Source organism: Martes martes (assembly GCF_963455335.1).
Source record: "Martes martes genome assembly, chromosome: 10".
Taxonomy (NCBI): domain Eukaryota; kingdom Metazoa; phylum Chordata; class Mammalia; order Carnivora; family Mustelidae; genus Martes; species Martes martes.
Genome location: NC_137898.1, coordinates 76,867,110 through 77,011,288, shown reverse-complemented (window position 1 = coordinate 77,011,288; position 144,179 = coordinate 76,867,110). Strand labels below are relative to the sequence as shown.

General features: G+C 40.4%; 1 protein-coding gene across 1 annotated transcript; it reads left to right on the top strand.

Annotated features, from left to right (window-relative positions):
* The first annotated feature begins 53,524 nt into the window (after positions 1-53,524).
* SLC36A4 (solute carrier family 36 member 4) lies at positions 53,525-107,040 on the top strand. Its single transcript, XM_080817451.1, has 11 exons — positions 53,525-53,640; positions 70,089-70,212; positions 71,332-71,422; positions 72,815-72,903; positions 73,913-74,008; positions 75,870-75,954; positions 80,745-80,972; positions 82,893-82,991; positions 90,078-90,247; positions 98,584-98,753; positions 102,862-107,040. The coding sequence occupies exons 1-11, from the start codon at positions 53,589-53,591 to the stop codon at positions 103,167-103,169; spliced, it is 1,512 nt and encodes a 503-aa protein (XP_080673577.1). The 5' UTR covers positions 53,525-53,588; the 3' UTR covers positions 103,170-107,040.
* The last annotated feature ends 37,139 nt before the right edge of the window (positions 107,041-144,179 follow it).

Here is a 144,179-nt window from a genome sequence, read left to right as displayed (position 1 = left end):
GCTATTCTGCCACATTGAAGAGAAATCTCAGGGTTCCTACCGCATCCGCAGGAAATTGATAAGGATAAAGAGTGTCCATTAAAGCCAGCTTGATTTAGTGTAACATAATCATCAGACTGTGAGTAGATATTTGATTTACATCAGGCTGCCTAAGCTATAGAGAGAACCCTTAAATTTCACATCTGTCATGAGATGGGTTCCCCTGAAAAGAGACTGTAAGATTTATGTGCACGTGCTTTATGGGGAGGACTCTCAGTTACAACAGCTGTCAGGGAATGAGGAAAGCTGGATTAAATAAAAGGAGAGGTTGAACCGTAATGCAGTTGTAACAGAGCCCTCAGCTGATTCTCTGGGAAGCTCTGATGCTGAGATGACCCTTCAGAGATGTCCTGTTTGAGCAAGGGACCTACGGCCTTTGTTCCCCATGTAGACTAGGATCTAGGCTGCCCCCTAGGAAGAGGGCATGATCTTGAGTGAGACAGCTCCCTTTGAGCAAAAATGATTCCTGGGGAAGGCTTCCTGGCCACTGGGGGGATGACTACTCTCTCCTGTAGAGGGGATCTGGGTAGCATATAACAACACTCACCCAAGTCCATCTCTTCTTCTACGTGAATCCACTTGCTTCTCATAAACTCACGCCATCCTGGAACAACAACTTGAGGATTCTTGTTGATCTTGTTTCTTGGGTAAACTGACAAGATGAAAATTAGTAGGCTAAACTCGAAGACCCACAGCTACAAATGGTCATAAGGCTGCAAATAATCCTCCTCTACTCCTCATTCTAAACTCCCCACACCCTGGGTAGCACCTCTGCTGGTCTAGGTGGATGACCTAGCGGAGTGATTCAGACTCTTTTTCCTGTGGGGTCTGACACCCCTGGTCGACATGCAATTCTTAGATCATGGCCACTGTTAGAATGGCAAGAGACACTGCAGTGGTTCACCTGGATGCTGAACATATTCTTTCTTGTTCCTGTTGTATAACAATAACCATCTCTCTTCCTAATGATAAGGGTCAATTACCCTTGGCAGGCTGGTGACTCCTTTCCTTGCCCACTGGTCTTGGCAAAAGCCCAAAGAGATTAGATGACAGCCATAACTTAAAGTTCAATGGGACCCTTAATTGTCCCTTAATGGAAATATTCTACATCTGGGAATCAGAAGTTCTAGATCTGCAGAACCTAGGGTTATGAAAATAGAAGCATTCATTTTTCAAGCACTTTACAGAGGGTTATGATAAGTGGGACTACTACTTTCACTCCTTAGTTCCTTGACCCACGTAGCCTACATACTGGGGACAGAGTACCTTAAAATGATCATTGGTTTAGGGTATATAATGGGTCCTAAAGGATGTATCTCATATTCATAAAGCTTCATCTCCAGTCTGGTGCCTTAATTATGTCTTCAAAGAGTGGTTCCATTGCTCTATCAGGCCAATGTCTTCTCAGTGATGCAATATAAAATAGGATCAATGGCTCCCATGGTATGAATCCCTTTGCTGCAGTGGGTCCCTTGGTCAATTGCAACTTTATGTGGGATCCCATGCCAACAGATCAGTAATTCCATGAGCCCTCTGATAGTGCTGGATGAAGTCATATGAGCAGGAAAGAAAAGCCCATTGCCAGAATATATGTAAATTCCAGTCAAGATGAAGTTCCAGGGTCAAAGAGGTCCCATGTAATTATTTTGCCTTCAAATGGAAGGTTAGTCTCTTCTAAGAAAGATTATAATATTAAGAGCTCAATCCTAGCCTTTGTTGCTGGTAGGTTAGACATTTCACAGCAACAGTATTGGTCTTGGAGAGGGAGAAACCCATGTTTTGGGGCCTTATTACTTGAAAGCATAGCTTCTCTGGTCATGTGCCCATTGTGCCAGTACTGGACTGGCCAAGTCATTCTGCCTACTTGGTGGTTTAGTGCCTTTTTCTGTGGTGAAGGCTCTCCAGTGTGAATTAACACATCTTACAAAGGTCTTCACACTTTGTGCCCACTCCCTAAGGTATAGACATGCCTCTTTCCCACTTCTTCTGGACTGTGACCTTCTAATTTCCCTCTTTCCTATGTGTCTCACCAACCAATCAAGACATTTGCCATAACCCATGAGAACGTGTGTATGTGTATATCCTGATATTAAATGTACACATATACATCTAATATCAGGATAATACACTTCTCTTTCTATACTAAGTTTATGACCATGTACACTTATTGAAAGTTCACTCTTAGGGAAGATTTCCCTTCACTGCTATCTTTTATGGTCATTCTTGATTTAGGCTGCAGTGCAATGACAATCTAATTTCAGCTTCATCCATATACTGGGCTTGCTCATCCATGAACCAAGCTTATCCTATTTATTTTTTCATCGACAGGTTATAACAGACCCATGTTGGTGTGAGCTAAAGGAGAGGCACCAATGCGATAGTGGTGAATGACATGGGAGTCTCAGTGATCTGATTCTTCAGTTTACTTGCACCCTTTGACTCTGTTCATGCTGGTCCCAGATGTACCACTTCTGTCTTTTGGAGACTTATTTCTGGAGCTGCCAGACTTCATGACTTGGCAAGACTGGTGGAATCCTTCTCATGATAGACAGTTTTGGTCACATGATCACTTACATCTTAGGCTCTATGGTGGCTTTTTCAAATAATGTGTTTTTCTTTGCTGAGGATGGCATGCCTTGCTCCAGAACCCTGGTGCTCATTGTTGTGATTTTCCTGCTGAGGTTTGTCATGATCTTCATATGGGCTCCCTGTGACCAGATACATCAAACACTGTAGATCTGTCATGTTGTGTGGCTCAAATTGCAGGGCTGCTTGTTTCACAGACTGAACTGCTGCAAAGCCATTTCCTGCTTTAGTCCTCACTCAGAGCTGGCTGCCTTCCATATCTGTCAATGAATAGGTCAGAGTAATACTGTCGAGTTTGGAAGTTGTTGCCTTCAGAATCTGAGGAGGCCTTCTGGATGTTGTGCTTCTTTTGTAACGGCGGGAGGCACAAGTAATACTTTGTGCCTCACCTGAGAGGGGATGTGCCACCATGGCCCACCCCAGTGGACTCCTAAAAACTTAATTGATATGAGTCTAAATCTCTGAAAAGTTCATCTCTACTCCCTGGTGAAAATACATCTGTCCAAGTCTTCCAAAGTTTCTGATGTACCACTCCTTGCTCATCTGGTTCAATAAACATAATTATCGTAAATGTGGTAAAGTAATACAAGGTACTATGAAAAGTCTATATTGTCTGGATCCATTCAGACTATTTTATGACAGTAGATGGTAGAGTTAACAAAGTCCTGTGGCGAGACTGTATACTATCTATCCCACTTGAATTTCAATTGATTGTCTTTCATGATGGAGGTGGAAAAGAAAGCACTCTCCAAATGAGATCAATATATACTTACCATGAACCTGAGCCTGTGTTAATCAGCTCTAGCACAGATACTACCACTAACACAGCAGCTGAGACTGAGACTACTACTTTGTTGAGTTTGTAATGGTCCACTTCCATCCTGTTTTTTTCTAAGGACCAGACTAGCGAATTAAATAAATAGGGATATGATAGGGACTAACACCCCTGTATCCTGTAAGTCTTTAAAGGTAGTGCTAATCTCTACCATTCTTCCCATGCGGTGGTATTGTTTTGATTTTATAGTCTTGTCTGTGAAGAGTGGAGGTTTCAGAGGCTACCATTTGGCTTTCCTCATTATAATTACTGTTACCCCATAGGCAAAAGAATAAATGTGAAGTTTCAGCCAATTACCAGGAAGTCCATGAAAATTATAATGTGGGTACTGGAGAAATGATTGCTGGATTACTGGGTGGATCCATGGAGCTGGTGAACGCACTGTGAACCAGGACCTAGATCATGACTCCATTTACTACTTGAACCCCATAAAACCCCACTTTCATAAAGTGTCCATTATGACGTAGTTACAACACTGACTTCAGTTGATCATATGGGGATCAATATCAACTTGACTCGGTGTCCCATAGTCCTTGAAATGTCTGAATATTCTCCTTTCAGTATTTGGTAGCCTAAATAAATGGCTGTAGATTCTTTTGGGGAAGAACCAGGGGAATCACTGCTCCCACACACTTGCCATAATGTTGCCGATTCCTTCCTTATGTGTACCTGGTCCCTCCTTTAGCCAGTGGGTTTCCTGACTGAAAGTTGGCTCAAATAAGACTCAAGGAGAAACTGAATGGCAATGCATTATAACAGAGATCTCAGTCAACCCCGGGGGAAGTTCTGAACTGGAATGACCCATCAGAGATAATCTGAATCAAAGCAAGGAGTTGAGACTTGGTACCTTCATATCAACTATCACTGGATGCAGGCTGCCTCTATGGAGGCACTGTATATTTGAGCAAGGCAACTACCCTCATCTGAGAGCAATTTCTGGACAGAGCCTCCCTTGTAAGCTGTTTGCTGGGCAACATTCCTCAAAGCTGATAGAGCGAGTTCCTTCACTTTGAAAAGGACATCTGGGTGTTGTCTCATGGCATTCTATAACACAGAAAGTACCTTCTCTGAATGTACTTGTGTTCCACAGAACACTGATACTATGAGATGTCCTCCAAAAAGAATTCCAGAGTCAAACAAATTTGGTGGCTGTGACCTAATTTATCACACTCTTGCAGGTTCACAAAGCATATCAACATGTTGAAATCTCTGAGATGACTGAAGCACAACAAATTTTTTTTCCTAGAGTTAGTATTTTCAAACTTGCCTTCTTGTAACAGTCCATGAAACTAGAATTCTAGAAAACATCCTTTTGCTAAAGCTCTTTCAATGCTTGAAGAAATTCCTCCTGGCTTCCTTTCTCAAAAATTTTTTCTGGTTCTCTTTCTTTTCTTATTTTTTATTTTAATTCCAGTCGAGTTAATATACAGTGTTTTATTAGTTTCAGGTGTACGATTCAGTGATTCAACACTTCCGTATATCAGCCAGTGCTCATCACAGTAGGTGCCCTCCTTTATCCCTGTCACCTACTTCACCCATCCTACTCCCCTCTGATAACTATCAGTTTGTTCTCTGTAATTAAGAGTCTGTTTCTTGGTTTCCCTCTCTTCCCCCACCCCACCATGCTCATTTGTTTTGTTTCTTATATTCCACATATGAGTGAAATCATATGGTATTTGTTTTTCTCTGACTGGCTTATTTCACTTAGCATTATATTCTCAAGGATTTTTCTAAAGGGTCGCCTTTTAGTCAGGTAATGAATGTATGTCTTTCTTTCCATTCCTACTGTTTTAAACTTGGCCAACGTCATTATGATTCCGCAGACCTAGACTATTGCAGGAGTCTCCTACAAGTGACCTTCCCTCAAGTTTCTCTCACTTTCAATCTTTTACACAGACCTGAGCAAAATCAATGGTCTAGAACTGCACTAAGTAACCACTAGCCACGTGAGGGAGATAAAACATGCACAAATGAAGCAACTCAAATTAACTAGAAAATAATACATCAACCAAATTATGTACTTAAAATAGTCTATTAATAGTGTGATTTAAATGGAATATATAAATCCAGATGAAAAACAGCTCTTTGCTCCCCAGCATTGTGTACACAATTTCAAAGCCAGAGGTCAGAGGACTATTTTATGATGATTGTGCTGCCTCGCCCAACAATACAGAGATCCAGATGGAGGCTTAAAGGGGTACTTTCTGAATTCTAAAATAGTAACATTTACAAAGCTGTACCCCACTCTTCTGATTCATAATGGTCAAGGAAGAAGCAGGGGGTCACCATCAGATTTCCTTTAACAGAATTACCTGGAATGATAATGTTCTAAATAAAGATCACATGAAATAAACATCAAAGGTTAAAAAAAATTACTCTCTCGTATTCCTTTATTTCAGGAAATTACCTACCAGACTCACAAAGCTCTCTTGGCATATGCAAAGAAGAATGTAAGTCCCTGAAATTCATAAGAAGACAATATGCTATTTCTAGAAGACACAGGTTTCAGTGTAAACCATAGTATGTGGGCTTCCCAACAGCCAAAATTTTCATGTCACTGTGATCTGAGTAAAAGGAACTCTGAATTTTAGCTGTGAGAGAGGAAAATGAAGGGGAGATAAGGTGGAAAGAAAGGACTGGATGCAGTCTGAAGAATGAGGGACTGAAGATGTCAAATGGCCGGCCACAGTTCCATTTACTAATTTAATAATTAAACATTTAAACCAGGAATGCAACATAAGTGGAATGTGGAGTCCAGTAGATAAACAGAGGAGGAAAGCAGTTAAGTAAAACAGTATACAGAGCTTCAGAGTGAATGAGGCAATAGAGAGTGTTGGGGGTCAGGCTAACTGTAGGGTATCCACCCCCTCTAAGGAGGGTACAAGGTCTCCACACCATCAGTTGTTGCCTGATGGGAAGTCAGGCCCTGCGTTGGCAGAGCTTTGGATATCATAAAGGAAATATTTGAAATCTGGATTTTTTTTTAAAATGAGAAACATCCCATTTTAAAAATGTTATGGGAGTGTTGGTGCCATGATGCCTTAGTGGGTTAAGCCTCTGATTATTGCTCATGATCTCAGTGTCGTGAGAGCGAGTTCTACATGAGGCTCATGTTCAGTAATTCAATGCCCAGTATATTAGCTTAGGTCCTTTCATATGATGGTGATTATAAAGTTCCCAAGAGCACCAAGAAAGTGCAAGTCTTTCAAATCTCTGCTTGCATTCCATTTATGTTCTATCAGCCAGAGCAAGCCACACAGTTAAGCCTAGATTCAAGCAGTGGAGATACGGACTCTACCTCCTGATGGGAAAATTGACAAAGACACATTGCAAAGGGGCTTACATATGGATGAGAGAAATTCGTGGTGATTTTAGAAATCTCTTATACTGGACAGGCTATTCATATCAACCCTCCTACTGAAAACAACTAAAAATGGATATGGCTCTTAAATCTTATTTAAAATAATTAAAGATCTAACAAGGTATATGAAATGATTAGACCAAAATCTATGACAAAATAGGAACCCGGAGAAGTTTGCAAAACATGAAATCCACTTTTATCTTAAGGACATTTGACAATCCATGAAAACTTGAACTTTGCTATTAATGTATCACAAAGCAAGGACAGGGGGCGGGGGGGGGGAGGGGCGGGGAACAAAGCCCAGAACCTGTCCAAACCATGGGATCTAAAGACATTGCCACAAAGTTAAGTTGGGATCCCAAAGGGTTATACCTTCAGAATAAGAGTGAACCAGAGTAAATCCATTCTCATCACTCTTCCAAGGGGACAGAAGGTTGGGTTGCCTTGTTGCTGGGCAGAATGTGTATGTGGGGTGGGGATGAAAGGAAACAGTCTCAGATTAATAGATCTTAACACAGTTTTGCTGTGCGAATTAATTTTGTCTAGGTGGTACAAAATACCCCAAGACACAAATTTGGTATCAAGTAATTCCAGGCTGTACTTTCCCAGGCATTATGAAGAAGCAAATTCATATTTTCTCTGGAGGATGACACCTTCATCCTAGTCCTCAAAGAACCCCTCACAAGTAATTTTTCAAGAACAATGACCAGTATAGTGTCACAAATAATCAAGCATCTAAAGAAAAAAGATCCCATGAGTTAGATCCAGAAAAGGGAAATAGACCCATAAGTTTCAGTTATTGAAATTACCAAAGACAACAAAACAACTGTGCTAATAATCATTTTAGAAGAAAGACATGTTTGAAAATATCTTCAGGGAACAAAACTATGAAATGTGACCTAATATATATACCTATATATATATAGTCATATTGCATGAGTATATAGCCATATAAACATATATTTTATATACATATTTTAGGATGTACTTTTAATTTTTTAATTTTTTTAACATTTTAAAATTTTAAATTCAGTTAATTAACATATAATGTATTATTTGTTTCAGGGGTACAGGTCTGTGATCCATACCCAGTGCTCCTTACAACATATACCCTCCCCAATGTCTGTCACCCAGTTACTGCAACCCCTCATCCCTTTCTTCTCCAGCAACCCTCAGTTTGTTTCCTATGATTAAGAGTCTCTTATGGTTTGTCCCCCTCTCTGGTTTCACCTGGTTTCATTTCTCCCTCTCTTCCGCTATGATCCTCTGCCTTGTTTCTTATGACCTAACTAACATATTCTTATTTGGAAAAAAAAACAAAAACAAAAACTAGATAGAACTTCTGATTAAAAAATAGCTGTAAATCTATGATTATACCCAGTTAGAAATTGCTTTAAAAAGTGAGGGGGAAATAAGTAGTTTAGCCCAAGAAAACATTATAGGGTTTAATATTAACAGAACCTCACTAAAGGCAATTTCAAACAATGTACTTCAAGCAGAGAAAAGCAATCCCAGATAGAGAAGCAAGAAGAAATTAAGAGCAAAGAAAGTGATAAATAAGTGAGTTTATCTAAATAATAACACATTCCTAGATTACGGACAACAAAAAGAGAATTAAAACCCATGATAAGGGGGGAAGAGTCAAGATGGCGGAGAAGTAGCAGGCTGAGACGACATCGGGTAGCAGGAGATCAGCTAGATAGCTTATCTCACCATTGTGAACACCTACAAATCCAACGGGAAATCAAAGAGAAGAAGAGCAACAATTCTAGAAACAGAGAATCGATCACTTTCTGAAAGGTAGGACCTGCGGAGAAGTGAATCCAAAGCGACGGGAAGATAGACCCAGGGGGGAGGGGCCGGCTCCTGGCAAGCGGCGGAGCGACGGAGCACAAAATCGGGACATTTAAAAGTCTGCTCCACTGGGAGACATCGCTCCAGAGGCTAAACCGGGGGGGAAACCCAGGCGGGGTCAGCATAACCCCAGGTCCCGTGGGGTCACAGAAGGACCGGGGGTGTCTGAGTGCTGCAGAGCTCACAGGTATTAGAGCGGGGAAGCCGGCTACAGCGACAAAGCCGAGGAGTGAGCTCTCAGCCCGGGGTTACCTTGTGCCGGTCGCAGTCTGGGTGGACTCAGAGCGCGGCCGGAGGCCACGGAGACGGAAGCGACCGGGCGCTTTTCTCCAGGTTCCAGCAATTGACTGCTTTCCTCAAGACGCGACCACAGGCCAGGGAGGCGGGACGGTTGAGTGCTTTTCTCTAAGGGCTCACTGAGGAGCTGAACCCCAAGCTCTTGGCTCCTCCAGGCCAAGAGATTGGGAGGCCGCCATCTTTATTCCCGTCCTCCGGAACTCTACAGAAAGTGCTCAGGGAACAAAAGCTCCCGAAAGCAAACCCGAACGGATTACTTAGCCCGGCCCCTGGCAAGGGCGGTGCAATTCCGCCTGCGGCAAAGACACTTGAGAATCACTACAACAGGCCCCTCCCCCAGAAGATCAACAAGAAACCCATCCAAAACCAACTTCACTCACCAAGAACAGCGGAATTCCACAGCAGGAGAAAGCAAATCTTATCTGGACAAAATGACAAGGCAGAAAAACTCACCTCAAAAAAAAGAACAAGAGGCCGTACCGAAGGCTGGAGACCTAATCAATACAGACATTGGTAACATGACAGATCTAGAGTTCAGAATGACAATTCTCAAGGTTCTAGCCGGGCTCGAAAAAGGCATAGAAGATATTAGAGAAACCCTCTCTGGAGAGATAAAAGCCCTTTCTGGAGAAATAAAAGAACTAAAATCTAACCAAGTTGAAATCAAAAAAGCTATTAATGAGGTTCAATCAAAAATGGAAGCTCTCACTGCTAGAATAAATGAGGCAGAAGAAAGAATTAGTGACATAGAAGACCAAATGACAGAGAATAAAGAAGCTGAGCAAAAGAGAGACAAACAAATACTGGACCACAAGGAGAGAATTCGAGAGATAAGTGACACCATAAGACGACACAACATTAGAATAATTGGGATTCCAGAAGAAGAAGAAAGAGAGAGGGGAGCGGAAGGTATATTGGAGACAATTATTGGAGAGAATTTCCCTAATATGGCAAAGGGAACAAACATCAAAATCCAAAAAAGCCCCTCAAAATCAATAAAAATAGGCCCACACCTTGTCACCTGATAGTTAAATTTACAAGTCTTAGCGACAAAGAGAAAATCCTGAAAGCAGCCCGGGAAAAGAAGTCTGTAACATACAAGGGTAAAAACATTAGATTGGCAGTGGACTTATCCACAGAGACCTGGCAGGCCAGAAAGAACTGGCATGATATATTCACAGCATTAAACGAGAAAAACATGCAGCCAAGAATACTCTATCCGGCTAGTCTATCATTGAAAATAGAAGGAGAGATAAAGAGCTTCCAGGACAAACAAAAGCTGAAAGAATTTGCAAACACCAAACCAGCTCTACAGGAAATATTGAAAGGGGTCCTCTAAGCAAAGAGAGACCCTAAAAGTAGTAGATCAGGAAGAAACAGAGACAATATACAGTAACAGTCACCTTACAGGCAATACAATGGCAATAAATTCATATCTCTCAATAGTTACCCTGAATGTTAATGGGCTAAATGCCCTAATCAAAAGACACAGGGTATCAGAATGGATAAAAAAACAAAACCGATCAATATGCTGCCTACAAGAAACTCATTTTAGACCCAAAGACACCTCCAGATTTAAAGTGAGGGGGTGGAAAACAATGTACCATGCTAATGGACAGCAGAAGAAAGCTGGGGTGGCAATCCTTATATCAGATCAATTAGAGTTTAAACCAAAGACTATAATAAGAGATGAGGAAGGACACTATATCATACTCAAAGGGTCTGTCCAACAAGAAGACCTAACAATCTTAAATATCTACGCCCCTAACATGGGAGCAGCCAACTATATAAACCAATAAATAACAAAATCAAAGAAACACATTGACAGTAATACAATAATAGCAGGGGACTTTAACACTCCCCTCACTGAAATGGACAGATCATCTAAGCAAAAGATCAACAAGGAAATAAAGGCCTTAAATGACACACTGGACCAGATGGACATCACAGATATATTCAGAACATTCCATCCCAAAGCAACAGAATATACATTCTTCTCTAGTGCACATGGAACATTTTCCAGAATAGACCACATCCTGGGTCATAAATCAGGTCTCAATCGGTACCAAAAGATTGAGATCATTCCCTGCGTATTTTCAGACCACAATGCTCTGAAGCTAGAACTCAATCACAAGAGGAAATTTGGAAAGAATGCAAATACATGGATACTAAACAGCATCCTTCTAAAAAATGAATGGGTCAACCAGGAAATTAAAGAAGAACTGAAAAAAATCATGGAAACAAATGATAATGAAAACATAACGGTTCGAAATCTGTGGGACACAACAAAGGCAGTCCTGAGAGGAAAATGTATAGCGGTGCAAGCCTTTCTCAAGAAACAAGAAAGGTCTCAAATACATAACCTAACCCTACACCTAAGGGAGCTGGAGAGAGAACAACAAAGAAAGCCTAAACCCAGCAGGAGAAGAGAAATCATAAAGATCAGAGCAGAAATCAATGAAATAGAAACTAAAAAAACAATAGAACAAATCAACAAAACTAGGAGCTCGTTCTTTGAAAGAATTAATAAGATTGACAAACCCCTGGCCAGACTTATCAAAAAGAAAAGAGAAAGGATGCAAATAAATAAAATCATGAATGAAAGAGGAGATATCACAACCAACACCAAAGAAATACAAACAATTATAAGAACATACTACGAGCAACTCTACGCCAACAAATTTGACAATCTGGAAGAAATGGATACATTTCTAGAGACATATAAACTACCACAACTGAACCAGGAAGAAATAGATAACCTGAACAGACCCATAACCAGTAAGGAGATTGAAACAGTCATCAAAAATCTCCAAACAAACAAAAGTCCAGGACCAGACGGCTTCCCAGGGGAATTCTACCAAACATGTAAAGAAGAATTAATTCCTATTCTCCTGAAACCGTTCCAAAAAATAGAAATGGAAGGAAAACTTCCAAACTCATTCTATGAGGCCAGCATCACCTTGATCCCAAAACCAGACAAGGATCCCACCAAAAAAGAGAATTACAGACCCATATCCTTGATGAACACAGATGCGAAAATTCTCACTAAAATACTGGCCAATAGGATCCAACAGTACATTAAAAGGATTATTCACCATGATCAAGTGGGATTTATTCCAGGGCTGCAAGGTTGGTTCAACATCCGCAAATCCATCAATGTGATACAATACATTAATAAAAGAAAGAATAAGAACCATATGATACTCTCAATAGATGCTGAAAAAGCATTTGACAAAGTGCAGCATCCCTTCCTGATTAAAACTCTTCAAAGTGTAGGGACAGAAGGCACATACCTCAATATTATCAAAGCCATCTATGAAAAACCCACCACAAATATCATTCTCAATGGAGAAAACCTGAAAGCTTTTCCGCTAAGGTCAGGAACACGTCAGGGATGTCTGTTATCACCACTGCTGTTCAACATAGTACTAGAAGCCCTAGCCTCAGCAATCAGACAACAAAAAGAAATTAAAGGCATCCAAATTGGCAAAGAAGAAGTCAAACTATCACTCTTTGCAGATGATATGATACTATATGTGGAAAACCCAAAAGGCTCCACTCCAAAACTTCTAGAACTTATACAGGAATTCAGTAAAGTGTCAGGATATAAAGTCAATGCACAGAAATCAGTCGCATTTCTTTACACTAACAACAAGACAGAAGAAAGAGAAATTGAGGAGTCAGTCCCATTTACAATCGCACCCAAAACCATAAAATACCTAGGAATAAATCTAACCAAAGAGGCAAAGAGTCTTTACTCAGAAAACTATAAAGTACTCATGAAAGAAATTGAGGAAGACACAAAGAAATGGAAAAATATTCCATGCTCATGGATTGGAAGAACAAACATTGTGAAAATGTCTATTCTACCTAAAGCAATCTACACATTTCATGCAATCCCTATCAAAATCCCATCCATTTTTTTAAAAGAAATAGAACAAATAATCCTAAAATTTATATGGAACCAGAAAAGACCTCAAATAGCCAAAGGAATATTGAAAAAAAAAGCCAAAGTCGGTGGCATCACAATTCCAGACTTTAGCTCTATTACAAAGCTGTCATCATCAAGACAGTATGGTACTGGCACAAAAACAGACATATAGATCAATGAAACAGAATAGAGAGCCCAGAAATAGACCCTCAACTCTATGGTCAACTAATCTTCGACAAAGCAGGAAAGAATATCCAATGGAAAAAAGACAGCCTCTTCAACAAATGGTGCTGGGAAAATGGGACAGCCACATGCAGAAAAATGAAATTGGACTCTTTCCTTACACCACACACGAAAATAGACTCAAAATGGATGAAGGACCTCAATGTGAGAAAGGAATCTATCAAAATCCTTGAGGAGAATGCAGGCAGCAACCTCTTTGAACTCAACCGCAGCAACTTCTTCCTAGGAACATCGCCAAAGGCAACAGAAGCAAGGGCAAAAATGAACTATTGGGATTTCATCAAGATCAAAAGCTTTTGCACAGCAAAGGAAACAGTTAACAAAACCAAAAGACAACTGACAGAATGGGAGAAGATATTTGCAAATGACATATCAGATAAAGGGCTAGTATCCAAAATCTGTAAAGAGCTTATCAAACTCAATACCCAAAGAACAAATAATCCAGTCAAGAAATGGGCAGAGGACATGAACAGGCATTTCTGCAAAGAAGACATCCAGATGGCCAACAGACACATGAAAAAATGCTCCACATCACTCGGCATCAGGGAAATACAAATCAAAACCACAATGAGATACCACCTCACACCAGTCAGAATGGCTAAAATGAACAAGTCAAGAAATGACAGATGCTGGCGCGGATGCGGAGAGAGGGGAACCCTCCTACACTGCTGGTGGGAATGCAAGCTGGTGCAACCACTCTGGGAAACAATGTGGTGGTTCCTCAAAAAACTGAAAATAGAGCTACCCTATGACCCAGCAATTGCACTACTGGGTATATATCCTAAAGATACAAACGTGGTGCTCCGAAGGGGCACGTGCACCCGAATGTTTATAGCAGCAATGTCCACAATAGCCAAACTGTGGAAAGAGCCTAGATGTCCATCAACAGATGAATGGATAAAGAAGAGGTGGTATATATACACAATGGAATACTATGCAGCCATCAAAAGACATGAAATCTTGCCATTTGCGACGACGTGGATGGAACTAGAGGGTATCATGCTTAGCGAAATAAGTCAATCGGAGAAAGACAACTATCATATGATTTCCCTGATATGAGGAAGTGGAGATGCAATGCGGGGGGGGGGGGTTGGGGAGAGGTAGGAAAAGAAAAAATGAAAAGATGGGGTTGGGAGGGAGACAAACCATAAAAGACTCAATCTCAAAATACAGACTGAGGGTTGCTGGGGGGAGGGGGTGTGGGAGAGGGTAGTGGGGAAATGGACATTGGGGAGGGTATGGGCTATGATGAGTGCTGTGAAATGTGTAAACCTGGCGATTCACAGACCTGTACCCCTGGGGATAAAAATACATTATATGTTTATTAAAATTAAAAAAAAACAAAAAAGAAACCCATGATAAGAATAACACATAAGTTGTGTGGGTAAGAAAATTGGATCAAAATATTCTCGTGTTCTCATATTGTCTAAAATGGGGCAAAGTGTTGATTAATTTTAGTTTTATGATTTGAGTATAGATTTTGAAATATTTAGGGAACCACTGAAAAAACAGAACAGCAGGCATACATTCTAAACTAATAGTAGAAAAAAATAGAAATGATAGAAAATAATCCAAAAAAGTACATAAAGGAGAGAAAAATGAAGAGGTAGGTGAGATAAATAGAGGCACAAAATAAATGGCGAATTTAAACCCAAACATATCCGTTAATTCCATGAAACTCAAATTAACTAAATGATCCTGTTCAAACTGTGTTAGTCCAAACTGGAAACCTCTTAGATGTGAATCTACCGTATACTGGATAAATTGCAACATAGACACACTAAGGCATACGAATTATACTGCAAAAAATAAAAATAAAAACAATAGTAAAGAAAAACTGCAGTTAGACACAACAGCGTGGATGAATCATACAAACTTACTACTGAGCCACAAAGCAAGACACAAAAGAATACATATGTTCCATGTAGAGAATTCAAAAATAGGCATAATTAAAATACTTAGATTAGGGATGCATATGTAGATTTAAAATAATGATATCTTTATCATTAAAGCTAGGATAATGGTTACCTTTAGGAAAAAGGAAGGGTTTGTGATCAGGTTATGACACATTTAGAGGAAGGGGCTAGAATTTTGGCAATATTCTATTTCTTACCCCACAAGTAACCAAAGGGTATTCACTTCATAAGTCTAAAAATGTATGTATATGCACTTGTAGCACTGTAGGCTATATTTAACATTAAAATGATGTGTTAGGGCACCTGGGTGGCTCAATAGGTTAAGCGTCTGCCTTCAGCTCAGGTAATGATCCCAGGGTGCTGGGATCAAGTCCTGCATCAGGCTCCCTCCTCAGCGGGGAGTCTGCTTCTCCCTCTGTCTTCTCTCCTCTACTTATGCTCATGTTCTGTCTCTCTCTCTCTCAAATAAATAAATAAAATCTTAAAAATAAAATAAAATGATGTTTTAAGCTGTGAATTTGAAATGGTGAGAAGAGTATTCTCATAGAGTATGATTATTATCCACCTTGTATTATACTTGTGATATAATTTTAAATACATGCAAGGCACTATTATAGGGGTATGGGGGGAACATATTTCTGACTTCAAGAAACTTATCATCCATATGGGGTCCCCAACCTTTCCAAGTTTAATGATGCATTTTTAACATAAGATAATGATTCGGTATTAGGTATTTTAGTAGTTATCTATTAAAGATCCTACTACTTAGTAGGATCTATTAATGGGGGAAAGGAGCTTTTATTAAATCAATAAAGCCTTTTAGTGAAATTTTATTATTTTATTAATCACAACATCATCTAAAGCATTAGAATATATCTGTATGAGCTGAATGTTTCATCTGTAATTTCACTGGTAATGTTTTATGTGTGTATTTATTCATTCATTCATTCATTCACTCACTCACTCACTCACTCATTCTTTCTTTCATTCATTCAGAAACAAAGTTTTATGGAGATCTACTTCCAGCCATACACTAAACCTGTCAGTTCATGGATCCCGGGCAATATTTCTAAGTCCCCTTAGCACAGGTCTGTGGTTGAGAATCATTGATTTATATCACCTGGCTGTAGCAATGTCTCTATGCTGGTCTCCATGCTGAGAACTTCACACCAATAAATTAAAGGGACATAAATCTTGCCACACCAGATAAAAAGACTCTGATCCAGAGTGATGTCTATGCACACAGATACCTAGAAGGGACCAAATTTATTATCTTTCTTTCAAGATATTATCCCTTTTATTTCTCTAGTAGCCATTATTTGTCCATGATTTATCACAAACACTGGACATTCCTCTGGCTCTGAAGTATATTCTATTTTTTTCCACTAATTTTAATCATATATATTTTATCAAATTCTTCTCTAACTCTGGCCCTTCCTGCAGCACAGCACAGGAGGTAAGAGGATGGGCTTTTGAACACGTAAGGTATCTCCACTGCTAGTGAAAATCATTTTGAAGGCAAGCCGTAGAAAACCTCCCTTGAACGGTATTGTTCATGAAACTGGGAGGTCAGGATGTGTCGGGTTCAGGCACAGCTGAATCCAGGCACAGCTTTACCCAGAATACCTCATACAATACCTCTTGTGTGCTGCTCTCCCCATCTCTCTTCTATAATGTGTTTTTTAAAGATTTTATTTATTTATCTGACACAGAGAGAGAAAGAGCAAAAGCAAGCGGAGCAACAAGTAGAGGGAGAGAGAGGAGCAGATTCCCTGCTGAGCAGTAACCCCCATGTAGGGCTCCATCCCAGGACACTGAGATCACGATCTGAGCTGAAGGCAGATGCTTAACCAACTGAGCCCTCCAGGCACCCCATCCCATCTCTTATCTTTGCTTCCTTCTCCCTGCCCCTGTGGAGCATGCATTCCCCTGGGAGAAACATGGTATATGCCTTAGCTGGGGTGCCCAGCATCCTGCTTGTGATGATTCCTGCCTGGAGTTTCTTCATTTGCTTTCATCCTGTTGTTAGGTTTGTATTTTTATGTTTCACTCTAAGCATTGCCTAACTCAGTCCATGCCATTCTCTCTTTTTTTCTTAAGCTTTATTTTAATTCCAGTTAGTTAACATACGGTGTTATAGTAGTTTCAGGTGTACGATATAGTGATTCAACACTTCCACACATCAGCCAGTGCTCATTACAATTGCCCTCCTTCAACCTCGCCACCTGTTTCACCCAATCCACCACCCATCTCTCCTATGGTGACCATCAGTTTGTTCTCTCTAATTAAGAGTCTGTTTCTTGACTTTCTGCCTCTTATTTTTTTCCCTTTGCTTCTTTGTTTCTTAATTTCCACATATGAGTGAAATCACCTGGTATTTGTCTTACCCTGACTGACTTATCTCACTGAGCATTATACTCTCTAGCTCTATCCCTGTCATTGTAAATGGCATTACATATGCATATAAGTATACATATATATACATTGCATACATATAATATATGCATAGTGTGTATATCTACATATACATATAAATGTATATATTATCTATCTCACTTTTTCAATCCATAGACACTTGGGCTGCTTCCATATCTTGGTTATTGTAGATAATGCTGCTATAAACATCAGGATGCCTGTATCCCTTTGAATCACACTTCTTGTATTTTTTTGGTAAATATCCAGTAGTGCAATTGCTGGATTGTAGCATAGTTCTATATATACTTAATTTTGTGAGGAACCTCCATATTGTTTTCCACAGTGGCTGCATGAGTTTGCATTTTTACCAAGAGTGCAAGGTTCTTTTTTCTCTACATCCTGGCCAATACCTGTTGTTCCCTGTGTTATTGATTGTAGCCATTCTGACAGGTGTGAGGGATAGCTCACTGTAGTTTTGATTTGCATTTATTTCCCTGATGATGAGTGATGTAAGCGTCCTTTTATGTATCTGATGGCCATCTGGATGTCTTCTTTGGAGAAATATCTGTTCATGTTTTCTACTATTTTTTAATGGGATTATTTGTGGGGTTTTGGTGTTGAGTTGTGTAAATTCTTTATATATGTTGGATACTAACTTTTTATCAGATATGTCTTTGCAAATACCTTCTCCCACTTTGAAGGTTGTCTTTTAATTTTGTTGATTGTTTCCTTTGCTCTGCAGAAGCTTTTTTTCTCTTTTTTTTAAATGTATTGTTGAATTCAGTTTGCTAATATTTTGTTGAGTACTTTTCATCTATGTTTATCAGAGATTTGGCCTGACACTGGCCTCATAGAATGAACTTAGAAGTTTTCCTTCCTCTTGTATTTCTTTTGGAATAGTTTAAGAATCAGTATTAATTCTTCTTTAAATGTTTGGTAGAATTCACCTGTGAAGGCATCTGGCCCTGAACTTTTGTTTGTTGGGAGATTTTTGATTACTGACTGAATTTCTTTGCTGGTTATCAATCTGTTCAAATTTTCTATTTCCTCCTGTTTCAGTTTTGGTGTTTATATATTTTGAGGAATTTATCCATTTCTTCTAGGTTGTCCAGTTTTTTGGTATATAGTTTTTCATAATATTCTCGTATACTTGTTTATATTTCTAGGGTATTGGTTATTATTTCTCCTCTGTCATTTGTGATTTCATTTTTTTAAAGACCTTTTTCTCTTTTTTTGGTGAATCTGTATAGAGGTTTATCACTTTTATTGATTTTTCAAAGTACCAGCTCCTGGTTTCATGGATTTTTTTCCTACTGGTTTTTTTTTTTTTTTATTCTGTATCATTTATTTCTGCTCTGATCTTTATTATTTCCTTCCTTCTGCTGGTTTTAGTTTTTGTTGTTGTTATTTTTCTAGATCCTTTATGTGCAACATTAGGTTGTTTTTTTGAGATTTGTCTTGCTTCTAGAGGTAGGCCTGCATTGCTATAAACTTCCCTCTTCGAACTTTTTTTTTGCTACATCCCAGAAGTTTTGGACAGCTGAGTTTTTATTTTCATTTGTTTCCATATTTTTTTAATTTCTTCTTTTATTTCCTGGTTGATCCATTCATTGTTTAATGGCATCTTGATTAACCTCCATGGATTTGTGGTCTTTCTAGATTTTTTCTTGTGGTTGACTTCTAGTTTCATAGTGTTGCGATCAGTAAAGATGTACAGTATGATTTCAATCTTCTTGAATTTGTTGAGGCTTATTTTACAGGTTAACATGTGATCTCTTCTGGAGACTGTTCCACGAGCACTTGAACAGAATGTGTATTCTGCTGTTTTAGGACGGAGTCTTTTGAATACATCTGTTAAGTCCATCTTTTTCTGTGTATCATTTGAAGTCACTGATTCTTTGTTGGTTTTCTGTACAGATGATCTGTCCGTTGATGTAAGTTGGGTATTAAGGTCCCCTAGCATTACTGTATTATTATTAATTGGTTCCTTTATGTTTGTTATTAATTGTTTTACATATTTGGATGCTCCCATGTTGGCGGCATAAATATTTACAATATTTGTTATACTTCTTGTTGGATTGTTCCCTTCATTATTATTTAATGTCTTTTTGTTTCTTGTTATAGTATTTGTTTTAAAGTTTACTTTGTCTGATATAAGTATTGCTACTCAGGCTTTCTTTTGAGATCCATTTGCATGATAACGTTTCTCCATCCCCTCACTTTCAATCTGTAGGTGTTTTTAGGTTTAAAATGGGTCTTATAGGTAGCATGTAGATGGATCTTGCTTTTTTTTTTAATCCATTCTCTCATCTTATGTTTTTTTTGATTGGAGTATTTTGTCCATTTACATTCAAAGTATTTTTGATCGATATATATTTATTGCCATTTCATTACTTGTTTTGTAGTTGTTTCTGAAGATTTTCTCTGATTCTTTCCTTCCTTCCTTCCTGTTTTGCTGATTTTCTAGTGATGTATTTGGATTTCTTCTCTTTATTCTTTGCATGTCTATTAGTGGTTTTTGATATATGGTTACCATTAAGTTTGTGTATAACTTCTTCTGCATTAGCACTCTATATGAAATTGATGGTTGTTTAAGTTTGAACCCATTCTTTTCTTCATGTTTTAGGTATATGCTATTATATTTTATATCTTTTTTTGCGAGTTCCTTGACTGATTTTTTTAAAAGATTGTATTTATTTATTTGACAGAGAGAGAGAGAGATCACAAGTAGAGCAGCAGGCAGAGAGAAAGGAGGAAGCAAGCTCCCTGCTGAGCAGAGAGGCTGATGCGGGTCTCCATCCCAGGACCCTGAGATCATGACCTGAGTGGAAGGCAGAGGCTTAACCCACTGAGCCACCTAGGCACCCCAATTCTTGACTGATTTTTTTACAGAGATACTAATTTTTATTGCTTTTGTGTTCTCTACCTCTGTACTGTCACTTTTGGTCCCTCCTTTCCCCTCAAAAAATCCCTCTTAATATTTCTTGCAGAGCTGATTTAGTGTTCATGAACTTCTTTAGTTTTAGTTTGTCTGGGAAGCTCTTTATCTTTCCTTTTATTCTGAATGATAGCTTGCTGGAGAGAGGATTCTTGGTTGCAGATTTCCCCCATTCAGCCCCTTGAATATATCATGCTGCTCTCTTCTAGTTTATAAGTTTCTGTTGAAAAATCTCCTACCAGCCTTATGGGCTTTCCCTTATAAGTTACCGACTTCTTTTGTCTTGCTGCTTTAAAAAATTTTTTATCACTATATTTTACAAACTTAATTACTTATATACCTTGCTGTGGGTTTGCATTTGTCAATTTTGTTGGAGGTTCTCTGTGCCTCCTGGTTCTGGATATCTGTTTCCTTTCCCAGATTAGAAAAGTTTTCACCTATTATTTCTTCAAATAAATTTTCTGCCCCCTTTTCTCATTCTTCTTCTTCTGGGACTCTTATAAGATGAATGTTATGTTTGATGGAGTCACTGATTTCCCTGAGTCTTTTCTCATTTTGTGTAATTCTTTTCTCTTTCAGCTTAATAACTTTCCATTACTCTATCTTATAGGTCACTAATTTGTTCCTCTGCTTCTCCTATCCTGCTGGTCACAGCACTGTGTTTCTCACTTTGTTTATCGTGCCCTTTATCTCTGCTTTGTCATTCCTCAACTCTGTGTTAAGTGTTTCTTTCACTCATGTCTTCCACTCTTTTCTCAACTCCAGTGAGTATCCTTATGATCTTTGCTTTAAATTCTCTATATCTGTTTTGCTTAGGTCTCGGGGTGTGGCCTGGTCCTGTTCTTCCATTTGGGATAAATTTTTCTATCTCCTCATTTTGTCTGCTTCTGTGTGTGTTTCTCTGTGTTAAGGAAGTCATCTGGGTTTTCCGCTCTTGAAAATAGTGACTTTATAAAGAAGAGATTCTGGAGTGCCCTGCAGTGCAGTGTCACCTCTTCATCAGGACCTGGGCCCTCAGGAGAACATCCTATGTGTGTTGCTTATGCCCTGCTGTTGAGTCTCTTTTCCTTTCAGTCCAGTCGCTGGCTGTTGGGGGCTGTACTTGCAGAACCCAGGCAGGCCAGCTCTGAGGGGGTGTGGCTGTTGGGGGACTTGGGAGCAGGGCAATGGTGTTAGCAAAATTTGTGCTGGGCCACTAGTGCTATGCCAGTCCCCTGAAGCTTGCTGGCCCCTGCCCAGTGTCAAGGTTAGTAGGCTCAGAGCAGGCAAGTCCTCAGGAGAACTCGTGAACATAGGGGATGGCTAGTGGGCTAGGTAGCAAGTGTTTGTGCAGTCCTGACTCTCACAGGGGAAGAGGAGGAAAATGGCCCCTGCCAGCTCTTTTGTTCCCTATGAAGTCCCCAGACACACTCCAAAATCAGTATGAATAGCTCTGTCTCCTGTTTGTTCCCAGCATTGTGTTTTTTTATGTTACCTCACCATGCAGACTGCTGTCTCTTTAAGGGCAGGGATGCACTGTCACTCACCCCCTCAGCTCATCTGGTGCTGAGTCAGCTGACTTCTAATGCTCCAGGTTCCAAGTCCCACTGGTTTTACAAACTCATAGAATTCAGCCCCTCTGGTTTTTAAAGCCAAACCTTCTGGGGTTTAGCTTTCCCCTCTGTGAACTCCCTTGTGCGAGGGCCCATTTCTCTACCTTCTCTGTGCACTGCTGCCCCCCTCCTTCAGGCAGCCTCTCTCCTCCTTTCTGACCTTCCTCACTTTCAGATGTAGTTTCTTCTCTATATTTAGTTGTGACGTTTGTTCTGCCAATCTTTGGGTCACTCCGCAGTTTGTTGACTCAGATGTGGATGATATCTAGTTCAAATTGTGGGATGAGGGGAGCTCAGGGTCCCACTCTGCTATCTTCCAAAGCTCCCACCCATGCCTGTCTCTTTGGATGAAATTCTTCCCTATAATCCAGGCGGTTTTCAGACTACGTGGCTGAAGTGTCAGACTTTTGAACTATAACTGCACACATTCCAATCCATGGAGCTCCATTGCTCTAGTTCTATTCTTTTTTATTACTGCAGAAACCACATAATGGCAAGCTAGTATCACTCAAGTATAAATGTACGCTGAAAAAATTCTCTCTGCCCATGGGCACCTTCTACAGAAACTTCTGTTCTCCAAGTAGCATGCTTTTAAAAGCCTCCCTGAATTTAAATGGAAAAAGAATATTTCTTAGGGGCTATGGCCTGAAGATGTCCTCATTAGTCAGAAGTGCCTTTTCCTATGGTCTCTTTGTCAAATATGTCCCATTCACCATCATGCCTCCTGTGTTAAATGTTCTCCTTTTACACTTGAAGCATAAACCCAACACAGGTTATGCATTTGTTCACCAAAGATGTATGCAAGAATGTTTATAATAGCTTGATTCATAATATCCTCAAACCAGCAACAACCCAAATGTCCATCAACAGCAGAATTGACAAATATACTGGGGTAGATTCACACAGTGGAATTCTTTTTTTTTTTCCACAGTCATAGAAATATTTTAATTTCAATCTGTATCTATACTTTTTTAAATTAACATATAATGTATTATTTGTTTTAAGGGTACAGGTCTGTGATTCATCAGTCTTACACAATTCATAGCACTCACCATAGCACATACCCTCCCCAGTGCATACAGTGCAATTCTATACATCCTTGAAAGTAGACATCCCATTGTGACATCAAACAATATAAATGAATCTTACAAGCTACTAATGAACAAAAGAAGCCAGATACAAAAGAATGTGTAGGGTACGATTCCATTTATATAAAATGCAAGACTAGGCAAAGCCAATGTAGAGTTTTGAAATGGATCATTTTGGGGTAGGAGGGAGAGTGTTTGGAAGAGGGCATGAGGGAGACTTCTGGGGGTGCTGATAACATTTTTTATCTTGACCCGGTTTCATAGCTATGTTTGCTGGGTGATAATTCTTTAAGCTACTCACTTATGATCTGTGTGCTGTTTTTAACTAAAAAAGGTCTTTCTTTTTCTTTCTTTTTTTTTTTTTTTATTTGACAGAGAGAGAGATCACAATTAGGCAGAGAGGCAGGCAGAGAGAGGGGGAAGCAGGCTCCCCGCTGAGCAGAGAGCCTGATGCGGGACTCGATTCCAGGACCCTGAGATCACAACCCTGAGCCAAAGGCAGAGGCTTAACCCACTGGCTTAACCCACCCAGGTGCCCCTAAAAAAGGTCTTTCTTAGTGAAGTTCCCCATTTGTTGTATTGCCAAAGCTTTTATTAAGTCCCACTTCCTCAGGAGAGCTGTTCCATGCCAGGAAATTCTTAGGGGGCACACTGGGAGGGGAGGTTTGTTTCTCTGAGAAGCTGGCAATAGTGTGCATATAGTGGGTGAGGGCGGATGGAATTGTACTCCAAATGGGGGGGGGGGGACAAGTTTGGAAGAAGGCAGACAGTTCCCCAAAAAGTGAGGCCATAATTAGGTGATGAAAAGGAGACAGAAATAAATGGGCTCAAGACCCAGAAAGCATGGGAATGCAGAATGCAACGGTCACCTGCAGACTCTAGAACCAGAATCCTTGGGTTGACAGCCCAGATCCACTTCCTTCCGTTTCACCTCAAGCAGGTTACTGAAGCTCTCTGTGCCTCAGAGCTCTCATCCAGGAAATGCACAGAAGAAGTCAAAGTGTGATACTTGTCAAGCACCCCAAGCTGTACCTGTCCTGGGGTGGGGAAACAATGCATGTTGTTATAATTGTTACTACGTGTGTCTTAATTTTTGCTTCCGGGATCCAGATGCTAGAGTATGGTTGTGCACAGCTCCCGATTCATACGGAAAAGCAGAGAGCCCATTTTGTCTCTCTCAGTGCTAGTTCCAAAGTTCCCACATCAGGTCCCTTCCCTGGATATAAAAGGTATGAGGACAGACTCCATTGTAAAAATAACCACTCAAACCAAACTAGGGGATTATAAATTTTTTCAAACAGGTGGAGCAGATCAGTTTTCAGAGAAATAGAAGGAAGGAATGGCTTGGGAGGTGACGTAAGAGGAATACAGCACACATAGCACCTTGGTGGCCCTTCTTCCTTCAGACTTAAGCCATCTCTATGCATGCAATGTCAAAGCGTCCATTAATCCTGAATATTTGCCCCAGATTTAACTCTGTGCTTAGCCAGGTCAAGGTGGATCATTTCTTCAGTTAGAGGGGGAAAAAAACGGGTCATACCTCAAGAAATCCACACTTTGATTTTATATCTCACCGGGTTTTTATTCTGTTGCTTTTATCTCTATGCTGTTTCTCAGTGTTTTATCTCAGAGTTTTTGAATGCTCTCCTGTAACCGCCAATAAAAACACAATAAACAGCATAACAGTCAAGAAACCTGATATAGGAGAGGAGGCACATTAACCGCAAGGCATCCAAGGACACCGAGATAAAGTGGAGAAAAAAGTATGAGTAGCTGGCGAGAGGGGCTCTGAATGAACAATTTACAGTAGTGGACACTATGGAATTGAGGGGAAGTCTGTGAGCTAAAATCAGTCTGCTAATTTCAGGGGTTCTCAGGCTACTAAATAGGTATGTTCATAGCCGATTATAAATATCAGAAATGCTTACGATGATTGGCTTTGGTTTTTTTTTTTTTTAAGATTTTATTTATTTTATTTGTCAGCGAGGAGAGCACACATAAGCAGGGGCAGTGGCAGGCAGAAGGAGAAGCAGACTCCCCGCTGAGCAGAGAGCCCAATGCAGGACTCCATCCCAGGACCCTGGGGTCATGTCCTAAACTGAAGGCAGACGCTTAACCGACTGAGCCACTCAGGTGTCCCAATGCCGGTGGGTTTCTTACACAGAATAAGTGCTCAATACATATTGTTCAAACAAATGAATGGATGAATGAATGGATGAATGAATGGAAGAGAAATCAAGTATTTGGTACCGTTAGCATTCGGAAATCATGAAATCTTAGAATTAAAAGGGACCTGTAAAGTCCCTTTGTCTATCCCTTTCACAAGCGGTTATAGCCTGAGCACCTCCGAGTTGCAGGTTTGAATTAGGAGCCTGTGAGAAAGACAGAAAAAGAAGTCAACACTGATACATGACTTTTTCTAGGGAGTACAAAGTGTTTGAGAATAATGGCTACCTGAAGGACAGTTTTTAGCAAAATAATTCTCTCCTATCAAGGGAGAATTGGAAAGGACCCCAGAGAGATCATTTATCCTGTCACCTCTCCTCTGACTGTAAAACATAAAAGTCACTGGTTAATACCAACAATATTCTATATTTGTATAGTGCTCTCAGTTCCCAAAGTGCATTCAAAGACATTATCCCCATTAATCCTTGCAAGGAAATAGGTGTTCTTTTCTGAGGTTGAAAGAAGTTATGAGCCCAGAAGTGATCAGTGCCTGTTGACTTACAGAATTTCAGTGACCTCATGATAGACATATGGAATGTCCTAATAAAAGATTGCTCCATAAAAATACACATTCATTCATGGAATGAATATATACACAGGGAGAGTCATTGAGAATTAATGGGTACCTTGCCATTTTGAAGCTGTAATTCATCAGTGTTAATTTGGACAGTATCTTTCTCTCCTCCTCTCAAGATGATAGCAAGGACAGACACAAAAGTCTCTTTAGACGGTTATCCAAGCAAGGAGGAGAGGGAAAGTGGAGAGTGGCTCCTCCATGGAGCTGGCTTCTCAGGGACTGGGGCGGGGGCGGGGTGTCTACGTGTTCTGGGCCATGACTTGCCCCTGCACACCCCTTGTGGGCAATGTTTGAGAGGAGCAGGCCTTCGATGGGGTTGCAGACATCAGGGGCCAGAGCGATGGCTGTGAGAGGAAGAGGGATAGCCCACGCCAAGCAGCAAGCTAACTGGCAGTGACCACAGTTGATCGTATGGGGATCAATCTCAAGGCGTACGGGCCCACGGCTTTTCACCTCCATATCTCACAACTGCATAACCTCACAGCTCTGGGATTTGGGTATGAATCACAGGAGATGAAAGGATATTTCTAAAAATAATTTATAAATATTAGACTTGGTGGCTCATTTGGATAAACTGAGATTTGTTTTGATGTAGAAATATAAAGCCGTGACGTTTCTTGCACTTGACGTGTCGTGGAGCAATTGTAGGTCGGTTAGTCTTTATTCAGTAACTATTTATGGAGCACTTACTATGATAGGTGTTGGGGAGGTAGTGAAAAGAAAGACAGAATTGGTTCCTTTCAATCGCTTGTTACATCTCTCAGGGAAGACAGACAATTAAACAAGGAATAACAACGCAGTGTGCTGGGTATTACAATAGAGAAGTCCAGGGATCTGAGACACCACAGACCAGGGGTACATAACCTGGCCAAAGGGCCGGGAAGGCATCCCCACAGAAGTTGCATTTAAGCTGAGATCTGAAGGATTCTGTCCGGGATCACACAACACGTCATTTCCACTACTACAAAGTTATGCACGGAACATGGGTGCGAGGGATTCATCATTTTAAAACCTTTCACTCAACCCTGACCTCGGGGAGGTCTTGGAGCATGATGTAAATTATGATCATTATTACTTTTTTAAGATTTTATTTTTGAGTAACCTCTACACCCAACATGGGGCTCGAACTTACAACCCCAAGATCAAGAGTTGCACGCTCCACTGACTGCGCCAGCCAGGCGTCCCTACATTATTATTATTTTTTTTAAATTTCTGTATCCCCAGCACCTCTCACAGAACTACTACAAATAGTGGGCTTTGAACGCAAAGGAAAAAAAATGAATGAATGAATATATGGCAGAAACGCCAGTGCTTATCTCCAAAGGACCCAGGTTAGGTGCTGCATCCTAGCTAAGAGGGGCCACTGCGTTGCCGTTTTCGACGCAACCTGGTGATAAGCACCTGCTTATTGAGGTTACACTGCCCCTGTGCGGGCAAGCCTGGTAATGCCAGGATTGGGCGGGACACCAAGGTCCGCTTTGGTGAGAGCAGGAGTGAGGCAGGCTCCTAGATGAAGAAGGGAAATGTTCCCCCGCCCTCATGGTCCCTTGACTCAGACAGCCTTACTGCAAAGCAAGGGCGTGCAATTTTCTCTTATAAACGGCAGGCCACGTGAGAAATCTCAACTGCATTTGCATGGCAGAACTCTGGAGGCCCAGAGGAATTGTGCCCCATCCCTTTCCTCATGAAGAGGCTAGAGAGGAGGGCTCCAGCCCTGCCCCACTCCTTCCATTGCCCTAGAAGAGCCTCATGTTGACCACTCACTTAGACTGTGAGGGCTCCTGTAACCAAATGCCAAGGATGAGGTGGCTTAAACAGCAGAAATTTCCTTCTCACAGTTCTGGAGGAAGAAAGCTAAGATCAGGATGGCAGCATGGTCAGCTTCTGGTGAGGGCCCTCTTCCTGGATTGCTGATGATTATCTTCTTGCTGTGTCCTCATACGGAGACAGAGGGAGAGAGATGATCTCTTCTCTGTCTCTTCTTATTTTTTATTTTTTAGAGAGGTAGGGGAGGGGTAGAGGGAGAGAGAAAATCTCGAGCAGGCTCCACACCCAGCACAGAGCCTAACACGGGGCTTGATCTCACAACCCTGAGATCATGACCTGAGCCGAAATCAAGAGTCGGACGCTTACCCAACCAAGCTGCTGAAGACTGGGGTTAGTGTCGCTGGGACTCAGACCAGGTTGGGTCGGACCCAGGAATTAAACCCCGGCTGGCTGGGCCTTGCCAATACCTCTGCTAGCTGCAGACCCCGAGTCTTTGCTGCATTCTCTCTCCAGCCTGTTGGTCTGACAGTCTGCTCCTGATCTCTGCAGGGAGGGTCACCTCACCCCTCATGGCAGACCCATGGGCTTTAGACTTAGCGTCCATTCAACATGGGAACTGAAAGGTCCCGGGAAAGTTAAACGTCAGGGCCTCTCTCTGCTTGACCCACCACACCATTAGATGTATGAGCCTTGCCTCAGATACCTAAATGAGAAAGGGCATTGACCTAATGAGTCATGCCCAAATGAGGACTATTAGAACGCATACATATGGTTCTTCTCTTACTCTCTGCTTTTGCTTCTTCCCACCAATGCTCGGTGCTGAAAATTGGGTGGTTTTCTTTTACTTTCCATACATGATACATGCCTCACCATAATGTTAGTGAGTCTCACGGTTTCACTAAATACCCATCAGGAGAACTTGGACACTGAATCCCATTCCCCAGTGAATTCTCTGTCCCCGCTCATTCCCTGAACTCCTGCAGCCGCTGAGCCTCTCCACACAGGTTTCCACATGCCAGGTCCCCATCCCTCAGCCTTCCAGCCTGAAGAACAACTAACCGTGCTCATTGTGCATAATAGACTCTTCCTGAATGATGGTGGGGGGTGATGGTAAGGGAATGCAGTAAAACATAAGATGGGAAAGAATGTGAAATCAAATGGTTAACGGCACTCACATTAAACCTTTTGCTGTCCCTGCCACAACGATTTATTTCACCAGTGGACATTCTCAGCTTTTTTATGAAGCCCTGCTTGCCATCACTCCCTGGATTTGTTTCACCTCCTTCTAGCCAAGCGTTTCTCTCAACTCTCTCAGTACAAGACACCCTCATTAACTGTCCTCCAGGCAGCCAGCCAGCCCATCAGTCTGGTATGGAGGGAAATGTAGTTCTCATTTTATCTGACACGAAGTCGAGAGGTAGCACAGAGTAATGATTGCAATCAAGGGTTTCAAAGGCAGTCTGCCCAGGTTTCAAATCTGGTGTTCACAGCTTACTAGCTATATGATTTTAAGAATTCACTCACTCTCTCCGTACCACAGTTGCCCCATCTGTAAACCCGAACTCATCACAGCCCCCTGCCGACTGGGACGATCATGAGGATAATATGAGGAATATAGTCCTGTAAGACACTCATATCCATTCTTGGTCAAAATTTAGTAGCACCCCATGAGAGGTAGGTGTTATTCTCTCTCAACTTCTCCTTCATAGACTAGCCTAGAACAGTAGTTCTCAAACTTGAGCACACATCAGAATTATCTGAAGGGCTTATTACGTGACAGAACTTCTGGGACCCAACCCTAGAGTTTCTGATTCAGTAGATCTGGGATGGGGCCAGGAAATTTGCATTTCTAAGTTCCCAGGTTTTGCTATGAAGCTGGTCCAAGAATCATACTTTGAGAATTACCAGTCTATTTTTTTCCACTTAAAAAAGTACTATTAAGTTGTTTTTCTTAACATAAGAGCCATCAGTCTTGGCTTCCTACCTTTAGGAACAAGCAGAAATTTCAACTTGTATTTTGTACAAAGCCTTCCTTGATCAGATTCCGTAGGCAGGAAAGAATATATTTACTATGCTGTCTGTTTTGTAAGAAAGAGGAAGATACACAAATATATACACGTATCTCCACTTTTTGTAAAAAAAAAAAAAAAGAAGAAAGAAAGAAAGAAAGAAAGAAAGAAAGAAACTTACCAAGGATAAACCAGAAACTGATAAAATTGTTTACCTTGAGTGTGGTATATTATTTTTGTGTATAGTTTTGACTTTTGGAAGCATGTTGTATTTTACATATTGAAAACATTAAAGTAAATCAATAAGTTTGGAGAGAGAGGCCCAGAAGTGAATAAGGACAGAAACACATAAAACTAATAGCATATCAAATGGATCTCATAGAAGGCAAAAAAGGAGAATGAAGCCAAGTCAGCTAGAACATAGTACTTCGATATATACCCTGGGTCTAAAGGGAAAAAGAAATACAAATGTTTTGATAGTGCTATGGGTGTAGGGATTCTGAAGCTATTTTGTACCTATTTTAGGACTGAGCAAATGAGCGAATATAATGATGTTCCCAGAAGGCAGGTGTTTTACTGTTGGGAAAAAGGTGATACAGTTTATGGAATAGGGGGAAATAAGGAAGACCTATGGTATTTGCTTAGAATTAGAAGTATCAGTATGAAATCATGATTTTTTTTTTAAATTAAAAAGTAGGGGCACTTGGGTGGCTCAGTTGGTTAAGCATCTGACTCTTGCTCTCAGCTCATATCTTGATCTCCCAGGGTCATGAGCTCAAGCCCTGCATTGGGCTCTACTCTGGGTGTGGAGGCAACTTAAAAAAAATTTTAAAAAGAAATATATGCGTATATATATATATTCCCTAGCTCTGTATGCTTAAAGTGTCTTCAAGTAATGCTACCTCAGCAGCAATTGAATGACCTAGCACTAGATCTTAGGGTGTAAATATCACTTCCATTTTTAAAAAATAGCTGATTTTAAAGTACAAAGTAAGACTAGGACTTTTTTGTGTCAGAAAATAATGAAATGCTTTCTTAAAAAAAGGTGGGGCAGGTCAAAAAGAGGAAAAATACTTGAAGGGATTTCTACTAGCCAAGTCACTGACAATTTGAACAAAATAATAATAAAGAATAATGACAAGTGAGTTATGGCACTGGAGGGAGAAAAAACCCCCCATAAAAGAATCCCTGAGTCCTTAATGATACTAAAAAGTGGGGGGGGGGGGAGACAAAGAAATGAATAAGGATGACAGGATAGCTTTTCTTTAAAATAGAACACCAACTAATAAATGTAGAAGGGATACTAAAGTTACAAAAATCACCATTTTTAAACCATCATAGCAATATTTGGTTCAGATAAGAATTATCAAGGAATACTAAAACCATTAGGTGAAAGTTTGTTGGGGATGAGCATAGTTACAGTCTGAAAATTTGTCCTCCTAGATTCTTTTTTTTTTTAATTTTATTTATTTAATTGTCAGAGAGAGAGAGAGAGAGAGAGTGAGAGCACAAGCAGAGGGAGCAGCATGCAGAAGGTGAAGCAGGCATGCACCCTGCTGAGCAAGGAGCTCTATGTGGGACTTGATCTCAGGTCCCTGAGATCATGACCAGAGCAGAAGGCAGACGCTTCACCGACTAAGCCAACCAGCCATTCCTGTCCTCCTAGATTCTTAACTACCAGAGGAAAGAAAGTACTTTTACAGCCGACAACACTATAATTAAGTGATCACTGACCAACTGATATCATGTTTCCTGAAAAGATATTCTGAGAAGGACACAACACCCCTTATTTAACTTTCTTGCCAAAAATGTATAACCTGAATCTATAAAGTTTACAAACCGGTCTATGCTTTTCAAAAATATCAGTGCCAGAAGAGACAAAGAAAGGCTGGGGAACCATTTCCGATTAAAGGACATTAAAAAGCTAAATGCAGAACATAATTCTCTATTGGATGCTCAATTAGGAAAGAAAAACCCAATGTAACTAACAAAGATATTATTGGGACAATGGAAAAAAAATCTTATATGAACTACATATTACCTAATACTATTATATTGCCATTCAATTTTCTAAATGATGATTGCTTTCTGTAAAAGAATGTCTCTTTTCTTAAAAGATAGATGCTAAAGTATTTAGGAGTGAATGGACACAGTGTCTGCAACTTGTTCTCAAATGATTTAGCAAAAATAACAACAATAACAGTTATATATGGGGAGAGATGAAGCAAATGTGTCAAAATATTAGCAATTGGTGAATCTCAGTGAAGGTTATTCCCAGCTCAGTGTTTGAATTTTGCAACTTTTTTATAAGTTTGAAATTTTTGCAAATTAAGATGTGAAACAAAGTTTTTTTTTAAGATTTTATTTATTTCCTTAACAGTGAGAGAAACAACAAAAGCAGGGGAGTAGGAGAGGGAGAAATAGGCTTCCTGCACAGCTGGGAGCCCAAAGCAAGGCTCGATGCCAGGATCCTGGGATCATGACTTGAGCCAAAGGCAGATGCTTAATGACTGAGCCACCCAGGCATCCCTGAAACAAAAGTTTTAAGTCTGTAGGTGAATTTCTCTTCCTAACTAACCAGCATAATAAAAAATAGTCTCCCTTTAAATCCAGTATTTTTTTTTAACTATTACCTTTTTCTGTTAATAATAACTTTTAGTTCCCTGGCTTGGGCAGCTGGGATGGGTAAAGAGAGGGAGATGGTACAGTTTGGAATCAGTGGATAAGAGGAGTTTCAGGAAGGTCTCGTGAGACAGGTGCTCAGAGGAGAGGACTAGGTTAAAGAAATAGAACCATCAGGTGGTGTTACTCCCTTGAGAGTTCTGGGAGGATCTTGGAAAATAAGAGTGACACTTAAGGACACTAAGAGTGAGTGGCGGGAGAATCAGGGGAAGCCGCGTCCTGGGAGAACCTGGTGGGGTCCAGGGGCAGCAGCAGGACATGTCAGTATGCATGCCACGGCCAAGCCATGCGTGTGAAATGCACCAAGGAGTAGAGCGGACACCTACAAAGTCCACTGGATTTGGCAAATAGGTGGTTCTTGGTGACCTATGCAATAGCAATTTCCAGGGGGAGGGGCGTGGCGTCAGGGATGAAACCACTTTGAGCTGCATAGAAGGGTAGTTAGTGGGGAGTGAATGTGCTGAGTCCACTCTTCTGATAAGCCTATTCTGAAGAATAGGAGAAAATGTAATAGCAACCATAGCAACAGTTGGGTGAAGGCAGAGTTTTAATTTTGATTTTTTAAAAGATTTCTTTATTTATGAAAGAGAGAGAGTGGGGGAGAGGCAGAGGGACAGAATCTTCAAGCAGACTCCCTGCTGAACATGGAGCCCCACTCGGGGCTCGATCTCACCACCCTAAGATCACGACCTGCGCTGAAACCAAGAGTCGGATGCTTAACCGACTGAGTCACCTAGGCACCCCTAATTTTGATTTTTAAAACTGATAGTGATTTGCCTAAGGAGAGGGGGAGGTTGGAGAAGCAGAAAGGAGAGATGCTTGGATTGGCAAGATCCTTGATAAACTAGCGACCAGGACATCTGGACATGGTGGTGGGCCCAACCCTAGCCCAGGGAAGAATGTCCCCTCCCATCCAGCGGCCTACAGGCCCCAGAACCTTGCTTGGGTAGTCTTTCCTTTCCCACAGCGCTCTCCTCTCCAAAAAACAGACCAGAATGTTCCCCTCCTTCCTACTATTTCCCTTTGTAGAATCTGCAAAGCGGCGTACTGATGTGGGTAGAGCTCAGAATTTAGTCAGAGGACGCCTTTGCCTGCATGTGTACACGTGTGTGTGCCTGTCTGTGTGTGGTGGGTTTTTTTTGTTTGTTTGTTTCATTTTCTGTTTTATTTTGTTTTGCTTGACTTCCTGACATTATCTTTCCCAAGCAGCAATTTGCTCATCTTTAAAATGGGAAGATGACGGGTGCCTGGGTGGTTCAGTGGGTTAAACCTCTGCCTTCGGCTCAGGTCATGATCCCAGCATCCTGAGATCGAGCTGCGCATCGGGCTCTCTGCTCAGCGGGGAGCCTGCTTCCTCCCTTCTCTCTCTACCTGCCTCTCTGCCTACTTGTGATCTGTCTGTCAAGTAAATAAATAAAATCTTTAAAAAAAATAAAATAAATAAACTGGGAAGATGTGCCTTATTTCATAGGTTTCTCTGAGAATAAATTAAGGTACTCTATGAAAGCACTCTAACAACTCTAAAAGGAAAAGTGATGCTGTGGCTTGTGTTTTTCATTTTGTTGTTGTTATTGTCACTGTGTGTGGGTTTGTTTGTTTTGGTCTGTTTGTAATTCTTGTGGCAAAGACTCATTCAGCAGTTCCTCGCCAAAGGCGTACCACGTGCCAGATCGTCCGCTCTTAGGATCGGGCAGTGTTCCAGGGACCTGGAGACCTGGCAGTTGCCAAGAATGTTCTCCACGGCTGCCGGCTTCGGACTGGGCAGCTGCACCAGATCACGTGCTCTTGGCTGTTTGCAGTGAGGGGTGGAAGCGCGTCCACACAGACATTGTGGACCCTGGCTGTGGTTTGCAACTGTGAGGAATTGTGTAATGCAAGTTAATGGCCGTCAGTTGGGAAAGGGAAAGTTCACTATGAGGTTGTTACTGACAACAGTTTTATCAGAATCTAATTTTCCACTAGGTGACAGCAGAGCCCATAGCATTACCTTAATCACCGTTCCTTGGGAACAGATAGTGTTTGGGAACCTTCTGGAAGAAGACCCCGCCTTTCTGAAGAGAGTACTTATTGCTAAAACTATGATACGTGGCCTGGGATGTCATTGTTGCTCTCTTGAGATAATTAAACCCCAGATTTTTAAACAATGGATTTTAGTTTTTTGACATACTGAGTCAGTTGAATTTATAGAAACAACGACAACAATAATAAAATGAGCTAACATTTATTAAGCATTTACTGTGTTCAGGCCCTGTCATAAATACTCAGGGCCCCTGAGACACCCTACTTCTTAGAGATGTCCTTCAGTGAAGCCTTCCGCAGGCGAGCTCCTGTCTCTGTAACACTAACCACATATTCGATGTGCTCACGGTGTAACCGCCCTGCCCAGGAGAGGAGGAAGTTGAGAAAGCCTGTTCATAGTTTAGTCAAGGGCCTTTTATAGGGTTTTATAAATAATTTTCAGTTCGAATTGGCCTTTCTCAGAGCATATATCTTCTTTTTAAAAAATTTTTTTTTCTTTAGAATCATGTCAATCTTTGTTTGGGTCTTCTGGGGGAGGTTCCCTTATCTTGGGAACATCTTGTGAGTTTCTGGTTGACCCAATGGAGTTATTTTCCAGGGCCTATGGCTGAGAAGCCAGGCCAAATGAGTTTGATCCTCACAGTATAAAGCCTTAATCATCAGAGGGCAGTGGGACTCAGAGCAAGAGGTGGGCATCTGATTCTGTCCCCAGACTCCTGACGGCTTTGCCTTGGTCCTGAGCCGAGCGATGCCCAAGGAGTAAAACCACGGGGCTCTCTGGAGCAGGCTGTGACGTAAGCACGCCTGCTTTGGTTTTTTTCCTATTATAGTGTTACACAGAAAACAGAGAGCCATTCTTCCTGCCTTTCACACAGTGACCTATGACCTATGCACACCTTCGTAAATTTTTTATTCTGAAAGAAGGCTTTGATGACCTGTGGATCAAAGGTATACTGAGCATACTGAGTACACTTCACTGTGCTTGGTGAAGCCTCCAGAAGGATGTTGGCTCCTGACACAGCGGCTGGGGTGGCTCAGATGGTGGAGTTCGCAAAGCACGTGACACCTCTTGACGATTCTCAGGGGCATGTGGGAAAATGAGCCATGGAGAATCGGAAATGAGTGACAAGGCGGTCTGATTGGTGGTGCCCGTAGACCAGCGCGGCCCAGGGAAATTCAGGGTACTATTATTATAGAAATGGCACATGTTCTCAGCTGACAGTTTAAAAATACAGGTAAGTATACCTCCTTCAGTAAGTGCATATGTGTGCCCATATGAGTACATATATGTGATATAGTTCTTCCCCGCAGTATGGAGTCCAAGCTCCAGTCTCCGAGTCTTAGAGCAATCCAAGCATTAGCAAACAACGTCTCCATGAGAGAGAAGCAGAGACTCCTCTGGTCACCCAGAATCTTCCCCCACAATGGCAGCTGGGACCGCAAGGAGCCACCATTGTTTCGGCGGCCAGCCTTGGCCAGCCATACCCCGGGACCCGGTGTTGGCCCAAAGTACATTCACAAGGGTGAGCGCGTGTACTGCTTGACCCAGAAAGTCTGAGCTGACACCCAGTGTAATTATTAACAGTCCCATTCCAGTCTCAAAAAATGGGCCAAGTGAGTCAATAAATTATATCATCATGCTAAATACTTCCTCTGTGCTTCAGCTCCCCTAGCATACCTCCTTCAAGGTGTTGGAACCGTTGCAGACCTCCGAGCTAGGGGAGGGGGGCTTTCTCACCCTGGGGTCTCTTCTCGATCTAGAAGTCCCCTGTTTCTGGGGCCACTGACCATGGAAGGACCAATATTACCTTCACTGCAGACAAAGGAACTCCCTGGCCTCCTTTCTAAGACTGGCTGCCATCAATCCCTAGATCCCTTTTCTTCCAGCAAGATCGGTACTCAGTTGCACAGAGGGAGGTTACTGCTCAGGAAGGTAACTTCTCTGGATAATTATTTTGGCCACTTCCTGATCCCTAGCATGTCATCTGCAACACAAGAAAAAGAAGAAAACGAAACTCCCTCATAATTACCAATGAGAAATTCCCTGTGGTTCATATTCTTAAAGCATAGTTTCTGGATAAAGATATAAAATCTTTTACTAGAGCTGGCAGTGTTCCATTTGACTTTCATAGCTTTTTCCAGGGGAGACAACCAGGGTTTGCAATGAATAATTACATTGACACTTCCCTAATATTTATTTATTTTATCTTTTAAATATTCTTATTTTAGACTCTAAAACTTCTAGGATGAAGTTGAATGACAGTTGAATTGAATAACAAGCTTGTCTTCTTCCTGATTTAGTGAAATGCCTTGAGTAGTTTACCATAAGAAATGATGTGTTCGGTTGACTTAGGATAGGAATTTGGGTGTAGGGAGTATCCTTCTAAATTTACCAAAATATTTATCTGGCTGTATTTATAAGCTACATTGTCAGTTTCTTGATTTTGTCCAGATAAATGGCATTGGAACTAGACTTCCCTCAAACACTCAACTTTTTCATCTCTTTCTCTTTTTACCTAACATAAAATATTAACTCCATAAATAATAAAAAGAATGGGCTTTGGAATCAAACATACCAAAGGTGATGCCTGGCTGTGGTACTCTGTTAACTCTTCTGGATTTCTTTAGCTGAAAATGGGAATAATGACACTGATTTCACAGCACTTATCACACTGCCTAGAATGTAGCAATTACTCAATAAATGTGTTAGTATAGTTTTTGATAATAATAATAGTTATTATATATAATAACATATAATATTATTATTATTTTTATTTTTATTATTATCCTTCAGTGGATTACAGAATGGAAAATTTCCTTAGAAAAGACTTACACATGAATTAAAGTGTTAATTCAAAGACTATCTAATGATAAGTCTAAGATCACTGCTCTTTTTAGAGCTCATAAGGTGACCCACTGTCCCCAGTTGCCCAAGACTGACAGGCCTCTCAAGATAAGGAACTTCCAGTATTAAATGTGGGAAAGTCCTGGGCAAATCAAGACAAGTTAATCACCCTAAATCATGGTGTTATTGGTTTGTTGCCTGTTTTATTCTAATCAGTCGGGCTTCTCCGGAAGACAAAAATAACATTCAAAGAAAATCATTAAAGACCTGCTGATTGAACAGACATCACCATCATCCTCATCTCAACCATAATAACAACAATAAAACACCCATATTTAGAAGGGAACTACATTTCTCTAAAGCACTTTCTAGCAAATCAAGGAAAACATTCCAGGGATGGTTTCAACAGAAAAATTAGAGCACTAAGGATTAGCATCAGGAAGCCGGCTATTCCAGTGGGGAAGGGGGTAGGAAAGAGAAGCTGGGCTGCTCGACATACTTCAGGTAGTGCAAACCTGGTCTCCTGACCCCCAGGGAGAGGGGGGAGGTGGCCAGCTCCACAGGAGGTGTGAAAGGAACAGAAAGAGGTGTGCTAGTGAGGTGTTCGATGCCCTCATAGAATGATTGGGGCAAGTGTGGAGGAGATGCTGCCTTCAGGGGCTGTAGCCAGCCTGCACCCAGATGAGTCATCCCCAGACTACTCTGATGGGTGGGAGTAACCATAGTTGAGGACATTCAGAAAGGTCAGGATCAGACCTGGATTCCTGGGCAGTGGCACTGGGGGGAACGGAGGGTGAGGAGCCAAGATGAGGGGTACCGTGGGACATACAGGTCACAGTTGGGTAAATCCAAAGTGTTTATGACACAGACTGTGGACACAGCCGAGGTACCAGGAGCTTATTCTCACTGGGCGTTAGGCACATTGTTGTGGGAGTCAATTAGATAATGCAAATAGATGCATAGCATTGTTCATGGAACACAGTTAAAACTTAATACATGGGAGCTATTTTTAGTTTTTTGCACTCCAAAAATTAACCAATTAATTTCCCTTGGGACAGAAGCAGGAGACTAAAAGTCAAGGGTTTCTTTACTCATGTTTGTGTTGTATTTGTTCCACCATTTTCTGTCCATCCACACAGCAGTATGGAAAGATAAGCATTTGTGTCCACAGTGACTACTACAGAGAACAAGCAATGAAGGCAAGAGCATATCTGCCAGGAAAAGCCATTAATGACCCTTTATAGGGTCATGACCTCAATACACCCACACGGACCTAGAACCCTAATTTTGTCCATCCACGGAGAGAAAGCTTTTCTCTAAGGATTAGTTCCCTACATTAACCAGTACTTACTAGAGAGATACACAAACCAGTGTATCTTTTATTTTTAGCTTTTAATATTGATTATTTTTGTCAATGGTATATAAAACAAATAAGTAAAAGAGGGCCAAACATGGACCAATCGTGACAGTGTGTCAATAATTGAGGATATTCCAGAAACAATTAGCCATGTCTGCTCCAACAGGGTGCTCATTAATTTCTGATGAGAAATTACTATCAGAAGGCAGGGGTCCTTATGATCAGTAGCAAACTCCACAAAGTGTCCAATCAAAATCAGAGGCCTGTTAGTCCACTCACAAGAAGAAATGACTGCATAGGGACAGACTGCAAAGTTCCATTTGAACAACACAGTCTTCTTAAGACAGAAGCTTAGCCATAATCAAAAAGTTTATTCCAAATGCAGAGCACAGGAACTAAGAGGAGAGTTGACATCAGGTCAACCGCATTGGGTGAAGAGTGCCTCACTCACAGAACCAGAAATACTGGCCAGGTCACTGCCTCTCTTGTACAGGCTGAGATGGGTGCTGCTAATATCTGTCTTCGTGACTTTTTGGTTTTTTCTTTTCCTACACTTTGCTAGCTCACAAAATCTCTTTCTCACATATGCATTCTCTATTTAGCCAAGTTAATATATTCATTCCTATGACGACGAAGTTTTGCAAGCCCACAGGTCTGTTTGCCCTTGAAACAGCTGTGTAGCATGGGGCTTCTTCCCTATCCTGCATTCTTACCTCTCGTTGTTTGCTTAACGTAACGTTCGTTTCTGATATTTGCTTAGCACACCTCTCCAGCTGTTTCTGAGCCCTGTAAGGAAGAAACAGTTCACTGGGTGACAATACCAGGTAATCAAGTCTTCCTCTGAGCATTCAGGACCAGAGCTGTTGTGCAGGGTAGAATCTATGACTGATCTGTTGCCAGTGCTCTCTGAAAACATAATGCACTGTCAAAACTAAAATTATCCAGATGATTTGTCATTATGATCAGCCAGGTGGCTGTTTAAATGGTTTTAGAATGAGGCTGAGTTTGGGGTGCCTGGGTGGCTCAGTGGGTTAAAGCCTCTGCCTTTGGCTCAGGTCATGATCCCGGGGTCTTGGGATTGAGCCCCGTATCAGGCTCTCTACTCCCTGGAGAGCCTACTTTCTCCTCTCTCTCTGCCTGCCTCTCTGCCTACTTGTGATCTCTGTCTGTCAAATAAATAAATAAAATCTTTAAAAAAAAAAAAAAAAGAATGAGGCTGAGTTTCAAAGAGCAGTGGCCTTACCAGATCCCCGACTCCTCCAAAAAGTGAGGGTTTTGCCTCCTGACATCCTGTCCCTATGAACAGTACCAGAGATATGGATCTGCCTTGCTGGAATAGGGGACAAGAATGACTTCCTATGACTTCCTGGGCATGAGCTCCCATGTTGAAAGAAAACCATTGTTATGACTAGGGTGGCCATATGACCTACTGTTCAAACTAGGACACCCGAAACAACAGAGTCAATTGGGTTGATCTCAGGCAAACTAGGACCTCACCTATTAGAGCATGGATCACCTCCCTGGGAATGAAGTCAGCAACAGACACTTCTTTCCACTCCAGATGAGTGACAAAAGGGAAGAGTGAGTGCTGAGAACAAGTACAGCGATACTCTGATGTGCTCAATTAATCCTGAAGTGACGGATTGGAATGAATCCAATAGATCAAGTTGAAATGAATCCTATAGAGCAAGTCATGCTTTCCACTGACCAAGAGTCAGGCCTCCCCTGTAAATACTGCCCTGTGATGATGGGTAGACAGAGCTCTGCCTGAACTGGGGCTGATACCTCAACTTGAAAGTCACACTGACCACATTCAACATTTTCTTGACTTTCCAGCCAAGTGGTTATCCCAGGCTCTCTCCAAATCCTGCCTTATTATCAAGGCTCACTCAGAGGTGGACTGCTCTGTGCAGTCACACTGTCCTCCAAACCCCATTGCTTTCTCTTTCCTCAGAAACTGTTCAGCCTTCTCTACTACAATTCTGAGATTTGAGCTGAAGTTCATCAGTAGCCCAAGTAGAAGGTATCCCTACTTATTTTTAACCCCTGTGGCACTGAGAAGTTGTTCAATCCCGTTGATCTTTGGCATATATGGCCTTACATTGTTTTTTAACATGGACTTTCGTTTTCCCAAATTCCCTGGGGATGCAAATCATATACAATTGTCCCTCTTCCCATCCATGTGATTCAGTTGTCGCTGAGTACTTACTGATTTTTGAAAGGCTTATTTTACACATAGAACCGTTTTAGTTTTGTTCCAAAGGGAAGAGCTATTTACTTTAGCAAAACTTATCTAGGCTTTGCCCTCATTTCTGAATATATTAGCAGCCCTCTCCCCCCAAAACCTCTATGCTAATCTGGAATTCAGATCAGACTTCTTAAAAAAGATGAGGGCATGCAGTCAATATTTTGGCCCACATGGTGATGCTGAAAGTCTTAAGCATGCAGTGAAATTGTAGAATGAGCAGAAGCTTTGAAATCCATCAAATCAGAGTTGGGGTCTGGGTCTGGGTCTGGTTCTTACTGACTATGGGGCTTTGAGATTCAGTTCCTCTCTGAGCCTTGGTTTTTTTGTAAAATATTGATGACAATATCTATTTCACTGAGCTAGTGTGAGGATTAAATGCGATAACACAGAAGAAAGTACATAGCACAATGCCTAGAACAGAGTAAGTGCTCGTAAATGTTAGACAATTCTCAAGCTGAATGGGCCACTGATGTTGCTTTAGGGGATGCCAATTCCTGTAATTCTAGGACAGAAGGAGGGGAGTAGCTGTGAGACAAAGAGGAATACAGAATCACAGTGACTCTACGTGATGCCAGGTGCCTGGAAAGGAGTGTCATAAGGAAGTAATGATTCCAAAGTTTGAATTGGCTTCTCTGGAAACTTTCAGGTTTAATATAACAAATTGCAAACTGTATCCTCAGTCTGAAATTATTTCAGCGATTTTGGGAAAGTATGGAAGAGCATTTCCCGAAGTTTGGTCCGTTGAACACTAGTGTTAAGAATTAATTCACTAAAAATGTCAAGAGTTTGTTAAATCCTGCATTCTCTATCACCCTCTCAGAGATAGCCATGCATATTAACATGTTGTAGACTGAGAAACTCTGCATTTTAAACTGTTTAAACTTGGTGTTTCTCAAACTTATTTGACCAGGGAGCCCTTTTCACATAACATCTGTCTACAGAGACCTTACTAATTAAAAATATAAGTTGCAGGAAATATTGCCTTAAAACAGTAACGTGTATCAGAATTGCTGAGGAGGGCTTGTTAGTGTATTATCACAGGGACATACCCTCCCTGTTTCTGAGTCAGCAGGTCTGCATTAGGGCCCAAGAATTTGTCTTCCTTTTTAAAATTATTATTTTCAGACTGAAGTATAGTTGATGTATATATTAGTTTTAGCTGTACAACATAGTGATTTGACAATTATATACATGAGAAGTGTAGTTACCATCTGTCCCCATGTACAAACTTTGTTTGTATATGTACAAACTTTGTACAATATTTTTGTCTGTATTCCTAGCATAGTGTATGCTCTACTTTTCATCCCTGGGATGGGGATCTGAGATCTGCAGTTTGAAAAGATAAGGATGCTCTCAGTCCATGGACCTGACTTTGAGAAGTAAGTCAATAGAACGTGATACTGCCCAAGCTCTTTTCCTGTCTAAGTAATAAGGTATCTGTCTAGGAAGAATTCTGGTCAGTGTCATTCTAAATTCAGAGTTCGCTAGCAAAGTAAACTGATTTTCTTTGTAGATCTGGATGAACACATATAAAATTTCACACAGGATTTCTGTGGAGGAATGTTTCTCCTGACATTTTCTATTAGACTAACACAGACTTGAGTAAGAGTCTGTAATTGTGTCTTCATATGATTTAGCCTGAACCTTGTAGTCATCTGAATGAAAGCTTGTATTGATTAGCTATTTGTGGCAGAGATACAAAATACAATGACTTGAATAAGATTTCTCTCTCATATAAAAGTCCAAGACTGTATGACTAGCTTTACTCTAGGAAATCATGAAGGGCCCAGGTTCCTTCTGTTATGCTGACTCACCATTCCTAGAGTGTTGCATTTATTTCCATGGTTATAAGAGCAAGACTCATATGTTGCACATATTCTTTGATCATATCTCATTGACCAGAGTCTAGTCAGATAACAGAGACAGCCAGGCCGTCATGTGTATCACTAAAAGTTGTATTTCAATAAAAGAAGGAAAGAGACAATGAATAGTCTCTGTTATAGCAGAAATGCTAATGACACCAATTCCTGAAAGGAGAGGGAAAACGGAGGCATGGGAATAGCAATTTGCTCGAGGAACAATCACTTACAGCATAAGGATATGGTTGTGTGTTACTCTAGACATGGTGGAAAGTTCTGTTGTAAAACCCATTTCCTGGTTTCTGTTTCTTTCTCAACAGTAACAGAAGATGTCTACAAGGATGATAGATGTTTCAGCAACAAATTATTATAAAAGAGTTGAAAGGGTTTCAAGTGTCCTGCAAGGAAGGAGCCAATCCCTGTGAATAGCAGCAGTTAACAATATGCTCTTCTAGTGGGTTGGACCCCAGGATATAGGCTGGAATCCTTTTTTTGGGGGGGAGGGTATTCTTTGATCCCTTAGTTAAATAATTCAGCCCAGTTTTGGCCAGAGGCTTCATTTATTCCAGGACACATCCAAAGACCTTAAGCTGTGGAACATGCATAGCAATTGAGTCACACTATTTAGTGCAGCATGAGGCTGTCATTTGAGGTCAACTCCAGGAAGTACCCTCTTATCTGTGGAAAACCTATCCCCCCTCCGCCCATGAACGGCAAGTCCACTCTCTCTCCATCCCTACTGTACTCATCCGCCCAGGAGATATGAGGCCAAGTAAATTTTACCCATGGAGCTCCATATTTCAGAGTCAAGTTTTGGTAATTAAGATGAAAATAAAGACAAAAATTAGAGTTCTATTTAAAAGATCCTAAATGTTGTGATATAAATAACTTTGTTTTTTATTTCCTTAAAGAGTCACATTTGAATGATCTCCAGTGAAGGTCAAACTCGTTAGATGATAGAGAGTCTCTTGACACAACTAATGGAGGTCCAAAGAGCTGACTGGGGGATGAATTAGGAAACATTTATATTATGCAAAGTGAACTCTTCCTTGGTCAATCTCTCACTTCTCTGACTTAATGTAATGGCCCATCTTTAGACAATGAATGATCCAATTTATTATAAAATGGATGCAGTCTATTAAGAAAATCAGGTCAAAGTGCTTAGCTGTTTTCATGAGAGAAAAATCAGACAATGAACAGTTATGTGTTATTATGACTGAAAGACAAAACTGACAGGAACAGGACCATATAAGCAGAGCATCATGTGATTGTCTACCAGCCTGGCCCTAATGGAAACAGAAGAATGATATTCCCTTTTTAAAATGGTATCTTTTCCCAAGGACTTCTTGTGTTAAAAACTTCTGAGCACATGAGCTGGAATGCAATCCTAGCTGGAACTTCTCTTTTATCCTGAGTGGAACATTATAACTTTTATATCACATTTGTTTATTACCAGAAAGCAAGTTATGTGGCTTGTGTTTACTTTCTCTAATGAGGCCCACTGGGGATCGGCGTCTCTTAGACAGATTTCTTTAATGAGGAATGGTTCTATTCCTCCCCAGTGTGGCTGGTATCACTCAACAATGTCATTCAGTTGTGAGCAATTTCCTTAAATCACTGTGAAAAGGGTTCCAGGTAGCAGGAATTCTAGGATTCCTCATGCATGACCTGTGTCTCAGGTGACCTACTTTCCATAAGTAAGTCTTTAACACATTCTCTTTCAACTGTGATGAAAAGGAGGCTATAAAAAAGCCAACAGGTACAGCCTGTCAGATTATATCCCAGATCAATCTTGATGTTAAAAGCGTGAAACAGAGAGGACTTACCAGGTTAAACTTACATGTGAGGACCATGAATTCTCTGCGTCCAGAGAAAACTAGACTTTTATACTCGGCATGACAGTAGTTTCATTAGAAGACAAGTCAAGTTGAATAATTTCCATGTAGGTTAATGTCTCACCAATACATAATACTTAAAAGAAGCGACTTTTTGAAAGCACTCTTTTTCTTTTGAGAGTGTAGAAGTACCCTTGAGATTTATTTAAGCACAAGCTTTAAAGGTTTTTTTTGTTGTTGTTGTTGTTTTGCTTTTTTTTCCTACCACGGATGTTAAATAACAAGAGGAATAAATAATATGTGGGAAAATACTATGTGCTTCTTAGTGCTAGCCATAAGTCACTTTTTTTCTATCACTCTTCAAAAAGTAATATTTTCAGAGGAAAATGTTAAATATGTTGATAGTGATATTTATGGCAGAGTTAAGGCCCAATAGAGAAGCTCAATTACCTGATTTCATGATGATTTTCCTAATCTTTGATTAGACATATGAGAATGGGTAGGTAGACATGTGCAATGCTCTCATGACTAAACCACACCACCAACCTATGGTCAGAAGTGTTCAATGGCACCCACAACCTGCCTGCTCAGGGAGCTCAGGTCAAGCAGTTGTGAGACAGAGTGGTGTAGAGGTATATCCAAGAGTCATAAGTGAACTTGACTACCAGCTGTTGGACTTAGGGCAAGCCACTTTGTCTACCTAAGCCTATTTTCTTGACTGAAAAATGAAGTAGGAGCACCCAGCTTGCTCAGTCAGTTAAGTGTCTGCCTTTGGCTCAGGTCCTGATCTTTGGGTCTTGGGATTGAGTCCCAGCTCAGGCTCCTAGCTCAGTGGGGTGCCTCCTTTTCCCTCTGCCTCAGCTTCTCCTCACCACTCATACTCTCTCTCTTTCAAATAAATAAGTAAAATCTTTAAGATAAAAAGCTTTTGCACAGCAAAGGAAGCAGTCAACAAAACCAAAAGATGACTGACAGAATGGGAGAAGATATTTGCAAAAGACATATCAGATAAAGGGCTAGTATCCAAAACCTATAAAGAACTTGTCAAACTCAACACCCAAAGAACAAATAACCCTATCAAGAAATGGGCAGAAGACATGAACAGACATGTCTGCAAAGAAGACATCCAGATGGCCAACAGACACATGAAAAAGTGCTCCACATCACTCGGCATCAGGGAAATACAAATCAAAACCACAATGAGATACCACCTCACACCAGTCAGAATGGCTAAAATTAACCAGTCAGTAAACGACAGGTGTTGTTGAGGATACAGAGAAAGGGGAACCCTCCTACATTGTTGGTAGGAATGCAAGCTGGTGCAGCCACTCTAGAAAACAGTATGGAGGTTCCTCAAAAAGTTGAAAATAGAGCTACCCTATGACCCAGCAATCACACTACTGGATATTTACCCTAAAGATACAAATGTAGTGATCTGAAGGGGCAGGTGCACCCGAATGTTTATAGCAGCAATGTCCACAATAGCCAAACTATGGAAAGAACCTAGATGTCCATCAACAGATGAGTGGGTAAAGAAGAAGTGGTATGTATGTATATAATGGAATACTATGCAGCCATCAAAAAACTAGAACTCTTGCCATTTGCAATGACGTAGATGGAACTAGAAGGTATTATGTTAAGCAAAATAAGTCAATCAGAGAAAGACAACTATCATATGATCTCTCTGATATGAGGAATTCGAGAGGCAAGGCAGGGGATTGTGGGGAGAAAGGAGGGAAAAATGAAACAAGATGGGATCAGGAAGGGAGATAAATCATAAGAGACTCTTAATCTCAGGAAACAAACTGAGGGTGGGAAGGATAGGGTGGCTGGGTGATGGACATTGGGGAGAGTAGGCGTTATGGTGAGTGCTGTGAATTGTGTAAGACTGATGAATCACAGACCTGTACCCCTGAAACAAATAACACATTCTATGTTAATAAAATTTTTTAAAAATGAAGTGATACAACATTACTTCATTGGCTGTTCCCAATTGGCCCTGAAGAAAAGGAAAGAAGCCGGAGATGAAAGATGGCTAAGCAGGGTGAAATGACTTCTGACAGGGGCCCCTCTGTTGGTGCCCATGTACCTCTTCATTTGGCATGCTTTCTTTGTTTGGTCAGAGGCCTTATTCTTTGGCCAAAATCATGACAACAGCTGCTTCAGGAGCTGAATCTTCAGAAGCTGTCCTTCTGACTGACAATTATTGGCCTGTATAAATAACCATTCCCAACAAATGTTATTGAGGTGATAATGAAAGCTCATAGGATTCTAATATTGGAGAACTTTCTGGAATGGGAATGTGATTTCCCATTCCCTGAATAAATGTTTCTAGACACAGTGTCATTGGATCTTTAGCAATTTGCTTAACTTCTCTTCATCAAGATTTCTTCATTTGTGAAATGAAGATACTACTTGAAGTTTGTTTGTTTGTTTCAGAGAAATAAACAAGATGATGTATGTGCATTTATAAGGGTCTCTCTAGGAAATGGCAACACACTCACACAAATTGTGAATTGAGAGGGGCCCCAGTAGAGGAACCATTTACAATAGGATGGACAGATTTTTAGGAAAATCAACAGGAATAATGCCCCGCTCCCCAGTAGGCAATGGGGAGAAGTATTCCTGCCTCTAGGCCTGAACAGGGAAAGGGAAAGGGTGTTTACAGGTACCCTAGGAAAGGCTGCTGGAGGGAAACTGTGGCTTTCATAGAGAGATGGAGCCAACTTGTAGTGACTCAGTAAGGAGGGCACCAGAGGAATGAATTTCTTACCAATTTAACCTCTTCTGATCTCCTTCCTCTACCTTCAATCACCAAACCTCATTGGAGGCCAGAGATCAGGAAGCCCACTGAAGCATTCTGTATAGGGTAGTTTTCCAGAGCCCAGAGCCAAATGGAAAAGTGGGGAAAGTAGATCTGGAGGGTTAAATGGAGGGAAACTGAACATTAGCAGGTACATAGTATTTTGCCTGGCACATAGAAATTAATTATAATCACTGAACTGCAGGAAAGAGTACACAGATCAGGTTTCAAATTCTAGTTCCATCTCTGGGGGTTGGGGAGCTTTTTAGAAATGTTCAAAGTTTATAAGTGTAAACTTTTCCAATACTTCATAAATATGTTTCAGTCTGCTTATTGTTAAGAGGATTTTTCCAGGGGCACCTGGGTGGCTCAGTGGGTTAAGCCGCTGCCTTCAGCTCGGGTCATGATCCCAGGATCCTGGGATCGAGCCCCACATCGGGCTTTCTGCTCAGCAGGGAGCCTGCTTTCCTTCCTTTCTCTGCCTGCCTCTCTGCCTACTTGTGATCTCTGTCTGTCAAATAAATAAATAAAATCTTTAAAAAAAAAAAAAGAGGATTTTTCCAATAACACTAATACTTTGCAAGTACAAGTTTAACAGTGTTGCTCCAAATTACTGGGGAAAAAGAAAACATTAAGTGTGGAAGTCTGGGAATAAATATAATTCTGTCAACCAGTTCTTCAATTTGAACTTCCTTTTTCTCTGGAGTGTCACACTTATCTAGAGAACCTTTCTCAGGTCAGTTAGTGAAACAGGCAGCATTTCAATTCGATGCTTTTTATAAAATATTTTATTTATTTATTGGAGACAGAGAGAGGTTGAGCACAATCCCTGGACCCTGGGATCATGACCTGAGCTAAAGAAAAATGCTTCACCCACCAAGCCACTCAGGTGCCCCAACCATGCTTTTAATAAAAGCCACATTGTGTGGGAATTTAGCTTTTCCTAATCCAAATTAAAAAAGGACTTATAATTTATGATTGGTGATGGAAATTTACACATACATAAATTTAAAGAAGTATGGAGTGGTGTTTGGTTAAATTAGTATGTTTTAAACTTATTTCTTGTGGGTCAGGAATCCTTAATGAGAAGGTTCCCTTTTATTTTGACTATTAAACTTCAAAGAACTTTTTAGAAAATCTGCTTCAATCATAGTCTTTCCCAGTCATTAAAAATTCAGCTTCTGAAACTGTTGTCTCTCTAGTCACAGGGCTGATTGGCCCTAAAACCAACTACACAAAGGAGCACCTCAGTGGCTCAGTTGGATGAGCATCTGACTCTTGGTTTTGGCTCAGGTCATGATCTCAGAGTCATGGGATCCAGCCGCGAGGTGGGCTCTGCACTCAGCACAGAGTCTGCTTGTCCCTCTCCCTCTGCTCCTCCCCTTGCTCTCTCTCTCTCTCTCTCTCAAGTAAATAAATAAAATCTTTAAAAAGAAAACCCAACTACACATGGGGAAAATATAGGAATATAGGGATAATACATGTCACATTATAGATGACTGTTGGGATACTTGACAATAAAAATTAATAACTTGCAGGGACCAGTTTTAAGACATATAGGAGCTTGAATGAGCTTTATATAAACTCTATACAAAGAGTTTTGTTTATTTCCATGTGCCTTTCCTTAGAAAGCCATAGAGGAATGCTCTATAAAAATTAAGGAGTAAACCTAGAAATAAGGAGACTTGGGATCCAAGAAACCAGGGATTTAACACAGGAGAGTGGAATCCCGAGAGGATGCCAAAGGGAAATTCCAGTTATCACAGTTGTGCTGAAGGCCAAGGAGAGCAATTAGTCCAAATGGGAGCAGGAGGATAGAAGTTACCAGGAAGGGATATTCCACAAAACAAACAAACAAACAAATCCAAAAGAACATTGATAAAAGAAACATAGGTATAGTGCACCATTTTTCTTGGCAGTGAAAAATACATGCAAGCCATAATACAAAAAAATACATAATACAAAAAATACAAAATACAAAATTAATGCAGGATGTGTTAAGACTCTGTTTGAAGATGTAGTTGAAGTGGGCAGAACTATTCTGTATGAAGTTGATGCAAAAGACTAAATTCTCAGTTTCATATTAGAGAGACCATAGTTTCTAAAACTGAAAAATTAATAGTGCTATAAGTATGTTATTTAGAAATACGGAGGTAAATGCCAAATGAAACTACCAAAAAAGTTCAAAGTGATTGCCTCTTGGAAAGGGGGTCAGAACTTGTTTCTTGTTTTAAGTCTTATTTGATCCTTTAAATACATAATGAAAATAAACACTAAATTTAAAAAATAAAAAGCCCTTTCACCTGATGGACTGTTTGGCTAGATACAGAATTCTAAGTTGGACATGTGTTCCCTCAGAAGTTGTAATGCAATGTGCTCCCTTATCCTCTAGCTTCTGGTATTGCTACTAAATTTTAGTATTGAATTGAACGTGAGCCCCTCCCTTTTAGTTTTTCATTTCAGGAAGTTTTAGGATATTTCTGTTATTCTCAGTGTTCTAAAATTTTATAATGATATATCTTTGGCATAAGTCTGTTTTCATCTATTGTATCGGTCATTCAATCAGTGGATCCTTCTAATCAAATGTCCTTCAATTCTGAGAATTTCCATTGTATTATTACTTTGATTTTTTCCCCTTCTTTCTGTTAGTCCTTAAATTTCTGAATTAAGATCTTAGATCTGCTGCATGGATCTTTAATTTTCTTACTACTTCTATCTTCCTTTCATTTTGTCTCTTTGTTCTATTTTCCTTCCCCAAACATTTTGTTTTCTATGGCATCCTATTCTTGTTTTATGTTTATTCATGTTTATGTCATCATGTTTCCTAAGCTCATTAACAGAATAGAGAAGTCTTTCAAGCACATATTATTTTAAAAGATGGTGAGAAACTTGTCTCCATATCCACTGAAAACATAGGGCTTAAACAGCCTTAAGATACATAATGAGTACTATTTTAAATAGAGGGGAATCAAAGTAGGGCAGGCACCCAGGATTAGGTTTGCTCAACTTCTCCTTTTGAAAACTGTTCCCGTTTCCGCACTGTCATCCACATGGTTCTATCAGCACCTACTGTGACCGTGATGTATGACTTTCTCCACCACTCACTTGACTAGTCTGGGGTAGGGACCTGATTCAGGGCGATCCCATCACAATTTTTCTCTGGGAAAATTTTTAAATCAGAACTGAGAAAAAGGGGCCAGATTTCTCTGGGGACCTAAACCATAAGATATAGAAAGTGAGAGTTCTTGGGAAGCATGTTTGCGGTCAGGCAAATCTGAGAAGCAGTGGAATTCTGCAGCACAAACTAACACAGATGCCCTAGCAGCTGCACGGAGAAAGGCGATTAGTGGAGAAGGAGATAGAGTCCCAGAACAGCAGGATCTACTGTTCCTGAACGAAGGAACATCTCTGTCTTTGAGATTTCAATATCCTCATTAAATTCTCCTTTTGGCTTAAGCTAGTTTGAGATGGCCTTTCTCTCCATGGTAACAAAACCTTCCTAAATCACACACTCAGTTTATTGACGCTTTCTATGAACTAGGCAATGTATGAGTGCTTTATATGCTTTATCTCATTGAATCTTCACAACAATCTGTGAGGTTGGTAAAATTTTACACATAAAGAAACTTTACACATTCAACTGCTGTATAATAGACACCACTAGCTAGATGTCCCCTGGTGTAAATCAGTATGTCAAAGACATACCACTTCTCCATCTGTAAAATGGGGAAAGCTGTTCTCACAGCCGAAACCGCTCATTTTCCCTACATACACCTAGCCAAGTCCTTCTTACCTTGAGATGCCAGCTTAAATATTCTCTGAGGAGACTGTCGTGCCTCCCCAGTCTGCAGTAGGTTCCTCATTAGCATCTGATGTCCTTCTCCAACAAAGTAATTACACAGTATTTTGTTTAGTTCTTTTCCTTTGCACTCTCCTGCGCTGGACTATGAAGTCCAGGATGGTGGGGCCTATCCTAGAGTTGTTTGCCATTACAGCCCCTACATCTAGCACCATCTCCCTGGCACATGGAAATGGCTCCATCAACACGTTTGGAGACATTAAATATTTCTAAATATTTTCTTTTAAGTATTTATGAGGCTAGAGTCAACAACTTTCAACACCAAACGTTCAGGGCACTCTGCCAGGCCCTAACTGAGCCAAAAACACAGACAAAGATATGGCTTCTCTCCTGCAGGGGTTCACAGTATAGCTGTGAACTCAAACTGAATTTGACTTATTTGAGCTGAGACTCAAATAATTATAATACAAGGGGAGATGATTTATAACAGAGATAAAAACAAAGTGCCATGGTCATAAGGGAGGAAATAATAGAGATATAACCCAGGAAGTTAAAGTGAGGAAAGAAAAGAGAAGTGACCAGGGCTATTCAAATGGTTAGATTCTGTATGTCTCTATCTGGATATAGCTTTTCGCCATAACCCCTTCCAATTTATAAGACCTGGAGAAGAAGTGACAGTATCTTCTCAAGTAGATCTGAAAACCATCATTTTCTTGAGTCTTGGGATCATCCCTATCATTGGCTGATCTCCATATCACTCTGCAAAGACACCAAATCTAGCTGCCTGCCTCAGCCCAGTCTTCTTCAAAGAAGCCCATGTCTGTATTACTGCCAGATCTGCTTTCCTGATGCTGAGATTAGAGGACAATGGCTTTGAGCCCCCCACCCCACCTTTTTTTTTTTTGCTTTGATCCCTTTTAACACTCAAAGAATAATGCTCCTCTGTCACAACACAGTCCCAAGTATTCTCATCACAATGGGTGGTTTTATGGACAATTACCGGTCTGATGACTGTTTTATTTCCGACTCATCTCTAACCTAGTCCTTCATCAATGCCGATTAGGGACTATTCCTCTAGCCATGATCTAGAATAGAATTCTTATTTCTCTGTCTTCCCTACATCTGTGTTACTTGTCAGGGACATTTCAAATCAAACCTCTCTTTGGGGTTTGCATGTGGATGTGTGTGAGTGATTGGGGTTGATGTGAGGGAAAACAAATGTTTGTGGCAAATCATCATTATCATGAGTAAAACCTACAAAGGACGCAACAGGAGGAAAAACTGGATATTATGTAACTGTGTACCTTTTTAATATCAAAATTTTAAATATTTAACACTGTCACCATGTACTTACAGCAGTGGTCTTAGAAATTAGATGCCCCCTCCACCCCCTGCAAAAGACTTTCCTGAAAAGACCCCACTGAAATGGAACAGACCAATAGAAAAAGTGTTGTCTGACTTTAAAGAACAATGAAATGAAAAAAAAAAATTGAAAGCATTTTCGAAATTAAAATATTTTCCTTTCAAACCCAAAGATTGCTTCATCTATTGATTCATCAAAATAAATTGGTACACACCTGCGAGGTCGGCTTTGTGTATTGGTTGAGAGCCCTGGCTCTGGCTGCAGATAGAATTCTGTCTTTGCCATTTATTAGTTCACCGTCCTCGGGCAAGTTACTTAGCTTTGTGTGCCTTTAGTTCCCTCATCTGTAAAATGGATATAAATACTAGAACTATCTCACAGGATTGTCATCAGAATTATGTATAGTGCTTAAGAATATTTGACAGCACATCAGTATAATTCTTAACCTTAATTTTCTTTCAGCCCCGAGTGAATGTCAAGTATTTTTGAAGGGCACTGAAAAATCCTTGAAGTGAAACTATTTGATTAAATTAAATCCTAAACGGGAATGCATCCTGCGTCTCTTCTAAAAGGGGGCACCGGAAGATGATAACTACGGAACAGTCAGAACTCCAACACGGAGAGGGGACAGTCCGCTCCTACTCTGCGTTCTCCCAGGTACCATACAGAATGCTAAAGCCTTGCAAATAGATGGGCTCCTCAAATTTAAGTTCGTGGTCATCTTCAAAGTCCTCCAGGGAACTAGAGGCCTGGGTTCCCGCCAGCTCTAAGCTCCCATCCCGGTGATCTCCACAGCGCCCCTTTTCTCCGGTTATCCCGCCCCTCCCCGACCCGCCCAGCCTTCCCTCACTCGGGTCTCCCGCCCCAGTGCGGCTCGCCCGCAGGGCCCCGCGAGCCCCTGGGGGGCCCTTCGCGCCCCAGCACCGCGGCGGGCCGGGCCGCGTCACTGCGCATGCTCCTCGCCGCGCGGGTGGGGTACCCGGGGCCGGGAGGCGGGCGCTGGGCGTGGGTCCCGCTCGGCTGGGAAGGCCTCCGCCTGTCGCGGGCCACGCAGCGGCGGGGGAGCGCGCTCCGGGGCGACGGCGTCCTGGAGACCCCGGAGAGATGGAAGCGGCGGCGCCGGCGGCGGCCGAGGCGGCGGGGCGCGAAGAGCTCGGTGGGTGCTGCGCGCGGGCCGGGGCGCGGGGCCGCGTGCCCGCGGGATGCGCCCAGGGCTCCGGGCGGGCGCTCGGCCTCGGCCGGGGAGGCGGCTGCTGGCTCCGGGCCGCCGCCGCCCCTCCCCATGCGCGTGGCCGGGCCGCATCCGGCGCCGAGCGGCTGGTCGCCGGACCCCGACAGTGACGGGTGGCCTTCCCGGGGCCACTGGGTGTTTCTGGTCGGGGCTCTTGGGGTCGTGGGTCGGGCACGGGTTGGGATTGAAAACCCAGCCGAGCAAACCTCCCCGAACATGGGGTGAGTTGAGGCTGGGGAGGTGACCGACCTGGGGACCGCACCCGCGCAGAAACCTGCTGACTGGGGAGCTGGGCCTGACGAGAGGGGCCTACAAAGGGCATCAGATGGGCGCGCGCGCGCGAGTGTGTGTGTGTGTGTGTGTGTGTGTGTGTGTGTGTTGGGGGCTGGGGTGCGTTGTGTATGCAAAGGCAAGCGAGAGTCTGCGCTGTGACTCTCACTGTTTTCTCCAGCGGTGCTTGACGGCTTTCACACGCCGCAGCCCCATTCTGAGTCCTGGGTGAATCCTTCATTTACCCTGTGCCACCCCGGAGTGGCGAGCGCGACGGGCTGACCGGACCCGACGGGAGATACCTGTAGCTAGCTCACTTGCCAAAGTTTGTTTTCCTGCTGTCTTCCGGGCTTATCTGGTCTTATCTTCCTGGCCCCTGGGAATGCAAAACCTTGTTTATGGTTTCCTGCCGTCAGCAGGGAAACAAAAGCAAGGGTCAGGGCAGTACTGTCATTTCCCCTGCCAGTGATATGCATTATATTTAGGAATATTTTTAATTCTGTCCTGAATGATTAAATGATTTTTTAAAAGTTGAGCTTTTTAAAGCAACACTTCATTGTAGTGACTAATAGGTTGGCGTTCCTGTAATAATGGACAGGGCACTCTGCAGGTAATTTCTTTCGAATCATAGTAAGGGTAGAAATAAACTTAGCATTTTATTGATTGTTTACTATGTGTCAAGCAGCCAGCTAAGTGCTTTACATATGCATTGTTTCCTTTAATCTTTAACACGGTTGGGTGAGGTAGACGCTATTATTATCCCCATTATGGTAATTTTAAGTTAATTAATAGCAGAACCCAGATATGAACCCAGGTTTATCTGACTGTTTGAAATTCACTAAAAACACATCTTAGGATGTGGAGAAATGTGCATTCTCCTGCGTTACTGGTAAGAGCAGTGTAGTGTCTTTATCCTTAAAAAGGCACATATCCTTTGACCCAGCAATTTTACTTACAGAAATATTTCCCAAAGTAATAAGTCAGGTAACAAATACTTAACATCGAGAGATGTTCTCCACATTATTTGTAGTTGAGAAAATATGGTAACTATCTAACTGTCCAGTTAAAGCAAGATGGGTGAATTGTGATAGAGCCGTATGGTCATGTGCTGAATAGCCATTAAAAGTAGTGTGGGGGGCGCCTGGGTGGCTCAGTGGTTTAAAGCCTCTGCCTTCGGCTAGGGTCATGATCCCAGAGTCCTGGGATCAAGCCCCGCATCGGGCTCTCTGCTCAGCAGGGAGCCTGCTTCCCTTCCTCTCTCTCTGCCTACTTGGGATCTCTGTCTGTCAAAAAAAAAAAAAAAAAAAGTAGTGTGGGAAGATGTTTACCATATACGTTTTTATTAACTGAGAAAGATTCCAAGTTATTTCTTAAAAGTTATGTCTGTTCATTCAACACACATTCAACAAGCTTCTCTTATGTGCCAGATGCTGTTTTAGGCACTTGGGATACATCTGTGAACAACACAGATCAAGATTCCTGTTCTTGTGGGGGTTGTATTCTAGTAGGAAGACACAGACAATGAAGAGTAAAGACAATAATCAACTAATTATATATTATGTTAAGTGAAAAGTGCTGTGGAGAAAAGAGCAGAGTAAGAGAAGTCAGAGTCAGGGTGGAGGCTGGACAGTTACCGTATTTTATGAAATGGTCAGGATGGATCGTATTGAAGAGGTGAGGTTTGTGTAAAGACTTGGAAGAGCTGAGGAAACTAGTCAAGTGGGTAACTGGGCAGAACAAATGGCTGAATAAAGACAAATAGCAAAGAGGCTAAGATGGCTGAAGTGGGATGCTCAAGATGGTGATGGGGCCAGGTTATGTAGGGTTTTGGGGGTTGTGTAAAGACTTTGGCTGTTACTCTGAGAGAATGAGGAGCCAGTGCAGGGTTTCAGCAGAGAAATGACATGATCTGACTTGAATTCTAAAAAGATTACACTGCTGCTGTGGGAAGAATAGACTGCAAGGGGCAGAAGTAGCAGCAGGTGGGTATTTCTGAAATGCAAGAAAGAAATGCACATGTTCCTCACAGAAGTATGCTTGTAGTGGTGGGACTGGAGAGAAATGGTTAGACTCTGGATATACTTAAAAGTAGAACCAGCATGATTTCCTAACAGATTGGGAAAGGGTTGAGAGTGAAACAGGAAAAAGATGACTCCAGGGACCTGAGTATCCAGAAGAATGAATTTGCCATCCACTCAGATGTTACGGTGGTTTTGTAGAATGTCTACAGATTTTTTGATATTTGTCTCTTCGAAAGGAAGAACTTAATTTTCTTCCCTTGGAGTGTTGATTGGATTTAGTAACTTGCTACTAGTGGATAGATTATGGTGGACATGATACTGTGTGACTTCAAAGCCAGATCCTAAAAGACATTGTGCCTTGCTCTCTCATTTGTGGATCACTCTCTTGGAGGGAAGGCCAGCTGCCATGTTGTGAGGATACTCAAACAGGTGTTGAGTGAGCAGTTAGATTTATTTCTAGAGTTAGTGAGAGGTCTGGACTAGAGATACAAATTTGGAAGTCATCAGCATGTAGATAGTATTTAAAGCCATGGGACTGAACGATAATGTACAGGAGGTGAGTGTATTTGTGTATATTCTAAAATGTTACCAGTGGTTATTTCTGGGTGGTGAGGTAATTTTAACTTCAGAAATGTTGGTTATTTATCTATATATTCTGACCTTCTACAGTGACCAAATATTATTTAATTTAAAAAAGATTTTTTAAAAATTGGGTATGTATGTAAAAGGCTCTGGTAGAAATGTTAAGATACAGGTTTCCTTAAGCTATACAAATGTTACTTGTATAGCATAAGAACTATACTTTATTTCATAGTCAGTGGGGACCTCTGGAAGTTTCTTGCTTTGCATGTTTTTCAGAAATGAATAAGATAGTTACTGTTTCCATCTTACATATGTAGTAGTTTATAGATTTAGATAGCTACATAATGTTGTATTAACAAAAAAATTTTCTACTTTGTTTTAGTTTGTCCATTGTCAAAATAGAAGTGATTTCCTTTATTTTGCTATTATAAAAGTAAAACGTTTATTACTTTCTTCTTTTTTTGAATTAGCCAGAGAAAGACAGTAGAAAGTACTCATGATCCCATTGCCCATTTCCATCCTTGTTAACTTATTCCCATTTAAAAAAAAATTGTTTATTTTAGAGAAAGTGAGAGAGAACAGGGGGAGGGCAGAAGGAGAGGGAGAGAATCTCAAGTCAGCTGGGCACTGAGCGTGAGCTTGACACAGGCTCACGCTGATGTCCTTGAGATCATGACCTGAGCTGAAATTAAGAATCCCATGCTTGGGCGCCTGGGTGGCTCAGTGGGTTAAGCCTCTGCCTTCAGCTCAGGTCATGATCTCAGGGTCTTGGGATGGAGCCCCACATCGGGCTCTCTGCTCAGCGTCCCCCCTCCTCCCGCCTGCCTCTCTACCTACTTGTGATCTCTGTCTGTCAAATAAATAAATAAAATCTTAAAAAAAAAAAAAAGAATCCTATGCTTAACTGACTGAGACACCCATGCACCCCTTATTCCAATTTTTGGTATATTTCCTTGCTTCCATTTTAAATTAACTTTTTAAAACATCATTGAATTAATACTGTGGTTATCTAGCACTTTCTTTTTTTTTTTTAAAGATTGTATTTATTTATTTGACAGAGAGAGAGAGAGATCACATGTAGGTAGAGAGGCAGGCAGAGGGTTTGGCGGGGGTCGGGGGGTGGGGAGGCAGGCTCCCCGCTGAGCAGAGAGCCTGATGCAGCTCCATCCCAGGACCCTGAGATCATGACCTCAGCTGAAGGCAGAGGCTTAACGCACTCAGCCACCCAGGCACCCCTGTCCAGCTTTTTCACACTCAGCATGATATACTTTTCCCTGTTTTACTCAGACTTCAAAACTATAATTTAATGTCACTGTAATACTTTATAAAGTGGAGGTCTGTAGTTAATTTTGCAATTTCCTGATTGCTGCACATTTAGGTTGTTTCCAAATTTTCAACATATATAATGTTTCAATCGACATCTTTGTGCAGAAATTCTTTTTTTCTATATACTGGCTTGTCAGAAGTGGAATTAGTAGGTGAAAGGATAAACATTTTTAAGATTTCAAGACCTATTGCTAAAGTGGTTTTTTTTAATTCTAACTACAAATAAACATTTAGGTTGATTTTGGGTTAGGAGATTGAGGTTGGGACAGTTGTCTGGGCAGGCAGTAGAAGAGATAAAACAAGTACTATCTAACCTAAGAATGTTCCAGTTTTGTGTCCCATTAATGTATATGTATGTTATACCATGTATGGTATATAATATTAAATTAAGCTGGTGTCTCTTATTTATCTGTAATTTTACCATTTGTAAATAGAAATAACTGTGTTTAGGTCGTTTGGTTTCCATTGCCTAATAGTGTTTTATCATATAAGGCATTCATTATTAATTCTTACCTGTAGTGATCACATAGCACTTTTTAGAACTGCCAGTTCAGTACTAAGTACTAAACGAAAAATTATAACAAGACATGGACAAATAGTAGACTTTGTGTGTAATGTAAATTGTATTTTGTAACTTTTAATTATGTTGCATAAGTGTTCTGATTTTTATTCCAAATCTTCTTAATTTTGTTAAAGGTTTTACCGTGTTAAGTTTTTAAGTGTTTGTGTCTTCCTCTAGTCTGTGTTTCCTTCTGGCTGGTGTAACACATTTTGCCTACTCAAATTTTGCCTATTATAGCAGTTTGTAGGTTCATAAATGCTCAGAATTATTAATCACTGGTAGTAAATTAACTAATTTCTTGTCAAAGATTTACAGTTAAAATCCTATACAGCATAATTTGCTTTTGATATATCATCGTGGGGGCGCCTGGGTGACGCAGTTGGTTAAGCATCTGACTCTTGGTTTCAGCTCAAGTCTTCATCTCAGGGTCCTGAGGTTGAGCTCTGTGCTGAGCAGAGTCTGCTTGAGATTCTCTTTCCCTCTGCCCCTTCTCTTTGAATCCCCTGCACATGCACGCACTGTCTCTCAAGTAAAAATAAATAAATAAATCTTTAAGAAAAAATAATCTCTCGGGGTACCTGGGTGGCTCAGTAGGTTAAGCCTCTCTCTCTCCTTCTGCCCCTCCCCACTGCTTGTGTGCTCTCTCTCTCTCTCTGTCTCTCAGATAAATTAAAAAAATCTTAAAAAATGGGGCACCTGGGTGGCTCAGTAGGTTAAAGCCTTTGCCTTCGGCTCGGGTCATGATCTCAGGGTCCTTGGATTGAGCCCACATTGGGCTCTCTGCTCAGCAGGGAGCCTGCTTCCTCCTCTCTCTGCCTGCCTCTCTGCCTACTGTGATCTCTGTCTGTCAAATAAATAAACAAAATCTTTTTAAAAAATCTTTAAAAAAAAAAAAACTATCTTTGTTTAGGAAGGGGAAGAAAACTAGTATTAATTGAAGACTTACATCCCAAGGATTAGGCTCTGTGCTTCCTGAATGTTACCTCATTTCATTACCATAAAACCCCTGTGAGGTAGAAGTTACTACTCTCATTTTACACATGAGAAGATAGGCCCTGGTTAAAATACAAATCAGATCGTATCACTCCTCTGCACAAAACTCTCTATTGCTGTGTTGCCCAGTGCCATTGTCCTTAGCCCTGCGTACATTTGAAATGTGGTTTGTCCAAATTAAAATCTGCTGTCAGTGTAATGCACACTGGATTTCCAAGACTTACTATGAAAAATAGAATGTAAAATGTCTGGTTAGTAATTTTTTATGTTGATTGCATTTTAAAATGATAATATTTTGATCTATTGAGTTGCCTAAGATCTATTATTAAATTAATTTTACCTGCTGCTTTTCCCTCTTCTTAAAAATGTAAATATTAGAAAAAGTTAAGTTATGTCTGGCTCACATTATATTTCTGTTGTACAACACTGCTGTAGGTGGCTTTCCTATCACTCAGAATGGTCTGCAAAGCGGTGTGCCATCTGTCTTCTCTTACCTCTCACCTCCTCTCCTGTACCCTCCTCCTTGTCCTCTCCTCTTGGACTCTTACCTACTTAAACACACCGGGCTCTCTACACCCTTGGAGCTTTTGCCTTTGTTGTTCCCACTGCCTAATTGCTTTTCCCCCAGATATCCACAATATTTACCACCTCTTCAGGTCTTCTTTAAAATCCTTCTTTCTCCAGGAGAGCTAATTTGGCTGTCCTAACTGAAACTACAGGCTCTCCCTCCCAATCCCTAGTTTCCTTCTGAGTATTGAACACTAGCATGCTCCCTATTTTACTCACTTGCTGTCTCTTTCTGTTACTAGAATTTGAGCTCCATGAGGGTAAGAATTTCTCTTAGTTGTAGGAATTGCTTTTTTCCCAGCATCTTTGAGTGCCTGACACATAGGTGTTAATACTTGTGAAACTGAACTGGAAAGGATGGCAACCTCTTGCGTGAGTATGTTCCATCAGGAGGCACCGGCCTTCTGTGATGGGGGCTCCTGGCAATAGATGTTGGGGAGAGGCCATGCCATTCCATTTGTGGAGGCTCTTGAGCGAGCCATGCTCGTGCCTCTGCATGGCCCCTGCTGTGTGCTCCCCCGCGGTGCTCACGTGCCCAAAGTCGTCCTTGTGCTCACCACCGCTCTCTTCTCTAGCAGACCCAAAGGCAAGGCCTTCAGAGTTTATTGTGCCAAGAAAGGCAACTCCCATGTCTTACTCAGCGCAGGCTTTTAGAACAAAATACCTTCAGTTGGGTGACTGAAACCACAGACACTTCTTTTTCAGGGCTCTGAGGGAGGGGGAAGTCCAAGAGCAGATGCCCGCGGATTCAGTTCCTGGTGAGAGCCCTCTTCCTGGTTTACCGATGGCCATCTTCTTGCTGCGTCCCCACGTGCTAAGACGTGTCCTCTTCTTAGAAGGACACCTTAGGCCTTTATCTAACCCTCATTACATGCCAAAGGCCCTATCCCCCAACACTATCCCATTGGGGGATGGGGTTTTAATGAATGAATTTTAGGGGGACACAAACAGTCTGAAACATCCTGCTGACGGCTTCCACATACACATCTTTCTGGTTTTCTGCAATGGAATGGTTCAGGAGAGACGAGGGACACAGTTCTACCCACCGGCCCCCCTCCACCTCTCTGACCTGGAGTTCAGAGGAATGAGCGGTGGGAAGAGTAGTAGGAGATAAGGTCAGAGAGGGTAACAGTGACACCACAGTGTGCAATAAGCCAGGGAAGGACGTGGTGGGTGGGGGTGCCTTCCTTGACCCTGAGCCAGAAGCTGCTCACCGGGAAGGGGTTGCGGGTCTTGACAAGACTGATTTGAAAATTTTAATCTTTTGCTTACAATTTTGGATATCTGTTGTACCAAACTCAGTGCAGCCTTTGATCATTCCTTTTCATTTGCTTTTGCCAACTTTTTACTTGAATTTAAAATGTTAGTGGATCTCTATTATTCTGTGTTCAGTTCTGTTCTCCATACAGTCTCTGAGTGACCTCATCCTGCCTTTTGATCCCAGTTATTTCTTATCTACCTTCTGATGTAATTCTCAAATCTTTATATTTAGCCCCAAGTTTTCTTCTTACTTCTAGACCTTGTTTCTGACTGCTCATTCAGGATATAATTTCAGTTTACATGATTTAAAAATTCAACTCGTATTTCCTCCTTAACCTGCCACTTTCTCTTTTATGCATTTATTTGTCCCTCATCTCCTGCGTTCCAGATATCGAGGGTACACTAGCAGACAAGTCGGACGTCCCTGCTGTCACTTCATGGAGAATGCAGACAAGTAGAATGGGCCATTACAATACAGTGTATTACAGGAGGGTTGTAGGGTCCTGTGGGAACACCCACGGGAGAGACTTCAGCCAGGCTTGGGGTGAAGGAGGCTACTGGGCGGTAGTGGTGTCTAAACTGAGACCTGAAAGATGAGCAAGGAATAGACTAAGTGGTTAGACAAAATTGGAAGGGAAGAACAGGGAATGGGAAAATAGAGTATGATTCAGGAGGGAACAGCGTATGTGAAGGCCAGAAGCAAGAGAAAATAGGCCACTAAGGGAAGAGAAATCATTCCCTGTGGCAGAACTAAAGTCACCAGACTAGCTTAGATTCCCAGAACTAGTGCTGGTAGGATTGGGATTCAGCTCAGGCTTTTAAATTTGAGATCAGGGCTCTGGACCACATAACACTGTCTCCCTGTGTTTCCTTTCTCAGGGACATTAGCATCCATTCCATTTTCTCCACTGCCATCACCTAGGAAGCATCCTCTGATCCATTATCTTCCATGTCTAGTTGGTCAGCTAGTCTTGTTGTGTCTCTCCTCTAAATAACCATTCTCTTCTCTTCAACCAAGCTAGCTTAATTCAAGCCCTCACCCGTCTCTTGCCTGCATTGTGTGCTGATTGGCCTCGCTGAGACCAGTCCTGCCATTTTTCCAGTTGATCCTGACACTGCTGCCAAGGTGATGCTACCCGAATGCACATCTGACCCGTTCACGTTGAATTCTTTCTCTGGCTTTTCACAGCCTCTAAGATCAAGTCCAGAGTCCCTAGCACGGTTCAGAAAATCTTTTCAAGCTTTCCAGCTGATCTTCTGCCATCTACATATGCATTCAGTAACTCCAAAGATAACCAAGCAGGTGCATATTCTCCAATCTGGAATGTCCCACTCATTCTCATGGCTTATGCCAGTGTTAAAACCTCTCCCAAAGAATTCAAGAGTTAAATGTAAGAAGACAGTATTACTGCATTTTCCTATACTGTATGCTAAACTTTGGAACAAAAATACAATTTCTTATTTTTTATTGAAGTATTACCTGGAGCTTCTGAAAGTCACAAGTGACTGGTTGAGACTCTGTTTATTAATAAATCTCATCCTCAGAAATCCAGGCCTCAGTGGGCTCTTGTCATTTAAAGATGCAACTTCTTGGGTATGTAAGTATATCACTTTCTCAAATACTTGTAGTTAGGTGTCTTTGAATGTATTCTTTAGAGTCAGTAACTATTTTATATCATTCAAGCTAATGTAATCAGGCCTAAAACCCGATTTCTTCACCTACTCTTAGTTTACTTCGTTTAACAGATGTGTATTTCTTAGTATGTAATGTCAACTAAATAATACAGGCGAAAATGCAGAGAAAGTCTTAGAGAGTTTTTTTAATGTAGTTTTTAATTATTTTAAATGTTTAATTATAAACATTATTAAATAACTAATAATGTTTCACAATGCTTTAATGGTCTATTCAAAACAGTTTATAAATGTGTACTTCTTAAATTCCTAACATTGTTAAGAATTATTTTTATTTCAAATAGTTTCAACTTTTAAAAAATTGACTCTTTAATCTCATTGTTGTAGTTCAGGAAGCTTCCTGGAATTACTAAATTTTTATTAAGGCTTTAAAAGTGAAGGGTGAGACAAATGGATTTAGACCAAAGAAATAAAAGTTACTTTTCACGTAAGTCATATTTAATGTTTCCTAGACCACATAAAGTTAGGAAATAATGAATTTAAGAAGTGAGGAAAAGTTTAAACCGTAAGGCATTTACACTGTTAAAATTAAATAAGACAGTTGCTACTCATTGTAAATTTGTTAAGAGTGACTGAGAGCCCAGCTAACTTTTAGTTGGGAATTTGAGGGCACCTCATAATCCCATTTTAAAAACTTGATTCTGTGAATTATGGAACTAGTAGAACTAGTACTATAGATTACTTCAACATTTCTAGAAATTCAGGTTTAACTAAAAGATATGAAAAATAAATTATCTGGTGATGACATTAAAAGTAAACGTATCCTTCAGAGTTCATATATTTTTTTAAGTTGCGAGAAAACTTTTTTCCCGACCTGCCATTGCAGCTGTGATCTCTTGGGAGGTCTGCTTCAAATAACAGATTGTTCAGTTTTTGAGATATTGGTAGTGATAACTGTCTTTATGGAGAACTTAAATAGTGTGCTTAGTATACACAAAACATACTGTACATCCCCTGGCAGAAAGAAATTAGAGAGTTTATTTTATTTTTTTTTTTTTTAAGAAATTAGAGAGTTTAAATAACTGACAATTTGAATAGCTGAATGAATAAAAATGCAAATGAACTCAAGAGTCAGCAAGGGCAATGAAATGAAATTTGGAATGAAGATATTAACACGATTCTATTTAAAGATGATGTAACAAATAATGATTGTTATCAATTAAATTCGTATTGAAGTCCTACTCTTCGGTCCCTAAGTGACCTTATTTGACAGTAGGATCATTGTAGATGTAAATAGTTAAGATAAGGCCACACTGGAGTGGGGTGGGACACTAATCCAGTATGACTTGTGTCTTTATAATAAGGGGAAGTTAAGACACAGACACACGTGCTCGGAGAATGCCCTATGAACTTGAAGACTGCCATCTCTAACCAAGGAGAAAAGCCTGGAACCGATCCTTCTCTTCCAGCCCTCAGAAGGAACCAACCATACCAACATCTTCATTTTGGACTCTAGCCTCCAAAGCTATTAGATAATAAATTTCAGTTCTTTAAGCTACCCACTTTGAAGTACCTTGTTAGGGCAGCCCTAGTGGTTTTACAAGATAAAGTATCAATTTTCTTTGTATAGAGCATAACAGAAAATGATGTAGACTCTGTTCAAACCAAAGATGACCATAATTTGTAATACTAAAAAACACCGGAATAAATGTGACATAGTAGATATCCCAGTATTAGCTCCCTAATACTGAGAAACACTTAATTTTCACTGTGTGCAGGTTTAGACTGAGCCACTTTGAAATCCCACAGAATAGTCTGTGGAGAATGTCTGGCAGATCAGAGGGTTAGAAAAACTACCCAAAGATGAAGTTGTGGAATTTGAATTCTAGAAAATCCTCATTAATTTAGACTCTGGGCGTTTGGAGTTTTTGATAATTCATTGGATTTTACTTCACACATATTAGTAACATTATTAGAAGAAGAATATATATTTTTAAGAGGTTTCTTTGTTTATTTTAGAGAGAGTATGAGAGTGGTTGGAAGAGGGGCAGAGGAAAAGGAAGAGAGAGAATCTCAAGTACAGTTGCTTCTGAGCACAGACCGGATGTGGGGCTCCATCCCAGGACCTTGAGGTCATGACCTGAGCTGAAATTAAGAGTCAGATGCTTAACCAACTGAGCCATCTGGGTGGCCCTAGAGGAGGAATATTTAAATGACTTCAGAATAGACTATTTTCAAGCATTTTTTTCCCCAGTGGTTTATTTTTTAAATTGTAGTATGAACACTTAACATGAGATCTAGGCGTCTTAACAGATATTAAGTGTACAATACGGTATTGTCATCCATAGGCACAATGTTGTCTGTCCGATCTCTAGAACTTACCTTGCATGCCTGAAATTTTACACATGTTGATTAGCAGCTCCCTGTTCTCCCCTCCCCACTGGCAACCACCACACTAGTCTTTGCTTCTATGAGTTTGACTATTTTAGATCCTCATATAGGTGGAATCATGGTATTTTAACACTGTGACTAGCCTGTTTCATTTAGCCTAATGTCTTTAAGGTTCATCCATGTTGTTGCATATTGCAGAATTTCTTTTTGAAGACTATATAATATTCCATTGTAAGTAGACATCTACTTCCTTTATCCATTTATCTCTCAGTGCCCATTGTTTCTACGTGCTGGTCCTTGTGACTAGCACTAAACTAAGCATGGAAGTACTAGCCTCTCTTCAAGTCCTTGATTTCAGCAGTTTTGGATGAATATTCAGAAGTGGGACTGCGGGTCATATGGTTCTTCTGTTTTTAGATTTTTGAGGAATCTCTGTACTGTTTTCCTTCACAGCCACAGTATTTTGCATTCCCACTACCTGTGTGCAAGGGTTCCTGTTTTGCCACTTGCTTACCAGTACTTGTTGCCTCTGTTTTTTTACAATGACCACCCTAAGTATGAAGTGGTATTTTATTGTGGTTTTAATTTGCATTTCCTTGATGATTAGTGACATTGAACATCTTTTCATAAACCTGTTGAGCATTTGTATGTCTTCTTTGGAGAAATATCAGTTCAGATCTTTAGATAATTTATTAATTGGTTCACTAGGGTTTTTTTTTGTTTTGTTTTTTTTTTTTTTTTTTTTTGCTCTTGGGTTGTAGGAGTTTCATATATATTTTAGAAATAAACCCTTTATCAAATATATATGCAAATATTCTTTCCCATTCCGTAAGTTGGCTTTTCACTATGTTGATTGTTTTCTTTTGGTGTGCAGAAGCTTTTTAGTTTAATGTAATCCCACTTGCCTATTTTTGCTTTTGTTGCCTGTGCTTTTGGTGTCATATCCATGAAATCGTTGCCAAAACTAATATTTGAAGCTTTCTCAAGTATCCAAGTCTTTAATACATTTTGAATTGATTTTTGTGTATGGTATGAGATAAATACCCACTTTCATTCTTGGGCATGTGGATATTCAGTTTTCCTAGGACCATTTGTTAAAGAGACTTTTTCCAGTTGCGTATTCCTGGCACCCTTGTCAAAGATCAGTTGACCATATATGCATAGATTGATTTCTGGGCTCTCTGTGCTGCTTCATTGGTCTGTATGTCTATCTTTATGCCAGTGTGATACTGTTTTGATTACAAAAGACCCCAAATACCCCAGACAATCTTGACAGTGAAGAGCAAAGCTGATCATACTTCCTGATTTCAAAATGCATTACAAAAATATATAATACAAAGCTAAAGCATCTTCCAGTATCTCAAAGAATAACATGACTTTTACGAAAAAACGCTTTCATCCATTCCAGTTAGTATTGGGAGAATGGAGGCTACCTAAATCCTAATTTCTTCACGTGTCCTTCCCCCAGAACCTGTTAATTCTAAAAGAAGCACAAGTAAACCATTCATGAAGTTGTTCTTTTAGCATTAGTAGGAGACCAAGGTACCACAAACGTCACATTATAAGTAGAAAAAAAAAATAGCAAATTTCAGAGTTCCTGCTGCTGCTGCTGCAAGGACTCTCTAAAGAGAGTTATTTAGAATCTCTGGAAGAGAGGAGAGGGCATTAGGACGTGTAGTCACACAGCAGCCTCGGCAAAACATTGCTTCTGGAGGAGGAGATAAAAGGAGCAGTTGAGATGTCTCTCTAATACTTAGAGGTGAAAAGAGAGAAGGAAGTAAGGGTCAGGGGGTGGAGGGTGGGTAGGGAATTGAATATCCTGCAGAAATGAAGAGAACCAGAGATATACCAGTTACTCCCTGTAACCCCAGTAAGTCAACGTCATTCCTATGCCGACAGAAGGCACTACTCTCAAATTAGGATCCCTGTCCATGAACTGCCTAGCGGTAGGCAAAATCATAAATAAATAATAAAGTACAAGGTGTCCAAGGGAAAATGTATTGAAATGAAAATTTAATAAGATTCATTTAATTTCAAAGGAGAATTTAAATGAGGTAAAGGAAGACTTTAAAGGGGTCAGAGAGAAAGTGGTTGAAATGGAACGTGGGCAGAGGAGATCTGACATACGATTGGAAGCTCTAAAGAAGAAAAACAAAATATTTGAACTAAACAAATAGTCAAAGCCATAATCCAAGAAAAATTTCTAGAAATAAGAGAAAACCTAAATCTGCATATTAAAAAGGCCCTCTGATCCCTGGGAAAATTGACTCAGAATGCTTAAGCCCAGGATTTATCATGGTGAAACCATTAGATCTTAAAGTCAAAGAGAAATTATCCTCAGGATCTCAAGCAAAGAACACAGTATGTAATGGCTAAAAAAATTGGTTTGGCATTAGACTTCTCAGGAGTAGCTTATATAGCAAGGCAAGAGTGGAACAGCATTTTCAAGAAACTCAAGGATAGAGAGTGTGAGTCAAAGGTGTTATATCTAGCTGTCCTTCATAGCAAGGCTATAGAAAAACAGTGTAAAGCGTTTGAGAACTTAGGGAATGCTGTGCCCGCAAGCCCATCCTCAAGGATCTACTAGAGCAGTGGTTCTCAAAGTGTGGTTCCCAGACCAGCAACATCAGAATCACCCGGGAACTTAGAAATGCATCTTCTCAGGCCCGCCCCAGGCCTGCTGAATCAGAGGCTTCGGGGTGAGCTACATCAGTTTGTGTTTCATCGAATCCTCCCGGTCATCGTGAGGCACAGTCCACAAGAGAATGAGCTTCTTCCAGCCAAGGAATGACGGAGAACACTTCCACAGAGGACTGATAACAAGCATTTAATATACTGATGGTAGATGTAAATCTAAGACATGGGTGGGGACATGATTGGAGTAGCAGTGCGTAAAGCATCATGTATGTCGCCAAAATAGAAAGAACACAACAACAAAAGTTGTTATTCTCTCACAGAAGTGAGAGAATAGAAGAAGGGCATATCTGGGGCTGGGGAGAGCAGTGTGGTTTTCTGGGAAATAAATAAATGACAAAAGTAGAATAAAACCATAAATTATTTTATAGGTAATAGGTAGAATTCAGAGGATACCATTTTTTAGAAAGATTTATTTATTTTGTTTTCTGGGGTGGGGGGTGGGGAAAGGGGCCGAGGGAAAGGGAGGGAATCTCAATCTCAAAACAGACTCCCTGCTGAGTATGGAGCCCAGCGTGGGGCTTGATCTTGTGACCCTGAGATCAAGACCTGAAGAGTTGGACACTTAACCAGCTGAGCCACCCGGTGCCCCCAGAGGCTGTCTGACAAACCTGACAAACAAGGATAGTAAAAGATTAAGGAAGGAAAGAAAGGATGGTTAAGGACATCATAAAAGACATAACGGCAAAAGTCACCAGTAGAATAAGTCAGCTAAATCCAATACATGATCCTGCGGTGAAAACAATTACTGAGAGAACTTTGTTGGTACAATTGATGAAGTTAGAATACGGAATGTAGGTGAACATACTGCATCAACATCAAACTGAGTGTTGGCTGTGATGTGAACATTCAAGAACTTCTTGTTCTTAGAACGTGCTGACTGTGGGGTAAAGTGGTGTTATATGTGAAACCTACTCAGATAGTTTAGAAAAAGTGATACACAGTTGAGAGAGAAAAGGCAAACATGGCAGAATGTTAAAAATCGGTAAGTCTGTAAAGGGTTTATAGGAGTTTTTTGGTACTCTTGCAAATTTAATGTAAATTTTAAATTACTGCAAAATAAAAAGTTTTAAAAATTTATGTGCCAGTCAGTCATAGTTACCCCAATTGTCTGGTTCACAGGTTTATTGTATTTGAATGCAACAGTCTTCCACTTCTTTAAAATATCCTATACTTCAAACCTTGCTATTGCATATCAGTCATCTCAATAAATTTGAGTTTAGTGAATTTTACTAGAACAAGGCAGACAGTGATGACTAATGTCATCATCAATCTTGCTAAAAATGAGAATACATTTTGGCGGGGGCGTGGGGGTACCTGGATGGCTCGGTTGGTTAAGCATCTGACTCTTGATTTCAGCTCACGTCATGATCTCAGGGTTGTGAGCTCAAGTCCCATGTTGGGTTCCTGTGGAGCCTGCTTAAGATTCTCTCTTACCCTCCCTCTCTGCCCCTCCCCTCATCCTCACTGTAATTTTCTTAAAGTATTTAAAGACATGATTACTATTTATGTATACAGTATGATCAAAACTAAAAGAGGTAAAAATTCATTTGATTATTCAAATTTTTTAAAAAGATTATATTGATTTATTTGGAAGAGAGAGAGAGTGCACAAGCAAGGAGAGTGACTGGCAGAGGGAGAGGGAGAAGCAGGCTCCTCGCTGAGCAAGGAGGCTGATGAGGGGCTCGATCTCAGGACCCTGGGATCATGACACCCACCAAAGACAGACGCTTAACCGGCTGAGCCACCCGGGTGCCCAGATTATTCACATTTTTTAATCTCGTAACTCTGTGATCATTTGCTAAAAACCTCATGTTGACAAAGCAGAAAAAGATTTGCATTGAATACTTAAGCTTTGCTCTGCTTTGTCCAAACAAAATAATCAGCAGATGAGTCTCGTTGTTTTTTAAATACACTAAAACTCAAAGCATTAATGGTAATTTACTTAGACTGGAAAAATTAAATGAATTAACTTAAGTACCTGTGGTAGGCCCTTCTTTTAAAAAAATGCATTTATACCAGCTTTAACTCAGTGTTAAAAATCATAGTGAAGTACTTTGTTTTTCTTTTTGAAGATATGGATGTAATGAGGCCCTTAATAAATGAGCAGAATTTTGATGGGACATCAGATGAAGAGCAGGAGCAAGAGCTCCTTCCCGTTCAGAAGCACTACCAGCTTGATGACCAGGAGGGTATTTCGTAAGTGTTACGGGTTTAAATGTCTCCTTTCCATTTAGTACATACTTTTTAATCTTCTGTAGGTAAAGCACAGGTACTACAGAAGACACACAGATGAGTAAGATATTGTTCCTACCCTCAATGTATTTGTAGTCCATTTGGGAACGAAGAAATGCATCTAAAATACAGAGCAGCACATGGAAATTGCTGCAGTGATGGTCCCATGCTTTGGATCTTGCAAGAAGGGAGATCTGATTGAAAGGAATAGAAATTTTATGAGCTGTGGCTTCGAAATGGTTAGGAGTTAGACGGTGAGAGGTAGTAAACACTTCTTCATGCCGAGTGAATGGTATAAAACAAAGTCATGGTGGTGGGAAGGCAGTGGAACCTTGTAGAACTGCTTTTGTCATTTTGTCAGCATTAATAGATTTGAGTAAGTTCTTACTCTGACAGTTAAGCAAAGTTACATTTTAGTTGATCAGAATAGTATAAACTGAAAAAAATTTAGGCAAGCATGTTTATTTCATGAGTTTAAGATTTGCACTCTTCTTCCTAGTTGAACTTATTTTTACTTGGTTAAGAGACTTCCTTCAGATGCCTCTTGGAAACTTAGGTGGAATTCCTTAGGGAGTACATGATGTCTAAATGTTAATCAGTATTTATGTTACCTGATGATACACATAGTTTTAAGACTTGTGTGCTTTTTCTTTTAGTTAACTTGCTGTTAGGTTGATAATCATAGATCAGATGTGTTTAGTACCGTGTCTCATAGACAGTGTCAATAAATTGCTCTGTCTTAATAGCCTAGCCATATATAGTCTTCAGCATTATTCCGAATGTCATAGCAGCCAGGCATCTTATGAGAAAATTACCTTTTCTGTATTTCTTTAGTATGTACAAAAATAGTATCACTTAAATATCTCATTTACTCTCCATAATAACCCTCTTGTGTCTCCTTTTACGAATGGCAGAGGTAGCACATGAACCCATATGACCTCTGGCCTGTTCAACTTCTGGTCGAGTGGAAATGTTATTTGATTTCTTGCCGAGATTGATTTTCAGTTCCCTTCTAATGCTAAAACTGTGATCATGTGATTTTATTAGCTTTTTTCCTAAAATATTACAATGTTTACTTTTCAGATTTGTGCAAACTCTTATGCATCTGCTTAAAGGAAATATTGGAACGGGCCTTTTAGGGCTTCCACTGGCAATAAAAAATGCAGGCATAGTGGTAAGACTTATCTTTGTGAACTCTATCTAACTTACAGTTATCTCTCTTAATTACAGCAAAAATGACAAGCTAACCTCTGGCCTAGTCACATATGACCTGACCAGGTAACAATGAGATTGTACTGATAAGATTGTGTAAACAGTGACAGTAACATTCAGCAAAAATGAGAATTAATTATTCTTTTCATTTCTGTTTAACTGCTTAACTTTTTGTTTAATCACTTAACTTTCAAATACTTCATAGTGTTTGGCAGAAAGAGCCTAAAATAGTATTTGATTTTCCGAGTATGGGTTATATCTTATTATTTTTTTGGATTTCTGAGGATGTAAGCCATGTACTCATATCAACAAATATATTTATAGAGTAGATTATTTGAGTTGGTGAAATTTTATGGTTTTTTGGATTCAGAATAAAATACGCGGTTTTCAGATTTAAAGAATATTGGTAAAGAAAAGGGATGACAATACTGTTTGAAAACAAATGTGCAAAGTGTTGTTAGAACCAGTTACTGTCATTGCAGAGAATTTTAGGGGGAATTGCATTATGAACTAATGAAATTATATTTAGTCTTTTTTATTTTTTTTAAAGATTTTATTTATTTGAGAGAGAGCGAGAGAGAGAGCATGAGTGGAGGGAGAGGCAGAAGAGAGGGAGAAGCAGACTCTGCTGAGCAGGGAGCTCGACGTGGGGCTCGATCCCAGGACCCTAAGTGGAAGGCAGAGGCTTAACTGACTGAGCCACCCAGGTGTCCCTACTTAACCTTTTATTAGAGGTCTAAAACCTTACCAGTTTGCTAAGAACAGTTTTAACTATCCTCTCTCTCTGCATTTGACTTGCCCATCCTAATTTAGAGAAACTTAAACTATTTCTGATTACAAAAATAAATTTTGATGGTATTTTGTCTGGGTTGCAATAATCCAGGCATTACTTAATATTAGTAAACAAATACTTGACAATTTTTAAATAATCTTCTTCACACATAGCAAGTGCTGAAAAAGCACAGTCCCAGATGGGTACAGCAGTTTTTCCTCATTCAGATAATGATTCATAGTCACATTTAATTATCACGATGGGACACTGATGGTCATAAGCTTACCATCTGATGTTACTGGAGGTGAGGTCTATCCTGCCTTACTGCACGGCTGTAGTTAGTCTGTGCTCATAGGGTCGGCTTAGCAAGCCGTGGAGATGGAGTCATACACACTTGTCTTAAGTATTGCTGAAATTCGTTCAGTATCAAGTTTATGAATTTTCCTGTATGCAAATGACTAATCATTTTGTCCAGCAAAATTGAATCACACAAATGAGTAGTCCGTTGTCTCATTCATAGTAAGACAGCTTAATTTTTGTTAAACTTAAATATTTAATCCTATACATTTTTTCCCCCCACAGCTTGGACCAATCAGCCTTGTATTTATAGGAATTATTTCAGTTCACTGCATGCACATTTTGGTACGCTGCAGTCACTTTCTGTGTCAGAGGTAAATAAGGATTTGTTAAGTGTGTTCTGTTTCCTTTAAAGCAATGTATTTATTTAAAGCATCAGCGAGGCTTAACTCTGCTTTGCAACTAACAATCATATTTCCTCTAATCTGTTATGTAGTCAAGTCTAAAATAATGAATATGGAAAAAGGTAGTATTTCCTGTGATTGAAATCTGGTCAGAATATATTCACTTCTTTTAGAATACAGCCCTGTTTAGTGAAATGGGATGGTCGACATGGAGGCCCCAGCACTACTTTATAGAGTGATGGTCTTCCATTTGGTAGGAATTCATTTTAGGGTATGGTGCCTTTGGTGTTCTTTGCTGATCTGTGGGTTGGCAAATAGTCAGTAAAATTATATTCTTTTTTCTTTGTTTTTGTATCATGAAATGTTTCTACTTGCACAATGGACTGTTTCAAAACTAAATATTGCCTATTCTAGTAAACTAATATTCTAATCTTAACTCTTTTTGTTATTGTTGTTAAATGTTCTTAAAACTTTGGGCAAGTCATTTATGATCTTTAAATAACAATGATACCTGAAAAAAAAGTGGGGAAGAGAACAAGGGGAAATAATGCCTATCTCATGGGCTGAGTATTAGGTAAGATAGTTTATATGTAAATAAATTGTAAAGCCCTGTGCTGATGTATAAAATAATGCCATTCTAAGGATAAATAATCAGGCAGTGAATAATGAAGTTGATGCTTTTTGTAATTGAAATACTTACATATTTAAATCAGTGAAGCACAAATATTATATTATATGACTTCTGCAAATATGTAAACTCTAACAGTAGATAAAAACCAATATATTGATAAAAATAACAGATTTAAAATTTCATGATACATATCTTTGAGTATGCAGTTCTTGAAATTTCGAAAACTCTGTCAGTGCATGGCCTTGCATTTATTAATTCCTATTTATTTGATGTTCTTTTCAAGGGTTGGATTTATAGGCCAATTTCAAATTTTCCTTTTTCATATGCACATATGTCCTTAAATTACAGGTTCAAAAAGTCAACATTAGGTTATAGTGACACTGTGAGTTTTGCTATGGAAGTAAGTCCTTGGAGCTGTCTTCAGAAGCAAGCAGCATGGGGACGGTAAGCACTTGCTATGTTGTTAATATCTGCTTACAGAAATCACATTATTTTTTAAGTATTTTCACTTGGCAAGATATATGAATAGAAGTATGATAAAGCTGGGGGAATAAACATAATCTTTAGAGTTACACAGACTTGGGTTCAAATCTCAACTCTACCATTTTTCAGTTTTATGACCTGAATCAAATGATTTGTCATTTTGTTTTAATTTTCTCACCATCAGATGAGTTTATGGTGATACTTACTTCACAGGATTACTATAGTAGTATAAGTAAAATGACATTTATAAAGCATTTGGCTAACCTATGACATAATCGTGCTAATATGTTTTTAAGGAAAGGAACAAAAGCAAGAAAAATGTTGCAGTCTCATTATTTTAGATAAAATTGTGGTATTTAGCTACATGCTTATATATGAAGCGTGTATTTTAGCATAGTCTTAATTTTACTGTCTTATTGTTTAAATGTAACTTTATCATTGGTATACATGACTGATCAAAGCCAGATGAATACAGGATTGGAAAAATAAGCATGGGTAATCAACAAAATGCTCACTACAGTACCAGTGATATGTGTAAGGGAAATGAAGAGCAGGGAAAAAAAAAAAAAAAAAAAACCAGTGCTAGGAGAGTTTATGGTTCAATATGGCTTTTCTGGGGATTTGTAGGAAGTTAGATTTGTTTATGAGCTGCTCAGAGTTCTTGATATGCCAAGTAGAAGAAGAAGAAAACGGCCTAATGCTCTAGGATTTGCCCCAGAACCCTATCTTTTTCCTTCTTCTGCCCCAGAGTAGACGCAGCTTTGTCCATTTTTTCTATCAAGAAGAATGACTTTCCAAGTAGATGTGGCTGGAATGATTGTTAGTAGGATACTAAAATCCAAGGTGGATGAAACGATCTTAAGGGAATACTTATATGGAGCTCATCAGAGAAAAGAGACTTGAATTCGTTATAGGGTACCAAGATTATTTACAAGGGAGACCCCTGAAGAACTGTGAGAGCTGTAGTTACAACAAGAGTGAAGATAGGCAAGGGCCCTTCGGCTTCAGATGAGAGAAGGAAGGTGTGTAGATCTGTAGACCAGGTTGTTTGACAACTTGACATCCGTGGTCAGGTAAAAACTATAATGAATTAGTAGGTGCATGCTGTTGTAACCACTCATCGTTCTCCAAACAAAATAGAGAAATAAGGGCTGCATATTAATACCATGTATGCAGATTTAGAACTCAATTAACTACCATACCCAAACTATGCTAATTTGACTGGTGACATCCCCTTTCCACTACTGTGCACTATTTCATGTAGCTAGAATTTTCTTAAGTATCTCATTAAACAATAAGAACAGAGCTAAGCTACTGGAAGGGTCTTTGGTCTTATGATCTAGGGCCATGCCCCCAGTCCTCTCCCATTCCATGTTCTTATTAGTGATTTGGATAATGGAGAGCATGCTCACTCATCATACTTGCAAATGACTTGAAGCCAGGAGGGCTGGAAAATATCCTGGGTTAATCAGGAAAAGTTCTCGAGAAGTAGGAGAGATGGGCCTAATCTAAAAGATGAAATGTTTTCTTCATACCGTTTTATAAGCAGATTCTCAGACTGTTGAATTTCAGAAATAAATGATAGGGAAATTTTCACCTTTTAACTTAATGGAACATCTTTTTGCTCAATAATAATTCTAGTGACCTACTGATCACAAATGTGTGCTATTTGTAGAAAATACATATTTTGTTTATTTCTTATTTGAAGGAAGTGAAAAGAATGTAAGCTATAACAAAGTGTTTTAAAATAGTTTAAAAAGAGAAAAATATATTGTTGTATCAGCAGCTCTTAGCGATCTTATTTGTGGGTATTTCTTTTCAGGAGTGTGGTTGACTTTTTTCTGGTGATAACACAGCTGGGATTCTGTAGTGTTTATATTGTCTTCTTAGCTGAAAATGTAAAACAAGTAAGTATTTTCCTCCAGTTACTGAGATCAGTTTCTTCCACTTCTATAGTTATGGCATCATATCTCCTCTGAGTTAGCCCTGGTTGAACACGGAAATGTGTTCCTTTCATAAAGCATGTTCCTTTATAAATTTTCCTTTAGTCTTCTTTTTTGTAAGCTGGATTTTCTGCTACTGTTGCTAATTTTACTTTTCTTGCCATTATGTATCAATAATGTTTGTTCTGTCAGATCTGAACTGGACATAATTTAACTGACTCTTAGATACTTGAAATTTAGCAGAAACACAGATGTTTGGGGAGCATATTTTTATATTGCTTTTTCATAAATAAATATATAAGGCTTTAGCCAGCAACCTAAAAAGTAAAGTAAAAAGTGGGTATTACTAAAATCCAGTAGTTATTGCTATTGTCTGAAAAGATACTACATCCAAAAATGTGCAGTGTTCTGTAATTCTCTCCATACTTGAAGGGTTTGCTTTACAAGAAAGTGGTTTGCAGTCTTGGTAGAGACTGACTGTCAATTTGAACAAACATGCAAAGCACTGAAATAAAAAAAGCTCCCCTATCCAAACAACGCCGAAACACATTTCCTTACGCGCTCTAGCTTGTAACTAGTACATTATGCCCTGTTCTTCTTTAATCATTATTTTCATCAATAACGTTCATTAACTGTCCACATGTGCATTGTGCAGTAGTAGACATCTTACATAGTAATATGTAGAACTTGCAGGTATTTTAATGCAAAATGATGATGTAAATATGTTTTCTAAAGAGTCTGTATGTAGCTATATAAGTATATATTTGGCTTACTTTTTCAAGTATAAAGTATGCTTCATTTTGTATTTAGAGCAGGGATGGCAAACTTTCTGGAAAGGGCCAGATAATAAATATTTTCAGTTTCGCAGGCCATACGGTCTTCTCAACTTAACCATAGACAATAATATATAACCAAATATAAACTGTAATATTCCAATAAAATCATATTTGCAAAATTAGGTGGCAGACTGGATTTGGTGTATGGGACATAATTTGCTGAAACCTCTAGCTTAGATTTTTAATATTGGAAAGGCTCATTGAGTCAGCCTTTATTTATAAATAAGAGAGTCGATGCTTTCATTAGCATTGCTCATTATAGGTGACGTGCTTTTGATTTACAAGTGTTTAATTCCACAAGTTGCTTATTCTTTGGACTATTAACTCAGTCAAGAGGCTATCTAGTGTTAAGAACTGATAAGATACATCATTTTACCAGTCATTTATGTGGAATACAAGGGAAATGATCCCTTTTTAGGATTGTGCAACTTGGCAGTAATGTATCTTTTCTAATATTTCCCAAGAGAGCTTCCAAAAAGCTTGATTTGAATTTATGGATAATGCTAATAAGGCCTTATAATTGTATGTTAACAAAGTATGACATTTTTCATTTAGTCTTTACAACTACTCTGTAATGTACAATGCTCATTTTTTGAATGTGTAAATTGACTCTCAGAGCATGGGCAGTGTGCCCTAAGTCGTGTGACTCAAGCTGAGACCTAGGTCTGTGACCCGGCTGCCACCCGTCACTGGACAGGATCATGTCTGATTTTAGCTGTGTGTGTGTGTGTGCGCAGTATGACAGAGTAGATGTCTGTAAGCTTAGGGTTGGTGATGTTTTCCTGCAGAATAGAATCAGTTGCTTCCAAAGTTGACTGGAAGGATGTAAATCATTTGCACATATTCTAAGCAGACCAGGTAGAAAAAGTGACTTTCTAGGAGGAAGGAGATTGCCTGCTGTAGATAGAAGGACAAAAGTCCTTTTGAGGCATAAAAAGCAACATGGAGAAAGATGCTCAGACTTGAGAGAGGTTGAAAGCAATAGTGAACCCCTCGCCTCAACAGAGCGGACAGATGGTCCCTGAGACAGCGGCGTCAGAGAAGCTCACGCCCACATCTGACAGCAGTCTCCAGCAGCAGACACGCTGGTGGTTCCACCTTACCTACTACTACTACCGTTACAGTGAAAAACTCTTTAAGTTTATTACTGCATTAATCCACATAAAATCAAAGGTGCAGTGTTTTATCAAATCAGAGAAGTGGGGGTTTAGTTGCCATACAGGGAGATGGGAATACATACAGGGAACCTCCTGCTCTGTAACTGCCACAGGGCTATTTTTAGTCCCATTAAGTCATTATGAGCATTGGGTTGGGGGGGAAGGATGGGTAGTGCCTCCAGGATTCTAGCCCATTGTGGGTAGCTCCTTTCTGTTCTTACTCTAAGATACTGTAGAAAATTTCAGATGGATAAAAATAGTATATATGGGCATGAAGAATGGGGAAGGGATATTACACTAACAGAAAAAATATATAATGTTACCTAAGACCATGGACTTCAGAGACAGAAGATCCAAATTCAAATCCCTACTCTCTCAGTTTTAAGTCACACGTGGGACAAGATCCCCTTATCCATGGTCAAGCCTCAGTTTCCTTACTTGTAAAATGGGAATAGCAACAAAATCTCCCATTGTTCCTCCTAAACTTATGAGGCTCAGCTGACAAAAGGTTTGTGAAAGCCTTTGCAAAATGTGAAGTAGTTTAGAAATACAGGGTATTAAGGCTTTAGTTCTGCATTTATTTTCGCTTTGCTGAAGAACATAATCTACCTTTGGAATTCTAACCATTAGATTACTGAATCATTGAAAACTCATAAGTAGTAGATGTTAGTAAATTTAAGCTTTAAATGGAAACAACTGAATTTAGTAATTTTATTTTATAATATTTATTTCAGTGTTTTGCATTTTGGTAAACATGTGAGATCATAGGAAGTCCTATTAGATAGCCAATATCTGTCTCTAGAGGGCACCAAAGGACTCAAATGTTTACCTGAATCTTGCTCTGGGTATGTATCTACACTTTATTTTATTTTTTAATCCTGACAATTTTTATAACCGTCTTTCTGCCAAAGAATACTAAATTATTATGAGATATTTGTGATAGAATTAATTTCATATTCCCAACCATCTCACCATTCAAACTACCCTTTTTAAAATTGGTTATGTAACTGATTTTCTCTTGCCAGGTATCCTTGTTAGAGCTTAATTTTGATCATTATCTAATCTGATTATGGGCAGTACTTCTTGGATACAGAAGCATTTAGCTATAAATAAATTTGCAATTGGGAAAATTGAGTCAACAAAAAATATATATTCTTAAAACCAAGTAACGTGAATTACCAATCTTTATTTCAAATTATAAAATACAAAATAGAAAGTTGTGATGGCCAGTTACAAGATGAACATGAGGTATGCGTTTCTTAAGTGGTTCCTGATGTAACCTGAGAGTTTATTAGTCCTGTGTGAGCCTATCTAGCTTAAACTGGTAAATATATTCCCTGCAGTTTAAGATGATGTATACATTTGTAGTGACACTAAACATTGGTTTTCATAAGTTGTAAGTATAAAATTAAAAGAAACACTTGAATTGTTAATCATACTATAATTTTGTCTAAACTTCTGACTTGCAGGCCTCTTGATACTTAAGTATATTTAGAGAGAGAGATGTCAGAGTAGAGGCCGGGCGGCTCCTTGGGCAGGGCCCCCTCCGCAGTGGGGGTATTTGGTCCGGTTAAAGCATGCAGCTGTCACAAGCTGAATTCTAGTCTCACGCCTGGGCTGGAATCCTAGAACTACCACTTACTGACTTGATACGACGTAAGCTTTTTTAACCCTCCTTAAACCTCAGTTTTCTTAACACCCACCTCAGAGAGTTGTTTTGAGGATGAGATGAGATGTTGTGTACCACGTTAGTTCCGTCCTCAAAAACTGCTTCCTGTTACTACTATAGGCTCTGGTTCTTAAGAATTGATGTATCTGGAGACTTGATCATGTTCATGTGTTCAGTGGGGAGGGGGTACAGTGTTTGGGGGCAGATAGATTTTCACTAGTATTTAAATTACAATATTATCTGCCTCTGCTGTGAGTTTTTAAGAATGTTTTTAAAATCCTCTATAATTTCATTTCTAGTTTAGTAAATTGGATCATATGATTAATTGGATAAGAGACAATTTTTAATATATAGAAACTACAAGTTATTGTATCTCTCTTGAACACTGAATGTTGGTTTATAGAAGTGGCTGAATAAATTTTAAGGTAAAACTGATTTATTGAAGTTTATTGCTCTAGCAGAAATTTACCTACATCTAACACATGGCCATCAATGAATTTAGTGGATTCTTAATAAGTATTTATTGATAGTATGATAATTTATAAACAGTTGTTTTATAAAACAGTTTTAAAGTTAGACTGTGATTTCTATGAGACTGATGCGCTACCTACTGCACTAACGAGGCACCTTAGACTATGATTTCTAAACTTTATTTTGACAATTGTACATTTCCTGGAGGAACTTAGAGCTTGCTTCCTCCTCTAGAAAATAAGTCGGAGTAGGGTATGGTCATTCTTAACAAGTATGCATCCACTTTTGATTATCTCAAAAACAAATTGAACCTTTGCAGGGATCATGAGCACAAAGCTTCAAAATAAATTAGTAAATTCATCCTCTTAATTTTCTAGTGAACTTTCTTTTTACAGTATGATAAAAAGTTATTTTGCAAAGAAGATTATCCTGTTTTAATTATCCTTTAGCTTGATAAATATATATTTCTAAGAAGCTAGAATATCTTGAAAAAGGTAAATATTTGATTAATCATAAAGGAATTTAACATAGAGTGTATAGATAATAATTTTCTTTTTTTTTATTTATAAGTTGATGGAATTTTCCCCCCCTCTTTCTTATTCTCCTGGTAATGCTATATAGGTTCATGAAGGATTCCTGGAGAGTAAAGTATTTCTTTTGAACAGTACCAATTCTTCAAACCCTTGCGAGAGAAGAAGTATTGACCTAAGGATATATATGCTTTGCTTTCTGCCATTCATAATTCTTTTGGTCTTCATTCGTGAGCTAAAGAATCTGTTTGTGCTTTCATTCCTTGCCAACATTTCCATGGCTGTCAGCCTTGTGATAATTTATCAGTATGTCGTTAGGGTAAGTATAATATGTTTTTGACTGTCATATGTGTTTCTTAATAAGTAAATTCTTTGTTTACTTTGGAGGTAAAAGTAGTGGTATATAAAGACCCCTGCCTCATTATGTGGCATACCAGAGATCAACTTTGAGTCAACTTTGGTCTCTGGTTGGGGGATACTGATCAGCTTGAAAGGTGTGTGCCATAGAGCACAGGCTTAGTGTTCAGCTCTGGTTTTAGATTTTGGTAAATATGCTTCTGGGCTTTATGACTTTGCTGCAGAAGAGAGTAATACCCACCCTAGGAAGCTGTGAGATTGAAGATCATGCCTCAGTACACTGTGCAACATGAAACAAAGACCTCAGTACTGTTTTGTTTACTCTCTTAAGATTTGAACCAGCTTCCAGATGGAGTATAGATATAATTTTTTAATTTTCTTTTACTTCTCAACCTTTATTTGCTGCCACCATCTCAGTTCTCTGCCACTGCCCTAGTCCGTAACTTCTTTATCAGAAGACCTCAGTTGATTTCATTGTCATTGTCTGGGGAGCCCAACCATAAAAGAAGTAGTCCTTAAAAAAAATTTTTTTTTTTGATTGATGGGATTCAGGGGATCTGCAGATGCATTCAAAATATTTGCAAGACTTAATGTTTCTGTGTGTATATATGCATTCTTCTATGAGCAGTGTATAGCTTTCATTTCTCAAAAGGTGCCAGTGACTTAGAAAAGGTCAAGCATTCCTGTTCTGTTATTTTCTCATCCAACCCATTTTGTATATTATTGCTGCAGTTGTTCTAAAACCTCCACTGGCAGTTTATTACAAACTCTTATCTCATACCTGCCCCCCACCAAATTCCAAAATCTGTAGACATTTTCTTACTGCACATAAGAGTGGAAGGGGACAGGCAGGAAGGTCTCATAAGGCTTTCTGCAGGTCAAGAGTCCTTAGCTGAGCTTGTAAGAGTTAGCGGAGCAGAAAAGGAGGTTCCTTAGGTAGAGGGAACAGTGTGAGCCTTGAGTACAGTTGGTGTTATCAAATGACTCAGACACTTACTGCCCTTTTCACTTTGACCATTGCTTGTGTTTTCCATCATGTATCATCACCGTAGCACACACGTCTCCCTGTGCTTCAGATGTTCTAGACCTCTTTATTTCCCAGATTATCCGTGTGCTTTCACACTTCAGTTTCTTTTTTCATCCTGTTTCCTTGGCCTTGAATCCCACTTCCAGTTAGGTAGGGCAGAGTGGGAACCAGTCTAGGCATAGCTGGAAGATACAGCCATTGTGGAACCAGAGATCTTGAACAAGATGTGCATTTGTGAGTTTCCAGATAGTGAAAGTTGGAACAAGGCTATGCGTCAAGACCAAGTAATCAAAGCCAAAGTCAAGGAATAGGTACAAATAATGAGGGTAATGAGAACTGTCGAAGTAAAGATTAAGACACAGAGACCAGGAGGAGACCTGTACTAGGAAGCAGCAGAGTTATGATGTGAAAAAGCCAAAGTTAGGAACAGGTACCTTGGAGACTGAAAGAGCAATGACAACAAAGTAGAAAATGGACTTCATTGGACACCGTGAGTGGGGTTTGATACCGTGGCTCTCAGCTCAGACTGAGGATGCTTGTGTATTTCCTGTCGTGCCAGGAGCCATACCTGGAGTGAACAGCCCGGGACTTGAAGGTAGCAGCAGGTAATCAGGAGCGTTTAGCCCAGATGGAATGTGTGGGCATGAGGGAAACAATGGCATTTGGCAGTGAAGTCCTAACAGCTTGGCTACATTTAACATAGGTTGCTTAAAGTGTTCATTGAAAGAATTACTCACTTTTATAACATACATTTGCTGTTGTAAAACTCAGAAGTATATGATTTTGCTCTTTATTCTAAATTTTTTAAAATAAGTAAAGATGTTAACTTCTCTTATTTTTTTTTTCTTTCTCTAGAATATGCCAAGTCCCCACAACCTTCCAATAGTGGCTGGTTGGAAAAAATATCCACTCTTTTTTGGTACTGCTGTGTTTGCTTTTGAAGGCATAGGAGTGGTAAGGATTTACTCTTATTATTTTTAAGTTAACACAAAGATTTATGTAGTCAGACTACATTTAGAAATGCATTTTTCTTTTTTGTTTTGTAGTTTGGTAGGTTAGATTTGAATTATAGTTTAGTTTAGATTTTTAACACTTTATTATGGAAAACTTCAAGCCCAAGACAAAATAGAGAATAGTATGATGAACTCTCGTGTCAGCATCACTCAGCTTCAGAAATCAACTCATGGCTAATTTTGTTTTATCTGTCTTCTATCTCGTCTGCCAAGCCCAAATTATTCAGACAGAGCCCAAGCATCACATTTTATAGACTAGATGATTTTAAGGGAATTGAAATTGTTACAAAGTTGCCATTACATAGAAGAATCAAATATAAATTCTCCCTTTAGATTTATACATATCATGTTTGTTTTGAGAAATGATGTTATCATAAAGCTACTACCAAGAAATACAAGCACCCTGAGGATCCTCAGATCTTAAATATTTCCATTTAAGATGCTTCCAGTTTATTTAAAGCCTGGAATGTGTAGATTTGGGGAAAATAAAATATCACTCTCTGCTCTCTATATGTCTAATGGTTTAGTACGGGAGGGAAAACACTTACACATATCTATATGAACCACAGATGAAATACGGCCTAGAAGACAGTTTTATACCATTTTCCTTGGGTTCTTGCTCTCTCTTAATTCTTCTTTAGAGAATTCTCACGAATTCTTACCGTTCCATTTATGACGGTTACAGACATAACTGCAGATTTTCATTTTCATCTTTAACCACTAAGTTCTAGTTAACTATTGGACATACCCAGTTAAGTTGTCCTTTAACATCTCAAGTTCGACAGCTCCGAAGCTGACATAGACTTTGTTAATCCAAAGCTAACTTCACTTTCTCATTTCCCTATTTCTCTTAGTTTTACTTTCAGTCACTCAAGCTTGACACATTGGAACATTTCCTTTCACTTTGTCCCTGGTTCCCCCATTCCATCGGTAATCAAGGCATGTTTGTTTTTCTTTCATATTTCCCCATAAATGAATTTACATTTAAAACACCCACAGTGCTGCTAGCCCCAGAGGGAGCCTACATAAATGTGAATTTCCTTCCTTTCCTCCTTTTGTAGCTGCACTGGCACCATTCTTAATTATAGTCCCTTATTTTAGGTCTGGATTATCTCCAGAACATCCAGATGGTTCTCTCTCCTATTAACTAGTTAATATTTCCATATGGATCTGACTTACCTAAGAAGTAGAGCTGTTACTGGAGTTATTGTGGTATAGGGTTATTGTGAGGACTACATGAGGTGCTGCCTGCAAAGCATCTGGAAAAATCCCTGGCAGGGGGTGGTCCAGGATGGCAAGAAGGGAAGAGCCTGAACTCCCTTTCTCCCATGGACACACTACACTAAAACTACATGTGGAATAATGGCCTCTGAGAAGGACCTGGAAACGAGCTAAACAGCTGCTCCACGGCAAAGGAGTAAAAGGTCCACCTCGAGACAGATGGAGGAGGCACCTGAAGACGGATGGGGGAGACAGAGATATGTTCTCACCAGAAACTCTGCCCCTGCTGCAGTGACCCAATACAGGGAGGGATCTTATAGGCCTGGAGCTTTTCCCTGAGCAAGGGGTTTGTGCCCCCACATCAGGCATCGCAGCCCTTCAGACCTGCCCTGGAGAGATAAGCCCCCAACTACATCCAAAGGATCCAAAGGGCTGTTGGGATCTGAGAAACTCCTTCTAAAGGGCTTGTATATGGACTCAGAACCTGACGTGAAAGCTGCAGTTTGAAAGGAACCTAGACTCTATGTGAAGGGGATTCATTTGCTGGTCTAAAAGCATCTGCTGGAGGGGCAGGGACAAGCTGGGACTTTTCCCAGGGATGGAGGCACTGGCGAGCACCCTATCCGTGGTCTCCCTCTCTCATGGTTGTGCAGGTGGACACTCACAAACACAGCAGTTCCCTGCTGCCTTTCTAACACTGGTGGCCGTGCCCTGCCCCCAGTGTCCTTGCCCTGCCTTACTAAAGTTGTGGGCGAGTGTAGTTCACACTGGGAATGCCCCTTGATCACCTGGCTCTGGTGGGTAGGAGGGTTTATGTGCCAGGGCCCCGTGGGACTTGAACAATGGGACAGACAGTTCTTGGCAGCTTACCACACTGAGGGCATTGCACAGACAACAGACTGAAATGCACCGCAAGTCGGCCAGTGAAAAAGGCCTATTTGCTGGTGCAGAAGCTTTAACCCAAGGGATAGGCTTCAGGTTTGTCACATATCTTGAGGCTGCAGGAGTGCTCTCAGGGAATGTAGACAGGGAAATACCATCTTGTGCCCTCCTTTGGTCTTGCTACAGCTTGCAGGTACCCCCCAGAACGGGGCTTATACAGTTATCTGAAGCCTTGACTTTGCAACTGTTCCCCCAGCAGACCCCTCCAGATCTCCTGGTCTAGAGGCCAGCAGGGTTTACAAAGATGGTCCCATAGGACTGTGTCTTTCCAGAGTTTAAAAGCTGCTGCCTGAGGATCTGACTTCCATCATCCTGAAACTTGGTACTGACTGAGATCCCTACACTGGAACACTGGCAGGCCTTGGCACACCTTCAACAACTGAGATTTATCAAGAATAAATTAGGCTACTTAGACAATCACAAAGGTCCAAGAGACAACCAAGAGCTAGGGCAAGGTTGAATGATAGAGTTCATCTCCTATACAAGGTCACTTCTTCAAGACTGGGAGATGCAGCTGTTTCAGCTAATACATAGAAACAAACACAGAGAGTTAAGAAAAACAAGGTGTAGGAATATGTTCCAAATGAAGGAATAAGACAAAACTTCAGAAAAAGACCTTAGTGAGATGGAGATAAGTCATCTACCTGTTAAAGAGTTAAAGTCATGGTCATAAAGATGCTCCTGAAACCTGGGAGAACAATGGATGTTCTTCAAAAAAGCAAAAGAAAAGTAAGTACCAAACAGAAGTCATAAAGCTGAAGAATACAATTACTGAACTGGAAATACACTAGAGGAGTTCAGAAGCAGACCAGATGAAGCAGGACTGATCAGTGACCTCGAACACAGGACAGTGGAGCTCACTCAAACAGAGCAGCAGAAAGAAAAAATAATTTGAGAAAGTAAAGAGAGCTTAAGGGACCTCTGGGAGAACACCAGGCAGCATAGCATTTGCATATTTATAGGGATCCTAGAAGGAGGAGAGGGAAAAAGATGCCAAAAAATTAATAAAGAAATAACAGCTGGTTAATTCTCTAACCTGGGGAAGGAAAGAGTCATCCAGTTCCACAGGCAGTTCCAAGTAAGATGAACCCAAAGAGATCCACACAGAGATACATAATCAAAGAGAGAATCTTAAAAGGCAGCAAGAGAAAAACAACTTGTTTCATACAGGGGAACGCCCTCAAGGCTGTTAGCTGATTTTTCACCAGAAAAATCAGAAGGGAGTAGCATGATATATTCAAAGTACTGAAAGGAAAAAAAAAATACAGCAAAACTTTGAACCAAGAATACTGTACTGGCAAGGTTATCATTTGGATTTAAAGGAGCACTTAACCTGAATAAAAATGCGAGCATGGGTGTCCTTGACTTGTTCCTGATCAAAGAGGAAAAGCTCTCAGCTTTTCATTGTTGAGTTGATGCTAGCTGTGAGCCTGTCCTAAAAGGCCTTTGTTTTGTTGAGTAATGTTCCCTGTGTATACACTTCATTGAGTGTTTTTATCGTGAACAGATACTGAATTTTCTGAGTGCTTTTTCTGCATCTATTGAGATGATCATATGATTTTTACCCTTCATTTTGTTAATTCGGTGTATCATGTTAATTCATCTGTAGATCCTGACCCATTCTTGCATCCCTGGAATAAATCCCACTTGATAATGATATATGATCCTTTTAATGTATTGTTGAATTTGGTTTGCCAATATTTTGTTGAGGATTTTTGCACCTATGTTCATCAGGAATATTGCTTATAATTCCCTCCCTTTCCTTCCTTCTTTCCTTCTTCTTCTTCTTCTTTTAAACATTTTATTTATTTATTTGACAGACAGAGATCACAAGTAGGCAGAGAGGCAGGCAGAGAGAGGGGCGGGGGAAGCAGGCTCCCTGCTGAGCAGAGAGCCCAATGCGGGACTCGATCCCAGGACCCCGAGACCAGGACCTGAGCCAAAGGTAGAGGCTTTAACCCACTGAGCCACCCAGGCGCCCCTCTTCTTCTTCTTCTTCTTGTTCTTCTTCCGTGTCCTTGTCTAGTTTTGGTGTCAGGGTAATGCTGCCCTCGTAAATGAATTTGAAAGCGTTCCTCCTCTTCGGTTTTCTGGAAGTATCTGAAAAGAGGAGGTATTTAAATATTATTTGAATTTTGGTAGAATTTGCTTGTGAAGTCATCTGGTCCTGGACTTTTGTCAGGAGTTTTTTTTAATTACTGATTTAATCTCCTTACTAGTAATCTTAGTGTTCTGGTTTTCTATTTCTTCATGATTCAGTCCTGGAAGATTGTATATTTCAAGGAATTTGTCCATCTCTTCCAAGTTCCTCAATTTTTTGGCATCTAATTATCCACGGTAGTCTCTTAATGAAACTCCATGTTTCTGTAATATCAGTTGTAACTTCTCTTTCGTTTCTGATTTTATATATTTGAGCCCTCTCTCCTTTTTAGTTGGTGAGTCTAACTAAAGGTTTGCCCATTTCTCAAGGTAACTTCAGGCAATAATACTTTATTGCATATTTGAAAGTTGCCAAGAGAGTAAATCTTTAAAGTTCTCATTACAGAAAAAAAATATGTAATTTTGTATGGTGATGGATAGTAACTAGACTTATTGTGGTGATCACTTTGCAGTGTATATAAATATCAAATTCTTACATTTACACCTGAAACTAATGTTATATGACAATTTTAATTTAATTAAAAAAGAAGAGCCCCTGGCATGTTGTAAGTGTGTTTGCTGCTGCTGTTTTTCTCTTGCTGCTCCTATTTCTTAGTATCTTTGACTGTATGGTCAAATCATTTGGCCAAAACCTCTGAAGATTTGCCTAAAAATCTTAACTCTTCAATTAGCCTTTTTTTCTTTTCTTTCAAGGTATTTTTTTCCACACATAATAAAAATAACTTTTTCATCTCACTACATTGACAGACAGTAGCTACAGGTGGCTAGCTGTAGAAGCAATTACAGACATGAATATAGCTGGGTTCATGTGCACACACGTATTTCCTAGCACATCAGCTGAGAGTTACACGGTAGCTATGGGCACACCCAGCACCCTGATCTTGACTTCTTTTTTTTTTTTTTTTAAATTTTATTTTTTATTTATTTGATAGAGATCACAAGTAGGCAGAGAGGCAGGCGGTGGGGGGCGGGAGGGAAGCAGGCTCTCTGCTGAGCAGAGAGCCTGATGTGGGGCTCGATCCCAGGACCCTGAGACCATGACCTGAGCCGCAGGCAGAGGCTTTAACCCACTGAGCCACCCAGGCGCCCCCTGATCTTGACTTCTAAGTACCACTTTACAGCAAAAGAACCAAGTTCTTTGGAGAAACGTCTCATTCTAGGGCTGAAACAAGGACATTCAAGATGAGTCTGGAGTATCTTGTAGATCTAGAAAGTATGGAAATACTAAAAACAAAACAAAAAAAGCAAAAAACTGAAAGAACGGAGGCATGCGAAGGGATACAGGAAGCAACCTGATGGCATTCTCAATGACCAAAGCTGGAACAATATGAGCAACAAAATGAATAAGTGTCTTGGATTCATAGTCACAGTATAAAACAAATACACGTGAATGTATACTAATATAAATAGGTGATTAAATAAATACATATATGGGGGATTCCCACACAATTTATCTAGGTACTTCCCCTTTGGGAGGTGTGGCTTACTCTCCCCAGTCTCTGGAGTATGGGCTGCGTTTAGTGACTTGGCTTGCAGTGAACAGAATATGATGAGAAAGAAGAGAAGACCTCTATAAGCAGAGAAACTTGGCAAAACACAGCCTTAAACCAAGTGATCAAAGTTAGTTTCAGCAGTGACAAATCATGTTGGCATAATGTATGGTAAGAAGGGCATTTCACCCGTATGGTATCTTGTTCTAAAACCTACAATCCCAGTGTACAAACATTAGACAACGTCGGACAAACCCTGCCAGAGAGACTTTATACCAAACACCTAACCATTGCTCCTCAAAACTGTCAAGATAATGAACAATGAGGAAGGATTGTGAAACCATCAAAGATCAGAGAAGACCAAGGAGATTCATGGTAACAAAATGCAATGTGGCATCCTGGAAGGCACCTTGGAACAGAAAAAGGACATTGTAGAAAAGCTAATGAAATGCAAATAAAATGTGGAGTTTAATAGTGATGAACCAATGTTGGTTCTTAGTTGTAACAAACATACTTTGGTAGTTTAAAATGTTAACAATTGGGCAAACTGGTCGGGTGTATGAGAGTTTTCTGTTTATCTTTGTAACTTTTCTGTTAATCTAAAATTATTCCCAAAAAAAGTTTATTTAAAAAAAAATCTGACAGGTTTGCCTGCTAAGAGCTAATTTCAGATGTTTTTATTTTAAGGATTTGAAAAATCTGTAGTGTAAAAAGATATATAACACCAAGAAAAATATTCAGTAATTATGTCTTATTTTATTTTTTATTTTTATTTTTTCATTAACATATAATGTATTATTTGCTTCAGGGGTACAGGTCTGTGAATCATCAGGCTTAACACATTTCACAACACTCACCATAGCCCATACCCTCCCCAGTCTCTATCACCCAGCCACCCCATCCCTCCCACCCCACCCTCCAGCAACCCTCAGTTTGTTTCCTGAGCTTAAGAGTCTCTTACGGTTTGTCTCTCTCCTCAGTCCCATCTTTTTTCATTTTTTCTTTTCCTATACCCCACAACCCCCCACCCTGCCTCTCAAATTCCTCATATCAGAGAGATTATATGATAATGGACTTTCTCTGATTGAATTAGGCCTTATTTTAAAGGAAATAAAATGTGCATATAAACTATAGAAAGATTAATTTACATATATATGTAAGATGGGATACTAGATTGTTTTCAATTACTTGTATTACCTGCATTCTCTTCTTAGGTCCTTCCACTGGAAAATCAAATGAAAGAATCAAAACGCTTCCCCCAAGCTTTGAATATTGGCATGGGAATCGTTACAACCTTGTACGTAACATTAGCTACCTTGGGATATATGTGTTTCCGTGATGAAATCAAAGGCAGCATAACTTTGAATCTTCCCCAGGATGTATGGTAGGTAGATACGAGTTTGTTAGTCCTTAGATACAGCTTACTGATATTTGGTGATAAAGGTGTATTTTTGGATTTATGGTTTAAACATTTAAAAATTTTATTGTGCTTTCTTATTTGTGTAACCTTGAATTTTTTCATAATCTTCAGAAGAGACCATCTGTGATTTTACAGATTTGTTTGGGATTCTTTAAAAAGATTAAAAATTGTAACATATTCCAAATTTGAGTAAAATATAAAAGTAAAATATGGATTCTTTTACTGTGGACTCACTGTAATAAATAAATGTAATACTTATATTTGTTGCCAAATAATCCAACACCCTGGATTCCTGATAAAATAATAAAACCCACCACTTATGACCCTCACTGTTTTACTGGTCAGCCTTAATAGGTATGTACCCCAAATCCTTTCAGAACACAGATAGGACACATTACTAAAAAAATAACATGGTGCCTCTTAATACTCTCTTAATATTAGAACCATATTCTACAAAGTGAAGTAATGGGGTTTTTCCTTCTTCCGGAGTCTAGTCTCTGGAGATTTTAAAAAGATTATTGGCAACGATTACCATGTTGACATGCTTCCTTATTTATAAAAGGGAAAGTAACTCCTTAGTTTTGATAAATACAAAGAATAAATGCTAAAATGCTGATTCAATTAATGCCCCACTGCTCCTTGAGCTGCTTGGATAGAAGTCTGAAATCTGCAATGTTTTTAAATATTATGTGTCCTAACTGGCTTCCTGTTGGTAGCTGGGCGTTTACCCGTCACTCAGTAGTCCCCTGAGCCCCGGCTTTTTACTGGAGTCAAAAATGTTGTAAGAACAAATGCATACGGGAAGACAGTTGTGATAGAATGTACCTCGAATAGTTCCCAGGTTCACAAGGGGCAAACATGCAATGTGTTCTTTAACTATAATTCTACTTTAGCTGTGACACATTTTTATTTCATGATGGAAACGTGTCAAATGTTATACCTTCGTTTCAGACTAGAGACATGATCACAAACAAGATACATAACTTTAAGCATTTGTTTCTTTAACTTACATTATAGTTGATTACATAATTGTGTTTCTTCCAAATACATCTCTCTTTGTAATAGTTTAATACAGGCTAGAATCTTAAACAGATTAATATAAGAGATGATCAAGGCTAAAAAGGATGGTAGCATAGTTCTTTTTTTTTTTCAAATACTATATGATGTCTAGAAAATAGTATTTTTCCCTCCTAAGAATAATATTTAGAATAAATCTGAAGAACAATTTCAGAAATAAAATTGACAAGTACTTCTAATGTCAAATATAAAATATAGGTGGAAACAGTCTCAGAACTTTCTTCCCTACTCTTCCTCACAGAAGTATTTAAAAAGAGCAGGGACCGAAGGGGGAGTTACATTGCATGTCAAGTTAAGATGTGCCTACCCCCAGAGAGTTCAGAGCACGGCGAAGCAGTGTGGGGGAGACAAGTGGGAAATGCTTTGGGTGTTCACAGCTGAGTCCTGAGGGAGCCTTGTGCCCTGGCAGTAGCTCTGTGGAATCCTTGCCTTTTTCTGCATCCCCTTCCCGCCTTTCCCCTTCTCCCTCTTTGCTGTGGCTTTACACTTAGAACAGAACCAGTTGCAAGTCTTGATTAAAAAGGGACCCTTACATCATCGTCTGTGTTCAGGAAAGCCTAGCTAGTCACCTGCTTTTCATTTAGAGGAAAGGATATAGTACATGTATCCTAAGAAACAAAAATCTGGAATAAAATGGAAAGCAAGTTAAGATACGTAATTCTTTGGCGAGCTCGTGTTAGCTAGTTCCTTTTCCTTGTGGGAGGCGTGGGAATCGTGACAACCTTATATGTAACATTAGCTGCCTTAGGATATATGTGTTTCTGTGATGAAATCAGAGGCAGGGTAACTTTGAATCTGCGGCCTGCTGTTCATTTCTTTGTGGTCTGTGCATCTGGGTTAAAATAACAGCCATGACCGAGGGATACCGCAGAGGAGAAGCCCGTCTCTTCACAGTGATAGTCTTCTGTAGAATGAGAAGTTTGGACCAGAGTGATCATAGGATTGATCACTCTGAAAGAAATCTAAAATTTCTTTCTTGATGTGCTATGGATCAGCCTCTTCCTTTCCCTCCCTGTGCTTCGGGCAGCAGGCCTAGGAAGTCAGAGAAGGGGCAGGGTGCTGGTTGTTGTGGGTATATGGCTGTCACGGAGCCTGGGGCGCTCTCAGCCACTACTGCTGGGACGCTGTGCGGGGCTCTTGATGCCCTGTGACTTACGTTCTCCGAGTTCATCGGGGTCATCCTACAAGAAAAGGCTGGATTAGAAAGCAGCGCAGGATAAAGCAAGTATGGATTAGAGAAGCTCCAAGTTATTTACTGTTCATTGACTGAGGTGTCATCTTTTCAAACCAGTTATGAGTAGTAGTATTCAGTCTGTCTCATTTAGACTTTGAAGCAAAGAGTGTGTTTGAAAGATGATAAGTAAATTTGCATCATTAGCACCTTTAGGGCAGGAACCCCGCAGCTTCTAGGCTTAGGATATACCTCTGTGATCTAGCACATGGCTCGGCGCTCAAGAGGCCTTGGTAAATGTTTGCTACCTAGCATTCTGAGTTGAAGAGCATGTCCCTTGTTACCTGATAATAGAACCAAGGCACTGATAGGGGTCCAAGTCGAGTGATGTTGTAGCAGCGTTTTTCCAGGATTTCCGCTAACAGAACCCAAATAACAGCCTAGAGGGGAAAAAAAAAGCATTCTCTTGGGAGTCTTGAGAAGAGACCTGTCAAGTAGCCTGTTTCAAGCATAGCATGGAGGAGTGGGGAGGGTGGAGGGTGGAGGGTGATTATTGAGCATGAACGCTGGTGTAACTAGTTCACAAGAGGACCTAAGATAGCAAACGGTATTTATCTGGGATCTGTCTTCCTGAGTGACCTCGTAGAAACAAACATCTTTCGCTTTTGTTGTGATTTCCTTTGTTCCGTTGTGTTGTGTTGCTTACTTTTTACCTGTCTGAAACACAAGGTCTGTTCCATACCCCTCCGCCTTTTCCCCATCACAGTTTCCATGCCTTCTTGGTTCCAGTTAGTGGCTTTTTAACTTTTTAAACTACAGCCCATAGTAAAAAAAAAAAAAAAAAAAGGGAAATGTTTTAAAACCCTCTAGAAAGAAGAGTATGTGTGTCGGTGTATATGTGTTTTTGTGGTGCCCACCGCCCACACTCCTATAAAGTCACTGAAGTAGGGTATAAGTAAAAGGTTAAATAAAAACCCGTATTTTCTACATACAGTGTCCCCTGGTATTCTCTGTTCCAGTCTGTATCTTAGGGAAAAGGAAGAAAAAAACTTTTCACAACTCCCTCAATTGATACCATAACCCACTAGTGGGTCATGATTAGTTTGAAAAATACTGGCCTGGAGTGAATTCACATGTTACTCATTTAGTCAGCACACATAGCACTTCTACTAAGAAATATCAAGGGTATTAGGTTTTCACACACACAAAAAGGCTAAGAAGCAGGAAGGTGTTTCTGCTCTCACACGTGACGTTCTTTGTGAAGCATGTGTTGGATAGGAACAATTCAGTTAAAAAAATAGAGAAGAACCATGTAAGAACAGGGAAGGGATAAGGTAGGCATTTTAACTTATTAAGATAATTGAACTGGCCCATCCACCCCCGCCAAAAGGAACAGAACCAACCCCAGGTCTAAGCCCGCGTTTGTAGCATACCGGAGCTGGGAGCCTGAACGTTCTGCAGAATAAAGCTGATGAGTAATGGCAGGTAATCACTGAACCTACTAGGCAGGCAGAGTGTTGAACTCTGAGGAGCTCATTACCTAAAAATGAAAATATTGGGGCAAGAGCAGACTCGCCAAGAGGTACAATAAAAAAGCAGTAAGAGAAATAAATTTAAGGAAACTGGAAAAATAAGGTTCCTATCTCTTGGACTATTCCCTTTGTCCTCTCCCTGACAAATTCTGTTTGTTTGTTTGTTTGTTTTTTCTCTTTAAACTTTTGTTTTAATGGGTCTCAAAATTCTAGGACAGACTTAACTCCTTCCAATATTAAAGTTGCCTGTGACTGGGAATCCTGGGCCAAACTGCCTCTGACTCTTCTCTCAGAATGACTGTTCTTTATGATATTAAATTCAGAATGAAAGGCATCTAGCAGATATTTATTGTATGCCTTTTATGTGTTCGCTGCAGGCACTAGAGCGACAGCAGTGAACAGGTGAGAATCTCTTCCTCACAGTACGTAGAGTCCGGCAAACATGCTGTACAAGTTGAGTGGGTCACAGCCATCAGTCTAGTTGTGAATACTAAATAACGCTTATGGTGGTATTTTTCAGCTTAGAATGAGGTGAGCTTCTTGGTAAGGATTATAGCTAGGCCTCAGACAGACTCCTTCTTAACAGAACTAAGCTCAAGATTTTTAACCTGAGTATCATGAAGGGTCTAAGGGGGCAAGTTGAGTTATCAGTCTTTCTTAGAGTAGCTGCTGTATTCAACCTTGAGAGGAGAGTCAGCAGCTTTCTTCCCAGATTGGCTTTAAAAAATTTTGTGAGATATTCATATCTGTACATTTAGATTAAGTATTGTTTTATTAGGCGGCGCCTAGGTGGCTCAGTTGGTTAAGCATCTAACTCTTGGTTTCAGCTTAGGTCGTGATCTCAGGGTCAAGAGATTGAACCCTATGTCCAGCTCCATACTCAGCATGGAGTCTACTCCCTCCCTCTCCCTCCCCCACTGCTCCTCCCCACCTAAAATAAATAAATAAATAAATAAAATCTAAAAAATAGTAAAAGAAAAGTACAGGAGATGCCTGGGTGGCTCAGTTTGTTAAGCGTCTGCCTTCAGCTCGGGTCATGATCCCAGGGTCCTGGGACCCAGCCCCGCATTGGGCTCCCTGCTCAGCGGGGAGCCTGCTTCTCCCTGTCCCTCTGCCATCCCCCTCCTACCCACCCACCTCCACTTGTGCTCTCTGGCTCTATCTCTCTGTCAAATAAATAAATAAAATCTTTAAAAAAAAAAAAAACCTTTGGAAGTGAATTTTAGAGTGCTTTTTAATGTGCATTAGATGTTACTTAAAAGTTATTTATGTTCTATATCTTCAAAACAAATTCTTGTGACTTTAAGAAGGTGTTTTATCCTTTGGAGAGAGAGTTAACAGGGTAGATTCTTCTTTCAACTCTTCATTTCTAAAACGGTACATAGATGCCTGCTTCACACCAAAAGGCGAACCAAGGTTGACTATACCTATAGAAAACTTGATTAGAGAAAAACAGAGTGATCGAAAATACAGATGAAACTAGTATTCTTAAAACAGAGAAGTCAGAATAGAACAATTGATTTCAATAGACTGCGGTGCTTTTCTTAAACATCTTTATTACTTTTCTTTGTTGATAAATAACATGTATATTAGCTTTTAAAAGTCTCATACCATTTTATTTCCCATTAGTTCTCTGTGTAATACATAATCTTACTGACTTGTGTTAGTAATAACCAAATTCTTAGTCTGTATAACTTGTTATAAATCAATAGAAAAGTAATTATACCTACATGCATAATGATGTATTTTTAAATATATTGTTAACCATATTGAAAAACATGTAAGTTAAAAGATAATTAGGAATGTTTAAATAATAACAAATAAACAACAAAAGGAATGTTCAAATAATAAACTGATAAATCAGTAAACTGATAAGAATATTCATTTAATTGTCTGCTGTTACATGTCAGTACATGAGACAGGAGTCTTTCAGTTGTTCTGTGCATTGCAATAACTGACCATTTATATTTAAAATTCAAGCCTCAAGCTGAGAAATATATCCTGAAATCATTTTAAAAATTAAGATTTTATTGTTACTAGCCCTAAGGAGCTCCTTCTTTCTGTAATTATGTTTATAGTATTTTCGAATCTATTTCTATTCAACTTTTTTCCTTTCTCTTACTCACTCCTCTGACGCATGAATCATAGGAGGGCACTTATAGAATTCCTTCCCACGTGGCCACGGTTTAGAGAACGGTTTATAATCTTTGCTACTTGAAATCTTAAGACATCAGAAATAAGCTTAAAGTCTAATTAAATGTTGAGGCCTTTCTCTACCGAAAGTGGACTATTTCATCTCTCTTGAAAAGGATTGCATTTTTTCCTAAGAAACACTCTTCCCTTGCATAGATGGGCCTTGCAGGTGGGAAAGCAGGGCTCTCACACGGGAAGACTGGGACTGTCAGGGATGGTTCTGCCTCAAGAGGACGTGTGTGTTAACCACTACCCCTAATGCTGCGGCGTGTTCCATCCTCAGTCTCCTCTCCAGTTGCTTTGGGTTTTCTATTTTAACTGTTGTAAAATATTCGAAATTTCAAAAAACAAAACATAATTTTATTGTCTGTAACCCGGGAGAATAGTTTCTATAATTTGAGTCCTCTGATACGGCGTTTTCTCTCTGTGCCACTATCAACATTTAAAAAGCCAGACAAAAGGAAGTTAACTAAAGACTCTATCCAGACATGGGTACTGATTTTGACAAGAGACTATCTACAATGTAGAAATCTAAAGATATTTGTAAAACTGAACGTTGCTGTGCTGTTTTGAAGCACTGGGCATCAACCCAACTAACAAACTTTATTTCCCTATTAATGCAACTTTAACGTAGGTGGAATTCCTATAGAATCTGGAGAACTCTCTAAGTTGAAACCATTTAAATGCCTTCCTTTTGGACCTAAGAATGATGATATTTCTGCAACTAATGACATACCTACCAAGTTTTTTAAGGAGAACTGTAACTCAGAGTTCAATATGAAGTTTTCTTCTATATATAGATCAGTAAGTTATCAAAGACGTAATAGTATGCCTAGTTTTTAAAAGAGAGTTGAGAAAACATTAATTCTTCATGGGACACAGTCTAGCCTTTAGAACCCTGGGTTAGCCTAAAATGAAATCTTGGCAGCAATATTCCCAAACCTTTGCATTGCCACATTTAAGCCCTCTGGGCTTGTCAAAATGAACTGTCCACCAGTCATCTAGAAATTCAGTAGAGACCCGCTGACTTTTTTTTTTTTTTTAATAAACAAGCACCTAATTAGTAAGATATTGGCCTATGTTTGTGTTGGATTTCTTAACCTATGTTAACATTAAAGATAAAAAGGAGAAAGCCAGATTCATGTCAAGACCACAGTGTAGGGGTGCCTGGGTGGCTCAGTCATTAAGTATCTGCCTTCAGCTTAGGTCATGATCCCAGGGTCCTGGGATTGAGCCCTACATTGGGCTTCCCCCTCTCCCACTCCCCCTGCTTGTTTTCCCTCTGTTGCTGTTTCTTTCTCTGTCAAATAAGTAAATAAAATATTTTTTAAAAAAAGACAACAGTGTAGATGAACCTGGAAGCCATTATGTTACGTGAAATAATCCAGGCAAAGAAAGAAAAGACAAATACTGTGTGGTATTACTCATAAGTGAAATCTAAAAAAATACATATGGGGGGCCTGGGTGGCTCAGTTGGTTAAGTGACTGGCTCTTGGTTTCAGCTCAGGTCACAATCTCAGAGTCCCAGGATCGAGCCCCCCCATCAGGATCTGCACTCAACAGGGCATCTGGTTGAGGATTCTCTCCCTCTCTCAGCCCCTCCCCCTGCTCACTCATATGTTTTCTCTCTCTAGAGTAAATACATTTTTAAAAAAATTGATTAATTAAAAAATATGTGGGGCACCTGGGTGGCTCAGTCTGTTAAGCAATCTGCCTTTAGCTCAGGTCATGACCCCAGGGCCCTGGGATCGAGCCCCACATAGGCCTCCCTGCTCAATGGGGAACCTGCTTCTCCCTCTCCGTCTGCCTGCTGCTCCCCCTGCTTGTGCTTTTTCTCTCCCTATCTCTTTCTCTGTGTCATGTCCATAAAGTTAAAAAAAGATATATACACACACACATATACAGTCGATCTCACATTGACTTTATACATATATCTCTCTCTCACATAAACAGAGTCAATTAACGGTTGCTAGGGGGCTGCTGAATGGGGAAAGAGAGGAGAGTTTGCTAGAAGGGTACAAACTTTCAGTTGTAAGATGAAGAAATTCTAAGGCTCTGATGTATAATATGGTGACCACAGTTGGTAACAGTGTAGCATATAACTGAAATTCACTGAGTAGAATCAAAGTGTTCTCACCAAAAAGAGAAAAAAACAAAGCAAATACGTGAGGTAATAGATGTGTTAATTAACTCGATAGTGGGAACCCTGTCACAGTGTATATTTAATATTATGTTGTACACTTTATCTGTTTAATGGTGTTGCCTGTTGTACCTCAGTAAATCTGGGGAAAAAAAGAATGACTGAATTTTGAAATTTTTTTTAACAGGTTGTATCAATCAGTGAAAATTCTATATTCCTTTGGCATCTTTGTGACATATTCAATTCAGTTCTATGTTCCGGCAGAGATCATCATCCCAATGATCACATCCAAATTTCATGCTAAATGGAAACAAATCTATGAATTTGCCATAAGGTCCTTCTTGGTTGCTATTACGTGTAAGTATTAACTACACATTTATAGCATCATCAGTTTTTCTTGTTGAGTGTCATATAATGAAGCTACTTAAAGTATATTTTTTAATATTTTAAAATCAGTTTTGTTTACATAGCTGAGATACTTTTTGAGTTAAAATTCTGTTATTCTACTACTGTAGAAGAAAAACATAGAGCAGATCCTATTACACTTAAAAGAACTAATCAGATTATTATTTTGAAAATGCATCAGTGGTTAAAAATATATGTATATTTAAATCAGATGCATAAGGGACTCTATATTGTTGATAGACATTTTACTTGGGTTCTAGTTTTCCTCAGGTTTTTTATTTCTGCTAACTTTTGTATATTTAACTGCTTAAATCTCCATGACTACCTATAGAAGTGGGTTTTGTTTTGTTTTGGTCTTTAATAATTTCAGTGGCTAATTTTACTTACTATTTGAAGGAATGTGTGTAATCTCCTCCTAAGGTTTCACATTATAAAATGCCTCACCAGGGAGCAGTAATCATGGAGACCTGTGGAGAAGCAGCTTGATTTTGGTACAGTGGGAAATAGTGTGCGTTTTGGGGCCACACTGACCTGACACATCAAACCTACCAGTTACCTGCTGGTGTCTTAGACAAGTTCCCTGCCATCTGTAAGCCCCTCTTTTTTCAACTGTGAAATAAAGAAAGACTTCCTTTTATGGCATATTTTGTAGGGTTTAAGAATATTAACAAAGTAGCCAGCAGTTATAATTGTCACCGTTATTGTTGTAACCACAAGTATAAGATGATCCTAATACTGAACTGACGATTACCTAGAGTGTTACCAGGGACCACTGGAAATGGGTCAGCTTTCCGTGGAAGATACGAGTAACCGTCTTCGCCCAATCAAGGCGAGAGAATGAGTTAGAAAATCGGGGCAACTGTAAATTTCAGTGAGCAGCTTGGAGTGGAACTTATGCCTAGATCTAAAGAAAAAGCTGGGAAAAGTAAATGAGACCTTTTTTCCAAAGTAATCATTTAAATGAATTATAGCAACAATAAGGTAAATCATAATGAGGAGTGAAGTCAATGAGCCCATACTCTGATGACTAAGAAAACATTCAGTAGGAAAAAGTCACTTTACGACATTTTGAAATACTTCTTACACATTGTTTTTATTGAATTTTGACAACTGTACTAAATTAAAAGGCTGATTTCAGCACAAGTCCTTTTATCCTAGATGTAAGACTGTTCTATTCTGAAAGTGTGTCTCCTTTGAAAATTAGTAACTGAAGTTCACTTGAAGGAGCTTGAAGAAAATGTTAAAGGGATTTAATAACTTCTGATAGTTCAGTAACTTCACCCATTTCTGTGCACTGGCCGCCATTGTTATGTTGAAGTGATCTGTCTGCACATCTGCTACCAGGAGTCTGTTCCTAGAAGCCTGGGGCTCTCCTCAGGAGCTGAGTCCCTGACACACAGAATGGCCAGTGTTTCTTTGCTGCTTCTCTCTCTCCCTCTTTTTTTTTTTTTTTTTTGAAGATTTTATTCATTATTTGACAGAGACACAGTGAGAGAGAGAACAGAAGCAGGGGTTGGGAGAGGGAGAAGCAGGCTTCCTGCCGAGCAGGAGGCTGGACGCGGGGATTGATCCCAGGACCCTGGGACCATGATCTGAGTTGAAGGCAGATGTTTAATGATTGAGCCACCTAGGTGCTCCCTGCTTCTCTCTTTTACTTAAAAATACTTAAGAAATTAAAAATAGAGCTACTCTATGACCCTGCAATTGCACTACTGCATATTTACCCGAGAGATACAGATGTAGTGAAAAGAAGGGCCATCTGTACCCCCAGTGTTCATAGCAGCAATGACCACAGGTGCCAAACTCTGGAAAGACCCAAGATGCCCTTCAACAAATGAATGGATAAAGAAGATATGGTCCGTATATATTTCAATGCAGTATTATGCCTCCATCAGAAAGGATGGATACCCCACTTTTATATCAACATGGATGGGACTGGAGGAGTTTATGCTGAGTGAAATAAGTCAAGCAGAGTCAATTATCATATGGTTTCACTTACTTGTGGAGCCTAAGGAGTTACACGGAGAACATGGGGAGATGGAGAGAAGTGAGTTGGAGGAAATCAGAGGGGAGACCAACCACAAGAGACTGTGGACTCTGAGAAACTGAGGGTTTTGGAGGGGAGAGAGGTGGGGTCTTGGGTGAGTCTGGTGGTGGGTATTATGGAGGGCACGTACTGCATGGAGCACTGGGTGGGGTGCATAAACAATGAATCTTGGAACACTGAAAAAATTAAAAAAAAAAAAGTTAAAGTTACTGGGCGGTATATGGGGGGTTATAGTTAGGGCATGCTTTGAGCGAAGAGAACTCAAAGCAGGGAGTATCTCCTTGTGCTCCACTGGGACGCGTCACGAGACGCTGACCTTCATTGGAATCTTCCGCTCCTGCTTCCCAATTAAAGTCAAAGCCAGCCGACCTGCAGGACCGGACTGGTTTTTATCTGCCCTGGGGGCACTTGATAAGCTTTGGGGGTCAGGCTCCCGACGGGTGCCTGTGTGGACAGCCGATGGGACCGTCGTGTCCACAGAGCAGGCTGTGTGACGCTGGCAGTGAGAGTGGAGGCCCAGCTGGATGTGAAGCTTGGGGATCTTCCAGCGTTCCACAGTCCTTTCCAAACACTGAATGCAAGTTTGTAGTACTGGTGTTTAGAGTCCTGAGCTTATCAGCCTGCATTATATTCGTTACACCTATTCTCTAGTTAGCATTTGAATCATCCTTTCAAACTATCTTCTTAGTAGGACTCAAAAGCTTGGGAAGATGAGTCAGACTCGCAGGGCCTTGACTTGCTGTGGCGACCTCTCAGAAATGGATGTTGTCCATGAAATTTGAAAGGTCCTAGTTTTGTTTGGGAGTTATGATTATGGTTCCCTGGAGAAACATGTTACAAGAATGTGGCAAGCATCCATTCAACAGGGAACCCACTTTATCAAGCATTTCTAGTTTAGAGCTGCAACTTCATCGAAGTCGTGTCTTATTTAGGAAAGTTTGCTGCACTTCAGTCCTCTAGATGTGAGGCTAGGTTTATCATTTCAAAATAATTTTTAGCTTTTTAGCTTTCAAAAGACATTAAATAAATAACAAGTACTTCCAAGAAACCTAGTAGTTCCAGATTAATACCACATCCTCCTGGAAAACATTGAGGCCACAAAAAGAATAGGGGAAGGAAAAAACCCATAACCTAAAAATAAAGGAGTGGAAATGGAAGAGTTCATTCCAGAGCCCAAGTTAAATTACATATACACCAGGAAAGTTCAGCAAGAGACAAAGAGGCTAGAAATGAGGAAAGCAAAAGTATGTAAACTTAGGAATAAAAAGAGAGGGATGGGGCCCCTGAGTGGCTTAGTCGGTTGAGCACCCAACTCTTGATTTTGGCTCAGGTCATGATCTCAGGGTCTTGAGATCCAGTCCCACATTGGACTCCATGCTCATCTGGGAGCCTGCTTGAGTTTCCTTCCCTCTGCCCCGCCCCCGCTCATGCACACATGCGCACAGTCTCTCTCTCCTTCTCTCTCTCTAAAAATAAATAAAAATCTTAGAAAGAGAGGGATAAAAAAGATCAGAGGGGAGATGATAGCTTTAGGAGACAAGTTAGGGAGAGCCAATGCACGTGTCAGTGGGGTCCCCAAAGCCAGAACTGTGGTGACGGAATCCTCATTGTTTGGGGGAGCGGGGGAGGGCATAGCTGACATAGCCTGCCCCTGAGCAGACTCTAGCGTTTTTTCTGGTGGCCGCTCCAAACCCTCAGCAAGTCGATCAGTGACGTTGGAGAAAGGAATCTGAGTCTTAGTTTTCACAAACCCTCTGTTGATACCTTCAGCAAGAGAAGGGTAAGTAGGACCTAGGACCAAGAAAGTGCGAGATCAGAGCTTTTCAGAAAGCTTGCCAGTAGTTTGGAAGAAAATCGGTCAGAAGTAGTGGTACATTTTTTTTTTAATTTCATCTGGAAATAACTCAGAAAAGTTAAAAAAGAAAGTAGAATTATCATACCCACTGTCTGCATTTAGTTTTCATTTAAGTATTAGGTATTTAATTAAGGATTATATGTATTTTCATTTTCTAGGTGCTGGAGCGATTCTGATTCCTCGTTTGGACATTGTGATTTCCTTTGTTGGAGCCGTGAGCAGCAGCACGTTGGCCCTGATCCTACCACCTCTGGTTGAAATTCTTACATTTTCTAAGGAGCACTACAATATATGGATGATCCTGAAAAATATTTCCATAGCGTTCACTGGAGTTGTTGGTTTCTTCTTAGGTACATATGTAACTGTTGAAGAAATCATTTATCCTACTCCTAAAGTTACAGCTGGTGCTCCACAAAATCCTTCTCTAACTTTGAATTCAACATGCTTTACATCTGGTTTGAAATAGTGGAAACAGAACTGTGAGTCTTCTCCTTTTGTCTTGATTCTGGAAATGATACAAATAAGAACTAGTAGAATACATTGCAATGAGCTTATAAATAGAACCAAATTTTCTTTTCTTTTGGTAAAATAATGGCATTTTAGTAGTAAACTATAGTTCTTTACTGATAGTGGTAAATCATGACAGATTATTGGTTTTAAGTATTTGCAATGATTTTAAAATATTTAGTTTTGAAAATTTTAAAAATTAAAATGTAGAAAAATTCAAGAATAAAAAGACTTCCACTATTCTTCATTCAGTCAGAAATACTCTAACCAAGATTCTCTTTTTTACCCATGCTCCTCTTTCCCCACCCAGTTGAGGAGAGAACAGGGTTCTAACAATAAGAGAATCAAGGAAGGACCTAGTTAACAAAGTCTTCTCACTATCTCGGTGAATATCAAAGTGTACTTTGTGTATAATGTAAAAATGTCTTAATCACGTTTTTACTAGAGAGCCAAATACTTATGATTTGTCCCTGGAAGGATGGAAAACTCACTAACCCTAATGTAAGCATCAGAAGTCCCTAATTACGCTGCATAATTCTCTGATGGTCGTTGATCTGCACGACGAAAACTCTGAGGCACTGTGTGAGTTCCTGACTCTGTGTCTCAGTCAGATGTGAAAGAGACTTTAAGGGTTGTCCAGCATAATTCCCTTATTACTTACCTAAGGAAATTCATGCCCAGAAAGGTTCAAGTAACTTGGTCAAGACCACTCAGCTTTGAGGTCAGACAAGAGAATGTGATCTTTTGATCCCCAATCTAGAATTTTTTGTTTTTCACGTCACATCCAGGAAAAAGAATAAATGAGGTCCAGTTTAGCCATTAGTGTTGCATCTATTTAGTTACATTTTACTACTCGGAAAACCAGGGATCTCTGTACTCGGTGTGACCTGACCATAAAGATCAGAGAACTCTAGAAAGCCTGTGTTACAGCCATATAAACCCCAACAAGAGAAGGAAGTTTTTTGTTTTGTTTTGTTTTGTTTGTTTTGTTTTTTAAAGAGAAGCCACATGCTGGTTTAACTGCTGGCTGGTAGAACGTACCCAGTACTCTCTGGCTCGGACTCTCCGTATTAGTTCCTCCCTCTTTGGGTTTTGTATGCACCGTCTTTCTCAATAGCAGAACATAGGTATCTGACAAAATGCAGTATTTGTGTATTCCTTCCAGCCCTGTGGCTTGCTTTGTTATAGCCTTTTACTGATCTGAATGGGAAAAATAAAAAAAACTATAAAGAAATGTATGCTGAGGACAAATCAAGGCAGTGATAGATGACTGAATCTTGAGACACTGCAGGTTTCTTCCAGAGAAATGCCTTTTATTACCCCAGATTCGTCAAGCCCGGTTACTAACCCAAACAGTCTCAGTTGACTTGAAAAATGAAAAAATTTTACTTTTAAAACATGAAGAATATTGACTTTTTAAAAAACTCATACATTCAAACATGTTGAACTTTTTAATCAGGCTGATGGGACTCTTATTTGTAATATATCATCAAGATCACTGTAGTGTATGTATTCTATATTTTTATATGTAAATGTTAACTTAGTTTAAGTATTTTTTGCTTTGCATCATTAATGAGTCATCAAATACAATTCTAACAAAATATCAGAAGCTTTATTTTTGTACAAATTCATAAGAATCAAACTTTTTTTAAACATTTACATTAGATGTCACCAATAATTGTTTGTGATACTTTTATATCAAATCTGTTCTATTGAGCTTTTAGTCATACTGAGAGAATGTGGAAGAAGTTATAGGAAGAGTAATCATCATTGAAACTGTTAAATAATCATGTTTCTAAGAATAAATTAGGGTTTTTTTAAATGTATAACTTGGTATAAAATGACTTGAAAACCATTATTTAATAGAAAGCACTATTATTTTGTCATCCGTCCTCAGATATTTCTAGTCTGTGCGTGAAATTTTATTTTTATACTTTGACCTGTTTATTTTCCTTATTAATTCATCAAATTCAATAAATTCTGAATAGTTGATCATAGCAATAAATAAATTTGAGATTGAGCATGAACAAAACATTGAGCGCACTCTCAGCCAGGCTTCCTTATGAAGTGGGTGCTGCATCCACAGCCAGTACTTAGTCCCCTAATTCATCCACACTTTAAATACAAGAGAAAAGTGGAAATGTTGAAAGCAGGGGCTAAAACCGGTAGAGACTAGTCTTAATCCTTAACAAGAAACTGTTTAGGTGTAAAGCATAAACGCACCCTCACTTAAGGGTTTTTGATGATGTATTTTATTTGCAAAAAAATCAGTGGCAATATTTTTCCTCTGAAAAATTTAGTTTCAATGAGTCACAACTTTTTTTTAAAGATTTTGGGAGAAGATATTTTGATGGGGCCAGCTGTTGCTTTTATTTTGGGGCCTGGAAAAATGAGAACGATTGCACCTGTCAAATTTTGTGTCTGGTATCTTGGTCCGTTACATTGTGGCTCGGACGATGCTGCGTTTCATCTGGCACCATCAAGAGCCCTCTTCTTTGAAAGCGGATCGGGTGCCTGAGAGCCTTTTCTACCACTGACATGCGGGAGGGAAAGGAAAGCTTCACTGACCTCTGCTGACCTCTGTCCTACGTCAGTTATCATTAGTCCCTGACCTTCAAAACGGTGTCACCAGTTTGAGTCAACTTGTCAAAACACTGGTTCTCAGATACTTTTTTTATCGGAGTACCTTCTTTTCCCCACCTGGTCAGATCTCTCCACAATTAAATAAGAACTACGGTTTTTCCTTGGTGAAAGACCAATTTGTATGATGTTATCGACTAAAAAAAGTATACGGGATCAGCCAGTGCCACGTGATGTTTTAATTCTCTCCTTGCTGGATTCTCCTTTCTTCAAACCATTTTTGCCTCTCATCTAGGCAACGCACTGAATGTTTTTATAAGCATTTTATGCAATGTGCATGTTGTAAATTTCCTAACAGGGCCAAATTTCATTCAGTATTCTCAGAATAGTTACAGGAAAGCGGTCTACCTGCAAAGCACTATAAAAATATTAATGGGACTATGAATTAAAGTTCCGCATCAGGGCCACATCTGGCTGCGGCAAACAGGTGGCCCAATGGGTATTTTCTGTTCAGGAGTACGATTTGGTAAATATACAGACCATTGATCATGTAAAATGAGTTTTGTTTTTCTTTAAATGAGTGTGTTTTGTTCATTTCAGCTGAACTAGGTTCCCCCTTCCTAAGAAAATCTGAGAACTTCGATCTAAAAGGTGTAACAAGAACCTTCCTGACATTAAATGGCTGACTATAATAGTTAAGACTTTGGCAGTATTATGGATAATCTTATTTATGCCCCTAGTGCTTACTCGGCTAAACGCCTTAATAAAAGTGGTTGGTTTTCACTTAGGAGATGAGAAAACATGCTTAAGAAATGACTGCAAATGCTATTACCCTATGATAAATGAAATGACGACTTATGCTCATTCTTGAAATGCCATATTAAAATTAGCTAGTTTTTACGTGTGCACACACACACACACACACACACACACACACACAGTAATCCATGTGAATTAGATACTGATATTAACATACCATTTAAACTGGGACCGAAAGATGATTGTTGAAAGATCACTCCCAAAATGATTCCATTAGTGTTTTATTGATAACAATTAGGAAAGTAAATGCTTATACCGTGAATAAATTAAGCTGTGGATTTTTGTGTTTTTCAAAATGATTTTGTGAGTTTGAAAACTAAAAATCATTGTACTTGAGTCAATCCTTTTTAAGTTATTTTTCTTTACACTATGGGAAAAAACTGTCTTAAAGTACTGTAACTTCTGAATTTTCAATAAAATACAATTATTTTGCTTGCAAATGCCTTTTTAAATGAATTCGTCTTCTCTAAGATTAAATGATATTGACAAACGTCATAAGCCGAAAATGGCACTAGTATATTCTCATCTTAATCAGTCTATGTGGTTAGTTCTTTGTCCTGTGATCTTCAGCCTTCGAAGTTGATATCATGAGCCCCTAAGATTTAAGAGGAGAGGTTGATTAAAAATGAAGGGACATAATCAAAACCGTGACCTGATCTTCCTACCGAGTAAATGCAGAATGAGCCAGCAGTCTGCAGCTGTTACTTCTGTGATTTAATTTACCACTCTCTTCAGGTCAAGAATATGTATTAGTTACACTTTGATACATTTTGTTTGTGTTATGCCAACTCACCAAATCAAAGATCATAAAGATTTGTATCAATATCAATATATCCTCCTCTTTATATCAATATCAATAATCCTCCTCTTGTGAACCTAGCCTAAGGGCATACCATAGTTCATGAGAAGAGAAACAATCTTTGCCCAAAGGTGCATTGGCAACATTTTAGTAGTGAAAAATTGGAAACAACCTAAATGTTCAACAATAAGGAAATAAGTTGTGACACAGTAACCTAGAATACAATGAAGATCATATTAATTACATTGTCGTTATACTAAAGGTTAATAATTTGGGAAGAAATACATAAAATTAATTTTTGATTGCAGCTCCATAGAGATAATGCTTTTGAACTGATACAAGGTACACAGAAAGTGGAACCATAGTGTTAGGAAAAAGATGGGTTTTGGGCAACCTGGGTGCCTCAGTCAGTTGAGCATCTGACTCTTGGTTTCGGCTCAGGTCATGATCTCCTGGATGGCGAGATGGAGCTCTACGTCAGGCTTCATGCTCAGGAGGGAGTCTGCTTCAGGATTCTCTCCCTCTGCCCCTTACACACTTCTGTGTGTGCTCTCTCTCAAATAAACTGGAAAAAAAAAGTAAAAACAAGGGTTTTACTATTTGAATATGAATAGTACTTACTGTATTTATTATATGAATAGTAAAGGGAGGACTGTGAGAGAAGTAAAGGGGAATAAAATTAAAAAGCCTTAGGAGTACATGCTTTCCGCGAGCAACAGAAGAAATGGAAAGACAAAGACAGTAAACCAGCAGAGAAGGGCTGGAACTAGGTATAGAGAGAGAGTGCACCGCAGAGACCCACAGAACGCCAGCTGAAGGAAGGCAAGTAGAGCCACTTTGTAAAGTTAATTGTAGATTTTTTTATTCAGAAGAGAGTGGTGGTTCTAACACGCACACATGGGTCTCAGAATTTTGCACATAGATTGGTGGGGTTCACACGTTAAAAACTGGCTTGATGCGAATTTTCCTTTTAAGGGTGGATTTGTTTGAAGGCTTTAAACGGTGGGAGAGAATCAGGTCTTTTCCGAAAGTCTTCAAAGTCAAAGTTTTCTAGTGCCATGAAGCAAAGGACCACGGGTCCCAGATGATAGAATGATTTTCAAACTAAAGCTAAAACATGAATCTTACGAAGGAATGAGGGAGTAAGTTCGTTCTCCTCCACCCTGGATCTTGAGCGGGGTCAAAGGATGAGGACGGGACACAGAAACACCCTACCCCCATCCCTGCCTAACCTGCTCCAAGCGGAGAGGAATGTTGAGTGTGGATCAGGCTGAGCCGGTCTAGAGCAGAGCAAGAAGGTAGACCAAAAAACTGGGCAGCGCAGAAGGAGTACCTTCAGATCAGAGACCCACAGGGTCTTAGGTATCTTTGTAGCTCCAACCTCACAGTGCTCCAGAAGGGCAAAGAACAAGACACTAGAAAATCTGACACCATCACTCTCCTGTCTTAAATCTTCTCTCCTTCCCCAACCTCTGCTGTATAAAGACCACGCTCCTTAATGTCATTCACTGGCAGGCATCACTCCCTTGCCTCCCTTCCAAGTTACAGTAATGCCAGGGTGCTGGTCGCCGCACAAACATATGGCCCATTTTCTGTTGATCACCTGCATAACTCCATCACGTCAGGTTGAGACTATTTCCTTCTTCTACCCCCACTCCCCCATGTTTTCCTGCCATCCCTTAGCTATTGGTAAGACTCAGTCCGGGTGTTCTTCTACCAGGAAGCCTTCCCATCCATCCTCCCCCCTATCCAGAGTATGCTGTGTCTTTGGCACTAGCAGATGACTTTGGGTTTATCGTCACCCTTTCCACATGGTTTGGTAATCCATTTTCTGTGTCCGTGTCTCCGCTACACTGGGAATTCTGCAAGCATGCTACATGTATTCATTGCTTGGTTTCTTCTCTGTCCACCCTTAGAGAATGTAAGCTCCGCAGAGGAGATGATGTGGGCAATTGTCTTCACTACTAAAAATCCAGTGCCCAGAGGCGGGCTGGGCACACAGTAGATGCCTGAAAAACATTTGTTTGAATGAGTTACGTATTGAATTACAAGGAAAAGCCCATGTTAGAGCTCTGGCACATACTGAAATCTTCAAGCATACAGGCAAAGTCATGCTTTTTAAACAAACCTCTGCACCCCATGCCTATTTGTTTAATGACTGGAGCTAGCTCTCTTCCATATGCTAACCCAGCAGGCTGCGATCCTATAGAGCAAACACTGCCAAGTTTGAGGGTCTTGTAAAAAATCCTATCAATCAGTCCAACCTTAACATCGTATTCAGGAGCTCCTGGTAGTTCATGTGAAGTCTAATAAAAAGGAAAAAACTGGAAAGCCTTTCTCACAAGCCTTGATGTCTTCATGTTTTATATGAACGGAGTAAGTTTTGTAGGAAAAAAAACCCAGAAGTTATACTTTCTACCCATTGTTTAAAAAATTATCTATGACCTAGAAGGCAAGTCATCCATTTCTGTCTAAAAAGCATAAAAGGAAGTGCGCCTCAGTGGCTCAGTTGTTAAGCTTCTGCCTTCGGCTCAGGTCATGATCCCAGGGTCCTGGGATAGAGCCCCGCATCTGGCTCCCTGCTCAGCGGGGAGCTGCTTTTCCCTCTCCTTCTCCCCCTGCTTGTATTCCCTCTCTCGCTGTCTCTGTCAAATAAACAAAATCTTTTAAAAAACAAACAAACAAACAAAAGGAAGTAGCCATGTAAACCATGACATCTAGTCCTGATGTCTGAGAGTACTTTCCTGAATTTTTGATCCCTAAAGTTTCCCTGCTTATTGAAGAGTCATACATTCAGTAGTTTGGGGGAAGCCCCTCATAAAGGAGAATATTCTCAGCTGTTCTGAGAAGCTACCCATTGTCAAAGTGCATCACAGTACACGCCATAAAGGGAGCCCAGTAAAAATCAAGAATGGGAATCTAGAACTGTTGGGAGGAGGGACTGTCAAGATGATCGTTTTGCAGAACTAGCTAGGAATATTTAACTATGGATGTCCGGAAATTGGAATGAATTTAATGGAAGAGCCACTGCTCCCTACATTGTCTTTCACGAGACCTCCCCCATGCATGTTATCTGCAGTGTGCTCTCAGACCACAGTCATAGTTTTCACTATAAAATAGATGAATTTTGTCATTGGGGGAAGGCAAGACCCCTCAGGGTTCCAGTCCTCATGTTGCCCAGGTCGCCATCTTTAGGTGTTTGTACTAGTGGTATCACCCAGTGTTGATGACTGCTCTGTATTAAAAGATGGTGTCAGCAATCACATAGTACCAGCGGCGTGTGGTGTGGAAGACAGCATCACACATGGCGTGCCGGAGTAAGTTCCCCTTTCAGCTAATGCTGTATGGTACATGTACAAAGGAAGTGCTGGGTGACTTTCGGTTATTGTAATACAGAAAACCCATAACAGAAGAGGTTTTTAATTTATTTTGGGGGACACCTTGGTGTCCTGGGTGGCTCAGTCAGTTAAGCATCTGCCTTTGGCTCAGGTCATGATCCCAGGGTCCTGGGATCGAGTCCCACATCGGGCTCCCTGTTCAATAGGGAGTCTGCCACTCCCCCTCCTTGTGCTTACTTGCTCTCTCTGACAAATCAATAAAGAAAATCTTAAAAAATTAATTAATTAATAATTTTGGAGCCATTATGCAGACAGATGTGTTGTGCTCAATTCTGACAGAGGTCCAGATTCTTGCAAAACTAGAAGAGTAGCCCCCAAAGGTAGATCCACACTTGCTTGGTTTTCAGAGATGAATTAGCCATCTAGTATAGCCCCTCCTGATTGCAATTTTGAGTTTAAGGAAGCAGTGAAAATTATACTGTGATCACCTTGCAGTTACCGAGTGTAGACATTGTTAGCAGGTTCTGTCACCAAGGGGGCAGGTAATATAAGACCATGCTTTTCCCCCACTGACAAATGCTGGTTGGCAGAGGGAAATGTGCTCTCAGGAGCTGGGAAATAAGGGTGGGGAAATCCCTCCATGACACTGATAATGCTGGCAGAGGTCATGTCTATCATTTCAAGCACATGGGGCATCTCAGCAATACCCTCATTTGTCCTGGCAAGCCTGGCTTTATCACCGCAGGGATGGACTACTGCCAGTTTTCAATGGTGAAGATCAGGTGTGAGCATTAAGACAAAGCAAAACAAGCTGGGGTCCAAATGCCTTGGTCACTAGGAATTGGACTCATTCCCAATATTTGATGATTTTCTTTCTCATTAGAAAAAACAAAGTGGGGGTGCCTGGGTGGCTCAGTGGGGTAAAGCCTCTGCCTTCAGCTCAGGTCATGATCTCAGGGTCCCGGGATAGGGCCCTCATTGGGGGGGGGGGGTCTCTGCTCAGCAGGGAGCCTGCTTCCCCCTCTCTCTCTGCCTGCCTCTCTGCCTGCTTGTAATCTCTGTCTGTCAAATAAATAAATAAAATCTTAAAAAAAAAAGATAAAACAAAGTGAAGAAATTGTGGGTATGTTTAAAAGCCACATCAAGGGGCGCCTGGGTGGCTCAGTGGATTAAGCCTCTGCCTTCGGCTCAGGTCATGATCCCAGGGTCCTGGGATCGAGCCCCGCATCGGGCTCTCTGCTCAGCAGGGAGCCTGCTTCCTCCTCTCTCTCTGCCTGCCTCTCTGCCTACTTGTGATTTCTCTCTGCCAAATAAATAAATAAAATCTTTAAAAAAAAAAAAAAAAAAGCCACATCAAGATGCTGCAATGAGACATGAGGAATTGTTCAACAGAACACAATGCAATCAAAGAGCGGATTAGGAATTCATCCATCACTACCCCTAACTAGACCCAGTCAATCCACCAGGTCTCAATTCCCTTGTGGACTCAAGGGTTTTCAAGGTCCTATCCTCATTAAATCTATCCAGTAAGTTTTGGGTCCATGTTTGACCTGGATATCCAGAATTATCAGATGGAGACTTCAAACATCTGCTGAAATTCTCAATCACCTATAATTTTAATTTTAATCCTTCAATTTACCAGCGATAAAGAAGCAGGGAAGAAACATACCGCATATAGAAGCTAATGCTTAAATTATTGAGCCAAAGCTTAGTGAAAGGTTAGCAGTGAGATCATCTTTCTTCCACTGACATGAAACAATTATCTTTACCATTAATATTATGTTCCACTTTTATAATTTAAATACTTATCATGTCTTTTTCTATTCACTTAGAATTAATGGTCTAAGGGTACACTGAGTAAGCCATTAAGTAGTTTGAGAATAACGAAAATTTGAGAAATGCTGATGAAAGACTGTTGGAGGAATGAGTGGCTGAGGGAACTGTCTAGGAGACACAAAGCCTGAAAATGGCAAGAGAGATCCCTCAAGGGTTTCATTCTTGTCATGGCCATAGAAAATTGGGGAAAATATTGAGAACTGGCATAAGGGAAAGAGTGTTACAGATCCTAGTTTTTGCGTTTGATAAATATGGTGATGATTGACTCCTTTAAGACTCCCCTACCCCCATCCATATCCATGAAGGATATGTTTCAAGAAAGAAAGAAAGAAGAGAACAACAGTTTTTGGTATCCACATATTATTGTGAGCTTGAGGTCTAGGAGTCTTGTCACAGCAAGAAAGAAGAGAGAGATGGCCTAGATACTAAATCTGATAAGGTGGTCATTCTTCAGTTCAGTCCATTCTCAAAATTAACCCCAGGAAATGGCACCTGGATGAGAACAGCTGGCACCAAAATATGGTTCTCATATTCGTCAAGACAAGTACTATAGCTGCTATAACAAACTATCCCTAAAGTCTTAGTGACGTCACATAATGAAGTTTATTCTTTGTCCGAGTCACAAAGTCCCATACAGTGGGCCCCTCTCCCCCAGGTGCAGACTCCAGGATCCTGGCTGTTTGCATCTTGTGTCCCTATCACCCTAAACACCTAACTTCCATGGTCACTGGAAGAGAAAGAGAAAGCATGAGTAACATTGTATGCAGTTTTATGGCCAGTCCTAGAAGAGGGGGACATCACTGGCACCCACATCCCATTGCCTGGGACCTAATCAGTTGGCCCTATGCTACTGATTGCAAGAAAGCCTCATGAATTGAGAACTTCTCTATGCCCAGGAAAAGGAGGTGGGATTGGTAAACAGCTAGTCAGTCTCAGCTGGAGATGGTAACTGAAAATGCTACTTGATATTTGAAAAAATATTACACTCTAAGATCCGAAAAATCATGTGAATTTTTAAAATATAGCACAATGCCTTCAGGAAATTTTGAGCTTAAGGATTTCAAATGGGGTTATACTACAGACCCTTGGGAAAACACACTCACACTCTGCTGTCCTCAAAGGTGTCTTGGTAAAGAAGTTGGAGAAGTTGGTAGCCATGTTTTCAGACTGAGCTAGCCACACAGTGTCATTTCCAGCTCGGTGATCCATGTCGGATACTCAGATACACAATCTGCAGACGTCGGACAGAATTTCTTCTCACACATTCCTCGCCACTCCCTTAACACCAATCCTTGACTCCTCTGAGGGACCCAAGCTGCTGATCTGATGAGCACTGTGCTTGGAACCAAGGGGCCTCAACATGGGAACATTAAAAAGAGACAATGATTGAAGATTAACTGCTGTTATAAAAAGGGTGAAAGGAATCCAATCAGCTCAGCTGTTAACACTGAACAAGGAGAGGAGACAAATCACCATTGGGGAGAATATGGAATGGTATTTCACTTCTGAAATTTGAAGGTCCTTTTTCTCTTCAGACCTTATGAGTCAGAACAGAGCAAGCGTCATGCATGGAATGCGGCCACTGAACTAAATTTAAAAGTCCTTTCTGAACACAGCAAGATATCAAGAAACATTTGATTGGTTGAGGAACAGAAGTCAAGAATGATATTGACATATGGACAATTCCTGAATATAGCACCGCATCGTTTTAACTAAAAAGATAAAGTCAGTGATTAAACTTGTGAGAGGAGAATGAGTTTCCTGAAATGACAACAGCATTAATATGTAGTTATGATTTGATTATAAGTAAATAGTTACCAAAACTTCATATTTTTTAAGTAAAAAGCATGGCTTAGTACAACCTGAGAATAAAAGCCACTGGACATAAGAGATAAACACAAAAAAACTACCAAACCTCTGTCTGTCAAATAAATTTAAAAAAATATTTTAAATTAAAAAAAAAAAAGTTTAAAAATAAATAAATAAATGAGTAGTAAAAAAATAAAATTCTACTTTTACGTTTTACATTTAAGTCCATGATCCGTTTTGAGTTAGCTTTTGTTTAAGGTGCGACACTTAGGTCAAGATTTATTTTCCCCACATGGATGTTCAATTGCTCTGGCACCATCTTTTTTTTTTTTTTAAGATTTTATTTACTTACTTGAGAGAATGAGAGAGAGAGAGCATGAGAGGGGGGAGGGTCTGAGGGAGAAGCAGACTGAGCCACCCAGGCACCCACTCTGGCACCATTTAATGCAAAGGCTCTCTTTCCTCCATTGACTTGTTTTTGTACCTTTGTCAAACACCATCTGGGGTTACCTGTGGGCCTATTTCTGGGTTCTCTGTTCCACTCATCTATGAGCCTATTCGTCCTCCAGCGCTCACACTGCCCCAATTACTGTAGCTATGGCCTGCGTCTTAATATTTGGTCTACTAATTTCTACCGTTCTATTTTCAAGTACAAAATTGCTTTAGCTATTTTACTACCTTCATTTTCCTATGCAAATTTTAGAATAATATTGTCTGTGTCTACTAAAAATCCTTTAGTAGATTTTTTAGCTTGGTCATCTGTTCACAATCTCAGAATGAGCAAATGTGAGAGGTCATTGTATAATCATTGTATGTTTACATTGATTATGTTCCCTAGTTTCTGGAGGGTTCCAGTTTTATCCTCTGGTGTCCAGCTGGGTAGCTGTTATTCTTAGAGCATAAACAGCCCACCTCCGTGAGAGCACAGAGTGGCACCAGCAGAAAGATATGGAGGTTTCGTTCTTGCTTCCAATGGTCTCTCACCCCCGAGAATTTGCCTCCTTTGGCATCCTGACTGTAGTGCTCGCTCTCTCATCCCTTGGGTTTGTATCTTGCTTGCTATTCTATACTGCTACCTTGCCTTTCTACTACGCTCCATTAATGGACATCCAATGCAGAGAAAAAAAATGTTCCAAGAATTATTCCAATGACTTCTGATAGCCACTTTGCCAGTGGTAGTTGAGAGCTGCCGCTCAACAAGCATCGTTGTCTGAATATCTTTCACAGTGACCCTCAGCAAGACTTAAGGTCACTTAACTTTGTGAAAAGAGCAGAGCCAGAGGTTATTAAGAATAAAAATTGCTTAAAGTTTGGGGCACCTGGGTGGCTGAGTCAGTTAAGCGTCTGCCTTCAGCTCAGGTCATGACCCCAGGGTCCCCGGATCAAGCCTCACATGAGGCTCACTGCTCAGCGGGAAGTCTGCTTCTCCCTCTGGCCCTCCCCTTCTTGTGTTCTCTCTCTCACTCTCAAATAAATAAATAAAATCTTTTAAAAAATTTGCTTAAAGTTTATAAAGACACTCAATGTATTTTCTTTTCTTCTGGACCTTAATATTTAAAAAAAAAATAAATGAAATCCTCATCATTGCTTTCAAATTTGGCCACAGGGAGTAATGGGAATGACAAATTTTCTCTTAGATAATTCAAAAGGATAATTATCTACTACATAATATCTCATTGCTCAGCTTTAATAAAATAGGTCTATTGTAGTTAATAAACAATAAAAACAAATAGTTACAGGGCACGTAATATGTGTGGGGCCAGTATCTTGTTTAAATCCCACAGTCATACAAGGGAGGCAGCATTATTCTCCCAATCCATAAAAAAGGAAACTGAGTCCTAAGAAAGTTAAGCAAAGTACTTCAGGGGACATAGCTAGCAACTGGTAAAGCCAGGATAGAGACTAAGGTCTGACCAACATGAAACCGCATGTTCCCAACCAGTATAATACATATTATATTTGATTGCATCTTCGTGTAGGGAAATGACACTGAACAGTTAAGGATCAAATTAATTATCATCCTATGACATTATTCAACTTTAATGGTAATAGCTCTTGGCAGTTTTCAAAAGTCAGACAATGAAGTAGTAACTTCTTTAGGTAATTATGTGAATGCTTCCAGGTTGTTTCACTCTCCTTAAAAATGTCAGGAGACAAAAGAAAGAAGACGAGCTCAGAGTGGAACAGGTCAGATGTAAAAAAGAAATTCCCAACAGTGTAATAAGTATGGAAATGTTCTACTGAGGGAGGAAGTGCATAATCTTAAGATGTCCACAAAAGGTTTAAAGATTTCAGCCCAGAGCAAGAGGAATTGAGTTAATTACTTCTGAAAATCTTAAAGAGCTTTCATTATTAAGGACATTGTGAACCAAAGTTCAGGTCCTTGAAAACATATGTCTAAAATCTTTTTGGTTGTTTTTTTTTTTAATAAAGATTTATTTTATTTACTTACTTTAGAAAGAGAAAGAGAGAGAGAGAGTGCATAAGTGAGGGGGAGGAGCACAAAGAGAGAGATCCTTAAGCAGGCTCCCCACTGAGCAGTGAGCCCCAATGGGGGCTCGACCCCAGGACCGTGAGATCATGACCTGAGCCAAAATCAAGAGTTGGACGCTCAACCAAGTCCACCACCCAGGTGCCTCTTTTTTTTTTGGTTACAATAAGGGAAGACCAAACAGTCCCAAAACTCTCTGAATTTGAGGACTATTTAGACAACTAAGATTTTGGTAACATTTTATTACTAATTAAGACCTCCAAAGAAGAATAACAAGTAAGTTTTGCAATAAGAATGTCCTTTTTTTTTTTTTTTGAACACTTTCATCTTAATGAAAGAAGGTATTAATTGAAAGAAGCTTTCTACACAGTGTTGTTTCAAAGAGTTAAGCATGTGGTCCTTTATACAATGAGAATTTCAATGTTAATTCAATATGGCTACCGCATGTTGGAGGCACACACAGAAGAAAGACAGAGAAGAATTTCCTTAAATAAACTGAAGGAACTTCCTGGAAAGAATACTGTCGCCTCGGTGTAGTCCTCTTCATTCTGATACTTGGTAAGCAAGCCAAATAGCCAGATCCTTGCCCAGCAACCCCAAAGTCAATCTTCTCTATTACTGCCCTTCTTAGATGGCCTACCCACATACACAGAGCTCTTCTATAGTCTTCCTATTCAAGGGAGACACTTACTAGAAAAATGAGTCTCCTATCCAATGGCAAATAAACTCACACCATCCACCTCCAACAACCATTCTTAAATATGAGTGGACAACCAAGAGTCATCAGACAAATGAGAGAAACATCAAGATGGAAGAGGAAGTCCGATACAAATAAAAGGGGGTAAAAATGAACCTAGAAGACATAGACCTAGTTCTGAGAACAGATTATATATTTTAAAAAATATTAGTCAGTGTTCTTTAGAAAGATTTGATAAAATGAAGCTGCCACAAATTGAGAACAGGATGTTATGAAAGATGACAAAGAAAAAAATAAATTCAAAATGATTGCCAAAATAAAATAATTCATCAGAAGAACTGTTAAAGTCCAGTAAATCTTGTACTTATTCAACTTCCCCCCAACTCTCAGTCTCATTTTGAATGGCTTTTTGTTACATAAGCTCTTTCTAGCTCCCCAAGACAATTGTTGCCTACTTAGCTGTTACCATCACTGGATGATACCACAGGCTTAACAGACAAGAATTGAATTACTATAAAATAAAATGGAAATTTGGGTGAAAAGAACTCGTCATTACTTGGACTGGATTTTAGGCCAGCATATTCCAGCTTTCAAGTTCTAAATATTTTGTGCTTATCTTGCTGTGCCAACCAAAATGGCAAAAGGACTCATTTCTATTTTACGCCTTACTAATTACTGAACTCACAATTCAGTACGATTACTAGTTAACTGAAAATCTGTGCAAATTAAATGTGATGTCAAAGGGTAATTTTCAAAAATTGATAAGAATCCTGGCTTTCAGATATAAGATGAACACATGTCAAAGATTTGAACTCATTTTATGCACAAATTATAATGAAGTAAATAGATGTTGAAATGAGTTTGCAAAACTTGTTCTGCGCATAGAGCAATAGTCAATTTTATTCCAATGAGGCATATCTAATTTACGTTCTTACAGACATACGTTAACTTCTACCTCTCCAAAGTTGTAAAAGAGCCTAGTCAGAGTCACCTCCATATGGAATTAAATAATTCTGGAGCCTTCAGCCTTTCGTTGAAAGAATATTCAGTCATCTTTAGCTCATTCCAAAATCTGAAGTTTTTCTCTACAGTGATAAAAACTATTAATGCTGCTTTAGCACTGTTAGGAAAGGCAGAATGAAGAACATATTTGCTAAAAGTACATAGAAAGAAATCACACCTCCTTTTTTTATTTCAATTTCTAATTCCAGTATAGTTAACATACAATGGTATATTAGCTTCAGGAATATAATATAGCGATTCAACAATTTCATGCATCACCCAGTGCTCATCACGACAAGAGCCCCCTTTAATCCTCATCACCTATTTCACCCATCCCCCCACCCACCTCCCCTCTGGGAAATCACATCTCTTTTATTGCTGGTGCTTAGCTGTTTTTTTTTTTTTTTAACACATAAACAGAATAAAACAAAAAAATGTTAATAATCCTGAGCAGGATATTGTAAATATTACCTGACCTTGGTTATCTGAGATAACAAATAGAAATGCAGCTATTAACTAAATGCAAAATGGAAACATGGTAAATATTGTATAAAGGGCATACATCTAGCAAATGAAAATAGTGATTTTTTAAAAAAAGATATGAATTATTCTCATCAATTATCACCCCCTATAATGAAAAAAACATGGTCTGCCATGTCGGGGAGTGAAGATGGACTGGGAAGGTGGGCCATTCTGGTTAAATGTATGTGGCCTAAAAGAAGACATTCAAAGGCATCTGAGAAGCAATTTCTTTAAACTACTGTCATGCATTTGACTTACTTGCTTTAGGATGAATTTATTCCTTTGTCTGCAATACAGGTCCAATGCATTTTAATTTTTCAAAGAGTAGTTTTTTCAGCAAGCATTTATTTATGCCCTTACCGTGTGCCCAGAACCATGCCAACCAGTATTATCTTCTATCATTCAGTACTTTAAAAAAATCCTGAAAAATTCCTCTTCTCTTCCCAACAGCACTGAAGGTCAAGTTCAAATGACCATCTTTAACATTATCTCAGAGGCCTGTGAAAAAATGCCAACAGGAAAGGAAAACTTAGGTTCACGCAAGAACTTACACGTGAGTGTTTGTCCATAGCAGCATTATTGAAAAGAGGTGCAAAGTGCAAGCAGCCTACATGTCCATCAACTCAGGAATGGATGTGTGAAATGTGGTGCGGCCTGACAGTGGGGTATGATTTGGCAACAACAAGAAATGAAGTACACGGCACATGCAAGGATGAGCCTTGAGCACGTGACGCTGCTCCAAAGAAGTGAGTCATGAAGAGTCACATACTGTACGATTCCATTTGCACAAAGTGCCCAGAATAAGCAAACTCACAGCAAAGACAGTAAATTAGTGGCTGCCTCGATCTGTGGGGACAGAGGAGCCAGGGGGATGATGATGAAGGTACGAGAGGTTTCTTTTGGGGGGAAAGGCAAATGCTCTAATATTCACAGAAGGGAGGGGTGTACACGTCTGTGAATATGCTGAAACACTTGCAATCCTACGCTGCAAAGGGGAGGAGTAGAGAGTGTGGGAATTCTAGCTCAACAAAGCTGTTGGGGGGAGAGCCCGTGGGGGACCTCCTTAGCACCTTCATTCTGGCCTGCAGTGGCTGACAGGTTCCAGGACATTAGTCCTTGCACGGAGCCCCACTGGGCACATCGGGCACAATCGGATGCTTGTAAGAAGCCCTGGGAGGACAAGTTATGTCGCTTCCCTGGCCATGTCTGCTCTGTGATATGCCTTCCTCCTTGTGAGATAACACATGACCTTCACAGAGTGCCTAGCAGGTGGGAAGACTTGGATACATGCGGGCTAGCATTATTAGATGTGAAATGGGCATAGTGATGCCTCCGCGAAGTTGCTATGATGACAGAATGAGTTAATGTAAGGAAAATACAAACTGTGCCTGGCACATAGATGGTAGGAGGAGTAGCGGTCATTAGGGTTGATCAGATTATTGTTTTCGTGTGCTCTAGGAACACAGAGCTTCTAAATTTTAGTCCTCATGCACATACACAAAATCCGTGTTAGTGGTCCCAACAAAGAACCATGGCTGTCTTCAGCTTTAAATCAGGGCCCCAGCATCATCCCGCCCCCCAGAGTCATGGCCTATCGTGAGTGCTCCTGGCTGCCCCTCTGCCCAGGGGCAGGAGACATAGTGCTGAGGGTGCTTCCTTCTTCAGTGGTTGTTGGGTGGGAGCAGGGAGTGAAAGCCTGGCCCTCACCTGGCTCCCGTCGCCCCAGCCCAGATGAGCGGCGCTGGCCTGCAGACCAAGGAGTGAGAGTGCCCTCAGAAGGCCCTCGAGGGGCTCTGACCTTGACCAAGCGGCTCTCCAAGGTGAGGCAACTTCACTTTCCCTCTTGAAGTTGTTTTATCTGTGTTGGTTTGGAGGGTTTGTTTTGGCTCTTATTCTGCCTTTCTCTGCTCAAACAACTTACAAGCCTAGTTACTTAGAAAATTATTTATTAGAAAAAACCAAAAGATTCTTTTTCTACCTCTTGTTCCTGGACCTTCATTTTCTCCTCTGTTTCTGCTCCACAGGCACGGAATCTGAGCAGAAGTCCTCTCCCATAGGGAGGAGGCTCAAGCCACTCCAACGGCTGCTGGAGGCAGGGTACTGAGGTGCGTCTGTGGACCTGGGGCCCTAAGGAACTCTGGGCTTCTCTTCCAGCTCCTAGTACTGGTTTCTCTGCAAGGCCTCTTAAAACCCCAGGGCATTGGCACGGCAGTGTTGAAGGCGTCTGGAGATATGAGGCTTCCCTGCCTTCCAAGCAGCCCTGCTTCTCTGTAAGTCCAACCCCATCTCCATTTATTTATTTTGGTCCCTATGTGCAACACAAATGCAGTTTCTATTAGCGCTACTTAAAAACATGGCCCACATGGGGTCCTCTCTCAGCCACTGCTATCCCACCAGCCCACACTACCATCTCCACTCACCTGGATTTTAAAAATAGACTCACGAAGGGGGCCGGGGTGGCTCCCTCGGTTAAGTGTCTGACTCTTGGTTTAGGCTCAGGTCATGATCATAGGGTCCTGAGAGTGAGTGGGGAGAGATAGGGAGAGATAAGCTCCCCCCCGAGAAAGGAGCCTCATGTGGGGCTTGATCCCAGGACTCTGAGATCATGACCCGAGCTGAAGGCAGACACTTAACCGACTGAGCCACTGGGGCGCCCTTGTATTGTTTGTGTTGGACTCATTAATTCTTCCCTGACTTGCTTCTTTTTCAACATATGTTGAACATTCAACCATGTTGATGCATTTTAAAGTTTAAATCAGATTGTGTCATTCACCTACTCAAAACCCATCAATGGCTGCCCACCACACTTAGGAATTAAGTCCAATCTCCTTTCTTGCACCAAAAGGCCATACATGACTGGCCATTGCTTGTTTCTCTTGCCTCATTTCCTATATTTACACCCTAATTTTTTCTGTTCCTGCTCCCCTGACTTTCTTGTTTCTCAAACGTGCCAACTTTGTTCCTGCGTCAGGGTCTTTGTGCTTGCTGTTTCCCTTTGCCTCGGATATCAGGACCTTGCATATATTAGGCATCCAATAATAATTTTGTGTTAAGTGATTAAAGGAATGAATGAATGTGGGGGGGGCATAACCTCTATTAGCCCACACCTCAAATCAACCAAATATAAGCAATCTAAATGTAAATACTGTGTTTGCTTTGCAAATGCATCTTTAACATAGACACCTGCCCCTACCCAGGGCCCACCTGGTATAGTTGTGCATGTTGCACACTGCACAATGTTAGGGGTCACCATGCATATACACTAGCGATTTTGGAATGGCCATCTCATTATTCACTAGCATATTTGCTAGTTGTTTCACATTCATAGTTTGTATTCATGTTTAGTTGCACATAATAGAAAATGCAATCTAAACTAGGATCAGTAAGAAAGGGGAATTTGTTGGTCTGTGTCCCTGGAAAGTCCAGCCAAAGAGCAGACAGCAGGCTGATAGATTCAGCAGCTCAGCAAGGGCATTGCACTCTCTCTGGTCACACTTTCTTTGCCCTTCTTTCTGCTCTGTTGCTAGGAGTGCTAGTTCCATTTATGAGTGGATCATGAAGGATTAGAAGCTAATCCGAGAATTGAAGGAGGAAAGGCACAGCTTCTGCCCCAGCATCCCAGCAGGAATCCTGATTGGTCCGGAGTAGATCATGTATGTGCCAAGTCTCAAGAAAAGGAGCATGGTGAACGGAGTCTCACAGGCGCATGTGCTGGTCAGCCCTGGTTTCCCAGGCTCACTGTGTCCTGAAGGCTAGTCTCCCCAAGTACTGAGTCTGCAAGGGAGCCGGGTACCAGAAGCAAGAAGGAAGAGAGAGCGTCTATAGCAGTAGAGAGCAGCGTCTACAGCAGGGGCTGGGTTGGACCCCTGCCAAAGTCCACAGAGTCGCCTGTATGGAAACCGTGAAGTTGAGGGAGATCCTAGATCTGGGGGTGACTGAATGAAGCAGTGAGTATAAATAGAAGGGTGGTGGCTCTGAATTCTGTGAGCATCTCTCCCTAGAGCTAAGGGCAGCCACCGGTGTGAGGGCCTGTTCATTTTCAGTTAGAGAGCAAAATCTTCATTTTCAGGAGTCAGAGCTGAAACCGTGCCTTAGCTGACTATGAACTTTTCTCCTGGCAGTGTAGTTTCCTCCTGGGCTTTACACACCTCGGATGAGAGTGAGAAGGAAAAGAACATTGTGCTCTCAGGAGTTTGATGCCCTCTGTGTTGGCTGATTTGCATTTCCGGGACAGATCCTGCCTCTTTGCAGCAAAGTAGCTCATACAGAGATCTCAGCGGTCAGAGAAGCACATTTGCTAAGCATCTGGCAATATCCTGACCTTGGGAAAAGAAACCATGACCTGATCTTGGGGAAGGTGTTTTTTCCAAGAAGCTCAGGGCTCCTCCACCCAGTACCCACCTTTCTGCTTTGGGCCACTTAGGTGCCCTGAGAAGGACGTCACCCGTCATGACTTCTGGGTTTCCTCATTGTCCTTTTCTAATACACGAGGAGTTGCTGCAGGGGAGGGATGTTAATAAAACGGAAGAAAAGAAGAGGAAAGAATGGTTGGAGCGTGTGCTGGCATGTGCCCCTGTGTTTGTGTATGTGTGTGAGTGCCAGTGTGCATGTGTACGTGTGTTACCCTTGTGTGTGGGTTGTGTACGCATGCGTGAGTGTGTGACCATGTATGGATGTGATTGAACCAATAGAGGTAGATTGGTAGATGACTTCTTGGCGTCTACTTCTAGACATATTCCAGAAAGTTCCCTGACCCTTTGTGTTTCTTTGGTCCTCTTCTGTCTGTCTGAAGAATCTGGTCTGCACATCCGAATCCCTGAACTTTAAGTTTCTAGAAGGGCAAACAGAAAGGAAGCAGGTGGGGTACACCCCGTGATGCCTACATGCATGCAGGGCCTGCCACACACCATCGCAGAGCCCATGGAGCCTCCCACCTTGCAAACCCAGCCAGGAAGCTGAACACCACCACCTGCCATGAACTCCCACAATGTAGGGAGGAGGCTTCATCAGGACTTAGCTTACAAGGAGCAGGAACTCTCTCAAGTTTGCGTAGATAAAGAAGATCTTCTGGCCCTAGTGTAACATAGTGTAACATACATGACTGAGCCTCGTGGGGTCTGGAAGCTGCTGGGCAGCTGCCCTCTCCGCCTTGCTCCCTGTGACCTCATGACCTCTTACCTTCAGTTTCTCTGCACTTCCGCTCCTCTCCACAAACAGCATTTTCTACCCTCCCATAAATTCAGCTTGTAGATGGTTTGGTGAACCACAGTGCTATGTCTGATCCCAGCTTCAATGCTCAAGAGCTCTGCCCATGCTTCCCGTGCCATTAGTTACAGAAAGCAAGAGAACGAGCGTATGTGTAGCCTTGGTGGAGTCTCTTTGCACAAAAGTGGCCACTTTGGCCCATCTTCAGTATGGGCTATGGGGATAAGGTTGTCATGCAATATTTGGGGGCATACTTGTACTAAAAACTAACTTCTTATTTCCCTGAAAGCCAAATTACACTGGGTGATCTATATGTTTCTCTGCTAAGTCTACAGTGCTCTCTGGGGGCCAAGGAAGTGATAATGATTAACCAGCACCTTTTTGTCTTTCGCTCCAACCTTCAAATACCTGCTTTACCATTCAGAACAAGTGTGAATCATGTAATCTTCTGAATGTAAATTTCTAAATGGGAATCATGATCTTATTAATTATAAACAATTAGAAAAGACTATTATTTACATCCTACTTTGTTTCAAAATAAAACATGAAATGGAGTGGAAAATAAAGCTGGTTAGACCAGGTAAAGTAAGGCAGGCTCTTGACCAAAGGTGGAGACTTGGTGATTTTTGGTTCCCTTGACGGCTTCACCTCCCCCCTTTGTTAATCTACCTTGTAGTGTAAGGGCCTACTTAGCTGGAGCAGCCCCACCTCGGTAGAACAACCATTTTGTTGTTTATGCAGTGAACTTAGATTGACCCTGCCCCACAGAGGAACTCACTTAAAAACGGATCTGGGAAACTGGTAAAATTTGGCCGACCAGCCCCTGATAAAAGAGCCCATATACCAGGACGTGTCAGGTCAGGGAGAGATAACAGAGCCCAGAATGCAAGGACGAGTCAGGCCAGGTGGAGACATCCAGTCAATAAAGCACACATACTATCTCCCTGACTACCAAAGAATGTGGGCCCTGCCTTTTGGGCACCTTTTGGGCGCCAATTCTGACCAGAGTGCTAGGCTAGTTCAAATAGCTACTATAGGGTGAATTGTAATTCAATTGACCACCTGTGTGTGGCCAGGCTCAACCACGTGGCCTTTGCTCTATAAGTTAGTCTGTAAGGCAGGAAGGGGTCGCCTCTTTGCAAGAGACGACCCTGAACGGTCGGTTTGATTCTCGATGCTTGGCATGAAATAAAACTTTGCTTGACCTTCGCTTTGTATCAGTCTCATTCCTTTGACCATGGACCCAACAGTAGAAGGAACAATTTTCACAGCTCTCTGATAAGTACCCACCAAAGTGTGTGTGTGGGGTGGGGGGGGGCTTTGAATCAGTAACTTGAGAAATACTAGTTCATTGCTAAGTGCAGTTAATGTGTCTATGGAGTGATGGCTACCATGTTTTAAAAACTACTTACAGGAATTACAAAGAAGATGCAAGAACTGTTAAGGTAATGGGATCATGAGGGATTTCTTTTCTTTATATTTCATTTGTGGTTCGGATAATGTCGTATGTGCAATAAAAATGTGAATTATAAAATGCCTTTCTAGGGGTATTGTATAAAACAGGACCATTTATTCAAAACAAAAAACCCAACAAAGTCTCTGTGTGTTCTCGGGAAAGGTTTCCAGCAGTTTCTGTCAGTCAGTCAGTAGCAGCCAGTTTGACAGATAGAAATGCAGAAATTGGCAAGCAATGCCATTACTTACAAAAAAGACAGACCCTGCAGTTGTAAGGCCCGGAGCTGGAACAAGAGACATGAGGAGGAGGTCACTCCTGATTCAACCTATGACACCTGAGGAAACACAAGTCTGCAAGATGAGGAACCTTGCCTTTCAATCTCTCTGACTTTTATAGTGAGGGCAGGGATCTGGCGAGGCACTGGAAACATCCGGAGTCAGGGACTCAAATAACAACAGGACTTCTGTCCTTGTCTCAAGGCTGTGGTAGAATTAATGAGTTGATGTACGTAGTGCTTTAAACAGACAAGTGTGTCGTAAGCACTGTGTATTAGCTGTTCCTATGACTGCTATGTTGTGGACTTCTGGTGAGAACTGTATTTTCTATATGGCAGGGAGTACTGCTTCCAATAGTTCTTCAGTTTTATATCTTACCATGTCACTAGAAGGGATTTGTGTCCAGTTCTGAATCCAGTTAAGAAAAATCCGCAGGTATAAGAATCAGAAAGAGGTAAACCAACCCTTGCAGGGATTGAACACCAAATTCCAGACAACTGGATGGCAAAGATAAATTAATCTGTGGAACTGGATTAAGATGATCCTGATTGTTAATATCACTTAATGCCCGACAGAAGCAAACAAAACTCCTCTCTGAAGAAAGATGACATAATTCTAGGTTTTAAGATATTACTCAAACTTTTTTTTTCAAATACTATGCCTGGCACATCATCAGTGCTAGCCAGGCATTCAAGATCAGGAGATGATGAGAACAAAGTCCAAAGGAACCGTAGATAACAGAGACAGGAAGGGACTCCAGGCACTACAGTTACTTGATGCAAATGTCAAATTATGCTTATTGTGTTCACAAAGACAAAAGACAAGTTCGAAAGTTCCAGCCAAGAGCTTGGAACCGCAAAAAGTGACATAACCATTTCGAAAGACCTTCGGATTGGTGAGCCCGTGGAGATTCAGGGAGCGTGGTGTGCACCCATTCCGTAAGCCATACTCTATGCATCTCTTCATCTCGCTGTTCCCAAGTTATATCCTTTATAATAAACTGGTGATCTAATACGTAAAAGCTTTCTCGGAGTTCTGTAAGCTGCCCATCCTAGCAAATTAACCAAGCCCAGGGAGGAGGTTGGGGAAGCTCTGATTTATAGCCAGTTGGTCAGAAGTATGGCTAACAACCTGGGCTGGTAGGGCTGAGCTCTTAGCTTGTATAACCTGATGCTATCTCCAGGCAGATAGTGTCAGAATGGAGTTGAATTATAAGACACCCAGCTGGTGTTCAGAGAATTGCTTGGTGCTGTAGAGAGAACCCCACCACCACACACGCATACATGCCAGAGTGGATCTCAGAATCAAAAGGTTTGTACTTGTATTTTCTGACCACGATGCAATCAAGGTAAAAATCAATAAAGAAATACAACTAGAAAATCCTTTTACATTCTGAAAGGAATATACGTATTTCCAAACATTTAAGATGTCACATGGTAAATTGGGAATATTTCGAACTGCATAATAAAAATAGTACATATCGCAGTATGTGGGACGATAGCTAAAGCAATACTTAAAGAAAAATGTTTCATAAACGCATATATTTGCAATGAAGGAAAGTTGAAAATCAATGAGCTCAGAGTTCATCTAAAAAAGCTGGGAAAAGAACTGCAAATTAAAGCGAAAGAAACAGAAGTAAAGAATAATGATGAGACTAGAAATTAATGAAATAGAAAAAAAGTACTCCAGATCAGCCAAACCAGCATGGTTTATGACAGCCCAGGGGAAAGGAACTGAAATATGCTGCTTGCCTTGTACGTGCTTTACAATAGATAGGGTCTTTAAAAATGCTGTTTAATTGTATTCTTCTTAAATAGCCTTATTAAGATATAATTCACATACCATAAAGTTCCTCTACTTAAAAGATAGAATTCAGGGATTTTAGTGTATTCACAGGATTGCACAACCCTAATGGTCATCTAATTTTAGAACATTCTGGCTTCTACATAAAGAAAACATCATAAAAGTTTGAGCAGTCACTCCCCATTCTTTTTCATATTCCCCTTCCCCACCATGCTGGGCTACCAGTAATTGACTTTTTTCTTTATGAATTTGCCTTTTCCTGACATTTCATATAAATGAAATCTTAAAATAGGTAGTCTTTTGTGTCTGGCTCCTTTCACTTAACCTTATGTTTCCGAGTTTCATTCATGTCATTGAATGGATCAGTACTTCATTCCTATTTTTTTTTGAAGATTTTATTTATTTATTAGGACAGAGATCACAAGTAGGCAGCGAGGCAGGCAGAGAGAGAGGAGGAAGCAGGCTCCCTCCTAAGACCCTGGGATCATGACCTGAGTGAAAGGCAGAGGCTTTAACCCACTGAGCCACCCAGGCACCCCCTTCATTCCTTCTTATAGTTGAGTAATATTCTGTTATCTAGATGTGCCACATTTTGTGTATCTTTTCATCAGTTGAATGACATTTTCTTGTTCTCACTTTCTGGCTCTTGTCAATAATGCTGCTGTGGACTCACATGTACAAGCTTTTGTGGACGCATGTTTTCATTTCTTGAGTTGAAAAGGTTCTTTATATATGCTGGGTACATGTCCCTTATTAGATGTATGACTTGCAAATATCTTTTCCCATTCTGTGGGTTGTTTCTTGCTTTCTTGACAGTATTGTTTATAAAGCAAAAGTTTTTAATTTTGGGGCACGTGGATGGATCAGTGGTTAAGTGTCTGCTTTCAGCTCAGGTCAGGTTCCCTGCTCAGCGGGAAGCCTACTTCTCCCTCTCCCACTACCCCTGCTTGTGTTCCATCTCTCTCTGTCAAATCAATAAATAAAAATCTAAAAAAAAAGTTTTTAATTTTGACACATCATGTTTAAGAAACATCATCTGTGTAAGATGAGTACTGTTATAGTCATTTTATATGAAAAATAACTGTGACTCAGAGTCTAAATGAATTCCCCAAGATCAAACTGATATGCATTGAAACTGGGATTTGGATGTAAATTTGAGATCCAGTCCAGACACAAATTTTACTTTATCGTAAAGCCTGCCTAACATTTCTACCACATGAAATCCCAGTCACTTTTGAAGCTGGAATTTTACTCAACAGTATACTCACTGAGTAAAATGTTGTTTCATTAGATATTTAGATTTGGGAAGAAAACGGTTTGGCAAACATCTTCCGGGGCTGGGGTTCATTAAAAAGTCATGTATTGTGGGATGAAAAAACATATCAGAAGACCAACTAGACTCACTAAAGCAAGTGTAATGAGGCTCATAAACCACATTCCATTACATTTTATCTCTTAATTAAATGTTACATAAACTATTAAAATACACCATTTCTACTGTATAGCTAGCAGTATCATTAATATCAAAGGGTAGTAAATAGATCTCTTAAGCCAGCTTCCTCATGGCATCAAGCAGCTGATGTTTTCTCTGGGTGAAGAAAACTCAAACGCACCATGAATGAATTCATGGATATAAATATAAAGAGATTTATATAAATATAATAAATATATAAAGAGATCTTATATAAATATAAAATATAAAGAGAAACACAGGACAAAATTGGTGTCGTTTTTGGAGTAGGGTTGTTGGGGTCTGGAGCTGATGCCCAACAATTCTTGTGATCTCTTCGGTGCAAAAAAGTGTTAAAAAAGCACAGGGACAGTACCCACGGGCAGAAAGAACCGCCCTTTCCCACACTGCGTGTGGCCCCAGCATTGTGAAGAGCAACTGATTATTTACCTTGGCTTTGAGGGAAGTAAAGATTAGGGCAGTTGCAAAAGGACTTTCGTATGCTAAAGAAGACTCACCCGGTCCCTGAGGCCTTGCTATACTGTCAAGCTAAGGCTGTTTTTCCCTCTAGTAAAGCAGTAACAGTTAAGACAGTTGGGAGTTTCCTGGAGGAAAGTTACACTCTGCCTGCCTCCAGTGAGCATCCACGGGCTGGAGGTTATAAGGACATTTAATTTTATCTACGTTTCCTTCTGCATCTGTTTCCCATGTCAAAATTACTCAGGACAAATTTAGTGAGTTTCAGGCAAGTATCGTAAAGCAGTGGCCAATGGTGGTTGAGAGATGTTTCGTTGCGGTTGAGTAGCCGCAAACATCCAGATTTTCTAATAAAGTCTTTCAGGCTTTCCCAGAACTCCCACCCTGTATGTGCAATAAAGAAATTAAGTGCCTACCTGGTCTTAGTGAAGACAATGGCCTAGAACCCACATGGCTCTGCCTTCTCCACTCCTGATTGTTATGCCCCAATAACGGGTCCGTGATTAAAGGAGCGAGACTGATACAAAGCGAAGGTCAAGCAAAGCTTTATTTCGCGCCAAGCATCAAGAATCTAACCGAACGTTCGGGGCCGCACCTCTTACAAGAGAGGGCAACCCTTCTCTGTTTCACAGTCTAGCTTTTAAGGGTAAAGGCCATGCGGTTGGGCCTGGCCACGCACAGGTGACCAATGAGATTGTAACACACACAGGAAACTCCACAGTGATGCTAGGTGACCAATTGAACTATAATTTACCCTAGTAGACATTTGAATCAGCCTATTACACCTTGATTAGGATTGGCGCCAAAAGGGTACCCAAAGGGCGGGGGCCCATACTCCTTGGTAGCTAGGGAGACAGTATGCAACCCCCTACTGATCGGATGTCTCCACCTGGCCTGACCCACCTTTGTATCTGGGCATTGTTACCCGGAGCTGGTTTCCGGGACCGCCTTTAAGTGAATCCCCTGGGGGAAGGGGAGCGAGGACAGTTCAAGGGCTAAACAACAAGGTTTTGTTTAACTTTTGTTTAACCTCAATGAAAGCCTCTTGACAAAATATAAACATAAAATAGGTCCTTACACTGATGAGGGAGCAGGAGGCTGGCTGAGGACAAAGCAAAAGCTGGCACCTTGCACCCCCTCTCCATCCGCTCCCCTCGGTGATGTGTGTGTCATTCCTCAGGTACCCCTGACTACCAAAACAAATAGTTAACTTGCTGAGATCACAATCCCGCAAGACAGGACTCTCCCTTGGTTTAACAAAGAAGTTACATTATCAATAGCACAATTTCCAGAGGCAAATAACTCAGTTCCTCAAGCCTTAATGTCACCCTCCCCTCCATGAACAAAACTGAAGGAGGCTGGGGTAGAAGGAAATGTAAGTGAAGTTAAGTTTCTTCTATACCTAAATCTCACTAACAAAGACGCTTGATAGCAGGATTGTGACATTCCACCAGGAATCTCTCAACTATCTTGATGTTAATGGCTTGCCAAAAGACAACATTGATCAAGCCTCTGGTATCCCTACGCCTTGGAGGCCTCCTTTAGCATATGAAAGCTCCATCGAAACCTCCCTTTCTCTCACCTTCCCCCAACCACAGGGTACATAACCTGCCATCCCTCACAATCCGGGGCAGCAGCTCTTCCTGCCCACGGGTCCTGTCCCCGTGCTTTAATAAACCACCATTTTGCACCAAAGATGTCTCAAGAATTCTTTCTTGGTCATCGGCTCTGGACCTCAGCCCACTGAACCTCACCTAGGTTCTAGAACTTCATCATATGGCGCCCAACGTGGGGCTGTGAGTCTTTACATTTGGACTCTGAGCTTCGGTGCAAAATTGGTGAGTACTTTCTCCTTTTCCTTTAGTCTCATTTCAGGGGCTTTTCAAGGAGTATGGTCTTATTGGAACACTTGCATGTCAGTTGCTCAGGCTGTAATCCTCTAGCCCGTGGCTGCTCTACGGGGAGGAGAGCGTCTGCCTTTTGGCTGTAAGTTAGTACCCTGGCCGGAATGGCAATAAGACCCAGAAACTTGATGCCCTCTCTTTATTCCTATTCTTATATAAAGTTGTCTCTCTTGGGCACGGGACAGCCACCTAAGTCACCAGGACGGCTGCCAATCTTAAGACTCCCGTGTGAGGTTTCCTCCTGATTGATCTAATGTGATCCCCTCCACATCCCTGGTCTAGCCACTTCTGGCCGAGGGACCTCCACTGGGAGCCGGCCGAAACCAGTACCCGACTGAATTAAAATGCAACCGGGGACCGTTTCCTGGGGAAGTTGGCTGTAAGGACCACATGTGTTGGAATGTCGCATAGACCATGATGGATTTCAGTCATTACTGTTTCTTGTCAGTGTCTTCTACAGACTACTTAAAGCTATGAAATTGGCTAATTTCCCCTTGCCAAACTTTTCTAGTATTTCCATGGGTTAAAGTGGCAAAACAGTATGCAGTTTTCAGTACAGATGATGGCATGGCATGGCACAGTATTTTGGTCCATTCACCAGGCACCCATCAGCAGCCTAGGATGTGATGGGGAAGAGGAGGGACACCGGCACCCCTCCAGGGCCTTTAACGGCAGGAATGCCTTCCTGGGGAAGGCAGGATGGTGATCAATAGCGATATCTTGAGGGACACCTCTGGTCGCTTTTGACACACGAGAGCCTCTGACATATTCTGCGTGGGACGCCACCCAGGAGTCAGGGGGGATTTGGTAATGGACCTTCTTTACTTTTCTGGGAGCATGGCCTCAGTAGGCTTCTTCAGTTCCCAAGGACTCTACCTTGGGTTGCTTTTTAACCCACTGGAAATAATTTGGATTGCAAAACTTAGAAAAGGACTGAGCTCCTGTAACACTGCATGGCCTCAGTGGGATCTATCAGTTAGATCTCCTCTGAAGGAAACAGGGCAAATGGACCTAGGATATCTTCATTGCTCTGCACCAGGACCCCAAACTAAGGGGCTTTTGCAGAATGTGTTTGCCCAAATGAGTCAGCTAGTAAACTTCCTCCTGACATACTGGATGATAATTATGTTAATAAGCCGCCTTCTACTAAACCCAGGTTGCTGGGTCATCCCTAGCAAAGGGGACTCTGACTTTCTCTCTCTCTGTTTCTCCTAATAGATGTGGGGGCTTCTCCCTCACTCATTTCCCATGTTAATGGCTATAACTGGAGCCAACTGGGGTTAGTCTTAAGTCAAGACAGAGACCTTAAGGAATATTCCCAAGGAGCTGCCGAAACTCCCTTTGTTTCGGGGAAATTCCCTGTTTTCTCTGGCCTGACTTGGACTGCTTAACCCCTCCCCCTCTGCTGGTGGGAAAACATGGTGTCTGCTCCTCTGTTGGGGCTGATGAGCTCTAAAACTGGGAATCCTTTCTCTGCCTCCTGGCAGCACTTTGTTTCTTCTGTCCCCCCTTCTTGTGTTTCTGCACCAATGTGCGTGCAGCCTGCATGACTAGCCTCTAGATCGTGCACCACGGCTCCTTCTCTCCTCACTGTCAAGGAGCAAGAAGATCATCCCCTGTACCTAACACCCCCCACTCCAGATCTCCCCACTCGTGTCTCAGGTAAACATTCAAAGTGGAGTGGGCCCAGGTGGAATGTAAATCAGTATTGGAACTAAGTTAAGTTTGTTGGTTTAATTAAGATAGACATGTCTTTTAAGTTATCAGCAGTAAATGTGAAACTTCGAAGTTTACTGAAGAGCAAATAAGCTCGTGGTTATTTGTTTAAATTTGTTAGCAAAGAAATGACTAAACTGATGGTTAATTGTCTGTCTCAAAGTTTTAATGGTTAATTGCTGAAGTAGCTTTCAAAGTCTTTGGTAACCTGAAACTTTAAAGTTTTGGTTGGATGAAAAATGGAATTAAATTATGGACATCTAGGTCTTAACCAAACAGGATAAAATGCTAAGTCATTAATTACTGGATGTAGGTTTGTGCTTTTGACTTCTTACTGTAAAGAAACTAAGAGTATTTAAATCTGTTGGTAAACATGTTTTGTGCTTAACTGATTGATAAATTTGCCATCTAAAGAATTCTGTTATAACAGTTCACAATTGGTTAATAACTGATTAAGGTGTTTCTAAGAGTACAAAATGCTAAGTGTAACTAAGACTGATGGAAAATAAGGGAAACAACTCTGTGGAAAAGTAGATGATATGTAAGAAAGATTTAAGGAATGGAAATGCATTTTATTAAAGGTAAAAGGTAAACTTGTCCTAAATAAGATGGTTGTTTGGAAAGAAATGACTTGGGACAAAACCTGAATGCAAAGGAAAGTTGTAGAAGGTTTGTGAAGGGGAATCTTCAGAAAAGGAATTTTAGCTATGGTCAGGACAGACTAAGATTGAAATGAATGTGTTTTATTAAAGGTACATTGGTGTAAGACTGAAATTCTCTCTGTTCAAAAGGACAAAGTTTTCTTAGATTAATTGATCTGCTGTTAAGAAAATGTAAATGGTTTTCTCTTTGCCTGCCCAGAAAACCCAGTTTCTATGTTTTGTTTTGTCAGGTGTTTAACATCCCTAATTATATTTAGGCATGTGCTTTAAAACTTTATAAGATTTTAGCAAATGTTGACAAGATTTAAGTTGTGAATCTCTTTAACTCAGGCTTTTCCTTAGTATGCTAAGTTACTCATGAAGTACTGCTAAACCAATGATAAACCTTGGGTCACACTTGGGAAAATGCTATAACTATTCTAGAGATTCTATGCATTTCCTAAAGTTTTTAATGTTTTGAGAGATCATCGCTTGATAATTGTAATTATGGAAATGTTATGTGTCACAGAAATAACCTGATTTCCTTGCCAGCTAAAGTGTAAACTCTCGTCTCATCAGCTCTAACCATATCCATTCTGAGTTTTTGTCATTTATAATTGTTTTAATTCTCTTGTAAAATGAGTTTTATCTTAAAGGAGATTCATATAAGGACTTTCAGGACAAATACAGATATTTGATATACTTGAAAATCCTAAAACTGAAATGGGTAAGATTTTCTATAACTAAAGCTGCATTCACTAGATTTAGTAACATGGGACTAAATGAACTAAAAGATTATAGTGTTGTGTCTTTTAATGTTTTGTCTTGTTTTAGACATTGTTGGTTTTTTAATGTTTGCTCTTCCAGACTAAGGAAACTTTTTTCTTAAGTTATCTGTAACTTACAGAGCTGTAAAAGTACTCATTTGTAACGAATCAAAGCATTCAACTTTTCTCTCTCTCTGAACCCTCTAAAACCAAAAGGTCTCAATAAGTATTCTTTCTTCCTTGGCAATCAGTCATTTGCATAAGTTCAATAAGAATCTGTTCTCCTTGTAACAGGACAGCATTGGAAACTGGTTATTTTACCAAGGCTTTGACTGGAATGTCAATAAATTGACTATAAGTTCACTTACATCTAAAGGGATTGATAATATATAGAATTTAGTAGTGACTTCCTACAACAATTAAAAAGTGTTCTACAATTCTTGACATCTAGTCAAACATAGATGAGGGCAGATTTTTTTTTTTAATAAAACCATTTCAGGCTTTGCATTGACCAGAAAGAGAGCACGAGGGCCAAATGTCTCACTGATAGAAGAACTGGTGTAGGCAGTCCAGTCCTACTTGCGATCAGCAAATGGGTTCTGGATCTCCAGCCTTGACTCCGCGGCTTGTCCACACACTTGTCCACAGAGCGACATTGTCCACACACGTCCAAAGACAGAATCTGTATGAACGAAGTACTTTCAAGAATCATTTTCCTCTTATAGTATTCCTTTATTTATATATTTGTTCATTTAAAGATTTTATTTATTTGAGAGAGAGAGAGCACAAGCAGGGGGAGAGAGAGAAGCAGGCTCCTTGCTGAGCAGGTAGCCGGACATGGGACTCAATCCTAGGATGTGAGGATCATGATCCAGGCTGAAGGGAGATGCTTAATCGACTGAGCCACCCAGGCGCCCCTGGTTTTCCTTTATTTAAAGCTGATTCCTCTCATAAAGGAACATTGCTATCTGAACTTGCACATTGTCCTTCCTCAAAAAGAAGCCTTATTTTACTCTCTCACCCTTTATGGACTTGTTATAAGGATTAAATGAAATAAGCGTTGGCAAAGTTCTTAGCACAATGGCTGGCAATGAAAAAACACTCAATCTTCTAATCATTATGCTTCTCTGGAAACCAAACTATTAACTTTCTATGAGAAGGAACACAAAGATGATTCTGTATTAGAAGCCAGTAAGTACTTCTAGTTTCTTGGGCAAATGCGTCCTTCTATTTCTCTGCCTTTCTAACTATGAGCTTTGAAGCTTAAAGCTTTTTTTTTTTTTTTTAAATGGCTATGACAAAGCCCTTAGAGATTTTCAAAGCTCGAATTTTCATAGTCTTATTTTCAAATATAAAACAGGAAGTAAAAAAAATAAATGGAAGAAGGCCGAAAGATCTTTGAAATAGTATTTGACAGTTCCATCATGAAAAACAGCAATGTGTTTGATTCATTTCTGAGTTGGGAAAGTAAGTGCCATTTATTGATGTTCGTATAGACTTGTTCTCTAGAAAAATCACATAAGAATCTCGGAGCTCAACTCTCCAGGGAGCCAGCCCACCATCTCAGTTCATCACTTCCGGAGAAGTTTGCGATGCTGTCTCCTGAATGACGAACATGAAAGAACAGATGGCAGAAAAAGGAAGTTTCACCAAGTAATAAGGACGGTTCCTATTATTCTGAAGAGCCCTTCAAAAAGGACTGCAGCCACCTCAAGTTATGATGTAATTGTAACCAAATTCTGTGTGAAAAGATGTGGTTATACTCCACCTATTTCTTCAAAAGATTTTATTTATTTATTTTTTAAAATATTTTTTTTTAAATTTATTTGACAGACAGAGAGATAGATCACAAGGAGGCAGAGAGGCAGGCAGAGAGAGAGGGGGAAGCAGGCTCCCCGCTGAGCAGAAAGCCTGATGCGGGGCTCTATCCCAGGACCCTGAGATCATGACCTGAGCTGAAGGCAGACACTTAACCCACTGAGCCACCCAGGCACCCTCTTCAAAGGATTTTAAAAGTAGCTCATGGGCGCCTGGGTGGCTCAGTGGGTTAAGCGTCTGCCTTCAGCTCAGGTCATGATCTCAGGGTCCTGGGATCAAGCCCCACATCGGGCTCTCTGCTCAGCGGGGAGCCTGCTCCCCCCCACCCCGCCTGCCTGTCTGTCTACTTGTGATCTTTGTCTGTCAAATAAATAAATAAAATCTTTAAAAAAAAAAAAGTAGCTCATGGGCTTTCCAAAAGAATAATGAAACAAGAAGAGGGAAAAAACTAATAATCTAGGGAAAAATAACTATTACCAATTCTCAGGAAATAGCATCATTAATGTAGTAAGCATAAAATTTGTTCTAAATTTCTTGGAAGTCAGGGCAAAAAGTGAGTCTCATTTCAGAAAAAGAGCAAAACAAACAAAAAAACACCCCGTTGCAAGGCTGTTAGAATCAAAGAATGGGAGAAACAGAAGCAGCTGATGATCACACGGTGGTCTGGGCTGGACTGTCTCATCTGCTCATTAATCCCAAAAGGTCAGATGCAATCCCTGGGCACCCACTCACAACCCAACCCCATAAAACATGGCCAAAGACTGAAATAAAAAGGTGTGTGTAGCTGCTCAATGCAGGGTGCACACGACACATTTGTCCATTTGGTTGATGGGGTTTTGGGGGGCTGAACTGAATTGACCAATTCGTCTGCTGCACTCAGAATGATATTCTCATTTTGGCTGATACATTGTCTTGCTTGTAACAGGAATACAACTTAACCAACTAGTCTTATCCCCTCCCCATAAAAAATAATAATAATAATACATTTTTTCAAAAAGGAAAAAAGTTTTGTTTTCTCATGAAAAAGAACTTGGAGCTGGGGAGAGCATTAGTCAAGCAGCTTCACGACCGTGAGAACTGGCCCTTTCTACCTTCTGGTTCCACCGTCCTTAGCGTGTGGCTTGTTTCCTCATCTTTGAACGATGGCTACTTCACCTCTAGGTGTGTGTCTATGTTCCAGGCAAGAAGATGTGGAGAGGACAAAGGGTTAAGGATAAAAGGCAAAAGATGCCTGAACTTTGTAACATGCTTTCCAAGAGCCTGGCATTCCCCTGTGTCTAGTCAGCCAGAGCTTGGTCACATGGCCACTCCTAGAGGCAGGGGAGCCTGGAGAAATGAGTCTTTCTAATTGGGCACCTTGACATCCCAAAGAAAACCACGTGTTTGTTGGTAAAAAAGGAAGGAACAAAACATATTGGGTGCACAATTAACAAGAAGTGTTAATTAAAGCCATACGGCTTTGACCTCTTTAACTTAATATAAAAATTTTTAAAAAGGCACATCCATTTCCTTATTTTCACACTTTCACTGAATTTCAGGATGGTAGGATTTGTGCGTTGGTGTTTGAATCTTTCATCTATTTAAATAGGTTTGGTTTTTTTTAAAGCACAGTTTTAGATTTATGGAAAAATTGAGACGATAGCAGAGAGAATTCCTATATACTCCCTTATCCAATTTCCCCTAACATCTTATATGTTATATGTTATGGCACATTTGTCACAATTAATGAAATAATACAGATACTGTATTGCTAACTGAAGTACATAGTTTATGCATATTTCCTTAGTTGTACCGACTGTCTTTTCTGTTCTAGGATCCCACTCAGGACACCACAGTACATTTACTTTTCATCCTCTTTAGGTTCCTCCTGGCTGTGAGTTTCTTAGACTTTGCTTGTTTTTTTTTTTTTTTTTTTTTAAAGATTTTATTTATTTATTTGACAGACAGATCACAAGTAGGCAGAGAGGCAGGCAGAGAGAGAAGGGAGGAAGCAGGCTCCCTGCTGAGCAGAGAGCCCGATGCGGGGCTCGATCCCAGGATGCTGGGATCATGACCTGAGCCGAAGGCAGCGGCTTTAACCCACTGAGCCACCCAGGCACCCCGAGACTTTGCTTGTTTTTGATGACTTGACAGTTTTGGGGAGTACTGCTACTCAAGTACTTTTCAGGATGCGCTTCTATGGGAATTTGTCTAGTATTTCTGTCATGATTAGACAAGGGTTATTCATTCTTGGGAGGAAGATGATAGGTGTAAATTGTCATTTCTATCACATAATATCAACATGATTTATCACTGTTGATCTGACCTTGACATTGACTGAGGCGGAGTTTGTCAGGTTTTCCTCTACAAAGCTACTTCTCTTTTTTTCCTGGTGGTACTCCGTGCTCCCCGCCCTTAAGAAGGAGGAAGTTACGTCCTCCATCCTGAGGGTGGAGTATCTGTCTATATTATTTGGAATTCTTACACAAGGGATATTAGTCTCTTCTCCCTTCTTTATTTATTCAATTGTTTGTTTATATCATTATAGACTCATGGATATGTGTGTTATACTTTGAGCTTATAATCCAATACTACTTTATTTTATTGCCCAAACTCATTGGGAATTCTTTCAGTTGGCTCCTCTGTCCCTTTCACGTATCTCAACAATGCAATTGTTTGGTTTGTTTGTCTTGAGTACATTCTTATTTTCTCATACTACAAAGTGTTACAAGCGCCTCTTATTTCCTGCTGCAGGTCTAGAGTCAGCCATTTCTCCAATGAAGGGGCGTAGCACTTTTAAGATATTATTTCTCCCTCTTTACAACGGAGGTAACTGAGGCAGATTAGGTAGCTTACTGAAGTTTCCAGAACTTTCCAGAACTAACTGATGATAGTATTAGTAAAGGAACCCCAGGCCCTTTCCTCTAGATCATGATATTTATTCTTTTATTTAATAAATCTTAGAATCTCTGCAGAAATTTCAAGCACAGATTTCCACAGACTTTTGTCCTTAGCATAGAACCTTAGAGAATTGTCAAGTTGCACACACTGAAACCTAGTGAATGTGACACTCTAAAGGAAAAGAAGAAATGCTGTGGGAATATTGAGAAGACGTGGGGGGTGGGGGGACCTTGCCTGATCCACCGAGAAGTTGTCCTTTTTCAGAGACACAGGGACTCTGTGGGTGTCTGAGTATTTGTTGTTGCTGCAAAGGGCCCCTGATGGGAAGACGATTTCCACCAGGGCTGTGGGGATCCTGAGACTCAAGTCGGAGGGGCTGGAGTCACTCCTCAGGAAGCTCTCGGTGTCAGCCGAAGTTCTCCTATGCAGGATTCTTAGTCCTACAGGGAGCTTCTGGAAACCCTTTAGAGCGACTACCATAAAAATGGCTCAAGAAAATTTAGGATGTTTGGGGCATATGTTTAGCCTTTTGAATCAAGTTGGGGATTATTACAAAAACTATGTGATTGAAGCCCTCAGAACTTTGGGGGGCACAGCACAATACTTAGAAAAGATATGAAAACTGCCGTGCTGGGGATATGATCGTGAAGCATGCTTTTCCCATAACTAAAACTCATTAATGCTCACATCCTATCACTGGGGAGAGAAAGCATTTGTTAATCAACATGGGCTGGTGGGATTTATCATCCTAGACTTTCCCCCATTGAGTTCTTAAAGAAATTCCATAGTGTGCTGATCCAGAGTTCCCCCAAGGAACGCCCATTCTCTTACTTTGGTTTAGTTCCTTGCCTGTCATTTATTGCTATACCAAATGTATCTTTTTCTTTTTTAAGTTCACTGCATAGATTCAGCTGCCCTGCTCAGTGTGCTGTGTTTGCCTGTTGCCTGCATCTTTGGAGACCCCCCCATGAAAAGTGGGATAATGTGAGATGATAAGTCATTTCCATCATTGCTTGTACCATAGTCTCTATGTTAGCTAGGCACCAAGAATTTTTTTTTAAGGTCTTACTTATTTATCAATGAGAGAGAGAGAGAAAGACAGAGCACACAAGCAGGGGGAGCACAGCAGGCAGAGGGAGAAGCAGACTCCCCACAGAGCAGGGATCCCAATGCAGGACTTGATCCCAGGACCCTGTGATCATGACCTGAGCCGCAGACAGACACTTAAACAAATGAGCCACCCAGGCATCCCTAGGTAGCAAGAATTGCTAACTAGGTACCTGAAGAGTCAGAAAGAGAACAATAAGGTATCCCAGGGGCAGCAAATGCAGGAAGCAACTACCACCTTGGCTGGGGGAACAAAGGGAAGAGGTTGCGATTCTTAAAATTTAGAAGCTTGAGGAAGAGCTCCTGCCAAACTGTAACTCAGATCTCTGAGCCGGGGACACTGCTCAGTGGATCCTGGCATGTCGGAGCCTAGTGGTGGGGCCCCACGGATCTGAGACCCACACCTCGGAGGAGGGGGCACTGGTGGACTGGTGCTAGAAGCTGAGGTGGTACAATAAGGTGGCTCTGGAAGTGTTGGAAAACCAGCTGCTTCTGGAAAACCTGCCCTTGCCAGGAACAAGACACGTGGCTGGGGGGTGCTGGCAGGAGGGGAGACCAGGCTGTGTAGAATGGTGGTTACAAGGAACCACCCTAAAGTCAGAATGATGGCTTTTGCATCCCCGCTCCACCCCTTTTTAGCTCTGTGACCTTGAGCAAGTTAGCCTCAATGTTCCCATACATAAAATGGGACCAGTATTCTTTATCTGATATTTCCTATCTGAAGATCAAGAGTGACCATCTATGTAAAGTGCTTGGCAAACTACCTAGTGCATAAACTCCCAGTGCACTATTTCTGTTGTTGCTATGAATAAAAGTATGATTATTTTATTTATTTATTTTTAAAGTTTTTGGTTTTATTTTTGTTTTTTTTAAGGAATCTTTACACAACGTGGGACTTGAAGTCACAGCCTTGACATCCAGGGTCTCACACTCTATTGATGGAGCCAATGAGGCGCCCTGGTGTATGAGAGTTTAAATCAATGCTTCTCAATCCAGGGTGATTTTGTCTCCCAAGGGACATTCACCAATGCCTAGAAATATTTTTGATTGTCATGACTTGGAAGCAGTGCTCTGGCATCTGGCGGAGAGAGGCCAAGGATGCTGCTGGCCATCCTACAACGCACAGAGCAACAAAGAAGTATGTGGCCCAAAGAATGAACAGCGCTGAGGTTAAGAAAACTTGTTTTAATGAAAAACAAAAGCAATGTTCCAAGAGCTATGAAGAAACGGTAATTCAGAGGGAGGAATGCTCAGCAAAGACCAGAGTAGTCTGAGCACGCTGTAGAGAAGAAGGCCCTGGGAGAATAGATACATTTGCTTCGATGAGTAGAGGAAGGAGGGTTTTCCAAGCAGAAGAATCACACAAGAAAATGCTTGACAGTGAGACCTTCTCTCCTCCTCCTCCTCCTCCTTCTTCTTCTTCTTTTAAGATTTTATTTTATTTTTTTTAAAGTAATGTCTACAACCCAATGGAGGTTTCAAACTCACAATCCCAAGATCAAGAGTCTCACACTCTGCCTACTGAGCCAAGCCAGGTGTCCCAGGACCTCGTCTTCTTCTCTACCTTTATTATTAAGGTGCACATCCAAACCCTCACAGAGATGGTGTAAATCAGTGACTCAGAAAAAGAATGCCAAGTGTAAGTCTCCATTCAGGTTGCTTTTCTACCAGAAATCTCACACAACCACCTGTCATGATTATGAGGAAGAAGATATCCCTACAGGATATAGCCCAGACTTCTCTGTGAACACTGAGTGATTCACACAACCAGCACTGCGGTCAGAAGAATCTCAGATGATGGGGCTGATGAGATATACAGCAGATGCCGCTACCATTTCAGAGTGCCACCTTGTAGATTTGTTTCTCCTCCAGAAAGAAGGTGACCTTCTAGAGCAGTGGCCCTAACAGGAAGCCAATCATTCTGCCTAAGCCATAGCTTGGCAAGTCAGTGGGGCTTTGGACTCCATACTTGAACTCATGCAAATAACCTTACACAGTCAGTATTAAAAAGATTTCATCTCACTTGTTTATTTTTGTTTTCATTGCCTTTGCTTTTGGTGTCCCATGCAAAAAAATCATTGCTAAGACCAGCGTCAAGAAGTTTATTCCCTATGTTTTCTTCTGCTAGTTTTATTGTATCAGGTCTTATGTTCAAGTCTTTAATCCACTTTGAGTTGATTTCATCTCTACCCCCATGTTCTGGGCAGCATTACTCACAATAGCCAAGATATGGAAACAAATGCCCACCAATGGACAAATGGATAAAGAGGATGCAGTATATAGATAGATAGATAGATAGATACATGTATTTATATCTATCTATCTATCTATATACAATGGAATATTATTCAGCCACAAGAAAGAAAGAAATCCTGCCATTTGCAACAACATAAATAGAACTTTAGGGCATTATGCTAACTAAACAAGTCAGATAGTCAAAGACAAATACCATGATATGAATTATATGTGGAATCTAAGAAAGCTAAACTCATAGAGATTAGAATGGTGGTCACCAAAGGTTGGGGAAAAGAGGAGGGAGTAGGGAGATTTTGGTAAAAAAACATGAACTTCCAACTCTATGATGAATAAGTTCAGGGATTCTAATGTAGAGCATAGTCCTTATAGTTTATAATCCTGTATCATATACTTGAAAGTTCCTAAAAGAGTCAATATGCAATGTTGTCACCCCAGAAAAGAAATGTTAATAATGTGACATGATAAAGATGTTATCTAATGCCACCGCAGTCATCATTTTGCCAACATGTAGGTACCAAATCAGCATGTTGTATGTCTTTTTTTTTTTTTTAAAGATTTTATTTATTTATTTGATAGAGATTATAAGTGGGCAGAGAAGCAGGCAGAGAGAGAGGAGGAAGCAGGCTCCTGCTGAGCAGAGAGCCCGATGCGGGGCTCTATCCCAGGACCCTGGGATCATGACCTGAGCCGAAGGCAGAGGCTTAACCCACTGAGCCACCCAGGCGCCCAGCATGTTGTATGTCTTAAAGAGACACAATGTTATATGTCAATTCTATCTCAATAAAACTGAAAAAAAAAAAAAAATCCTGATCACAGTCAAGGCTGTACCATGAATGAGTCACCTGAGAGTTGTCATAGTTTAGAATAATTAAGACAACACTTAACCAGGAGTCAGGAATGCGGTTGAGGATCCAGCTCTGCTTCCAATAAACTATGTGACTTTCCTTGAACAAGCCCGTGCACATCTCTGCCTTAGGTTTCCTTGCAATGAAATGAAAATAAGGTCATTAGAAAACGTGTCCTCGGATTCATTCAGGGTGTAAATTTTGAAGGTTTTATCTTGCCTCTTCAGAATCTGAAATTCCCAGATCTTTTTCCCTAATGTTGGGAAACACTGTGTAGTTTTTCACTTTAATCAGCCTTTCCCAGCTAAAATGGAGATTCCACAGGACAGGGATCTACTTTGTTCACGGCTGTATCCTCAGCACTTAGAGGAATTCCTGGCTGATAGTAGGCACTCAATAAATATTTGCTGAATGTTCAAAGATCTCAAGTCTCCCATTGTCTTGGGGAAAAGCAGAAAAAACAAGGAGATAATTAG

What these genes read in the sequence shown, in the direction of transcription:
- SLC36A4 (XM_080817451.1), top strand. Translation starts at nt 53,589, where the DNA reads ATGGAAGCGGCGGCGCCGGCGGCGGCCGAGGCGGCGGGGCGCGAAGAG. An exon ending in AGTCACTTTCTGTGTCAGAG is followed by an intron (nt 72,904 to 73,912) that starts GTAAATAAGGAT and finishes CTTAAATTACAG; the next exon opens with GTTCAAAAAGTCAACATTAG. An exon ending in CTTTTGAAGGCATAGGAGTG is followed by an intron (nt 82,992 to 90,077) that starts GTAAGGATTTAC and finishes TTCTCTTCTTAG; the next exon opens with GTCCTTCCACTGGAAAATCA.